Here is a 141,507-nt window from a genome sequence, read left to right as displayed (position 1 = left end):
CTGCCAGCTTTCATGTCACATTTGCAGACATCTTTGCAATGTAGAGTTGATCGGCCAACAGGCCTAGTGCCTGAAGCCAGCTCCCTGTAGAGCATATCCTTGGGTGTCCTGCCATCTTCTGTTCTGTGTACACAACCAAGTCAGTGTAGTTGTCACTGTGACAAACATGCTGGGAATGTGGGCTTGGGAGAGCACATCTTTGTTTGAGACTTTGTCCACCAAAATGAGTGGCAAACATAAGATCCAAATCGCCCCACTTCATCTCAGGGTGCTGCAGAATGATCCCACTTTGCCTCCGACCAGTCCCAAATCTCTCCAACATGTTCTCTTCAGCTCTTGATTCAGGAACCATCTAAAACCTGATGTACACCTGTCCTCTGTACAAGGACATGTAAGATAGCACCACTCTAGTGAAGGTACCCAAGAAAGGCTGTTTTTCCTTGCTCTGCTCAGCCAGCCATATAAGTACGCCATTTTATTGCAGGCCATTATTAGAATGCACAGCACATCAGAGAACCAGCAGAAAGCCTGCCTTTTGGACAAGTGAGTGGCACATTGCTGAATTGATCTGGCAGGCAAGCTTTGGTATGCCCTAGTGACAGAGAAGTCAGTGTCTCCTAGGCTAGTCAATGAAAATAGCAAGGGTGATGCAGTACCTAAATCTCTTAGATGTCCTTTTTGAGAGGCCTCAAGGTGATTTTCTTACTATGTTCTTGCATGGAACTTGTTCTTCTGAAGAACCTCAAAGACCAAAAAAAGGGGGGTGCCTCACACACCTCTTGATTCACCAACTTTCATGCTGGTGATTCATCCTATTGAAAACCTCCTAGCAGGAGAAAAGGTCAAAAGTCAAAGGGCTCATCCACACTTCCGCCTGTGCCATGCTTTGTAGGCATGGATCCGAGCGATTTTTTGTTTGTTCAGCTGCTTTCCCTGCAGAAACCCACTGATTAACACTGAATTGGAACAAATGCCAATCCGCAGAAGAAACAATAGACGTTCGTTCTGATTTACCAATAAACAGTGGGTTTTCCCAGTGGATGAGCCCAAAATACAGAGTGTGGGGTAGCCAAAGGAAATGAGATCTGGCAGGCCATGGTTACAATCCAGAAAGTAGCCTCATGCAGAAAGAAGAATGAAGCTGTCAATCTATATATGCTTATTTTGCAGTATGTTCACTGAATCCGTGGGCCTGACTTTTGGCAGGTAGCTGCCAGACTAGTGAAATGAAACAGAATCACGGGCAGCACGAAGCACAGAAGCAAGTTCTTACGATGATGGACTTCCTTCCTGCCATTTCTGTCACATTTGTGCTAACCTTATGTAAAAAAAGCAACAGAAGCAAGACTGGAAGACTTTATGCAATGATGAATGCAGCCACCGGGAAGGGTATTCTATAGCTGGGGCTCCAACCACTCAATAGGCCTTCTTCCTAGTGGCCATCAACCTCATCTCCCTAGGCTGAGGAACCTGGAGAAGACGCTCTGAAGAAGATCTTATGGTCCATACAGGTATATGGAGAAGAAATCTATCCTTCAAGTACGCAAGCCATCACAGGAGAGCTTTAAAGGTTAATACCAGCACTTTGAAATGGGCCCAGCAGCAGAATGAAAGCCAGAGAAGATGTCTATGTTCCTATCTACTCATACTTCCCACCCACTATAGCCCCATATGGCCTCCTCTGAGTAAACAATGCTTGAAGGTTAGTGGTCTCTCTGGAACAGTATGGGGTACCATGCAGAGGATGAAACAGTCATGTCACTTTTTCAAAAATTGACCATCCACTCAGGAAAATCTTCCCTGAGATCCAGCTTGCTTGTTCCCTGTCAGCCACCCATTCTTCAAAGTGGATGAGGAGATCTCACCATAAAAGGTTTTCCCTCCAAAATTCTCCAACTTCTGTGCTAGGGGTTGAAGGTAAAAGGCAAAGAGGCTTTTTTGATCCTGCACTTTGTCACAAAAGCCATACAGAATAATGAAGATCTTGTATATTATATCGGGGCACAATCTAGCTGTTACACTTCAAAGGTGCATGATTTCAATGGGGAATATTCAAATATATAAAAGTGAATAACATTCCTTTTTTTTTACATCCAGCACTGCCGTTAAGGTAATGCATAAACCAAAGTCCTCCTCCTCATCTTGGGAATGACTAAATGCTCATTCCACCACGGTCATTGATTGTCATCACCACTGGAATTAACATCTGCCAATGAAATCAGAATTTCACCCAAAATAACTATGCCATGCCCTTCATAAGGGTAACAGTTTTTCCAAGGGCAATCCACTAACACTTACTCAGATTAAAAATGATATATCCACAAGGTCAGTGCCTATTATTCAATCCAAGGACCATAAATCTGTCCATATAATCCATAATGATCCCATATGTTTGGTTTTGTGGAGTGTTTTCTTTCTTTCTTTTTGCAATCCATATGTTTTACATCTGTACATACATGCCATAAATGAAGAGAGAAGTAAAAATGGAGGTGGTGAAGCTTTCAGTCAGCTAATAGGTTACGCAGAAAATGGGCTAGAGTTGACATTCCTTTTCAAAGGCAAGGTTTTTTCCAAGGCAAAGGCTTGGCAAGAGTATATGACCAGGAGTTGGGCAGGGGGAAACACTGGGAAGGATCCAACCAAAGTTAAAAGACCCATTTGTTTCAACGGGAGAGTCAATCTCACCCATTGAAATCAGTGGAGCCAAAAGATGCTTAATTTTAGTTGGCTTGTGCCCACACAAGTAGGCACTTTAAACTCAGTTCAAGCAGAAATGCAAAGAAGTTTTTAAGTGTGATGTGACACAAAGGATATTTAAGAAGGAGAGAAGCAGAATATGTTAATATGTGCTTCTGTATCAAAAAGCCACTTAAAGGTGGAATTAAAGACACAGATTTGCAACCTTTCTCTGGAGGCCTCTGCTGTAGTCATGCATTGGGAAAATCCATCTCCTCACTCTGCTTGAAATACCACACATTAACTGGGTAGCGCAAGAAGCTGTTTTCCAGGACAAGAGGCTGACACTGTTGAGGTTACGCTTCAGGGCTGACACCTTTCAGGCAAAATTTGCTGCTCCTAAATCCCAAGCCATTCTCTTGTATCCGAGATGGAGCTATCAGCTCACCTCATGACTGGGCTAACAACCCCAGGAGATGCTCCCTGCAGATGGAACACAGGGGCATGAAACATTGGAAGTCAGACGACTGGTTCATTTAGCTCAGTGTTATGAACATTAATTGGGAGGAGCTCTTCAGGGTTTCGGACAGCATACATTCCCATTCCTACCTGGAGAGGTCAGGGCATAGCTGTCCCAGTGCCGTGTCCTGCTGCTGTCCCTTATTGATGATGTCCCTTAAATTTCCCGGATTTCAAAGGAAGCAGCTCCTCTCCCTCCCTGCCTGCCTGCCAGCCAGGGAGGAGGGAGGCTCCAACTGTGTTGCTTGGCTGCGTTGCTCACCCAATAAGGAGTCTAAGAGCGACTGGGGGCTTGCATGCCTTGTGCTGATCAAATCGGCCGCGTTGCCTGGAGATTCGCCTTTGCTCAGCGCTTCCCAGCAGAGAGGTGACAGTGGTTTTCCTTTGTGCTGGTCCCGGGGGAAAGGTTACTGGTATCGTAGTCAAAGTTCAGTCCTAAGTCACTAGCCTGGTAATAGTCCACAAGGTGCAAGGCGAGATCCGAAACAGGGAGCCGGGCGGGGAACAGGAACGCTGGAAGGTCAGAAGCAGGAAGCTGGGCGGGGAACAGGAACACTGGAGGAACAGGACTGGATGCTGGCCGAAACAGCTCTTCAATAACGACGTTGCTCCTGCAACCTGGGACCGGGCTGACTGGCCTTTATCTTCTCTAAGGCCAGGGGCGGTCCCGGCCCCCAGGAGCCCCGCCTCTCCTGGCCTTAAGGCGAGCACTCCTCCTGGGAGAAACCAGTTCCCTTCGCCTCTCTGCCCTAAGCCTCTGCAGTTCAGGAGAGGCTGAAGGGTTACTGGGTCCCGGGGGAAGCTCACCTGTAGACACTGAGTCCTCAAGCACCTCTGGGGCCAGAATGGATTCACCTGGTGCCTGCTCCTGAGGATCTGGCACAGGTGCAGGCTCCTCAGAATCTAGGCCTTGCCCCAGTTCAGCCAGCCCTGGAGGCAGGGACTCCTGTGCCGGCTGGGATTCCTCCGGTTCGCTCTCAGAATCGGAATCCCAGGCCATCACATCCTTGCTGCATCCCCTTTGCCGGGTTGCTGCACTGAGGGAACCGCCACTTGAGGCTTCGTTTGGCTGCTGGCTGGGCTTTCTGCCTTTGGCTTGGAGGGGCTCAGAAGTTGAACATACCTGTGCCTGGAAAATCCCTTATTTTAGCTGTTGATCCCTTATTTTCAAGGCTGCTGGTCCCTTATTTTCAAATCTGTAAGTTGACAGCTATGGGTCAGGGATGAAACCTGGGACCTTCAAGCTCTGTGAACCCGCCCCATGGGGCAAGCAGTTTGCATTCTCTCTCTCTCTCCTCCAATTGCAAGGGCTGTAAGAAATGATGTTGCCTTTTCTTGCCCAGTCCCAGCTCTCTTGCCATCCAGCAACCCTTTTACAAGTTCATTTACAGTGCTCGTTGGGAACCAAATGTGGAAAAGAAAGAAAGGCAGCAATGCCTATCAACTGGGGGAGGGCTCAAATATTTTAGGGGGGATGAAGGGACCTGACCCCCTAGGAATTGGTGCCTTTGGCCATAGCCACTCGGGGTGGACATTACTGAGCTAGCCAGACCCAGGGTCTGTAATACTCAGGAAAAGGCAGCTTGCTGTGTTCAAAACAACTTAGCAGTTATGGGTGACATTCAACCAAGTTTTATTTGGAGTACACCGGTTGAAATTGATGGCTCTAACTTAGTCATGTTCGTTAATTTAAATGGGTCTACTCTAAGTAAACCTTATCAATAGGTTTTCCTTATTAGAAAGCCAGTGGGAGTTTAAGAAAGGCCCATTAAACTGCAGAACTATTTAGATCCTTGCTGTAGGGTTGCATCTGTAGGATTACTTGGAGAACAGGATGGATGCGTCTTTTGCCTTGATGTAACACAGTTCTTCTTATGTTTTCCATGGGGTGCTTTTGACGTCTCCCTTTCTGCTTACTGTCTGCTAATATCATTCTTCTGCCCTCCTCAAACTAACAAAATTTAATGTATTCCATTCAACACGCCGTTCGTTTCAAGTTATTCAATGTCAGACAAGTGTCGCTGATCAAAGATGTGGCAGCTGAAGTACCTGGCAGTGCTTTCTTTTGAAATGGTTTTTCTTAACTCATTTGTGCGATTACTTATGTATACAGCAGCATCAGCACCAGCGATCAGCAGAAAACCCTCAAATCTTGTGTCTATTGTCTCCAGGTCGCACGACGGCATTTAAATCATAGCGATATAATAGGAGCACCTGATAATAGAAACACATTTAAAGACTTGGCTAATAGCCATCATAGGTTTGATTCTTTTCTGACTCACTTTCCTTTGGACAAAAATGGAAAGACGTGATAGGGTGGATCAACGGTTCATTTAGAATGCATAGCCCTGCTTCACGATCACAGTCGGTTTCTCCAAATCTAAGGGTTAGAGATGGGAGAGTGGTTTGCATCAGAATGAAACTTGGGGCGGTTAGAAGCCAGAATATGAGCAGAATCCTATGCTTTAATTACAGGCTCTAAGATTTGATGGAAGTCTCATGACACCAGCAGAACAGCTAGCACCATGACAAACAGGCTGGTATAACAACTCGGATACGCTGGCAGGAAACTCCACTGCTCTACCAAAAAGCTATACCAGCAGAATAGCTAAATTGCCACACGGTGCCCCAATGGACAGGCCTCCTCTAAATATCTCTTACCTGGGCAGTTCCATTTCAATGTACAATTAAACAACTATACTTAACAATATTTGTGCAACTGGTTATTCCTGGCTAAGTACAGAACATTACATTTGTCCCTATTGAAATTCATTTTCTTAGTTTTGACCCAGTTCTCCAATTGGTTAACATTATCTGGAATCCTGATTTTGTCTTCTGCAGCATCAGCAACCCATTAGTTTGGTGTCATGTTCAAATTTGGTGATCATCACCTTAGTTCTATAATCCAAGTCATTTATAAAGACTGTGTACCCTTGAGTACCCCGGGGGGGGGGGAATAGCACTGAAGAAGTTGCATTTCTCATTCTTTCCCCACCTTCAAAACTGAAGTACTTTTTAATTTGATCAGCCTTCCTGTCTCTTTTCTTTCCTCTGCTATGAATTCTTCAATTTGCTTAATCTACTCCATTCACTGTTATGATCATGTCACCATTTCTTTTCTGTTTTTCTACAGTGGTTTCTCCTTTATTCTTCTTGTTACTCTCTGTGGTCTAGTTATTCAAAAATCTTTGAGATTTAAAGAGCTCATCTGGACTTCCTTTTTTGCTGTGTTTCTAGGCACAGGTTGGTGCTTTAAAGTGAACTCTCCCCCCCAGTGCTTTCCCCATAAAAAACCTCTCTTTACCATTGAATCGAAGCAAATGGCAATCCAAAGAAAACCAGAATCGACACTTGTTACGATTCAGCATTAAAGAGCAGGTTTTCCAGGGAGAAGCATAGGGGGAAAGGTAATTGGATGAGCATCATAGTTATGAACTGACAGGACTACAGTGAGAGGGAAGTGGATTCAGGTGAGGGTTGTGGCTGGCATTGGGGCATACCAAGGCAAGCTGGGATGGGATGGAGAGGTTGGTGTCGGAAGTACTCGCGGGGTGACGGAGCATGATGAGGGGATGGGGGTCAGTGCATAGGACCCAGAGCAGCAGGACCCATCACCATAGCCAGAGGGGCCCCTATCTCCACGAACACAATGGGCTCTGAGACATAGGGAGCTCCGGATGGGGCGCTCCATGAGGCTGAGGCAGGCAAGGGCCCACAGCCCAGCTCCCTAGCTGGCCAGGCGAGGCTTGCTAGCTCTGGGAGGAGGTGTGTGATTCCTCAGCAGAAGTAGGCTTGGAACAGATGAGGGTCACATGTATTGCATCTAAAGCCAAAATTGCACGTAATCAAAACGCATTGGGTTCAATGGCAGGTGGGATTGCCAAAGTCCTTGTTCCCTTTCTGCCCCCTTTTTTTAATTTGTCAAGCATGTAAAGCTGAATGCACACAAGTTGCAGGCTTACTGTATTTTAGATATTATTATTATAAAGCCATAAATGCCTGGTGCTCTGCTTGTTGTAGTGTTTCAAAACCTATTAAAATATGTTTTAGTGTTCTGATGTCTGGCTTTAATTTTTTCTCTGTATATTGCCTTGGGAGCCTACAGAATGAAGGACAGTTTAGAAATAGACTAAGTAAATAAAGAAGGGCAGGCATGTTGCGATGGCAGTGCTATTTTTCTTGAAAAAGAGGTGCTGGAACTCACCCTTGTTCTCTTATAATGTCAATGGTGCCCACCTGAGAGGTGCCAGAACTGAGTCCGGCCAGTTCCGTCTAAAAAACATCCCTGGGCGATGGTGTCACTGGACTGATCTGGATGGAGTCAGAAGTTTCTTGTTACTTTTCTATTCTTGTTTTATGGGGACTGTGAAGTTCTAGTCCAGCTTTCTGAGTTATGTCTTCTAAGCCTGCCACAACAAGGAGAAACTTCCCCAAATCACAAGTGTCTGAGAGATCCTCTCACTGAAGGTGTTGGAGATTGAATCGAGGGTCTTTGGTGCCTGCCTCTAATGCAGACGTTGGCCTTTAATGTGTGTGATCTTGGAAGCAATTCTAGTAGGCCCAGTGCAACAGCTGAGCATCTGGGAAAGTATTTGGTTTGAGGGGAACCAATGGCCAAACATCAAAGCGGTATCTGAGGTGAAGGTTACCTATTTTAAGCAATGCACACAGGAGAAAAATGATAATGTAAGCACAGGAATGCCTGTGCTTTGTTAGGCTGTTCTGAACTAGTGATTCCCACAGGTCCACTGTGGAAGGAGGGATGTGGCAAACATCTCTCTTAAATGAGGAAGAGCGTGGCCTCAGACTTTCTAATGCCAATAGAGGTCTTAACACATGAGGACATTCACACACAGCTGGGGTGAAGGCTGTGCACAAACATCTGATCCAAAACTATTCAATGGTGCAGTGCAGATCAGATAGGTCAATTTGTACATCAGCGAGAAACTGACCCACACATTTTCACCACAGCAGAAACCGCCTTAGGATAATGCACAAAAGATGCTAACTTGGAGCCTGAAAAAGGAAGCATGAATATTTTAAGGATAAATCACCTTTTATCATTGAGCTCTGGAAACTCCCAAAGAATATATAAACCTTCTTAAAGCAAAATTTGCTTGGTAAGACTTGGCTTCTACATAATGCTTAGATCTATATATATCACAGATAATACTGGACATAAAATTCTTTTCTCACTACAGTAAGGTGCTGAGGGAGTCGTTGCGCTGAAATCAATGGAGTTACACAGATGTAGGCAAAAAGAAACGGCAAAATTTCCTAGCACATTTTGTTCAAATATTGATCAAGCCATAAACAGAGTGTGCATGAATTCAACATTAGTGTTGAAAGCAAATTTATTGCACTTGGAGTTTCTGAAAATATTTATTAATGCAGTTACAGTAATGAGGATGTTGCCCTCTCCTTTTTATGATTGGGTGAGCCAAAGCCATGTAAAAGGTTTTGCTATTGTGCGTTGCATTTTTTACAGTCTAATCCAAAAGGCTTGCATGCCACCCAGTTCCCCCTTTAGCTAACCTACAGAACAGGGAGAAGTGGTGCTGGGCGGCCAGGGGGTGGGGGAGAGATGGTGTCATGTGGAGTTTTCTGCACATAGGAAGCTGCTGTTATGTACTGAAGTTCTCACCCTGGGCCAGCAGGGGGATACTGTAGATAGTTTTCACTCAGGTCCACATATGCAAATAAGGGATTGAAAGTGACATTCAGTGATTGGATAGTTACAGAAAATGGTTACTGTTGCATTCTAGTGGAGCTCTATATAAGAAGCCTGGCTGAACCCTTCAGTTCAGTTCTGTTCTGGCCTGTGAATAAACAAGAGCTGAATAAACAAGAAAATAAAAGAATCGCTGTGTCATCTGTTATGTTCACCCACAACTTAACAGCTGCGTTGTACTGCATCAGACAATCTGCCCATTTACCTTTGTGTAGGATACACTGGCTGGCAGTGGCTCTTGAATAGATCAGGCAAGGTTTCTCCCCCAGTCCTACCCAGAGATGCTGAGGATTGAACCTGGGACCTGATTTTCATGCAGACGCTCTCAGGTTCAATCCCAGCCCTCTCCAGTTAAAAGAATCAGAGAGGAGGGGATGGAGGCAATCTGTTCCCTTGAGACTCTGGAGAATCACTGCCAGTCAGAATAGACAATGCTGGACTAAGTGGACAAATAGGCAGCTGGTTGAAATAAGGCAGCTTCCTAACTATGTGTTGCTGGGCAGAGAGTTGTGTGGCCACGCACCCTACTTTACAGAACACAGTCCTCTATTCTGAAGGGCTGTCAAAAGGCAGCCCTCCATTGGAAAGTGTTTGAGGGTTGTTAATCCAAGTCTGGTTAAAAGATAAAAATAACAATAACAACAGTAATAAATTTATTATTTATACCCCGCCCATCTGGCTGTGTTTCCCCAGCCACTCTGGGTGGCTCCCAGCAGAATATTAAAAACACGACAAAACATCAAGCATTAAAAACTTCCCTAAACAGGGCTGCCTTCAGATGTCTTTTAAAAGTGAGATAGCTGCTTATTTCCTTGACATCTGATGGGAGGGCGTTCCACAGGGCAGGCGCCACTACCGAGAAGGCCCTCTGCCTGGTTCCCTGGAACCTCGCTTCTCACAGGGAGGGAACCGGCAGAAGGCCCTCGGAGCTGAACCTCAGAGTCCATGCTGAATGATGGGGGTGGAGATGCTCCTTCAGGTATACTGGGCCATAACAAGGGAAAGCAGGAGCCTTGAGGCAGGTTGTCCATTAACAGCTAGTAGCACCTGTTCAGCAGGTGGAGAAGTTATCTGTCATCTTCCCCACGATGGTGAGATGTATTTCATTTCTGTTTAACTAGTAGGAATTACAATTGTATTTGCAGATTTCATTAAAGAAAAACAATATAAAAAATAGTAGGATGTGTCTGTAAAGTTGCATTTATAATATGCAATATGAAATTTGAATTGGTGTCATTTGTTCTCTTTTTGGTGATGAAAATGCAAAATTGGCCACCAAATTGACCTTACCTAGGAGATATGGTTAATATATCTGATTTCCCACTCACTAAAAATTCAGTGTTATAGCAGGTTTGCAGCTGTGTTTGTTCATTGGATTTTGCCACCCATTCCCCACCCCAAAAATGTGGCAGATTAATTGGGCAAATTGTTTTGCGATTAATTCAATTGTATGTGCAACAGTGAGTCAGGTTTGTGTTAATATGTGAAGAAGTCTGTGTTTGGGGGGGGGGAGGGCATGATAGAAAAATAAACCAATTTTACAATGATTCAGATCTGTACTGCAGTTTATGTTTTTGAAGAGGGAACAGAATGCATAATAATTTGGATCCTGTCTGCAGAATTACATACCACTTTGGCTTAAAAAGGCTGTTTACAGAGCATATATTTAAAGCACATTTCCCTCCTGCAAAAGAATTCTGGGCACTGTAGTTTACCCCTCACAGAGGATTGGGGTGTGTGTGTTAAATATATGCCCAAGGGCCCCTCCCAATCATGAAATGTCAACTAAAATTTAAGGGGAGTATTATGCACGTGACCAATAGATATGTCTTTCTCTTTTGGGCATTGTGCTTCTAGACATGTATAAAAGACAATGGTTGTGTTCAGATATCATCATAAACTATAGTTTGTTGTGATGGGAAGCAGCGTAGCACCCCTGGGCTAGGAAAGTCCACTTCCCCTCTTCTCCCCAGTGCAGTCCTGAGGAAGAGAAGCTTTCAATTTCAATTAATCACAGTTTCTTGTTTAGTCTTACAACCATGCCCTAAACTGTGGTTAACAAGTCAACTATATAAACCACATTCCAAATTTGGGGTTCAATTGTCATAAAAAGCTGTGGTTAATCTGAAATGGAAATGAAAGCATCCAAACCCTTCACAGCTATGCTGGATAATTTTTTTTAGAAAGGATCCCCTCAAAGCAATAATCAAAGTTGCTTCTATGTCCATAGATGTGTTCTGTGATTCACTGATTTGTTTTTTGTTTGGTCAGTCATCATACGTAAAAATCACGGAGACCCATGAGGATCTGTGCTTTGGGTCAATGTTTCTGTGGTGCTGCCATGCCCCAGCCCTGTGATGTAAGCTTTAATTTGATGGATTTTTGGGAGGATGCCATGTAAAAAAACATGAAAATTAGAAAGGATCCATTTTAATTCTGCTGGATCTGACTTTTACCCAGCAAAACAAAGTGTGTCCTTGTGTGCCTGTAGCCTGGGGTGTTGTTTGTGCGGGTTTGCGGGAGAGTTGTTGCTGTTGGTTTTTTGTAACTTTATTTTAGATCTTGTGATTTATGTGGAAGTAGTTCAGTTTGGTTGTATATTTCCGATGTTTCATTTATTGTTTATGACTACTTTTCTTACATTGCAGATACCGTATGTATTTTTGCATGTGTGTTGTAGGCTACCTTGAGCATGGTTTGAACTCTGATTGTGTGAGTTTTGCATAGCTAGTTGGGAAAGAAAGCAGATGGAGATGTGAATGTGTAACCAAGAAAACATCCCAGTGAGAAAAATGCAGTGCAGCTGTTCAACATTCAGGTGTGCATCCCCATTCTGCTCCAACTTGTCAACCCTTCGTGATTCAATTGGAGTTTTCCCTCTTCCTCATGACATGCACATCCTTGCAAGCAGTTTTACACCTTTTAGTGCAAAAAAACAGAAGAAAAGGAAAAAAAGACCACCAAATTGGTAGCACATTTCACAGGGGATGAAATGTTTGCAACATCCATTTCTGTTCCCCTCCCTCCCTGTTTCAGAAGGACAAGTCGCCAGGGGATTCTGACAGTTACGAAGATAAAGACTATAAGTGGAATAGGATTATAGAAGAAATATTTTGCTGTGGTGGCACAAGAAAAAGGCAGGGGAATTGGAACAGCATAATAAGAAGCAAGGTAGGTAGGTAGTAAATGAATAGATGAAGAGGATAAGCAAAAAAGGACTTGCTAAGAAGAGGAACCCAGGGAGGAGGAAGATTGTTTCTATGGAAATGTAAATCTGGGGCTAAGATTGCAGAGCTACCAGCTGCAAGCAAACATATTTAAAATGGATAATGAGGTAAAGGAACAGAGAGCTGTAGCATTCGTTCAAAAAACATGATGTAATTTTTGAACCTCTGGCACACACCCCCACTACTCACCCCCCCCCCCAGCAGTTGTCAACCACAGTTCTACAAAAAGTTGTGGGTCTAATTAACAAAGTAGAACACAAAGATCTGGAGCCCAAATTCATGCTCCATTTATAAATTCTCAGTCTGGGTAGACTTGAGCAAGCAACGCTCCCTCAGCCTCAGTTGCCCTCTTGTAAATTGGCTGTACTCATAGGGCTTTTGTGGGAATACAGTGGTATCTCGGGTTACAGACGCTTCAGGTTACAAACTCCGCTAACCCGGAAGTAGTACCTCAGGTTGAGAACTTCACCTCAGGATGAGAATGGAAATCGCGCACTGGTGGTGCGCCGGCAGAAGGAGGCCCCATTAGCAAAAGCGCACCTCAGGTTAAGAACAGTTTCAGGTTAAGAACGGACCTCCGGAATGAATTAAGTTCTTAACCTGAGGTACCACTGTACAAAAGTTCCTTTGATAATTGCAGCAAAAGTGCTTTGCAGGCAACAGAGTGTTGCAGAGATTCACCATCAAGACATAGGGCCAAACTACATTTTAGGTTAAAGACATAACTTGGCATAGTGTGATTCTTTTTATTTATTTTAAATAGTTGCTAATGGGGCAGGGTGGGTGGGTACCGAATAGGATCAGGACCATGTTTGAATTGAGGGGAGTTAACCCTTTCCTCCTGTGCTACAACCTTAACAATGCCAAATAGCAGCTGGAGGTGGGCAGGACTGTATACCTTCCGAAAACATTGCAACCAAAAACTGGGGCGCTTGTCTTCTGGGCCGCACTCCTGGAGGAGTCACACGTGTTTTGGGGCACCGTGAGAACACAGAGTCCAAAAACAGGATGCCCCAATTTAATCGGGACAGTTGAGGGGTATGCGACCTCTGTCATGGGAGTGGCCCCTCCTCCACATGCCATGGCCCTGATCACACACAGACACCAGCTGCTAAAGCAGGGGTGGTGATCATTTTTTCAGCCTGCGGGCCACATTCCCTTCTAGACAAATTTCCACGGGCCACATACTGGCCAGAAGCAAGAGCAGATAGAGGATTGAATGTGAATTCGGGCATTGTACAGTGGGCTCATTTCTACACAAACTTACACATCCCAGTCCATCCCCTGTCTAGGCATGCAAGAAGAATGAATAGAGTTCAAGGGCACATTCTAACCAGGCAATTCTGCCCCATTATCAACTACTACCCCCCCCTTTAGTTTTTTCTTTTAATACATAGCTTTCAAAGCAAACAGCACTTTTCTGTCAGTCTTCCAGTTATTTGAACTTTTTCTTTCTCTTTGGAGCAGGCCTTAAGCCTTTCCTTGTAAAAGACTTTTTGGCAGCTGAGTCTTAAATCCAGTCTCTAATCAAAACCGCACATGTGCTGCAATCAGCCCGAAAAAACTGATTAATTTATATATGTGCTTATGCCGAGCTGGCAACAGTTCAGTGAGTGTCTGATCGTGCCTCTCTTTTTCTCCCCTCCAACGTTTCATAAAACAGTTTTATCCTATGCTTAGAAAGGGAAGGGGGAGCCATACTGTACATAATAGGAAATTCAGGAGAACAGCCAGGCAATTGCCATCATAAAATAAGATGGCCCACTAGGATATAATACAATGGACTGATGGGATGTGGAAATTCCTGCTTTTACTGCATGTATCTTCATCTGTTTTATTATTGAGAACATTTCTAGTCAGAGGCAAGTTGCCTCAGTATTTCACTGGTGTGGTTTCCCTCCCTCTACGCTTCTTAATGGTATTTTTTGCCCTTCCTTTGGACAAAGTAGTAGAAGAGAAACTGCTGATACCAAAGCTCTTACTATTTCCATATTTAAAAGATACGAATCTCAAAAGAATAGGATTAAGATATGCTTTCAACACTACACCTAAATATTTGATTGTTATTATCTGTTTCTCTGTATCCTGCCTTTTTTTCACTGACAGGGACTCAAGGCAGCTTATAGATTATAAGGGTGGGGGGGACAAACATTTTTAAAAAAACATTTGAACATTACTGGAATTAAAACAGTATCTAAATATAAAAGATGTGTTAAAAGTTTGCTCAACCGAGACAGGCAGTCTCCCCTCCTCCCTGGGCCTGGCTCCAACCCACCCCCCTCTTATGGGGTGTCCCTCCATGGGCATAGCCAGGCTTCATGTTAGGGGGGGGCAGAACCTCAGTCAAGTATTTTTATTGATTTATTTGATTTGTGGGGGCAGCTGCCTCCCCTGCCCCCCTTGGCTACACCCATGTGTCCCTCCTCCCCGCCAGGGCTCTCTTGGGCTTCTCCCGCCTGCTTAGCAAGGCAACATATGGATTTTCTTTCTGACTTGGATGGATGTCACCAAAAGAGCACATCACAAAGGCAATTTCATTTCACTCTGCAGCTTGACAGCAACAAAATGCAGCATTTATGTAGTGCACATCATGCCCCGGAATGCTCCTTATGCATTCTCTCTGTGATCTTAACAGCAGCCCAGAAAGGAGATATTGGACCCCCAAATGGCAACTGCATTTTTATTCTTTGATTATTAGGAGGAATATGTGTTCCTCCCACCCCAGCCAGGTCGCGAAAAGGTTCCAGGGCGGGAAAAGCGAATAATAAAATTGCAACCGCCTCTAAAATATGAAAGAATAAAAATGCCAGTGCAAACAAAAACAATGCAAGTTCCCTACTGTGATTGAACCCATTTTCCTGACATAGAAAGCTGTCTTATATGGAGTCAGACCATTGGTCTGTCTAGCTCAGTGTTTCCCGGGTTTGAGACAGAAGTCCTTCTCAGCCCTAACTGGTGATGCCGAGGAATGAACCAGGGACCTTTTGCACGTAAGGGCAGATGATCTGTCACTGAGCTAAGGCTTTTCAGCACAGCGTTCTGTGTTTTCCTGCCCCCCGCCTGCATCATGGGCCGCTTGTGGTGGGGGATAATGCCACAAAACCGCAAGACGTATGCTAGAGACATGATGGGGGGAAGGGGAGCCAATATGGTGGCAGGTGCATGCTTAGAATAATGGCTTATTGGGCTCTTACTATTCCCATTTTGCAGATGGAAAAACCGAGGAGGAAAAAAATAGACGTTTGTCTCAGACCACCTGGCAAGCTGGTGGTTGAGGTAAACATTGAAAAGGGGGTGGTACAGTCAAGCTGTAGGGATGTGAAGCTGATCACAGGACTGACTGAATCAAAATAAAGACTAATGCCATATACAGTAACTGAAACTTTTCAAGAAAGTCCAGCCCAGCTCTGCCCTGCCCACTCCTGGCATCAGTGCCGAAAATTCCTGTTCTAGAAGGAAAATATCTGTGTGCTCTCTGAGTGCCATCTTTGTTTGTATGTTAGTGTTTCTTTTCTGATGAGATGCTAATGCCTGCTGATTCGACCTTTGCACTCCGTGTGCTCCTAGTTCCTACAATGCTATGAAAGCTCTACTGTCTGCGGGGCGATTCTTGGAGCAGGCAGGCCTTGACTGTCTGCCAGGGCATTCATTGCTCTTGCTCATTCCACAGCTGGTTTTCTTTCTCAGGCAAGCCAAGGAGTGGAGGGAGAGAGAAGGAAGGGCCTTCATCTTTACAATCTGTCTGCCTTGCTGGCTTAGCACCAGATAGCTTCAGTCTCTCTGCAGAACACAGCAGCCTTATCTGCAGTGGTGACTCTCTTTTGCCTTGCTGTTGATCGCAGGCTCTGGCATGAACATATTTCTCCTGTGATCCCTGACCTGGTGCCTTCCTGCTCCCATTGGCTCCAGCCAGGATGACCAATGGTCAGGGGGGGTGGTGCAATGGGTAGGTGCATTTGGCTGTTAACCAGAAGGTTGGTGGTTCGAGCCCACCCAGGGACAGCTGCAGGCAGGATTCTTGCATTGCAGAGAGTTGGACAAGATGACTCTCGAGGTGATTTCCAAATCTACAATTCTGTGGTGACAGGAACTGTAGCATGGGGCGATGGTAGGAGCATGCATTGACCCAAGACCTGGACCCTGATTCAGGGCTTTGGAAAAGAGTATGACTCAGTTTAAAGCACTTCAGAGGCTGCCTGATTCAGCTCAGGATCCAAAATTGAACCCTGATTCAGAACAAAAACCAAAGCTTCATGCCTCCTATTTCCCTACTATTACCCCATCCCCTTTTAATGACAGCTGTGTACATGCCATACATTTAGGGCAAATGACTTCACCCAAAAAAACCCTGGGAACTGTAGTTTGTTAAGGGAGCTGGAGCATGTAGCTATGTGAGGGGTAAACTACAGTTCCCATGATTCTGTGCACCTCCACTTAAGAGGGAGCACATTTGTTTCTGTGCTACGGTCAGCTAAATGTCTTGGATATGCCCGGGCTGTTGAATGTCTCTCTACTTGAGTTGGATAGCAGCCTTTTAGCACCAGATTATGTGTACACAGGAAATTGACTAAGCCCATGTGAATTAGAGATCTCAGTGGAAACATGATCACTGATTTAAATGTAGCCAAGACTGTTTGGCCAGATAAAAGTATTTCTGTCTCGTGTGAATAATGCTGTTGCACACAAACCAGTCTCTGAGGGTTGAGAGGTTTCAGGAGTTCCAGTGCAGAACCTGGGTGGGTTTCCTTTGAATGAGGTCACTGGAGGCTTGCTGGTGTTTATGATACAAACATTCCTTTGTTTTACCAAAATATAGAGGCGGGTCATGCAGCTTAAGTCCAACAGGTGTCCCGAATGTACATCAGATTTCCAGGGGGACATAAGGTCAGCCTCCCAAATGTTCTTAGCTTCCAGAGTCTAAAGCTCAGGCTTTCTGTGTGTCTCCCAAACCTGCCATTCTGTTGTTCTTTGAATCCAGACACCCAGATTATATCCTCTCCAGTCAGGGGGAAGAAAGACAAACCAGCCTCTTCCAGAATGAATCTCTGGCCAATTCCTTAGGCCAACCATTCAGACCCATCGATGCCTTTCCACTCTCTCAAAAAAGGGGAGAATGAGCCAAAACCCTGGGGTCTAGAACTCTCAGCTTCTCTTTAGCCATCTTCCCTACCCATTCCTATGGCAGAGGTGGGGAATCTCCAGCCCACTGGCCAAATTAGGCCAGGCAGGGGTCTCAGTTGTCCCATAAGGGTGTTTCCTCAAACCACTTTTACTTCCTCACACCTACAGGGCTGGCTCAAGACCTTTTGCTGCCTGAGGCAAAGGACAAGATGGCCCCTGCCATGCCATGTACAGAAACTGAGTGGAATGGCAGTTGAATCTTGCAGCAGGCTAGTTTAAGGGGGCATATGACAGGCCTGTGGTACACATAGCTTTGATCACCAGCAGAATGGAATATCCAGGGGCTCAAGAAAAGGGAAGGGAGGGGGAAGCTGCTGCTGCTGCCGCCTTCCAGCATCTGTTGCCTGAGGCAATTGCCCCACTCTTCCTAATGGTAGATCCAGCCATACCCACCTGACATCTGCAGTGCCAAGTGAATGGCAGGTAGAGATATGGCTGCAAAGGAGCGATTGGGAGCCTTAAAGCACACTCCCAACTGTTCCTTAGAAAGTGATGCTTGCTGTCAGCACCAGTCAGCTGAATGGTGCTGACAGCAAGTCCTGGTGGGATCAGCTGCACTATGGCATTTGCAATCCACAACCACATTTTTCTTGCAGTCGTGTGGCAACCCTGTGTGGACTTAATGAACCTCCTGTTTTCACTAATTGGTTGTAGGGGTGGCAGCGTTGACAGGCATCTGGCAAACCGCCATGCATCACTGGTGAAGTACTTTCTGTCTGGAAAGTCACAAACTGTTGAGGCCTGTTTTATAGAGGGCAACGGGATCGGCTCTCCTGATTTCTGCGACCAGGAGGACTCGGCTCTATGGTGTCAATATCCCAGCTTGAACTACCTGCAGTTGCTTCATACCACCAGTAGTGGTGCTATTGAGTACAGGTAGTGGAAAATAGGCCTGTTTGGCAGTACTCACAGTTCAACTTTTGACGGTGTCTTACAACCCCTGACAAGTAGGAGAGCACCATGGCAGGTTATTATATCCTGAAAAGCTAGGCAGTAAATATTGATTTTCAGATTTGGCTTGTAATTAAGAACCTTGATAATAAAACCTTGCATTTAATAGCATCTTCCAAGCCACAAGAGCCTGAATGTTATAGAGTGTAAACAGCAATCACTTCACCCGTCATTAAATAAACAAATGCAGTTACCTTTGTCATCACAGGCGGATGCCGAACAGTAATGCTCAGAGTGAGGAACAAATACACCACTTCACAGACCAACAAAGACCTCTGCAGGCACAAACATCGTACAAATAGCAGGCGATCTGCTTTCATTTACATTTTGTGCTTCTTTGGCAGGTAGTCAAAACATTACAAATAAACTTGTCCAAGGAGAGGGGACACAAAAATCCAAATAAAAGGAAATATAGAAAACTGGAAAGATGTGTGAACTTCAAAAAACAAACAAACCCTGAAGCTCACAGCTTAAATTTGAACACATGAACTATGCTATGGTTTGGTTGCACCCAGACTATGGTTACCAGTTTTTTTTCTCCAATGAATCCAGGGACACTTTTTTGTTTTGAAGCTGAGTAGCAACAGGGAGTCAGTAGTGGGGTTGGTGATGCAAAAGACCCTGGGCCCAAGCACACATGCATATTGTATAAAGGTGCAAAGCCCTTCTTACGCACCCGGTGAAACATAAAGGCACAGTTTTTTAAAAAAAAACTTGGCAATGGCATGCTGCCCGCCCATGACTCCCGAGCCTTCCCCTTTCGTTTTGACAGATCAGGGGAGGCTTGGGAGTCACGGGCGGGTGGCCGTTGCCCAGGAGGGGCCAGCCTGGTAGTGCAGTTGGCTCTGGCTGACTTCAGGAGATGCTCGCTGCTGTGGCGCAGGGAAAATGGCGGGCACTACGGCAGTGAGCAGTGCTAACAGGCTGGCTCTGGGCTGCTGAGGATGCTGCCACATTTCCTGGGGACAGATTTGCAAATCCAAGGACTGTCCCCGGGAACCGGGAACCCTAACCCAGATGGCCGCAGCCTTCCACACCTGCCCCTTGTATGATTTATTGAGCTCCAAATATAGCAAAGTTATATAGGGAGTTGTGCACATGAATAGCTGGACAGGGTGCATTTGCAGGATCAAACATCACCCATGATAACATCCTGGCCCTCTAGGTCTCTGGTTAAGGAGCTCTTGGAAGGACAGTAGCCAAAAAAAATCCCCATATGCTAATGGAATCAAGGCAACATCCTACCGGCTAGTCCTGAAACCCACCCACCAAGAGTCAAGCACCCGTGTAATGAGGAAAAGAGCACTCCTTTTGTTCACCTGGAAATTCCTGCTTTTAGTTGCCAACATGTAATTCTGTGAAGGAATAGGAATCTAACCACCCTCAGCACCTTTAAACTACAGCTCCCAAGAATCTTTGGGAGAAGCTATGGCCGTTTAAAGTGTCGTGATACTGCTTTAAATATATAGTGCAGGTGGGACCTTAATCTAGGAAAAAACCCCACTGAGTAGGGTTGGATTTGCTTCTGAACATGCATAGGATTAATGGGGTTGGATGACAGAAGGGTAACAAGGGCAGCCCAGGAACTTCTCCGACAGCGGCCGATTGTCATTTGTCTTCGCCTCTTCCTGTCAGCTCCTGCTCCTCTTTGCAACTCAGCTATTAAATTTAGAAATAAATTTATTCATTTGATTGCTCATCAGAGATGCCCACAGGAGAGAAAAAATGTGTTCAGCTTAATAAACCTTGTTAGCAGGAAGGAAGGAGAGAGCGTTTAATTAATGTCATTAATGTTTGTAAGCACTTTGAAGATTAAAAAGGCCACATGAGCCAAGGGTGAAATTCTGGCCTTAGAAGTTGATGGAAGCCAGCAGCAGAGCTTGCTTTTAATTTATGGTGATGTTCCTTACGACTCACTCCTCAGGGTGAAGGAATGTCTAAACCGGAGGTGTCTTCAACAGCAGGGGGGAGGGTTGATTTGGGGCTGTTGCTTTCTTTTTTAAAAAAAGTAGTAGTAGTAAATAAATAAATAAATAAATAAATAAATAAATAATGTCTGGTTTTGGTGTCCAGGTGATCAGACTTCACAAGTAGCCCAAGAATTTAGACTTTTGAGGGTTGCCAGTGGTGTTGTCAAGCAGAGATGGGCAAATCACCAAGTCACATGACGACGATTCAGAAGTTTCTTATGTTAACCCATTTCTCTCGACGAAACTCTGAATTATGTTACTGCAGCACCCAATCAAGCAGCCTGTGGAGTATATCTTCTGGGTTTATTCTCTTTATTGCTTTTGCAGATGTTTTATGTGGTTTTCGTCCGCACATTTCCTTTTGGATGAGGGATCTAAATGGACAGTGTTGTCTGCCTTCCTCAAGCGGTTTCCTCTCCCAAAGCAAGCAGCATCTACTGGGGAATCCCACAAAGCTTCTGGACCTGTTTATCTTGGCAAGTTGGGTGGAACATCTTCCAGGCAACTGATGCCAACTGATTGTGAATCATGGTCAATAAGCAGCAGAGTAGGCAAAAGATGATGACTGCTGTTTCAGAGCAAAGTGGTATGGAGGTTTTGCGGAATCCACGTGGTTCTCTTCTATTAGGAGACTGCATAATAGCCTTTGCATGCCTCGTACTGGAGTCTGGTTGTAGAGTACGCCTAAACAAAAACCCCACACATGCGAGAAGAAAAATACCTTGTGCAGACATGATCCAAAAATAGACGGAGGTGTAAAGACCTGATATGCCCCAAAGCAGCAGCAGCAAAAGAACTTGTTTTAAAACTGAGAAAGAAAACAAATGGGCTTTAAGAATCTCTCTGACATTACAGCATGGCTCACCACAATGCAATTGGCAGTGTGTGTGTGTGTGTGTGTGTGTGTGTGCTTATTCCCTAAGATGCATCCCTGAGAGGCACATACTGTATCTTCTCCTCTCTGCGTTAGGCTATTAAATAATTAGTTGCCAAAGTTGAAAATGTCAGCATATGGAAATTAGCTAATAGCTATTCTCATCTGCATACCTGTCCTCCCTTGGAAACACTCGCACGTTCTCGAAAGGCCTCAGCCAGAGGCTAAGGCAGCTTTAAGTAAGTGGGAAGATGAATGTGCATGTCGAGGAGGGCAAGGAGTCAATGAATGCATTTTAATGAGAAAACGTGAGGTAGGAAACTTGAGAAAGGATGTGTGCTGGGGCCCCTGCTTAGCCACTGCCAACACTCTGGGCGTGGGCAGCTCTGTAAAAGCAATGCAAGTGCAATGGACAGAGGTACCGTGGAACAAGTGTGTACATCCATGAAAACCTGGTGGTTTACACCCATATTTCACAAAGTAGTGTTTCTGGTAGTTCAAACACCGCACAGTCACTGAAAGCTCTAGCTCATTTACCTTCTGCTGATAACCTTACTAGCCCTACTCGGACGTTCTCCACATTGCCCCATGGCTCGCCATCATTGCCCTGACATCCTCCATATTTTGGGAAGGTGAACTTTTGCAGCAGGAAGGCTTCTCTGCTTCTGAAGGTGCCCCGTGCAATTTAGAGCCCTGGAAGATCAGGAAGGCTGAATTATGCAGATGCTTTTTATCCCAGAACCTTTCATCCTGAGCCAGGATGTAGCAAGAAAGAGGAAGTTTGGGTGGGTGGAGCCAAGGGAAGACACAGTGGGCGTGGCTTGGCAGGATAGGTGGGGTCTTGAGGCACCCTCAGAGGGGTCTGGCTAGCCACCTAGTGCAGTGCTGAACTAGATGGAGACTAGTAGTCTCCCCAGGATATAACTTACACGGCAGAGGTGAAGTCTAAAGGACAAATGCCCAACTGTAGCCTTATTGGGGGGGGGGGGGTTCAGTTCAGTTTTAAACTGACTGCACAGAAACCCATTCCTTCACAACCTGCTTTAGAATAATCTTAATTGTTTTGTTATTGGGTTGTTGTTTTTCTTTTAATTACATATTTTGTAGTTTTCTATTTTGGTTTTGTTCCGTGAACCGCCCTGAGATCTCTGGGTATAGGGCAGTAGAGTGGTACCTCAGGTTACATGCACTTCAGGTTACAGACTCCGCTAACCCAGAAATAGTACCTCGGGTTAAGTACTTTGCTTCAGGATGAGAACAGAAATCGTGCTCCGGCAGTGCAGCAGCAGCAGGAGACCCCATTAGCTAAAGTGGTGCTTCAGGTTAAGAACAGTTTCAGGTTAAGAACAGACCTCCGGAACAAATTAAGTACTTAACCTGAGGTACCACAGTATATAAATTCAACAAAACAAAATAAATACTGTACAGGCAGATCAGGAACAAGCCCTTTGTGTGCTTCAGTGCACAAATCCTAGAGCCTTAATAAAACAAATACCAAATTGCCATCTTGCAGATAAAAACAAAATGGAGGTTGCATGAATCTCCCCCTTAAGATGTCAGTTTGGTATGCTGGGTGCTTGGGATGATAATCTTCAGGACCCCGTCCAGTGTTGCTCTCAGAAAACAGCACTTTGAATTGGCCCAGAATTTTGTGCACAAGTGCATTTGATACCCACATTTGGTTACTTAAAACTGCACCTTGTGCAGAGCAGCAGTACACCAGATCAGACAAATTTCACTCCACTCCATAGGTGAAACCCATCCCCAATGGGCATAGTAGGCAAAGAAATAGATTTCTCTAGTTCATATGATTTGGAAGTCAGCTGCTTGCCTAAACTCGGCATTGGCCATTATCTGCAAATTCTGTTTGCACAGTCTTAAAACAATATGGACTGCTCCAGTCAGGTCCCATCTGTGCTATACATTTATAGGTCTCCTAGCAACTCTTGGCACCCATAACAAACTACAGTTCCTATGATTCTTTGGGAGAAGTCATGACCATTTAAAGAGGCTTGATTGAAAACCTGCCCAGATTTTAACTTGTCTGAATTAATTTTAAGATGTATTTTAATTAATTGATGTCTGTTTTTATGCACATTGTGTTGTTTTTATGATGTTAGCTGCTCTGAGCCTGGCCTCGGCCGGGGAGGGTGGGATACAAATAAAAGTATTATGGGCTCCCTATATTTTTCTTGCTGAGCAGCTGTGCCATGGATTTGTTTTGTATTTTTCCGGTTCAAGTGGCTTGTTTTTCTCTGCTTCCTTGCCCATGGAACACCCACTGTTCATCTGGGTATAAGAATCCAAAATAGGTAACCACTCACACATGTCACTTGAAAACTCCCTCGCAAAAGCCATCTCACGTTGCCTTTCTCACTCCAGGGCTGGCTGTATAAGGAGTCAACACACTTTGACAACATGAAAAAGGTCCCCTTCTTCTCCCTCCGTCTGCTCTCTTGTGGACCTAAAAAGGCACACACACACACACACACACACACACACCCCATCAGTTCATCAGTGCTACAGGGAAGGAATCTGCAATCCACTAAACTACACAAGATGTTGTGGGTCATGTAGCTTTGCCCTTAAGTGCTGCTTTGGTTTTGGTGTTAAACGTAGCCAGCAAGGAGATCAGGAACCCAGCATGCTGGTTGTGTGTGTGTTGGGGGGGAGTTATATTAAAAAACCTTTTGCCTGTACTGTGAGCCTTCTCTTGATTGGGTCCCTGTGGCTGCAGGCTAAATTGCCAAAGCAGCCCTCTTTGTCAAGGCTAGCCTAGCTCAATAGGCAACACAGGCAGCCAAAACTGCAGAATTCAAGGTGTTGACTAACCAGGATTATGTTTGAAAGGAGTACTCATGGTCTTCCAGCAATTTTCTCCAAGTCCAACCCACTTCTCCTCACTCCACTTGTTTAGGGACTGGGAGAAAGTGGCTGCAGTTGGGGAAACCACCACAATTGTCACCACGTGCAGCATGGACAACATGATGCCCACAGACACAGCATGTTAGTGTACCCAATAGAATAGGTTGTCACGTGTGCTTTGTTGTGTGGTATATGTGTGGTGCCCACAACAGTTTCTACAGTTTCCAGATGTGCCCATGCACTCGAAAAGGCTTGGCGACCTTGGCCTACAGCATTATGTGTTAAGAACACAAGGCTCCAGTTGCCATGCACTTGTATGACTTCCAAGAGGATCTCTGTTCAGACGCATGCCACTGTCCACATCCTGCCCAACTAATCAACTGCACAGAATCACTGGGTGATTATGGGAATTAGTCCAGCCCCCTTGTAAAGGGAATTAGTCCAGCCCCCTTGTAAAGGCAAAGGTAAAGGACCACTGGACGGCTAAGCCCAGTCAAAGGCAACTATGGGGTTGCGACTCTCATCTTGCTTTCAGGCCGAGGGAGCCGGCGTTTGTCCACAGACAGCTTTCCGGGTCATGTGGCCAGCATGACTAAATTGCTTCTGGTGCAACAAAACACTGACGGAAACCAGAGCGCCCGGAAACGCTGTTTACCTTCCCGCCACAGCGGTACCTATTTATCTACTTGCACTTTTTGGCGTGCTTTCTAGGTTGGCAGGAGCTGGGACAGAGCAACAGGAGCTCACCCTGTTGCAGGGATTCGAACCACCGACCTTCTGATTGGCAAGCCCAAGAGGCTCAGTGGTTTAGACCCTCACCTACAGGGATGCAGTCCTCTTCTCCCCCCCCCCCCCCCCGAAAATCTGTGAAGTGTTTTGAAGCCTTTCACAGAGTGGTATGTGAAAAAGCACAGAAAAGGGTTTAATGAAGGGTGAAAATGTTCTTCGTGGCAACCCAAAGGGACAGACCTACTAAAAGACATCTGAGAGGAACCCCTTAACAAAGCAGTCTTGTTTTCTGTTTTTATGTTGTTAGCCCTTAGTGAAAGAAAAGTGGATTGTAAACTTTAAAAACAACTAAAAATCCAAAACATTACCCTCTTCTTGTTGATATGGAGCTGAGGCCAAGATGACAGCAGCTTGCCTAAGGACACTTTGTGAGCTTGCGACACAGGCCAGGTTTCAGCCAGGGATTTTCTGGCTCATACTTGAGGCTCATAGCCACGATTTCCCAGTCACTGCTTCTCAGTGAAGAAGGAATTGCCTTTCTCTGCAGAGCAACTTAACCACAACTTCAAAGAAATCTGCCTGTGAAAGGAATTCTTGAACACTTAAAAGAGTCACATGCCCACCACCGCTCACATGATTTGAAATCCGGGAGGGAAAGCACGGCTGTTTTGCCAAATTTATCCAAATGTATCACACACACACCCTTTCAAGGTCCCTTCAAATGGGTATTGTCATTCAGCTGGAATTTTAGGGAATGATTAAACAAACTCAGCTCATCTATCAGCCCCTTGATGTTTTAAGAACAAATGTGTGTGTGCTTTTTTAAGGACAAAAAAAAAGGAAAAAAAAGAAATGTCCTTTGGTGCTGTAAGGCTGCAGCCGGACAGTGAACTTTTGACAATGGCTCCCTCTTGTGATAAACTTGCTATATTGCAATGGCCACCCAACATGAAGGTTCTACAGAAGAGGAAATATCCGCTTTTATTTTGTTTCCATTTGCCCTGTGTTGTCCTAGAACAGCCCCTCTATGGTCCTCTGCCAGTCTTCTGTAGTTCTCAATTACCCACCAATGTAGGAATTAATTTTCCCTAAAAGTCGATGACAAGAGGACCCAGAATTTGATCACAGAACAGCTAAAGTGACTGTATGCCGCCTCAAGGTAGCCAGCCAACCATATTGCTATGATTAGCAGCACAACACCACCAAATTAAAAACAGTAACATGATGAAGACTGCAATGAGGTAGCCCATAACACAAGCTCAGAGTGAAGAAGAAGAAGAGTTTGGATTTGATATCCCGCCTTTCACTCCCTTTAAGGAGTCTCAAAGCGGCTAACATTCTCCTTTCCCTTCCTCCCCCACAACAAACACTCTATGAGGTGAGTGGGGCTGAGCGACTTCAGAGAAGTGTGACTGGCCCAAGGTCACCCAGCAGCTGCATGTGGAGGAGCGGAGACGCGAACCCGGTTCCCCAGATTACGTGTCTATCGCTCTTAACCACTACACCACACTGGCTCACTGGACTGGAATGAATGAGTGCTCTCCTGTGTATCCACAAGATGAGAACATGCACAGTATGATGGTTCATCCTCAGATCTCTCCCCTATAAAGAGCAGTGTGAAACAGGGCTGTGTTCTCACCCCAACTCTATTTGGCACCACCTTCTTCCTGTTGCTCTCCATGCCTTCAAGGAGCAATGGGGGTCTGTTCAACTTGGCACGTCTCCATGACCAGACAAGTGTGGCAGGTTCTTATCCAAGAGATGCTGTTTTGCAGATGACGCAGCCTTGACACCGCACTCCAAGAAAGCTCCACAAAGACTCATCAGCCATTTTGCCCAAGCCTGCATGGAATTCGGCCTTCCCATCAGACTGACAAAGACCAACATCCTGGGCCAGGATGTTGCCAGCACTCTATGCATCAGCACTTGGTGACCACATGCTTGAAGTGGTAGGTGATTTTATCTACCTGGGCTCGTAACCAGCAACTTCTCCATCAACACCGAGCTGGACAAGCGTATTGGCAAGGCAGCTACAACAATGGCTCACCTCTCCAAAAGGGTATGGAAAAACGTGATGCTCATGATCAATGCCAAGATGAAAATCTACCAGGCTTGGAGAGTTGAGCACACTGCTTTATGAAAGTAAGTCGTGAGCAACTTGCAACCACCAAAAACGACACCTTAGTGCCTTCCATATACACTGCATCAGGAAGATTTTGGGCATTGCATGGCAGGACAGAGTTTCAAACAGAGATGTGCTCCCAATCCCACATTCCCAGCATGTTTGCACTCCTATCTCAGTGATGCCTAGACGCACTGGCTTGGCTCATGTCCACAGAATGGAAGATGGCAGGATCCCCAAGGATGTGCTCTAAGGGGAGATGGCTTTAGGCACCAGGCCTGTTGGCAGAGCAACTCTTACAATGATGTCTGCAAACATGACATGAAGGCTAGCAGCATTAACCCCGCCGTATAGGAATCCCTTGCAGACGACAGCAGTGCCTGGAGGAAGACAGGTCATGTATTCACAGCAGTGACCAGAGGAGTGACCGCTGGGAGAAGCGCAAAGAGAAGGAACATCTTGGTGACGTGTAGCAGCAAAACCAGACACCTTCATCTGCCCCAACTGCAACAAAATTTGTCTTTCCCGCATTAATCTCTGTAGCCACAGCAGGTACTGTAACTCTCCAATTGTTAGAATTTACCCCCAAAGGCACACTCTTCTGTTGTCTCCTGAGACAGGACTGATGCCAACAATTCCATCTGAAAAGGTCCCAACAAGAAGGTAAGAGCCACCCTTTCTAATGTGCTAGTTTTTCTTGGTTTTATCTAGACGATAAATAGGGTAAAACATTTTTTTAAAAAATAAAAAATGGCATTCCTTTCATTTCACCTTCAACCTGCAGTTGTGCAGTCCACTCTAGCACTTCATGATCTGATCGCTTTGTTTTGCTGCAAGCGTAGAGCCATGGAGAAAGTGGAAGACCACAAAAACAGTTCCAAGATAAATTAATTGTTGGTATATATTTGCCTCTTGTCTTTGTCCATGGAGTTTTCTTGGCAGGGATACTGGAGTGGCTTGCCAGTTCCTGCTCCAGGTGGATCACGTTTTATCAAAACTCTCCACTATGACCTGTCCATCTTGGGTGGCCCTGCACGGCATAGCTCATAGCTTCTCTTGAGATATTCAAGCCCCATTGCCATGGCAAGGCAGTGAGAGCTGGACCATAAAGAAGGCTGATCGCCGAAGAATTGATGCTTTTGAATTATGGTGCTGGAGGAGACTCTTGAGAGTCCCATGGATTGCAAGAAGATCAAACCTCTCCATTCTTAATGAAATGAGCCCTGAGTGCCCACTGGAAGCTGAGACTCCAATACTTTGGCCACCTCATGAGAAGACTTCCTGGTAAAGACCCTGATGTTGGGAAAGAATGAGGGCACAAGGAGAAGGGGACGACAGAGGACGAGATGGTTGGACGGTGTTCTCGAAGCTACCAGCATGAGTTTGACCAAACTATGGGAGGCAGTGGAAAACAGGAGTGCCTGGCGTGCTCTGGTCCATGGGGTCACGAAAAGTCGGACACGACTAAACGACTAAACAACAACAAATATATTTGCCTCAGACGTTACACTGTATAAGGCTATATTTATTTCTCCTTCAACTGCCCTTTTTCCTTGAACCCTTGGGGTGTGTTAGGCTGGTGAGACAGCAACCTCCTGACTCACGTCAGTTCTCTGATTTGTTTATACATTGAGGGGATGACTCAAATGCTGAAGGAGAGGGCAAGCCTTTGTTAAATCCAAGCGTTCTTGACTCATGTCCTATCCAAGAATAATCAGATATGGAAGCATGAAGAAGATTAGTATCTCTGGTATGCACAGATGGTTAGACTGTGGAGCTGTGTAGAAACATCATGAACCATGAATGCTGAGGGATATGCAGAAAGGCTAAGAAAGGTGACTTTCCTACCTGGAAGTTTCTGAAGGTGCAGCCACCACAGAGCTATGCTCCCTGGGTAGCACACCAGTCTGAGAGTCCTGCTTATCAGAGAACAACTGCTGCTCACTACAGGCCAGTGGCAAAATTGCATGTAGACAGCATATAACATCAGAAATATTAAGATCAGTGTCAAGTGTATTGAAGAGCCACAACTCTTAATTTTTTAAAAAAGAAAGAATTATTAGGTTTATTAATTAATTAAATTAATTAACAAGCTCTCACAATTACAGCACAATGCGGGGAGTGGTTTTCTTGGTCTCAATATAAAAAACATATAAACCAAAAACATGATTTATTTCCACATGTTGTTCTACATGAATACCCATTGCCTACAACAAAAGAAGACTGCATTGTCTCTTGAAGGTTCTGACTCTAGCATCTCTTTACTGTGTAAAGATCGCCAGGACTTCAGACTCCACTGGTAGGAACTAGGTAGTAAAATAGTACTGGGTAGGAACTAGTACTGGTAGTTCCTACCAGTAATTCTTCTTCAAAACATGCTTGCAATCATTAGGAAAGCATACATCTGTCAGTCACCTACACAGAAGTTGCTATGGGCACCCGTCCAGATGAACACAGCTTCTAGATTTCAGATACTAAGTACACAAACCTTAAGAACAGCAAGTGCTCATCACCTTGAAAGACAGTCCTCTGTGAGATTTCAAAGCAGCAGGTAGACAATAGGTAGCTCATGCTGTGTACTTTTCATCCCCTTGCTTTAGAGCTTTGTGGTAGTGAGAATAATCGTGATACAGTTCCTTGAAAACTTCTCTCACTCCCACTGGTAAGGACGCATTTAAGAACTTGATATCACGCTCCACACAAAGATCTAGGATGTGATAAATCCCCTCAGTTAGATGTTTCTTTACAGCTGGGTGCAAAGTCACCTAGAGGGAACACAATGACTCATTAAAACGTGTTATTAAGCACACACAACACTCATAAGTAAAAGCTCTGAGGCAACACAGTAGCTTATTATCCGTCCAGCAGGTTACCTGATGTACAAAAACACAACCTGAAATTTTGTAAGACCTGCTGAAAAACTGAAATATCTCAACACTAAAATGTAGTACACTTTTATTGTTGCATGTGTTCTTGCCATTGAATTTAAATTTGCTTTTATTCCTTATTGTAAGCCACCCTGACAACTTTGTTACAGGGCAACCTAGCACGTACCTCTCCTATGATATACTTCCCTAAGGCCGTTGTCATGCAGCAGTTTGCTTGGCTGACAACAGGTGGCGCTGTGAACTACAGTGGCAGCAGGCCAGGTGAGCCATGAAGTCACAGCCAGTTGGGGCAGCTCCTCAGCAATAGGCCTGGACGATATATCGATATATCGCCCAGGACCAGTATGAGGAGCAGGCTGTGATGTTGGTTTCCCTCAGTGGTATATTGTTTTTGAAATCATCCTTCAAATTCAAGACAATATATCCACAACATGAAGTTCATCAGTATGTAACGAATAATAGAACAAAAATTGAGAACACGGCTGTCCTTTATAGAGAAGACAGTAGATGCAGAAGAGACCATTCACTTCATTAAACCAGCTTTGCTTTACGACATTTCTAGCCCTGAAAGTGATGATGCACATAAACACACACGAACACACTCTTCTTCCACTGTCACCTCCTCAGGCAGGATAGGCACTCATTATCTATTATCCTCTTAAGCACTTCTAAGCCTGTCAATCATCAGAACTGGCTATAAAAATCTTCCACACCTGAGCGCTGGCTGTTCCCTTCCAGCCTTCCCCAAAACTGGCACAATCTCTGCACTCAAATGTCACCCTGGAAGCATCTTGCTGCCAAGATTTCTAACCCCAAGGGGAGATTGTGCTATTTTCTGCCACAGAGAGATCCTCTCCTTTCCTCCCTCCATGCGCCAAAAGCCCAAATTAGCTTCATGCTTCCAGACCTGTCGCACTAAGTTCCTAGAATAATGGAAATTAAACTAGAGGCTGTCATTAAAATCCAGGCTTCCCTCCTCTTCCCCAGGCAAGTAATAAACTCTTTCCTAATGAAGTGAACTTCTAATCGCTGTGACAGTTCATGCAGCTTCAGCGCTGCTGGAGAAGTGGAAGCTGCCTTCGAAGAACAAAACGACCAACGCGCATACTCCGAGATGGCCGGGGAATCATTATTACCAAGAAAAACCGCTCATCTTTATATGTACCTGTTTAATAGGGTTCCAGCAGCCAACAACTGGCCTTTATTTTGTACCTGAAGTACGACACCCTCTTGAAAAAGCTCCCCCTAAAGCTGGAAAAACTGCAGCAAGCTGCCATGTTGATGCTAAACATTTGCAGAGCAGACTGTATTTTAAATTGCTGTCAGCACCCTGGGACTTTATCGTGAAAGGCAAGAAAGAAATCGAATAAATGATTACAATGTGCTCCATGGGCGGGCTGCCCTTAAAACTGTTTCAGGAGCTGCAGCTAGTGGTGAGGTTGCTGAGAAGGGTGACCTAAGATGAGCATGTGACGTGCTTTTTTGGGAGGGAAACAAAACCTGCACGGGCTGCCAATTTGCTGCTGAGGCAGATCTAAGGTTCTTGTGTTGGTGCATGGAGCCCTAAACAACTTGGGACTTTGATATCTGAAGGAACTCCTTTTCCAACAGAGACCTGCCCTTATGCCAAGAACTTTTAGTTACGCTCAGCTTGTTGTACCACGAGTTGCTGAGGTCTATCCCAACACAACCCAGAGGGACGGCCTTTTCTGCTATGGCACCCAAATTACGGAACTGACTCCTATCTGGAATAAAGCAAGTGCCATTTTCTTCTGATGGTTGCTAAAGGCATTTCAGTTCACCCAGGTGCTAGCAGGTTATGAATGCTAAGCCTAAGTGCTATTCAGCTTGTGTTGCATGGATTCTGATGTATATTATAGTATTTTCAAAAGAATTTTGTTGCATTGCTGTGGACCATCCTGGCAACATTTAATAAGAGCAGTATAGAAATATTTTAAATAAAAATAAATGGGGGGGGAGGGGGAACTGGGGGGAAGAGCTTGCTTCCACACAAAATTCAGAATCCTCCTTCACTTCTTATTCCCTGAACTGGAAAAATGGGTGCTCAAATTAGTATGTAAACTAGGGATGAAATACCTGGTTAATGAACTGTATGTTAAAAGGGATGGGGTTTTTTTGTAGTAGCTTGGACTACTGCAATGTGCTCTACCTTTGAAGGTGACCCGGAAACTACAACTAATCCAGAATGCAGCAGCTAGACTGGTGACTGGGAGTGGCTGCCGGGGCCACATAACACCGGTCCTGAAAGACCTACATTGGCCCCTGGTACATTTCCAAGCACAATTTAAAGTGCTGGTGCTGACCTTTAAAGCCCTAAACGGCCTCAGTCCAGTATATCTGAAGGAGCGTCTCCACCCCCATCGTTCAACCCGGACACTGAGGTCCAGCTCCAAGGGCCTTCTGGCGGTTCCCTCATTGCGAGAAGCAAAGTTACAGGGACTTCTCGGTAGTGGCACCTGCCCAGTGGAACACCTTCCCATCAGATGTCAAGGAAATAAACAACTATCCGACTTTTAGAAGACATCTGAAGGCAGCCCTGTATAGGGAAGTTTTTTAATGTTTGATGTTTTATCATGTTTTTAATATTCTGCTGGGAGTTGCTCAGAGTGGCTGGGGAAAAGCAGCTAGATAGGCGGTATGTACGTATAAATGTATACATAATAAATGTATGTATGTATGTATAAATAAATAAATAAATAAATTTAGTTAGTTAGTTAGTTAGTTAGTTAGTTAGTTAGTGAGAGGGGGTGAAGGCAGAGAAAGAAAGACAACAGAGCACCTGCCAAGAAGCAGACCCAAAAAACAGCTAGTGTATCAGCAACAAAGACACAGGTTCCGATGTCAGGAACAGGCTTCAGCCTTGCAGGGTTCTGCTTCCCTTCCCTGCACTGTCTGGGTTTGCTGTAACCACACTTTGCCAAGGCTCCTGATCCGGTCAAACCATGGTAACTGCAGACCATAGTTCACCTCCAAACCAGAATCAGAAACCCTACTTTAAACTGAGGTTTAAGAACGTAAGAAAAGGTCCTGATGGATCAGGCCAAAGGCCCATCTATCCCATCATCCTCTTCTCATGGTGGCAAGCCCTGAGCATAGGCCACCTCCATTAGCGGTGGTACTAGGCAGCTGTTGTGGCTGGTGGCTAGTTTCCATATTCTAATAAAAGCCTACCTTAACTGCAAGCATCTCTTAAAGCTCCAGAATCTTTTTGCAATCTATTTATGGCGTTTGATGCACAAGGAACATATAATCATTATACTCTCCTCTTTTCCATTCTTACAAATAAACAGTAAATAGCTGATTATTACCTTCTGCAGTTCAATTACATACTGGGCCACAATGAAGGAAGATAACACAGTGAATTCTTCTGTTTTTGCAGCAATGTAAGTATACATCCGCTCCACCAAGTGGGCACATTTCAGTATTACTTCAAATTCATCTGTGATCCCTTGGAAAACAAAGTTTAAAGTCAGAGTTTTATTTTTTTAATCCTTTCGTGATTCTCCCACCCACCCCCCTGTAAAATACGGGAACAAACCAAAAATTAACCAAACACAACTGTTTCTGCAGCCTGTTATGAAATGTTAACAAAATGAGGGAAATAAGGGGCTGAATAGAAAGTATGCATATGAAAACAATGAGACTGTGTAACAGGAACTCCCTCCTGACCTGTGCAGGGCAAATTTTATTGCTGTGAAGGAGAATAGAAAGAAACATGACCTTGCATGTTCACGGAAGGACTTCGGCTACAGTCCCATACACCAGGGGCAGGCAAGCTTTCTTCCAATGGAAGGTGATTGACCAATCAGGAAAAGCCATTAAGAAACCAGAGACAAAGGTTGATGTACCATCCCTTCTCTCTATGTTGTGGTCGTTGGGATAGGCTTCTACCCCAAGGAGTGAGGTCTTACTGGTTCTTGGTGTGATCATTGCCTCCACCCACTACTGAGTAGCACTATCACACAAAGCCACTGCATGGCACTAGTTAATTTAGGATGCACACTTTAATTTAGGATGTAAGCCCTACTGAGCAAAAATGAGACATATTTTGGAATAAACAGTTTCCAGTTTGTGCTGCTAAACTTTGAATCTTGCAAGATGTAGCTGGCTCCGCTATGCAAAAGCGTTTTATGCATAGGACACAACCACAGGGTAGGAATAGAATAGGATACAAATAAAATACCAGACCTCTGTCTCCTTTCTGTTTCCCCTCGTGCATAACTGAAATAACCAGTCTATGGAAACTGTTCAAGAAAGATGGAGCTGCTTTGAGCATCACCTGCAAACCAATTAAATACAACACTGAAGCACTGGAACAAAAGGCAATCCGTGTTTTAACTTCAAAACAGATTTGTTTGCTAAATTTATCTCCCACCCTTCCATCGCAATATGATCACAGGGCAGGTGACAAGCTACTAGAAAATCAACCGTAAAAATATTTAACAGGGGCTAAAACTCACAATCCAGTTTTGGATGCAACATCCCTCCATCTGTCCTTCTCAATACACAAGCTACAGTCCCATACACCAGGGGCAGGCAAGCTCAAGGGGTGACCTGGGACTAATCACACCCTCTTAGGCTAAGCTACCTCGTAGGTGGTTGTGAGGATAAAATGGGGAGGAATGCTATGCATGCCACTCTGAGCTCCTTATGGGAAAAGGTGGGCTAGAAATGGAATTAATAAATAAAATCATGATGATGGGAGTTGTTGCCTGGCAATTTCCAGACCTTAGGAAAAAGGATAAAAAAACATCAAAATCAACATACGAACTCTGCCCCCTTCGTTACCTTAGGATGACACTGCAGGATGGAAAAGAGAACCTCGTGAATTCCCAGGAAGATGTTCCCATACTCCCTTTGGTCGAGAGGGACAGTCAAAAGAATATTGAACACCAGGGTGACATGATGCGGGTTGGAGAGAACCCCTTCTCCTTGCCTTAGGAGGGCTGCCACTGTCTCCAGTATAGGTACTATGAGGATGGGTATGCGCTTTGGATCTTGAGATGCCTCTTTCATTTGCATCTGAGTCAAAAAGGAAGGAAAGAAGCAGCTGTAGGAAAGGATGTGCACCCCTGTTTCTCTACCATGTCCTTTCCTGGCAAGCTTCTGCTGCCATCAAACAATGAAACAGAGCTTTCGGAGGCACACGTGGTTTTCTCCAACAGGAGGAATACTGGTAAGTGAATGCAGATCCATAGTTCTGTATCGAAGACACCTGAAATCTGACTTTGTAAAAGTTTATGTACGTTTACGGCAGAAGGACGTACCAAGCAATATAGGCAGAAATCAACGACCCTTCTGTGCTACCATTTCTTTCTAGCTCAATAGAGGTAACTCTGTTTTCTGCACACACACACACACACACACACACCCCAAATGTCTCAAGGCTGCACAACACCTGCTGGGATACTACATCTCCCTAGTGCTGGATGAGTGATGTTCTGAAATTCGGAAAGATGATGTTTCCCCAGAAGGGCCATTTCATCGCTCCTGCAACTTCTATTTATACCTCTGATGCGGCCAGCAATTCCCTTCCCCTCTGTACCACTTTGTAAATACTTAACTTTTTCCATTTTTGGTTTATGTTACTGATGGCTATGCACTCCCCTGTTATGGTATCTTAGTTCTGGGGCACTTGAACAATTTGATTTTTATTTTTTTTAAGTGAAAAGGAGGAGGGTGACTATTTTCTGCTGGAATTGCAACTGCTCCATCAATTCATATATACAGTCATTGCATACACAATATAATTTCCCCCCTCTCCTCCCTTGACACGTATCCTGCCCTGTGCCCAAATCTGCGCTGCTCCTGAGGGTTGAGTGGGAGACACACAGAACAAAGTTGTGCGGGGAGAGGGGGTGAAGATTCCTTTGCACAAGGAGAAATCATTGAGCTGACAGAATGTCCCCTTAGTGCTACTTTAAAGCACTCCAATGTCCAGAGTGGCTTCATATTCTCCCACTGTGTAACCCTAGGTCTGGAACACTCATCCAGTCCCCATTTGGAGAAACAATTCCCCCCTCCCTTTATGATTCTTTGGAGTGCTATCACTCCCATACAGAAGAGTACAAATCCTAGCCATGTTGCAAATCTAAAGCGTGGAAAGGGCATGGCCCCAACAAGCTCCTCACTTTCCATCTACTCCTGTACACATCAGGGTGGGGAACCTGTTGCGCTCCAGACACTGCCGAACTCCGGCTCCCATCAGCCCAAGTCAGCTTGGCCAATGATGGGAGTTGGAGTCCGATCAACAACACCAGCTCCCCACCACACACTCCTTGGGAATAAAAGGCATGTGGGGAATGCATTAGTGTCAGTAGCACAGATAGGCTCTGAAGCACCACAGTCCTGGCTGCAGAGATACTCACAACTAAAGCAGTGATTATCCGGGGACTGGAAAACCAGAACGCTTTCTCTTTCTCTCTGCTTAAGGGGCAGCCAAGCAGCACTTTGACTAGAGTAACAGCCGACAATGCTTCCTGCACAAAAGAAAAACAAACATTGCATTTCCAGCAGGAGACGTGAAGGTGAAAGGGTGCAACCCCGGGAAAGTTAGGTACAATCAAAGTTCCATGGAAATGAATAAAACTTAAGTCCATCAGAGTTCAGAGTCTGTGTTATACATTTTTTTCTAGACATGTAAAATATTTTTTAATATGTCTCTTCCTCAGACCTCCTTTTGCCATTTCCATTTCCCCCTATCTTTCTCCACAAAGACACACTGGTTTTCAGGCTTTTCCTTCTGTGGCCACTGAACACTGTCCTTACTGGGCTCTTTTAGGGCGTTATTCCTTTCCCTAAATATATGTTTATTTCTGCAACCCCCACAGGTTACTCCCAACTTTGCCAATACTTTTCTTGTGCATGTGGTTTTAGTAATGCAAGGACAAGCATTTCAAGACTTGAAATATTAGCACATAAACAGAGTAGGATCTGTACTAGAGGTCCAATTCCCCATTTACAGTATTTACAAATGCAAGGCTAAAGCGCTTTTGGGAAAGGGCCATAACTCAATGGGCAGAACATACATGTTGTCCTGAGCAGGTTCCAGGTTCAATTTCCAGCAACTCCAAAGAAAGCAAACATCAGGCAGTAGATTTGAGAAAAGATCTCAACCTGAGATCTTGGGAGAGCCAGTGCCACACAGAATAGGCAACATCGGTTAAATCAGAAATTGGCCTGCCAGATGTTTGTGAACTACAACTCCTATCATCCCCAATACCAAGGGAAGTTAGAGAGCAACAATATCTGTAAGATCAGAGGTTGTTCCTCATCCTGAGATTAAACAGTTTGATTCTGTAGAAGCCAGCCTAAGATGCCCAAACATGCCAGTTTCAATGCTACACATTCTGATACCTCCTTTCCACATAAGAGTAGTAAAAAAAAGTGCTTGCTGTCATATGGTTGCTATGTAATGTCATAGCAAGGAGTAGAATGGGCAACAAACAGTTGTGATGCATATGAGAAGTTTAAAAGATAAATAAATAATTTCCCCTTACTTCATGATTTTGTTTCCAAATATTGCGAACATCTAATCCCTCAAGCACCACCCTCAACATGGCACCAAAGTCGTCAGGGGTACAATTCTCCACCAGCTGGGCCATCAGTTCTGTCAGCTGCACTTCCAGATCTCGAATCACTTGGACGGTGACTCCGGGACCTGCAATAATGAAAGACAACACTATCATCCAAACGCCAGGCCCGCTGGAGGCTGCTGGGTTCTGAATCATTTTAAGAACAATTCACAAAATGAATTGTAACGCTTTTCTGAACTTCTGCTGAAGTTCTTGGCAACATCTATCTCGAGAGACAATGGAGTGCCTCTCTGAGGGGGAAATGAAACTGCTGGAGAATCACTGTGCCTGCTGTGGCTGCAGAGACCCATACCTGCTGCCTCCCGCATTGTTCTTGCTGCATTAGCAGCACTGAAGTGACCTCCCTGGGACGCAAGCCTGGGCAGTGTATATGGAGGTCCTGGGCTGCTCAGATGGCAAGGCTCCCCTCAGCCTCACTGATATGGTCCAAAGGGAAGCAGAACAATACATTTGGCACCAGCTTGGTTGCAGGAGCTGCTGGAAGGAGGAGTACAAGGCGCCATCCAACCGTCTAAGGGACTCCACTCTTTATTTGTGTTGGGTTTACTCCTTAGCCTTTTCTTTGTGTCTTTCATCACACACAAGCTTCCATCAAAGAGAATAAGTGCTTCTTAGGTGGGTAGGATCCCTATTCCTCTCAAAAGCCTGAGGCTAAGGAGAAGAACGGGTGGCCCGGCCTTCTCCTGACACATGACCTTGATTCTGAACTCTCTAAGGGAACATCATCATGATTTTCCTTGCCTAGAGGAAAGAGATGGGATCTTGCAGAGTGAAGTGGCTATAGGACAGGGTGGGTGGTACAATGCACGACAGCAAGTAAGGCTGTGCTATTAAGCAGCAGCTATCAGCCAGATAGGGAGCCTGTGGCCCTTCGATGCTGCTGGACTACGACTCCCATCATTACTGACTGTAGGCCACAGTGGCTGGAGCTGAGGGGAGTTGTAGTCCATCTACTTTTGGAAGGCTCAAGGTTCCCCATCCCCAAGCTGGATGTCTGTACCAACATTGTAACTCACAGACTCCCTTAAGGCTTCCATGTGTAACAAAAGGTTGAGAGAGTAGGAGGGATAACCAGTTGTTACCTGCAAGTAGCTTTCTGATGGAGTGAAATGCAGCAATGGAAGTTGCTTGTGCAGGATACAGTTCCGGCATGGAACAGAAGGCAGTTAGGAACTGCAGCGCGGAGCGAAGGAACTGGACGTTGCCGCCAGCCAAGTCAAGTTCTCTCAAGAGCTGAATGTAGAAACGTTGGTACAATTCGCGGTGAGACAGCTGCTGGCATTTGCTCGGCTGCGCGGGGCTTTTTTGCGCGTTCTCCCCCGTCACCAACTGCGCGAGGAAAGAATCTGCTTTCAGAAGGGTCGTGATGCACGGCAGGAACACCAAAGGCAACGGCTGGCCTTTTGTGTGATTTCTAAGGCAGAGCTGGATGGTTGCTCCTGTTTGCAGCACTGCCTGTTCCAGCAAAACAGGCAGTGTTCCTGAAGCCTGGTGGCTCCCCTGCTGCTGGAGGTGCTGGAGGTGCAAAGTCAGAACTTGACACTGTGCTGTTACTGCCACCAAGAGGAGCTGGTCAGCAGCAGGGCTCCAACTCTCAGCATGTTCGCTGCTGGCTGCACACGGCTTGCAAGTGGCTAGGAACGACATGAACTTTTCCAGGTTCAGCTTCACACTTTGCCGCCTCTCGAGAGTGAACTGAAGGTAGTGCTCCAAAAAGACCTGGATACCGCACAGAAATTCATCCCACGGAGCAGCTGCTGAAACGCCGGCCGAAGTCTTGCACGCTGCAAATGCAGAGGAGAGGGCGGCTTCGAGAACATCGCTGGCATGCAGGACCTTGAAGGACGAATTTGCATTCCTGCCCGTCTGCAGGCAGGCCAGGAGACGGTAGCAGGTTGTCCTGAACTTCAGAGACAAGGCCTCACTGCAAGCAATGCTTGTCTTGGTGTTGGCAGCCAAAGATAACAGCAAAAGGAAGCACCGCGTGTGGCCCAGAGGAAAGAGGCTGTCCAGATTCAACGCCGAAATTATATCCAGCAAACCCAAAAGTCTATTGAGGTGCTCTTCTTCCAAGGTCACATAATCCCTCCCCTTTGCTGATGATAGAATAATCTGAGCAGCTTTCTCCATTGCTGTCCAGCACATGGAAGGTTCGCTGCTAGGCCCTGTGCTGGCACCGCGACCAGAAGGGTCAAACTCACACCATGGCACATCTTCTGCAGACAGCTGTTGTAGAGGCTGGTTGGCAACGATGCTCGCAGAGTGCTGGACTATGTGGCTTAGGAAAGAAGAGTGTAGCGCCCGCAGTTCTGGAAGAAGAGGACTATGCAGCAAATCTGTAGACACTTTTCCAACGGTGATTAAGGAGCTGCCATCACCATCAGGGGCTGCCTGTGTCTGGTTCGCCAAGAGTGTTTTCAGGAGCACACCTGCAACGTACCATGTATCACTCATGGATAGATAGGGGGCCAGGATGGGAAGGTTGGAGACTACGAGGTGCCAATGAGCGGTAGGGTAAGTGAGGCTAGTTATTGCACCTGCATTGCCATCCCAGGGCTCTGACTCTTCTCCATTCGTGCAACATCTTCCAGACTGAAGGATGAAAGCTCCAGCACACTGCAAAGCCTGGTGGGATGCCTCTGTCTGAGAGCTGGATTGCATCAGCATCATCTTCATTTTCTGAAGCACCAGCCATTCTGTACAGTATCTGCTCCCTGAGCAGGAACAGCTTAAGAGCTTTGTGATCTTCTCCCAGCACTGCGTATCCAAACCAGGAAGGACAGCCGAGAAGTCCCAGTTGCTTACGGTGGAATCAGTGAGAGCCAAGGTTGTTTTGCCTACCGGGGAGGCATACTTTGGGCAATTTAAACTGAAGAGGGTATTGACCGCTACCCAAGTGCAGGCAAAGAGGAGAGCAGAGCCACCAACTTTCTCTGCCCAAAGCTCCAGCTCCTTTTCTTCTGCCTGGCAATCTGTCAGCAGGTCAAACAAAGCTCGGATCACCTCCCTCTGCATCGTCTCCATCAGATTCTGAGTCCGACGCACAACAGGCAATGGGGTGGAATCATCTAGGCTCCTCATATGGAACAGAACAGAGTGCAGCAATGAGCTCATGGACTGGAGCTTCGAGGCCACGTCGGAGTCTCCTCTGACATCAGGTATAAGGAAAGTCTGGCACTTCTCCAGTATGAGCGCCACAATGTCCAGGATCTGATTGGGTGGCAGATCGAGGAGGCACTCGCAGAGCTTGGCCCGGATGCCTGCAGGAAGAACCGGGAGCCTCAGCTCCTCTGCAGCAGGACGGCAGATGACGGACAGAACCTCCTCAAAGAGCTTTTGGAACTGGCGCAGCTTGGCGTAAGTGTGGAAGAGAGTCGCGACGAGTGTCTCCTGAGCCTTTTTTGTACGCGGCTCAGAAACCTCTGCATCAATCCAAGCCGAGGCCACCAAGTCGTCCAAATCAGGCTCCACAATCAAATGATTTAAGGAGATCAAGGCCTTGAGACACCTGAACCAGGCAGGGATGGCAGGCTGGGAATGACTCACCAGAATCAGTGCCAGCTGGCGGTAAAAGTGAAACTGCACTTCCTTGTGCCGAATCCTATCCGCGGCAACGTTATAGATGCCGTTGCTCAGCACCGAGTTCAAAAGCTGCTCCATGGCCAGGAGCTCCGAGGTCCATTCTGACGGAGAAAACTGGCTGTTCCAAAGATCCTCTTGCAGCCTGGAAATCCTTAGACAGCTATAAAGCCTGGTGAGCATGTGGAAGCAGACAAGGTGGTTTTCGGCCTTATTGTAGGATTCTAGGAACAGCTTAAAGAGCAGAGGCACCGAGTTTGCTACCACTTTCCCATGAAGAGCTGGAGGACAAAAGCTAGCATCTTCTAATCTAGCCTGGATTGTGCTGGCCGGCAGCAGGAGGTGTTTCAACCCCCCTTTTCTTACGGCGTGAGGCTCCTTCTCTTGCAGCAACTCTTCACTGTAAGACGGCAAGAGTTCTGGCCGGAAAATACCAGCCACCAGCAGGGCTTCTATGCTGCTCCGGATCTCCTTGCTCTGATGCTGACGCAGATGGCTGTCTTCCGCCTGTGTCCATGCCCCGCTAGTGAGCAAATGCCTCAGGAGCAGGCACGGCTGAAGCAGCTGCTTAGTCACTTGCCCAAATACGCGGTTCGCATTGGCCTGCTGCCTCTGAATCAGGAGGTACTGCTGGAAGGCCAGCTGGAGGACTTCGAGCAACTGGGGTGACACAGCCTCTTCCGATGACAACTGCCAACACGCCAGCCAGGACAACTTGCTCAGAAGGTCCACCAGGAGCTCAAATTTTGCAGTGTAAACTATCGAGAGAGGGGGCACAGACAGGATGCCTCTACAGCAACTTAGCACAGTGCCAACGTCCTTCAAGGTTTTTTGGGCATAAGAGGTGGAAAGCTTTTCATTCATGACCTGGAGAGTAAACAAGAAGCAAAGACAATTCACGGTCAATCTTCTACATGGAAATGATACTCTAATGGTCAATAACTAGGGGATCTGAAGGTCAGAAGCTCTCCATCTAGTGTCTTCTTACATGATGTTTGGCTAGAGTTACAGATATTTACTGCAGCTTATGTATTATGTAATAAATCACCTATTATTCTTTGCCTCTCTCTGCCATCAGTATTGTTGTCCCTCCCAACAAAAATATTGTTGTCCCTAAGACAAATAATCCACTGAGGCGCCTTGTAAGGCTAGAGCTTAGATCCTGACGAAAGAGGGGCCAGGACCTGCTGACAGCCAAACTAAAGACCCCTAACATGTGGATGACAGGGATACCGTAGTATGCAGTCTTTCTAAAAGTCATATGTGACACTGACTCTAAAAGCTGTATTGTGCTTCTGCAGAACGAAAAAATTCTCTTTTCTAAACGTCATCTAGGCTGTTCTGCAGCATATCCTGTTTCAGTGACCTTTCAGATTAGGTTCTTCAAAAGTGACCAGAAAAGATTTTGTTCTTATAAACATTCTATATTTTAATGCCCTAAATATGTTTGTTCTAAATTGTTCAAAGCGGTATGATCTAAAAAAATTACAGAGCTAATTTTCCTGAATGATTGCAGAATTTATTGGGCAATAAAAGACTGACAGCACAGTGCTAACCTAGTCAGTAGCTAGTCCTATTGACTTCCCTGGGGCTTACTCCAAAGATAAGTTAGGGCTACAGTCTAAAACTATCTGTTATACAGTTATAATCATAAAACCAGTTATTGGGAGTTAAACCCTATTGTACTGGGAGTTAAATCCCAATGTATTCAGTGGGATTTGCTTCTGAATAAATATACACAAGATGGCCTTGTTTACACATCAAGGTAAGGTTGAATCTTGGGCTACAGCTTGTGGTTCATAAGGAGAGACAACATGCTAGGTCAAACCTTGTCTTAAATGTAAAGGTAAAGGGACCCCTGACCATTAGGTCCAGTCGTGACCAACTCTGGGGTTGCAGTGCTCATCTCGCTTTCTTGGCCGAGGGAGCTGGCATACAGCTTCCGTGTCGTGTCATGTGGCCAGCATGACTAAGCTGCTTCTGGCGAACCAGAGCAGTGCACGGAAACGCCGTTTACCTTCCCGTTGGAGCGGTACCTATCTACTTGCACTTTGACGTGCTTTCGAACTGCTAGGTTGGCAGGAGCAGGGACCGAGCAACGGGAGCTCACCCCGTCGCGGGAATTTGAACCGCCAACCTTCTGATCGGCAAGTCCTAAGCCCTGTCACAAAACAGGATTTAAAAAGAGCAGGGAGGAACAAAGCAGTTGTGACCTCACTGGAAGCCACACCAAGTTTCTCGCACGCACATGAGGATTATATATACATACAAGCTGGAGCCAATACATATAAATATGGCAGCAGGCACATTTGCAATATTAGAGGAATACGGCAGTCAGGGTGAGCAACAGCTGCCAACAGTTAGTGGAGATTACCAGAGAAAATTAGAGAGGAACTTATGATGGAAGAGGTGGGACAGTCAGAAAGGCCCAGCGTGGACTATACACTACCCACTGATAAACAGGGTCATACTGTCCTGAACATATCTACACATCAAGTTACCTGTGCAATTGAAAAACGTAGGGTGATTGTCTTTCCATCCTTGAAGAGACTCTGCAGCTTCCTGCTATGAAGGATGTTGTCCAGGTACGTCCAAAGCTTCTCAACAATATCACTGGGCAATTCAAGTTTCTTGTTGGAACAGGAAACCAGGGTATGGCACACCCAATCCAGCAAGACCTGTGTTCACAAATATATTCTACATCTTTTAAAGATAAAGGGGGTGGAGGTGGAGGGAGGGAGGAAAGAAGGAGCGTGAAGACACATAATGCACTTTCCAGATGAAAAAAATGCCTAGAAACCATGTGTAAGCTACTCTGGAGTTTCATGGAAGATTCCAAGAGTGCTAACAAGAAGTTCAAGTTCAGCTGGAATTCTGCATATGCTCCAGAACTATGGGCAGGATTCACTTAACGAGTCCTGTCAGCAATGACTGAGCAGCAACTTCTGCTTGCGCAATGACTCATGGTATAAACTCTGAGGGTTTATGGATTTTGATGTCTCAAAGCACTATTCAGGAGCAGTAAAGTTCTTTTCAAGTCCCACTGGTTTCAGTGCAAGAGAATTGAGCACGAGCTTAACTCTCCCACTGAGATCAGAAGGATGCCTAGACTGGGGCTTTTAGGAAATAAAATAGCAATCAAGGTGTGCTAATACTCTGGAAATCCTAATGTAGAATGTACCCCCATCGTGACGTGTAAGTAACATTATTTGGAAAGGCAAGACAGTACAGTTGCTACAAAAACTAGGTGTTAAATATTTACTGAAACCCAGATTTCCTTGAGAGAATAAACATATTTACAGTAATGTACCAAATATGGCATTCTTGTAATAAATCTTATTTGTATGATTGTAAGTTGTTTAAACTGTTTTTAATGTTCTAACCTGCCCTGAACCTTAGGGTGAAAGTAAAGGGACCCCTGACCATTAGGTCCAGTCGTGGCCGACTCTGGGGTTGCGGCGCTCATCTCGCTTTATTGGCCGAGGAAGCCGGCGTACAGCTTCTGGGTCATGTGGCCAGCATGACTAAGCCGCTTCTGGCGAACCAGAGCAGCACACGGAAACGCCGTTTACCTTCCCTATTTATCTACTTGCACTTTGACGTGTTTTCAAACTGCTAGGTTGGCAGGAGCAGGGACCGAGCAACAGGAGCTCACCCTGTCGCAGGGATTCGAACCGCCGACGTTCTGATCGGCAAGTCCTAGGCTCTGTGGTTTCAACCCACAGCGCCACCTGCATAGGGTAAAGGTAATAAATAAACAAATAATAACAACAGCAGCCTTTTATGAAAAATTGAACAAAATGAAATACCAAAGTATTCCCTGCCACTTCCAGTTAGAGATGGGTATTAGCTAGATATGAAAAAATGGCTTGAATAACATTGTCTGTGTTGAACCAAGGCATTCTATATACAAAATTAATTTGAACATCATTTTTGTGTGTGGGGGGGGTACATTTATGAAAACACATTACTTGTTCTTTGTTTGGAAGAAAGCACTGATGAGAAATCCATGCAAACTGAGCCAACTTGAGTTTGTCCTCCCATGATGTCTTTGCACTTTTTAGCTTCAGGTGAATGCCAGAGTAAATTGCAGCCATGAAGATAGTATCTAAAATAAAATAAAAAGATTTTGAGAAGGAACACTTGAAGTATGCATTAATTGCGCTTCTAGTTCACTATTTATTATTTTATGCAAATGCACTTCCTTAACACAGGTTCTCTGTATCCATTCTGGTTTGTGCCATCAATGAGGAAAGAGTTAACGTAGGGTTAAGAGTGTGAGCTGTGAACCAGGAAGTTCCTATTTCACGTTGCAGCCCTCACTTAGGTGGCCTCGCTTAGATGTCACTAACGCAACATCTTCCCCAAACATAGCAACTGCTAGCAAGATTGCCTTTCATTCCCCAGGATCACAGAAGCAACACTCCGAACAGGTTATGGGTTGCTTATGGTTCTCAAGGAGCAACTACAAAAGGGTCACCATTAACATCCGGACTTCAATGCAGATCCACCAAGAAACCACATCCTGCCCGTACCGTATGAAAAATCTTTCATGCAGGCAATGACAGGACTTCCAGGGAAACTTGAAAATTTGGCACTCGTTAAAAAAAAGATCCTAAATACTTTGACACAGATCCTTCACAACCAAGTGCCACACGTGCTATTAAGGTCGCACGCTTTCTTAACAGTGAAGCCCATTCAGTATAGTCTCGGTATATGAAAGGTATTTCACTTGCGATCTGGTCTGTATCTCCTCTCTTCGCTTGCCCCCCACCTCTCCCTTTAAAAATAAGAGTAGCAGCAGCAGCAGCAGCAAAAAAAAGTGTCTCACTAAACTCAACTCAATGAAAATTGCTTATTTAAACAGCCACAGCAACAACGCACGCAGAGGATCACGCCCTCTCGTCCCCGTTCGCTCAGACGCGCATCTTGCGCCGAAAAGTACCACGCAGACGAAAAACTCCCCCTCACCCCGGACTTACGCGCCGATGGCGATGCTTCTCAAGCGCAGCACCACGCTCTCGCCCTGGCCCCGCCCCCTCTCCCGGTCCCTCCGCGCACGTGCTGCTTCTTCCGGCACATCCTCAGATTCCCCCCCTCCTCCTCCTTCGGCGTCACCTTTCCCCGAACCAGCGAGTTGCAGGAGCCAGAGAGCGAGAGCGAAAAGAGCTCCGCAGGCGTAACTAGCCGAGCGCCGACAGGGCCAGCCTCCCCATTGGCTGGCAGGCCGCGCCTGCGCGCTCGCCTTCCTCCCCCGGCCCCGCTCTCCTCCTTCTCTGTGTCAGTGCCGTCAGTCATGGAGCGGCTCCTTCGAGCCGCGGCGGCAGCAGCAGGAGCAGCGGCGGCGGCGGCGGCAATAACAGGAGCAACCCCAGCGCTAGCGGCCCGGGACGCCCAAGGCAGCCTCCTTGGCGGAAGACCCAGCAGCGGGGAGGTGCTGCAGGCGCGCGCGCCGGGGTCCGCACGAGCGGCGGCGGCGGCGGCGTCTCGCGCCACTGGGAGCAAGTGACTGACGGCGCGAGCCCAGGAATTCCGTCTCGTGCCTGCACTGGGAGTCGCTCAAACGCACAGGCACGCGCGCGCGCATACGCAGCGCCTCTCTCTCTCTTCCTCTGCCTGCGATGCTTCAGTGAGTGCTTCTTTCAAACCCCCCCCCCCACCGGCCCCACTTCCCCGGCATGCAGCACCAAACAGCGGCGGCTCCTTTTCCCGGGCGGGTGGAGCGGCAGGACGGGCTACGCCAAGTGTGGCGCGCGGAAGGGCCCTCCCTGGGTGGAGGCGTCGCCGTCGTCTTCTCTCCTCTCCACCCCCCATCCCCACGCCGCTTCTGCCTTTCCCATACAGCTGCCGGCAGGAAGACCTTAGGCTCCATCTGCCTCGGTGCATCCTTCCTCCACAGCTTCCCATTCGCCTCCCTTCTCCCCCCCTGGCAGAAATGGGAAGAGCGGGGTTGGGGCCGAATGCAGCCTGGATGGGGTAAAGTTTGGAGCGAAGGGGAACTTCGAGTCCGTTTTAGAGTGAGGCGTCCTGCATTGAGTTACTCTGAATAGTTTTAGTTTGCTTCACCGTTGTGGCATCGATTGGATATCAGTGCTATACAGGCTAATACACAAGGTAGTTTGGTCCATGAGAGTTTAAAAAAAGAAAAAGAAATCCCAAATGTTACAAGCTTTGAAGTTCTCCAGAATTTTTCACCAGGCTGGATAAGCAAGATATATCCATCCTTTCCATGCAGAGTTTACAAATGAAATAGCTATGTACTACAGCAATTATCGGCAGTGGTTATAGCAACAATGGTATACTGTATGAGCAAATGTTGTGCCACCTTTGAAAGTGCACAATTGAAACATCATTTTAAAAATACAGCTGGTATTATACCATATCTCTGAAGGAGAATGTCAGTCATTGCTGACTTGTCTCTGGTAGTAATCAGAGAATTATAACTAACTTAGTTGCATATACACACTTTGGTAGACAAAGATTTTTGTTTTACATTTCCAAAATAGCATGTATTTTTCAAATCCTCAAAGGGAACAGACTGTATTTTCTTAATTATTGCAAATTCACTAAAATCTCTTTTGCCTTTGTAGGGGAGTGTTGAAGGCATAATTATACCTATCATGGGGTTTCTTCTCCCCTGTCCCCCCATAAGTAATACAGTTTGTAGAGTAGTTAATCATTTGTGTGGAACCAAAGTGAACATCAGAACTCTGCAGATGCTACTACCTTAATTGATTTTGCATAAAAAGCTTCAATGAACCTCATAATGGTGATGCTTTTAAAATACATTAGGAAGATCAACTAGTAGTAGTAAAAAGAAAAAAGATAAAAAGACGAGTTCTACTGTAAGTTATTTCACTGGAACTTCAGCTTTGTTCAACAATATTTTATGAGCTATTACTTGAAATCAGATTTGCTCCCAATGGGGCTAACAAACCCTTAGCATTTCTGTGTTTTCCTCTTTTATATTAGAACCATGGTCCAAATGTACATATGTAATTCAGATGCCTTTCTGAAATTAGGCAGGTTTGGGTCTGTTGTGCTTCGATGGGATCCTGCCTTGATCTTCCTAAAGAAAATGCAAGATATGCATGTAATAAATCACTGTGAGTGAGCAGAGATTTTAGCAGGTAACAAACACCCAGAATGCTTTTCTATTTCATTTACGCACTTTTTTTACTTTTACTCTACCATGCTTGAGGCAAAAGTTAAGGTTCTACACTAATGTTCTATTCAACAGGAATGACTGCTGTTATGCACTATTAAGTATAAAGGTGGGGCAGAGTGTCAAATAAAATAATGATCTGGAAATAGAAACCTTAAGCAAGCTGACCTTTGACAGCTAACTAGGGAAAGTGAAACAAAACTGAAACTATTTTTTGATTTTTCATATGTTTGACAGAGAAAATAGTATTAAGAGTGCAGAGCAGAATTTTATAAAATCACATTTGATTATTAACTGCAGTACACTAATCACTCATAGGGTTCTATGCAGGATGGCATAGTGCCTCTCCAGTGGGCTTAAGTGTAAAATATTTAAAACACTGCTGTTGTGCTTGGGAATAAAAATAGAAAAAGTGGAGGAGAACAGCAGCCATTAGAACCCTGAAGTTGCCACTAGTGAAATATGCACCATTTGCACCTAAACCTCTGCAATCCTAAAAGAACCTCACTCCTTGCAAACTTCTGTGCTTTGATGCTTTATGATCTGAGTAATAAGCTGATATTTCATTGAATAAGTAAGGTGTGCATTTTCTACTGTGTCAGCTTTTGGAATGCGTAATGAGTGTCAGTTTCCCACAGGTTTCTCATTCAACAACCATGTTTTAAGAAATGTGCTTCCTTTTCTTTTGGAGGTCATGAAACGTGTACGCACAGAGCAGATTCAGATGGCAGCTTCCTGCTACCTCAAACGCAGGCAGTATGTAGACTCGGAAGGTCCTCTGAAACAAGGGCTTCGCTTATGCCAGACTGCAGAAGAAATGGCAGCTAATCTTACAGGTACCTACTAAAGTTTCTTAATGAGTTTATTGTAGGTGTCGCCAACCTGGTGACCTCCAGATATTATTGGATTACAAACCTGTCATCCTTAAAATTTGTCCTTGTTGGCGGAGCTGTAGTCCAACAACATTGGTCGGGCACCCTGCTGGCTACTTCTGGTTTATAGTAAAGTGCAAATCTCTACTTACTAAAGAGTGAAACTTCTAAGCAATCGATTGGGGACAGACTGAAGCATGAATGGCTTCATGATACTGTAACTCCCACTTGTGTCCAAAGGCTGGGAAGCATATAAATAAGCAAACAAGGAGGTGATCTGGCAATTTACCAAATAAGACAAATCAAAATGAAATGTACAGCAGGAATGCTGCCATTTCCAAATATTTTGAAATGATTTGGCTGCCAAATATGTTTGGGAAGTGTTTTTAACGGACAAATTATGTTACAGTAAGTAAATTTGGGGGTTTTAAGGAGAAAGACCTTTTCACTGAGATGAAGCTAAAATTCTCTGGCTCATCTCTGCCAAGACGAGAACTATAACTGCTAAATAATGAATTCAACTTTTATATATAGAACTCTACAGCCCTGACACTTTTTTGTGGTTCTAGATGTTTTACAATAAGCATCAGAGCAATGTGTCATTTTTATTGGGGGGTTTTTCGACTAATTGAAAGCCCAGTTAAAGTTAATCAATTCAGGGGAGACCCACAGAGACATAACTGAAATGTTATATTTAATAGTTATATTTAATACAAATAACTTTAGAGGTACCTAATACCACAAAGCACAATTGCCCACACAGAATGTAGCATTAAAACGCTACGGCTGCAATTCTATAACCATGTTCCATAGAACTCAATGGGGCCTACTTCTCATCAGACCAGCATACGATTGCACTGTTGGTCTGGTAATTCAGGATTCTGACATTCTATAGAAGTAGGTTCTCATACTGCTTCCTTCTTGGGAGTTATGCTGAACTGTGTATTATATTTCCATGAAAGAAATGCCCAACCAGCTGCCTCTACATCACATGAGGCTTGGGCATATGCCTTTGGAATCACTATTAGCATATGTGTTCATCCAGAAAACCCATTTACTTCATTTGTTTCCTGTTCATCTAATGAAATAGATCACAAAAACTGTAAATCTGGACACTGTTTTTCTTGAAGCAATTTGAGGATTTGGTACAAATCAGAGGATCAAATAAGGACAATTGTTTCTTGTTTAACACACACACAAAGATTGCTTCATTAATAGGCCTATATTCACCTAAATATTATAGAATTGTGGCAAAGAGTGGGAGCTATATGAATGCTACCTTCTTGCACCAAATCATGTTCTATGGTTAAGTTCCAGAACCAGCTTTGGATGCACTTTATTCATTGCATTAGTTTTCCAGGTTTTAGGCCAAAACTGTAACAAATAAAGGTAAAGGGAACCAGTCGTGACCAACTCTGGGGTTGCGGTGCTCATCTCGCTTTATTGGCCGAGGGAGCCAGCGTACAGCTTCCGGGTCATGTGGCCAGCATGACTAAGGCGCTTCTGGCGAACCAGAGAAGCACACGGAAACACCGTTTACCTTCCCACCGGAGTGCTACCTATTTATCTACTTGCACTTTGATGTGCTTTCGAACTGCTAGGTTGGCAGCAGCAGGGACCGAGCAACGGGAGCTCACCCCGTCACGGGGATTCGAACCGCCGACCTTCTGATCGGCAAGCCCTAGGCTCTGTTGTTTAGACCACAGCGCCATCCGCAGAAGCATTAATGCAGGGGTGAGGAGCCTGTGACCCTCCAAATGGGATTCCAGCTCCCATCAGCCCTAGCCAATATGTCCCAACATCAGGGATCATGGGGGTTGTAGTTCAGTAGCATGTGGAAGGCCCCATGTTCTCCTCCACTGAATTTTTGTATTCATGAGGGAAATTAAAGGGATAGATGAAAAAGGAATGTGGGTGATATAGAAGCAAAAGACCTAACTTCAGCTAAAAAAGAAGTACGTAGACAGTTGGATAATTCTGATCACATGGACAAAGTTACTTATTACCTTGTTTCTAGCAAATTATTGAATACAGTGGTACCTCCAGTTGCGAATGGGATCCGTTCTGCAGGTCCAGCCGCATCCAGAGGAATTCACAACCGGGGGTGTCACTTCTGCGTGTGTGCATGGCGCGTAGAGCGCTTCTGCACATGCGCGCATGGCGAAACCCGCAAAAATACTTCCGGGTTTGCTGCGTTCACATCCTGAAAAATACACACACCATCTAGAGGTACCACTGTATTTACCTCTAGGAGGAGGGGCTGTCTCTCTCTGTTTTAACTCATGAAAGAATGAGTTTTTAAAACTAAGACAGTCTTTTAAATCTCATTTATTATTTTACTTACAAGGTAAATTCTGTCAGGCCATGCAAAATGTTGGCTATATTGATGCGAATTGTAAAATACTAACTGATTTAATGAATAAAATTCTCAGATTCTAAAATGTAGTGCCAAGTTACTTGTAGCAGGCTCACTGGTAATACGCTTTGAGTCTTTTCCATTCTGGCCAGCTTTTAAGTAGCTTTGCCTCAAAAGTTCGCTTCAGAATCCTTTAGATCCCTAGAATGCTTATGACTTAACAGTGAAATCAATAACTACTCCAGACCTCTAAAGCTTAAGTGACTTGCGGTGGTGCTGGACTACTACGATTGCTGAGAACTTGAATACACTGAAAAAAGGTGCAATTGTGGGGAAAACATCACAATTATGAGAAGTATTCTGTGCAGGATTTATTTATTTTTTTAAGAGTAGGAAGGTCTGATTCATGGCAGTCAGTGGCTTTGTATGTTTGATTTCTCCATAATCAAAAACTTTCTCTTCGCTGGACTTACGAGTGAACAAAGTCTGAAATAAAGTGTTTTTTTGAAGTGATGTCAGGTGATACAAAATCTCTGTGGCATTGGTTTGTGATTTCACCTACAGGTAATGAATTCACTCCTGTTGCAGCAAAATGCAAATAGAATGGCAACATATTCACTTGTATCCCCATTTCCAGTGTGTGATTTAAAGTGGAAGATACTTGTCTAGAAATGCCTTTGTCACGAGCATAAAATATTTGAGCAGCTGTAGCCCTTTTGCTTGTGGTATTGCGATGAACAAGTGGTCCATCTCCATCATTCACTGATGGAGGAATAATACTTAACATAATAAAATCCTGCTGGATAAAACCAATAACCCACCTAGTCCAGCATTCTGTTCTTGCACTGGCCAACAAGATGTCTATGGGAGGGAGGGAGGCAAGCAAGCAGTACTAGACTGCTTCAGTGACTTCACAAATCTTGTCTTGAATGTAAAAGTTAATATATGTGCAGCAAGTGTAGGATTACTTTTGGTCATTTAGCGCAAACATTTTGTTTGCTCTAATGATGTTGGTGATTTGGCACTTTTAAAAAACGTATCTGTCAAAACACTCCAATTGTGTTTCAATGTGAGAACAAGGGTGTGTTATGTTGCAGCTTCCAGTGCTATTTTTAAAATCTTTGTTTGTTCCCTTAGTTCAGTCTGAATCAGGTAGTGCCAACATTATCTCTGCTGCACCCTGCCTAGCAGAGCCACAACAATATGAAGTACAGTTTGGGCGATTACGCAACTTTCTTACAGGTGAGTTTCATAAACATATGTGCCATATCTCCCCTGACCCTCACTGGGTCTTTTCAAATGGCTTTTGCGTCATCATTTGTGAAGCTACAAATTCTGCATCCTTGGTGCATGTAAGAATGGAAGAGAGGCTCCCATTTTGTAAATATAATGCCTGAAGTTCACTCTCATGAATGGGTTATGCTGGCCCTGATGGTTATTCCTGAATAGAGTCAGAAAATGGCTCAAGGAAGGTGGCTGAAAGGGGTATGGTAGTTTTACATATGACATGGAATAATATATTCAGATGTATCTTGAAATTACCATTGGGATTCACTTTGACCAAAAAGCAGAAAACAAGCAAGCCAATACAAAAAAGAAGAAGAGAGAGCATAGCATGTTATGGTACTTCCCAAACTGCTGGTCTGTGTGTTTTCCTCCACTCCCAGGTCGACACCATGTCCCTAAATGTGTGTGTTCCTAAATGATGCATTAACAGAAACGGGCTAGTTGCATTCTAAAGTTCTTCTTTGATGGAGAGCCCCATGCCTAATTAAAAATGAAGTGTGGCTTAGCAAAACAAATGCGGACTTTTAGGACTTTCAGAGCAGCTGGATATCCTTTGATGAGGTGAAAGTTGCACTGAATGGCATGTGATGTGCATTTTTAAAACACAGAAAGAGAAGCCACAAGTGCCTTTAGAATATATTTTATCTTGCTTTCATAAAAATATCTCCTGAGAAAGTGAACCCTCTCTCTCTTTCTGTATGTGTGTATGTTTAGATTCAGAATCCCAGCACAGCCATGAAGTGATGCCTCTTCTGTATCCCCTCTTTGTCTACCTCCATCTTAACATGGTCCAAAATGGCCTGAAGAGCACAGTGGACAGCTTCTATAGTCGCTTTCATGGGATGTTCTTGCAGAATGCCAGCCAAAAAGAGATCATTGAGCAGCTACAGACCACACTAACCATGCAAGACATCCTATCCAACTTCCAGCTCCGGGCATTTCTAGACAACAAATACGTCGTCCGCCTTCAAGAAGACAGCTACAACTTCCTCCTTCGCTACCTCCAGAGTGACGATAACAATGCTCTTTGCAAAGTCCTCTCCTTGCACATTCACTTAGATGTGCAGCCAGCCAAGAGGATGGACTACCAGCTGTATGGTAGCGGTGGCTCTTCACGCAGTGAGAGCAATGGCCTGGAGCCCACCGACATGCCTGCTTCCATCCTGCAAAACGAGGCCGCCTTGGACATCCTGCAGGATAGCATTAAAAGAGTCAAAGATGGACCGCCCTCGCTCACCACCATCTGTTTCTATGCGTTCTATAACACTGAACAGTTGCTGAACACTGCAGAGATCTCGCCAGATAGCAAGCTGCTTGCAGCTGGCTTTGACAATTCCTGTGTAAAGCTGTGGAGCTTGCGGTCCAAGAAGCTGAAATCTGAGCCCCATCTGGTAGACGTCTCCCGAATCCACCTGGCTTGTGATATCTTGGATGAGGAGGTCAGAGTATCTTGCTATCAGTATATATATATATATTTTTATGCATGAATTTTATTCATTTAAAACATAACAAAAAAACACTTAAACGGTCTACATCATATTTCCATCGATTTCATTCTTTAGAACTTCCTTCAGCCTCTCCGCGAATCCTCCGTAGTCTTTCCAATATATTCGCATACACTGCTATCTATTGACATTATTTAAATCCTTTCCACCATTTCTCTTTTGACAATATTCTTGCTGATATCACAGAGCTCTTTTAAAGCCTACTAGCGTTAATCGTCCTTCACTTATATTATCCAGATAATCCACGAATTTCCCCCAATCCTCTATGAACCTTTGGTCTCTTAAATATCTAATTTTCCCCGTCAATCTATCTAACTCCGCATAATCTATTAATTTCTCTCTCCATTCCTCAATTGTCAGTATTTTCTGCTGTTTCCAGTTTTGGGCTAGTAGGACTCTTGCTGCTGTTGTTGCGTATTGGAAAAATTTGCAATCTTTGTTCTTTATCTCTTTACCTGAGAGACCTAACAAAAAGACTTCTTGCTATCAGTATACGTTTGGATGGAGTTGGTTTATGTTCTTATTGCAATGATTTTTTACATGAGAGATCCTCAAAGCTTGCTGTAGCCTCCAGCCAGGAAAAAAAACCACACCACCTCCTTCTGCCCATCAGCTGTAACTGCTAGGTGAAAGTGATAAGAAGCAACAACTTTTGCTGGGTAAAGATTCAGGCAAGGGTTAGTCGCTATTCTTTGTTGCGCTGATTGCAATGTGACAGATCAGCCCTTTGTTGCTTCTTACCATTAGAATCATAGCTGTCAATGTTTCCCTTTTTTTAAGGGAAGTTCTCTTATTCCAAATAGGATTACTCGCAAGAAAAGGGAGAAGTTGACAGCTATGATTAGAATGAACATGTATTTACGTCTTTGATAGGAATTGTCAGGGCCTTCCTATGGACAGCTGCTTCATCCTTAATGCACGTACATTAATGCACCCTGACTTCCAAGGTGTGTAATCATGGGGTTCAAACTGCATGAGGCAAGGAGAAAACTGTATGTAAGTGCATATAAGCCTCTAATGATAGCTAATGGATGCTATAAGTGATAGGGCAGGGATAAACCACATTTTTTTGTTTCCTGCCAGCAGGTCAAAAGGTGGAGTGGCCCGGCTTTTTACCTTTGGCTTCCTATAGCCATTTGTTGTTGTTGTTTTTTAAAAAAACAGTTCTCTCCCATTGCTCCCAGGCAGAGGAATGTGAACTGTGGCCCATTTGATACCTTGGCTTAATGCAAATTGTGAACCCCTTGTGTATGCTTTAATTACCTTTAATTTCTCCAACTGCTGCTGTCCTACAGTTTCTCCTCCCTAAATCCAGAGATTCACTGTGCAATTGATGTAGCATCTGGATTTTCAAAGCATAGGAGTCTCCAATTCTATGGAAGGGGAAAGTGTGGGACAGCCGTAGTTTGGAGGAGACCACAAAGGGCAAGTCAATTCTACTTACTGTAGATGCATTGCAGTTAATAGACCTATGTTGGCAGTGTCCATTAATTTGAGTGGTTCTGCTCTGAGGATGACTAGCTTTGGGTACAACCCCCAATTTTCCTCCCTTCTTGGAACATGTCAGCAGAATAGAAGGGCTTTGGATCCTATTATTATTATTATTATTATTATTATTATTATTATTATTATTATTATTATTAACAATAATAATTTATTTATACCCTGCCAATCTGATTGGGTTTCCCCATCCGCTCTGGGTGGCTATAGGTTCACATCTTCTACCAGCATGTCTGTGTGCTGTTTCAACATTTAAAACAAACGGGTTGGGGGGGGGCTGCTTAATGCAAGCAGAGGTAGGAGGCTTGTTCAATTAGATTTCTCTCTCCAAGAGTAGTTCCCCCAGTCCACTGCTGGAGTCAAAAATCTATATGATTCTGTGGCCCCTGAGAAACCCTCCCAAATATTATATGCTACTGGGCTTCCAGTTGGTATAACAACGTGTTCATATTCTGTAGTACAGTACAGGCAACCCCCAATTAGCACAGGGATTGCATTCCAAGTCATCATGTGCAATAGCGGAGCACGCATAAGTCTGCTACACCCCACTCCATCCTCTTTTCTGGCCACTTCCTGGTCGCTGTGATGCGTTTCTGCACAGTTGTTTGCACTGAAGAAAGTTCTTTTTGCAACCTAGTTTGAATAGGGATTGTGTGTGTGTGTGTGTGTGTGTGTGTGTGTGAGAGAGAGAGAGAGAGAGAGAGAGAGAGAGATTTTTTCCTTTTGATCAGTAGGGAGTACATTTCTAAAATTATAATTAGAATGCAGTGACTGCATTCAAGTTAAGACTTTACCATTTTTAACAGATTTATCATCTTGCACCTTTCTAATTTTTAAATGATACAGCATTATAAAATAACAAACAATAGTATTATAAATTTAAACCATTAACTCTAAAGCTAAGAAAAATAACTGGGCCACAGTAACTATAGAAGACAGTTACACTCAGTGTTTGGTAATAAGTAGTTTTTCCACCAGTTGTACAGTATCTGCTGTTTTGAAAAATCACTGAAAGTAAAGGGATATTTTATTTCACCCTGACTGCTGCAAAGCTTTGGATAGCTGGTGCTTTCACTACTTACAAATCTTATTCTGAAAAGATGAAACTGCAGAAACATTAAGTAAATAACATTTTTCTGCCATAGTATTTCCAGCCTGAATCTAAAGGCAAAGATACGGGATTCAAACCTATTGCCATTTTGAATGTAATTTAATGCCTATTCATCCAGCTGCTAATTTAATCCAGAAGCAGAATATTAGTTGCTTACTGCTTTTTGTACACAGTTCTCAGTGAATACCAGCTGCAGCTTTTGGGGATGGAGTAAGAAGGCTGCAGCAATTGGAGATGTCTCTTAGAAAAGTTTTAAAAAACATTTTTAGAGCAACAGCGCTGGTGGTAAAACTACTATAACCACTGATTTTAGTTGCTGCTGCAGTTGTTCACGGGTTTGGGGACCCCATTAATACCTAAAGGGAGGCTTCAGATCCTAGACTGCTTGTATAATAAGCAGGACTGCAAGCCTTCCATTGTCCATTAAAATATTAATTGGGTCTTATCTGGTCCTGTTCCTTCTTTTCTGCAGACTGGGAACAGTGTAGAGCAGTCCCAGAAAATTTGCCACTTTTAGTTAGTTTTGTTATAAAAACAACTAATAAGATGGTGGGTGGGTCGTGGCAGAGTTGGCAGGGACCAGCAGCCAATGGTTCACAGAGTGGCACCAGTCTACAATCCACCAATTTTAGTGGCACTGATTTGCACTGCTGTTAATTTTAACTGGTATCTTTTGCCGTCTATACCATCTTGCAGTAAGTTTGCCCTTCATTACTTGCAATAGAATATTTACCATCTTGGGTAAATAGGTAGTCCTAAACATCTAAATATTGCAATTCCAATTTGTTTCCTATTCTATAGTTTGCTGCTGCCCTTAAAGCTGGTGAAGTCTTGGGGGTCCCAGAAATTTTCCATCTGTTGACTTGTATGTTCTTATTGCTGCTCTTGAGTGTAGATCTCAAATGTTCACCAATATGTCCTCTGAACAGATTTGACTTCTTTATTCCTCCTTGCAGGGTGAAGATGACGATAATAACGTGGGAGCAGAAATGAAGATACTAAGAGGGCACTGCGGACCAGTGTATAGCACAAGGTTCCTGTCGGACAGTTCAGGACTGCTGTCATGTTCCGAAGACACATCCATCCGATACTGGGACCTTGGATGTTTCACAAACACTGTGTTGTACCAAGGGCACGCCTACCCTGTGTGGGATCTGGACATTAGTCCTTGTAGCTTGTACTTTGCCAGCGGCTCCCATGACCGCACAGGAAGACTCTGGTCATTTGATCGGACGTACCCACTGAGGATATATGCAGGCCATTTGGCAGACGTGGACTGCATTAAGTTTCACCCCAATTCTAACTACTTGGCAACAGGATCCACAGATAAAACAGTGCGTCTCTGGAGCACACAGCAAGGAAACACAGTGCGCTTGTTTACAGGTCACCGGGGTCCTGTGTTGTCGCTTGCGTTTTCTCCAAATGGTAAGTATTTGGCTTCAGCAGGTGAAGACCAGCGGTTAAAGCTGTGGGACCTGGCATCTGGCACGCTTTACAAAGAACTAAGAGGGCACACGGATAATATCACCAGCCTTACTTTCAGTCCGGACAGTAGCTTGATTGCTTCTGCATCAATGGATAATTCTGTTCGGGTTTGGGATATTCGAAACACTTACTGCAATGCTCCCGTCGATGGTTCTTCCAGTGAACTGGTTGGTGTATATACCGGACAGATAAATAATGTACTGAGTGTACAGTTCATGGCCTGTAACCTCCTTTTAGTGACTGGAATTGCACAAGAGAATCAGGAACATTAACCTTTTTAAAAAAAGAAAAAGAAAAAAAAATGGGTGTGTTGTTGAAATCCAGAGTCTATTATAAACTAAGATTATATATAATTGACTGTGAAAAAAAATGTTTTCTTTCCCATTGGTGGACATGTCCAGAATGATGGAAATACTGTACTTGAAGATGTCCTGTATTGTTGCAAAAAAAAAAAAAAAAGATAGGAAAGGGAGAACAACAGGAGAACTTCACTGCAAGGGCAGGAAGCTATTGGGGGTGGGTGGGAACCAGCTACACATAATATTTTTCTGAAGGGATAGCCAAAACCCAGTCCAAGCAACTCAGATCATTGACTTGAATGTGTTGCAATTAATGGGCATGTCCTGCTTAACTGTTACCGGGAGTTTATATGTCTGTCTTTTAGCTATTCAGCTCCACCTACTTACTTCCCCACCGAAGTTTCTGTGGCACAAGAATCTTTACCGTCATCTTGGAAAGAAAAATGTATTTTGTTATAGGGTTGCTCCCAAACATAAGTAACATTAAAATAATGTTTAAAATAACATTGAGGCAGGCTTCCAGCTTGCTAATATAAAAGGCATAGTATTTTTATTTTTATCGTTGAATTATAAAAACGTGATTTGAATGTGACAGTGGCTGCAAAAAGATGCAATTTGGATTTGGTATCTTCCATTAGATATAATGTTTTTAGCTCTTTCTTGATCAGAAATTTGTGGGTTTCCCCCCCAAATCTGGTTGCACTGTGATGGTGATGCAGAATACTAGATGGCTGGGGTGATAACTACTAGCTTGCCTTCCGAAAAGAACTAGCAAAATATGGCTGACTTTATAGTAGCATGTTTGGACTCCTAATAGAAAGGGACACATTTCACCTCACCAAAAATACTTTCTGCAGATAAATATGGGCAAAGGTGTGCAGGCGATGTGAAAAAAATAGTATTACTAAATTATTAATTGTGAGAAGATGCAGCTTTGCCAACTTCCAATGTTTTCCACTGATTACTGAACTATTAAGTTGTTTCATGAAGTTTTCATACAAGTGTGTGAGCATGCAAAACCTGGGGTTGGAGAAAGCATACTCTTAAATTTTGTCATTCTAAGAAGACTGAATATTTCTGCTTTCCGGAAAGAGATTTTGTATTTTTGTTTTTTTCTATTAAAGCATTTAGTTTAAAGAGGTTTAGTATCTCTGTGTGGAACTGGATGGGCTTTAGACTTCCATAAACAGATAAAAAGTTTTTACCTTGTGGGTTGCACCTGTCTGCTGCATGAGCCAGGCAGGTGAGCTCTCTTGCAGGTGCATGATACTGATGTTCTCAATCCCCTGGGTTTTTACAGAAGCAGGGTCTGTCTACAGGCTGAAGCATAATTTAAATAGCAGGTAAGTGCTACTCTTAACACATGAATGTGTTAGAGCCAGACATTCAGTTCCCTTTCTTAGAATGTTAAAACCAAGTTCTCAGTGGACACCAAAAAAACAGGTACTTGAGTTAAAATTTCAGCCTAGAGTGTTTCTGTTCAAAATCACATTTTGATCAAATGGTCCACATTTATTGTATTTTCTTATATAAACATTTATGTACCACCTTTCTAGTGCCTCTGCCCTACTCAGGGCAGTTTACAAGAATTTACAATTGCAGTGCCACGGGGGGGGGGGGGGGATTTACTGTTAAAATGTGGGGGGAAACCAGAAGTGGAAACCTGATATAACACAACCTTTTAACTTGGTGGTGGGCAAACACACAGGCCTAATCCAAGCTGCAGCCCCTCTATTTCCAGGCACACCCACCCCACTTGGTTAGAGGAGCAGTCTTCCTTTTCGTGGCACATGGAATGGGGAGGTCAAGAGTGCCATAGCAGGGATAAAAATTCAGCAATGCCCTCCCTCATCAGATCCCTACAACCCCCTGTAAAGTTAGACTACTGTTTGTGACATTTCCAAATTAAGTTAAAATATTTTCAGTACAATACAAATCTGTATTACGGTCATAGACCAGCATAAAAGGTTGGAATACAGTCATTTAAAATCTGAAAAGTGTTTTGGAAAGCTAAAAGGTATTAAAACAGAAGGTAAATATAAAAATCTCTTAAGAATTTAAAAGAGTCTAAAAGAAGGAATAGGAGCATTGGGTGGGTGTGGAGGAGCATAAAAGGTTGATATATAAAAGACAATCAATCTACAGAACATTCTGATATGTTCATTAAATCTGGTTTGTGGCACAGGTCATCCTCCGACAAATTCTGAGGGCTGCTGTGCAACATCATATGTTGTAGCAAGACTGGTATCCGAGAGCAGCAGGGAGGTATAGGATTGCCCTGTGTGCCCTGGGTACTTACGAAGTAGTGGGGAAATCAGGCTAATACGAATGTCTCTGTAATGCAGACACTGGAGAAGGACATGCTCTATTGCAGGCATAGGCAAACTCGGCCCTCCAGATGGTTTGAGACTACAATTCCCATCATCCCTGACCACTGGTCCTGTTAACGGGGTCATGGGAGTTGTAGTCCCAAAACATCTGGAGGGCCAAGGTTGCCTATGCCTGCTCTACCATTTCTATTTGTCCCGAGTCATAGGGGCATTGTCTCTCTGGGTAGTCAATCTTGTATCGACCTAATGATAAAGTACTGTATTTTTCCATGTATAAGACTGTATTTCCCCCCAAATTTTTTAAGTTTAAAATTGGGGGTCGTCTTATACACGGAATGTTTAAAATATATATTTCTTAATTTGGGGCTCAAAAAATAGGGGTCGTCTTATACATGGGGGCATCTTATACACGGAAAAATACTGTATTTTCTTCTCCACCCACCTCTCTCTCACACACAAATATTATATGTTCGTCACATTCAAGATATACCTTTTTTGGATATTGAGCTTCACGTTCTGTTTCTTGGAGAAAACATTCTCAAACTATTTAGGGCCTAATTTGACACCGTTGCAGCTGGGTTGCTAATACTATTTTTTTTAAAGGCACATAAAATGGCTGCCATTGTATTGGATGTCACATTGCTTGTACTGAGCCAAGCTCTAAAACTGTACTATTACGGAACTCCTGTGTGATGGTGTCATTAAATGCATAAATACCGGTAATCTCTGCCAGGGTCTGTCCCACCAGACCACTCTTCAGCTGCAATTAAAGAAATGTTTTTGGATAGAAGCCACACATAGTAGGAATGGCTGTCACCAACTAATAGCCCTCCAGGTACAGAAACTCTTCAGTAGTTGAGGTTGAACATACTGTATTTCTACTGATAAGAAATGTTTAAGCCAAGTCTCTATGCCAATTATGATTTCCCATCATGCTGATCACCTGTTTTGAATAGAGTTCTACATGCATATCCCTTGGTTACATGCAAAGATTTGTGGAGCAAGGTAAGCGTTTTTCAATAGGCTTTGTAGGTAGGAAATTGATTCCCTTTCCCTTTTAGTTATCACATGTAAAAAATTATGTATTGGTTGATCCATTAGGAAAACACCTGGCATTTTCAGGTGCTGAACAGTTTGTGGTCTACCTAAGACTTTCAAGCAAAAGAAGAAAGCAATTCTAAGCTAAGGGGCTTTATAACTGTTCTTAAATCTGTACAGTGGTACCTTGGGTTACATACGCTTCAGGTTACATACGCTTCAGGTTACAGACTCCGCTAACCCAGAAATAGTGCTTCAGGTTAGGAACTTTGCTTCAGGATGAGAACAGAAATCATGCTCTGTGGCGCGGCGGCAGCTAAAGTGGTGCTTCAGGTTAACAGTTTCAGGTTAAGTACGGACCTCTGGAACGAATTAAGTACTTAACCCGAGGTACCACTGTATAACGTACTATGCTATATACATACACAAGTTAACGCCTTGCAAAATCTGCTGTTGTAGCTGCATAGGTTGACAGTTGCACAATTTTATTACCTTCGTACCAATTTACAACAACCAAGCCTTGGGACCAAACTCCATTCAATACTATGTAAGTCATGCATCTTTGCATAATCTGTTTTAATTTATTGTAGAGTTTTTATTTTTAAAAAACACGCACTAGAATTTTTAATTGCAATATGGGGGGGGGGGGTTGGTGTCCTTACAGTAGATTGAAAGTAGGGTTATTAGCCAACCATAATTTTACAGCCACTGCCAAGTCTTTGCTATCTAGTTTTCCTGATTAGAAGGTGCAACACACACCCCAAAACAGAAAGTCAAGCTGTTAATTGCAAATGTGCTTTTATAGGGCTTGATTTATTATGCATGTTGCGTGCTGAGTTATGCAACTGTGCTTTCAGAATGACAGTATGTGCTGTTACCACTGATAATACGAAAGCCAAGCCAGGCCATAGCAACAATCTTCCTGGCTTCCCAAAGCATACATTCGCCTTCAGGAGAATGTCCTCTATGACACTGGTCTTCATCTGGTGGGTCAGAACACATTAGTGGGTTGCAGCTTGACCTAAGGTGGGTTGCAACTGGGGCCCTACCGCTGTACAAATATATGGGTTTCAAGTGGGTTGTGGATCCGAAAAGGTCGAAGATACCTGCTTTGTTTGCTTTGGAAGCAAGACTCTGTCAAGGGTGACCCCAAGCGTATTGTGGCATGCAAACCTCTAGTTCCTTCATCTCTACCCACATTGGCTATTATTGGCATGGGGGCATCATGCTTGAACATGTCTTATGTCCAAACATAATTTTGGCACTACTCTTAAGATGGAAGATTATGACAGTGATTTGTTGGCACATATAAATTCTGATGCAGCAAAGCAAATTAGCAGGATAACGTGTTTTTTAACACCCCTTAAAAAAAATGATGGACACAACTGAGTAGCCCCCTGGTGGGCTTCATAAATGGGGTGTTGCCAGTGCTTTTTCCTGGGGGGATGCAGGGGTACGCATACCCCTAAACATTTTGTGAATCTTTGTACTTTTGTCCATTTACTGTAATTATGTTTCCTGATCTGAACTATAAAATGGTGGTTTTCTTGAGTCAAAATGAGAGTACCCCTAAACATTTTTTTAGAAAAAAAGCACTGGTTGTTGCTACATGATTCTCTTCACAAAGGAGCATGTCAGTAGGACCCCTGTTTTGAAAGACCTGTTCTCCTTGGAGTAAAACTCTATATATGCTCAGAAGACGAACAGCATATTGAAATAATTTACAGAGTCCAGAAAATATCCTTAAAACCATAGAAGGGAAAAACTGCTAGAATTGTATTCAAAGATATATCTCAATTATAATAGACTGGCGGGGGATTTTTAATCAGTGGAGCCTAATCTAGTGCTTTCTTCCACAGGCCTTACTCTTTATTACTATGATATTGGCAATATTTCAGAAAGAAAAGGGAAACGTGCCAGATTTTTGGTTTGTCCCTTCCTGTCCAGATGCTTTGAATTAAGACCTCCCATTTCCAGCTTCAACAGGGCTGTGATTTCTTTATTTGAATTATCAGTTGGCTGCATCTTACTCTTCCAAAGGGGGAGAGCACACACAAAAATGCACTAACACGGGGTAAAGGCTCTAAGAGCATTTCTGTTTCCTGATTCTACTTGAATGAATTTTCCATGCATGGAATGAGAGTGGTGCAGGCATACAGAGGAACATATATAAAATTCATAGAAAACAGGCAGGATTAGAAGTGCACCTTTGCTGCAGTGTTTTGAAATAATCATGCCTTCTGCCTCCCCCCACAAAAAAAATGGACAATGCTGCTTAACACTAGTATTTATCAGAAATAAATAATGGTGCATGCAAGGAATGCAATCTTTTTTTATTTTTATATAAAGTTAGGCTCTGTGGTTCTCTATTTGTCTTTGAAAATTAATGATTGTCTTCGCTACAATGAACCCAGTTTATACACTGGAAATCCTTTCTTATCCTAATAGCACCAAGACATAGCCTTAGAAATGTTTGTTCTGGGAACTTGCTGGTAGAGATCAGAGAAGACTGGGAGTTTTAGAAAGGAGGGGCTAGCATAAAACAGAGGCTGTATAAAATCTTCAAAATATGACAGCCCAGCTGTCTCGAACAGAGCGGCCATTTAGTTAGCATCCTGTTTCTAACAGTAACTAGACAGATGTTTCTGAAAAGTTCACAAAAGCAGGGCATGAAGGTTAACTTGAGCCTGCTGTATGCTTCTCTTTAATTGATTTCCATCTTTTAAATTGCCTAAGGGCTGGCTGGAACTGAGGAGTTGTACCGTAGTCCAAAACATCTGGAGGGGACCAGGTTGGTGAAACCTGCCCAAGGTTTTAGGTTCAGAAGTAGGCCCAGATGCCCATTTCATCCTTTGACAGGAGGCTCTGCAATCCTCTGCATACCTTGCTTCCCAATAAACATGGATAAAAATGGACTGTCAAAATGGCAATTAAATTTCTGTGACTCGCCAGCCTTAAGTACTGAACTGAGGAAGAACTGAATAAGGGCCTGGATAAGGAACTGAGGAAGAACTGAATAAGGGCCTGGATAAGAAGAGACTGAGAGGAGATATGATAGCCATCTTCAAATATCTAAAGGAAGATGGAGCAAGCTTGTTATCTCCTGCTCTAGAGTTTAGGACCCGAACCAATGGCTTCAGGTTACAAGAAAGGAGATTCTGACTAAACATCAGGAAGAATTTTATGACTGTAAGAGCTGTTCGACAGTGGAACCAACACCCCCAGGTGGTGATACTCTCCTTCCTTGGAGGTGTTTAAGTAGGGGTTGGATGGGCATCTGTCGTGGATGCTTTAGTTTAGATTCCTACATTGCAGGGGGTTGGACTACAAGGCCCTCAGGGTCCCTTCCAACTTTAGAATTCTATGAATCTTCTGTATTGATCTGAATTAATCAGCCAGTTCTTAGGTTGCAGGCATCGGAACACTGAACAAGTTACATACAGTGGTACCTCAGTTCTTGAACGCCAGTAGTAGTGGTTGGCCCAAGATCATCACCCAGTGAGCCATATGGCTGAGTTGAAGATCTGAACCAAAATAACAGGACATTCCTAAAAAGGAACCTCACCTTAGACACAGACTTACCTGGAAGTTGTACACAGTGACTGGAAACTCCTTGGCTTTTACAACCCATGTATGCTTACCCGGTTCACTGGAAAGTAAAGATAAGAACACAAAATACATAATAAAAACAAGAAAAAAAACGCAAACCAATAAACCCTCCTACCCTCCTGCTGTGTAAAAAACAACCGTGCAGATCAGTTTTATTCCCTGGACTATCTCACTCCCAAGTGTAAATAGGCTTGCAGCCACAAGTCCAAAACCTGGTTTAGTGTGGTTCCGGGGAGAGCAGCACCCTGCACATGTTCCAATAAGCTTTTTTTTTGCGGGGGGGCACTTAGCGTGTTTCAGGAACCTTAACTGAAAACCTGGCAGAGTGATAGGGTGGTGGTGGTGTTTTCCCGTTTTCGTTATCAGCGTGGTGATCATGGGGCGCGGGAGGCGGGCTTCTCAGGGAGGCTCCCTGTCTTCCCGGCACAGGCTGGACGAGCAACGGCGGCGGCCTCTACGCCCTGGTCCGGGCCGCGAGCGGTAGAGGGCGCCGCCGGACGCCGCGCTCGCTCGGGCGGGTCGCTTCTGCCGGCTGGGGATGGTGGGAGGCCGCCTCAGCTGAGAGCCTTATCAGCGCCCAGCAGAAGCAGGAGGGGCCGGGCTGGGCCCCGTTTAGGCGGGCCGCGCTCTATGGGGCAGCGCCGGCGGCGCAGCCTGTGAGGAGGCGCTGCTTTGCTCTCTCCCGCCGGGCGCCGCAGCAAGGAAGAAGCAGCAGCAAGCGGCCGCCACCTCCGCGCGGCCCCCGGCCATTTGCTCCATGGCAGGCTTCCTTCCCCGCCTCCCTTTGCTGCTGCTGTGGCGCCAGCAGCGGCGCCTGCATTGCTGGCCCTGGACTCCGGCTCCTCTCAGAGGCGCAGCGGCGGCCGGTGGCGGCGGCGGGTGGGCCGCGTCGCCCTCGGCGGGCAGGTGGCGGGACGCTGCTGTTCCTGCGCTCGGCTCCCTGCGCTCCGCTCCCTGCTCCGCCGCGTCCTCGTGGGCGGCCTCGGCGGGGACCTCACGGAAGAAGGCGAGCGACCACCCGGGAGCCGCGCTGCCCCCGGCTGCCGGGCCCGCCGCCGAGGTCTCGGACGCCAAGAGGCTCCTGGCCTTGGCATATCCCGAGCGCTGGAGACTGACAGGTACCTCCTCCTCCTCTGCCGCCCCGTCTCCCTGCTCGCCTCCCGGAGGGCTCTGGGGAGCCAAGGGCGCTCCGTGCTACTACCATGCCCTGCCAGGCTTCGTTGGCTTTTCTCTCTGTTTTCTCTTTTTCTCCCACTTCATTCGCCTCCACCCACTAAATGGCTGAGAGTTGAGAAAATGCTTCCCCCCCCCCCCATGAGGTCGTTCTCTTCTACCCCCTGGTTGCACCTTTGCTCCACCCCACAAATGCCCACTATAAAGAACTGACTCTATGCAGCTTTTTATCTCTCCCAAACGCCGGACTTCTGGAGCTTAATCTTTCTTTCCCCACTCCACAGGTCCTACAGTTTTGTTCTCTTTCCCTTTCTGACACATCCACAAGGATGTGGTGGTAAATTTTGACGTGCAGGAGCGCATCACGGCAGCCCCTCTAGCCATGCACCCAGGGAGAGTCCAGAAATGCAGGAAGCTGGGTCGATCCACTTCTATATTAGCTGGCCATCCTACAACAGTGAGCTGTCCTCATTCTCTTTCTTCCACCATGGCTGCATACGCATGATGCCTTTAGAGCGCATGCAAAGCACGGTCTGTTCCTCAAAGGTTCCAGATGCTGTAGTTTGGGACGCTTTGCAAAGGGAGGCGGGGAACTCTGTGAGGGGTAAACTACAGTGCTCAGTATTCCTTTAGGGAAAGAATGTGTTCTGAAGATGCTTTAAAAGTATAGCGTGCCACGGGATGAACATCTGAATACAGTACTGCATTACTTTTAGTGGAACATACTTCTGTGTGTCCATATTCTGTTACAAGTCGGGATGCATAAGTGCATGCTACAAAAATTGGATCAATGCAGAAGTTTTGCCATGCATTACAGGTGGGCAATGTACTATGCAATATGCTGTAGGAAGGCAGAGAATGCCGGCCCTGTTGTCTAGGCAGCGACATTGTATTGCCTCTCCCCACCTTCAGTGTGAGCAGCACTGGATTTAGGGTGGTGCGGGCGGTTCCCCAGCACAGGGTGCCAAGCCGAGGAGGAACAATAGCAGCAGCAGCAGCAGCAGCAGCAACAGCAACAACAACAACAACAACAACAACAACAACAACCTATATTTATACGGGTACCTACTCAAAGTTGAGGGGGCGCAAAATGTTGTCCTTGCTCAGGGTGCCATATTACCAAAGTTTGGCCATGAGTGTCAGTACAACATAATATTGTGTAACCTGAGTGATTATATCGTGCATGTTGTTACATGTTATCCTGGATTTGCTGTGGTCCATCAGGGTTAACTATGAGGAAACCCTTTCAAAGGCCACTTTATCTTAAATTATATCTGCTGTACAGATTCCCTTTAAATTAGGCACTGTGAAATACACCTGATATTAAGCTGATTTCTCATATAAGTATTTCACAAAGTATCCATGTTTATTGTGGACAGAATGCTTCTGAGTACCAGTTTCTGGAAACTCCAGGAGATGGGAGGGCTCTTGTGCTCAGGTTTCCCACAGGCATTTGGTTGGCTACTGTGAGGACAGGATGCTAGATTAGATGAGCAGTTGGTCTGAATTCTCCAGTTAGACTGCTAAAATATAAGAAGCTGAATTATTTTATAAAATGTTAATTTTATAATCCTTGCATCATTTCCCCCCATTTATTAAATGGCTTATATTTTCCCCTAGCTGCTGTTGGCTTTCTGACAGTTTCCAGTGTCATCACAATGTCTGCCCCATTTTTCTTGGGGAAAGTAATTGATGTCATCTACACAAATCCCACTGGTGAACTTGCTGACAACCTAACCAACCTCTGTGCCTTGCTGAGTGGAATATTTTTATGTGGTGCTGCTGCCAATGCAATCCGTGTCTACCTCATGCAGATTGCAGGTAATTGGAATGAATACCTAAAATGATCTTCTGGTAAATGGAACAAGTGGCTGAAAGAAACTCCAGACTAATAGTTGCATATTTAAAAGCCAATGGTTAGGGATGGTGGGAGTTGTAAGCCAGAAACATTTGGAAGGCCACAGATTCCACACCCTTTGGTCTCTGGGTTCCTTTCCTATTATATGAACTGAAAAATGTATATGCTCCAGGGTATGAAAACAGCTGTTGGACAGCATCCAGTCTAGAAGCCTGCTACCCTCCACTGGAAGGGGTTAGGAACAGTCGGAGGTCTCCCTCCCCTGGGTTCATCCAAGCCAGCCGAAAGGATTTGTGGTTTGGAAGCAGCCAATGTAAGGCATTGTACAGGGCATTGTAGGGTGGAAGCAGAGCAGGGCCATTGATGGATCCACAGACTTCCTGTTGGTGCCAATAAAGGTTTTGCCCAACCCAACTACAGTATAGGATTTGGAGATCCCCTCCCCCCGTGTGGGTCAATAGAACTACCTTTGCTTTTCACAATGTACAGTACTCTGAAATGCACAATTTCTTTAGAACATTGTAATAGTATGAATTGCCTTTCCCTGCCTAAAGATAAGCTTCTTCTCCTAATTTATGCAAAAACTACTTCATCTTCTAATTGAATATTAATTTTTGATCCAAATATTTAACAGTAGCAAACAATACAACCCATATCCTCCGTTCTCCCTATATGCACACACACAAGCACACCATTCTGTCCAAGCACATTTTCTTCTCATTATACAAGATCTGTTGCAAAATGACTTGCTATTAGTGAAGTTGCTAATTTGTTTTTTATATGTGAAATCTTTTCAGTGAATTGTCATACTTCTTGACCCTCCTAGGACAAAGAATTGTGAAACGGCTGAGAGCAACAATGTTTTCCTCTCTCTTGAAACAAGAAGTAGCTTTTTTTGACAAAACCCGCACTGGAGAGCTGATTAATCGCTTATCTTCAGACACTGCACTCTTGGGTCGTTCAGTCACTGAAAACCTTTCTGATGGGCTAAGAGCTGGTGCTCAGGCTTCAGTTGCGGTTGGGATGATGGTATGTGCCTCTTGTTTCTTTCTCTGTCTCTCTGTTTCTTTCTCTGTCTCTCTGTTTCTTTCTCTGTCTCTCTCTCTGTGTATTCTGCCGGCTCAGAGTGTTTAGGATGAGGTTGCAAAGATCAGGAGCCCACCTGTGAAGCTGTTTTGTTTGATACAGGACACATATACTGTACTAAGAATGCCTTTAAATATATCTGGTGATATATATATATATATATTTATTATTAAATTTTTAACAAATTTTTCTTTTACAAATTATTTAAGCATTTCCATATTTACCATTTCACAGATTACAAATTTTTGACTTCCACCGGTTCCTCCCACAATCCTCATATTCATATGTTTGTTACGCATTTTCTTTATAATATATTGCCAGTTGCTAAAATCCTCCGTTCTTATTTCTATTACAATACCCTTTATCATCACAAAGCCTCTTTAAACCCCACTAGCGTTGTCTGTTCATCACAGATGTTTTCCAGATAAATCGTAAACTTTTTCCAGTCCTCAGTGAACTTGTGGTCTTTCTTATATCTAATTTTCCCAGTCATTTTATCTAACTCTGCAAAATCCATAAGTTTCATTCTCCACTCTTCGATTGTTGGTAGTTCCTCTTGTTTCCACTTTTGGGCCATTAAAATTCTTGCCGCTGTCACTGCATATTGGAAAAGTTTAAAATCACTTCTATTAATTTCTCTTCCTGTAATTCCTAACAGAAAAGCTTCTGGTTTTTTTACGAATGTATATTTGAACATCTTTTTCAGCTCATTGTAAATCAATTCCCAAAAGCCTTTCACCTTCTTGCATTCCCACCACATATGAAAGAGAGACCCCTCCTTTTCTGGTGATATATTTTTTGTTTGTTAGGTAATTCTACCTTCTATTGTGACTTGTGATGCAAATGGATCATGCAACTTGGGTGGGGTTTGAGTCATTTGCCTGTAGTGAGTGATAACAGTGCAGTACGGCTCCAAATGTATCCCTGAACAGCAGGGATTGAAATATTTCCCTTCAGTTGTTCTCCATCTTGCTTGTGAATAATCTATATTTCTTTTTGGAGTGGACAGAATTCATTCGTTGCTGTAGTAGAGTGCAGTGAAATGAGGGGAGCAAAATGCTAAAAGGAAATCTCATTGTGTTAACATGTCTTTAATTTATAGATCTAGCAGAGTCTATTTAATTGTACTAAAATGTTGATTCTTTTCCTTCTAGTTTTTTGTGTCTCCCAAACTTGCCACATTTGTTCTGAGTGTGGTGCCACCTCTGGCTTTTGTGGCTGTTATTTACGGAAGATATTTACGAAAACTGACTAGAATGACACAGGATTCCCTTGCAGAATCAACACAGGTCAGTTATGACATGTTAAAATAAAAATACTGAAAGTTAGTGTTGAGGTTATATCACTCTGAACTTTGCCATTATTCAGCCTTTTCCCACTAGTTCTCAGCTGTCTCCTGATAAAGGTTCAGTTAAGGAAAATGAGGTAACATCAGGCACGGATTGTGGAAGATGAAGCAACAGGGATGTTGCAAGCTTTCTATTCCCCTTTTCAACTGAGAGTGAAGTCCTTTTTTCTTATTATGTGACTGTTGTATACCATAATGAAATATACTCTGAGTCGAGAGTATATTTCATTGTGGTATACAACAGTTTTCTATGTAACTTTTATTTGTAGCTGTTACGGAAAATCTGGGTGCGTATTTACCCTGCCACCCAGCCAATCGGACCAAGTCCGTGGATTCTAGCGGAAGAAAAGGAAGCTCAGCCGGACGCAGGAGCAAGATACGAAGATCCAAGTTTATTGCGCAACAGGTTCAAAATGAGATTGAACCCCGAGTATGGGGCGACATAGACTTTTAAAAGTTCCCTCCAAGTCCCAGAATACAGTGCATGAAAACGTCATGAATACATTATGGGAAGGTTGGGTTTCATGGATTACATCATGAATATATTACACACGTCATGAATATGTTTACAGAGAGGTGGGGTTACACTGATTAACATTTGAGACAAGGGAGGGGGAATGTGCGGAGTGAGGGATATACATAAATAAACATTCCTTGAGTACCGGTGGTGGCAGGACAATGGGACAGCGATATGCATCGTCTGCCACCTGGTATTGCCCGGAGGAAGGGTTAGGCAGGACGATCTGGCAGGATTAGGAAGTTCCTGTGTACGTGCCCTGCCGCTTCAGGGATTATGGAGGTCGGGGTGCCATCATGGAGTCCAAAGGGAGCTGAGCTGAATGACACCAAGAGCAAGGAAATCGGAGTTATGGTTGATTTTATATGATTTTCGAAAGGTTCCGATGGTTTCCAACCTATTCCGTAGCCTCGGTCAAAGTCGGAAACAAGGTGGATACATTGTAACTGGGTTTTGACAGGTTTACGAGCAGAATGGATACATTGTAACAAGGTCTTGACAAGATTACGAGGTCGGAAGTTTCGGTTCCATTGTTCTCGCTGCGGGGGGCCGTCAGCAGCTTGTCAGTAGGTTTAATGAGGCGTGCAAGGGCTCCCTGAGCTAGCTCCTGCAGGACGAATGCATGGCTGTGATTGGCTGAGACGCGGCCATAGGAGTAAGCGGAGATACAGGGACGCCCGGTCTACTCGTTTTAAGTATAGAGCGCAAATAGGCATAGGGAGAGATAGGGGAATATATTTATATATGAGCTTATTACGCTCGTGAGAGGAAGAAGAGAAGGGGGGTTTGGGGAGAAGTGTGGTGCTTGTGCAACGGTGAGGGGGACTGGGTGGGTGTACCGTGGGTACCCTCGAGGTCATCGCCTCGGTTGCTCAGGGGAGAGGAAGGGGCAAGAGGTACCCCCCCCCCTCTGGTCCGTATCAGTCCCCCATTCGGAGATAGATTTGCATTAAAGTTCTGTAGGAACTTGCAAATCTTTTCTCCGCACCACAGAAACGCTAAATTTCAGTGATCTCGTATTCCCCTTCCCCCAGATGCCTCATCTGTACGTAGTCTGGAAAGGTAGGGGTGTGTTGGGAACGGGAATAGGCTCGAAGAGAGAATGAGGTAGAAGAAGTAGACTGGCGGAGGAGGGAACAGCAGGGGCTAATACAGTGCACGGTACAACATAAGATAGAGACACAAAAAACAGCGGTCAAGATGAGGAGCAGTATGACTTTCAATAACTGTCGGAGCCATCCTAGCTTGGGTAACCATCCCCACAGGTCCACATCGGATAGTCCCTCATGCTGGATATCGTGTAGCCTCCCTGCTAACTCGTGAATATTGTTCAAATGTCCAGTTATATTTAAGGTCTGGTCAGTTACGTATGTGCAGCACTCGGTGCCTATTAAGGCACAGGTGCCTCCTTGACTGGACAAGAGGAAGTCCGTTGCAATCCTCGTCTGTAAGCTCAACTGCCTTACCTCGGATAGTTCCGACATGAGAGAGTCTGTGATCTGGGTCGCCTCCTGCATGAACTTAAGGAGGATGTCGGTGAGTCGAAGGATATCCACGTGGTTTGAACCGGCCCCGTAGGCAGGGAAAAGTGCCCGGCCCACGGTCTCTCCATTTGCAGCAACATCTGACAGGTCTGACAGTTCTTTTTGCTCCCTTTTATTCCGTTGTCTTCCAGGGGGTAGATGTGGGGTTATCCTTATCCCGGGAACAATATAGCCGACAAAGCAGGATCCGGACATGTGTGGGCTCACCCATGTATAGGCGCGATGCCCGCACACCCAGAATAGACCGCTGAGGTAAGATTCCATTCTGCCTGAAGCAAAGGTTTGCAACAGCATGGAGTCTGAGGGTTGGGGCTTCCAGTCGAAGGGGTGTCCGACGACAGCGGCCCAGGCGACGGTGAGGTTTGGAAAAGTCCGGGAATCCCTTGCATTGGTGACGGTGACCCGGCCAGTTGGTAAGATTTCGAGAGCGTTGGAACATGTACTGGATCCTATGAAGGTTCCTTCCCCGGAGAAGCTGCGGCAAAGGGGTCCCTTTGGAGGGCCGGTGAGATAGAGATATTGATGTGTCAAGTTGAGCGCAGTTAAGTTCCAGGAAGTGACGTTTCCGGAACGGAATTGTTCAAGGGTCACTGGCACTGGGACTAGTGGGAGGCTCTGCTGGAGGTGGCTGGGCGCGTGGGCACAGATCCAGCAGTCTGGGTAGGGTGCTTCCTTGGCAACCTGGCTGAGGAGTTTAATATAGGAGTTTTGCTCCCAGGATGAAAGGAGGTCTTCTCCTGGAAGTGCAGAGTCAGTGCGGAATTGTCGAGGTGCTGTGCCGACTGGGTGGAGTGGGTCGGTAGTGTTTAATAGTCGCCTATCCCTGGCGATACCGCCGCATCTCAGGGGTCCAACGTGGTCCCATGAGGGGGAGCGCGAAGGGTGTATGGGATGGTGCCAACCTTCAAGGTATTCAGCCCCTTTCCACTCATGAGTGACCCCTAGGTTCCATACGCAGCAGAATCGTCGCAGGCAGAGCCCCTGGAGTTGAGGCTTCCGGGTTTCTGGAGTGGAGAGGAGACACTGGAACCCGAAAATCAAGTTTCCAGAGGGGTGGTTTGAGTCCGTGTAAGCGTGGGAGGCCCCTCCTATCTCGACTTCGGTCCAGTTCGGGTTTTGTGAGATCTCTCCGTTCGTGTAAAGAAGATAAGTCCCGTTTTGGCAGGTCAGCCGGTAAGAGGAGTGGTCAAGAGTGAGGGCCGCGGACCCGATGCGGCGCAAGTCCTTGTTTCGGATAAAAAGTTCCCAGTATTCGTCGTTGCCGAGTCGGGGTACTAGAGAATGGCGCAGTAGGGTCCGAGACTCGGGAAGGCAGAAATCAAAGTCCCCCATTCGATCAGGGTTAGACCTTCCCGTCTCGACCTCATGATAGTCCAAGAAGCGATAGTCCGTTTGCAACCCTGTGCAGTGGTCTGATGATGTGGACGTGACCCAGGATAAGGCGGCGAGAAGGAGGGCGGTGCAGGTCAGACCCATGGTTTGGATGCGTGTCAAACGAACGAAGGGGTCAGATAGAGCGAGGCTGTAAGGTGAAGCTATCAGATGAAGCTGTCAAAAGGAGCTGTCAAATGAACTGTCAAAAGCGAGGCTGCCAGATGAGGCGAGTTGTCAACGGAGCTGTCAAATGGAGCTGTCAAATGGAGCTGTCAGATGAACTACCAAAAGGCGAAGCTGTCAAACGAAACAAGCTGTCAACGGAGCTGTCAAATGGAGCTGTCAGATGAACTACCGAAGGCGAAGCTGTCAAACGAAGCAAGCTGTCAACGGAGCTGTCAAATGGAGCTGTCAAATGAACTGCCGAGAGCGAAGCTGTCAAACGAAGCAAGCTGTCAAACGTGGCTGTCGCCGCGTCTGAAACGCAGCTTGATGGTGTTGGTATCTGGGACGATTTCGGACGTCCAGTTGGATGTCGCGGTGTCTGGTCCGGTCTGTTGGGCCCGACCTTGGCCCCGATTTACTGGTCCGGTCTGTTGAGCCCGACCTTGGCCCCGATCTACTGGTCCGGTCTGTTGAGCCCAACCTTGGCCCCGATCTACTGGTCCGGTCTGTTGAGCCCGAGTTTGGCCCCGATCTACTGGTCCGGTCTGTTGAGCCCGAGTTTGGCCCCGATCCGGTCCGGTCTGTTGGTCGTCGTCGTCAATATATGAGGTCGGTGGAGCAGGTGGAGTCGAAAAGGTGAAGTCCTCGCCGTTGCTTTCTTCAGTCTCCTGTGGAGGGGGTGAGGACTTGCACCTTGTGTGATGTAACCAAGAATTCTTCTCACCTACTTTCACGGCGGTTGGCGATGTCAAGAGTACTTGGTAGGGACCTTCCCACGCGGGTTGGAGTGGTTCCTTCTGGTAGACCTTGACGAGGATCCAGTCACCAGGGTGGAAGGAGTGAGCGTAGACGTCGATGGGCAGGTTCTGTCCCTCGATGGCCGCGTAGTGGTGGAGACGCTGTAGTTGTGTCTGGAGCTGAATGACATAATTAGTAAGTTCTGCTTCTCCCAGCTCCAATTCTGAGAGTGGGAATAGAGTGTTGTAGACGGGAGGGGGTCTCCCGAATAAAAGTTCGAATGGAGAGAGTTTCAAACGTTCGGTTGGGGCGCTGCGGATGTTATGAAGAACCAGTGGGAGTGCATTCACCCATTTTAGGCCAGTGAGCTCGCAAAGTTTGCCCAACTGTATTTTTATCTCCTGGTTCATACGCTCTACTTGGCCAGAGGATTGTGGGTGGTATGGAGTGTGGAGGTCCCATCTAATCTGGAGTGTCTTGGCCACTAATTGCACCACCTCTGCAGTAAAGTGGGTTCCCCTATCGCTGTCTATGCGGCGGGGTATGCCATAGCGGGGAATAATATCCTGTAGGAGGGCCCTGGCAACTACGGATGCGGTAGCCTTTCGGCAAGGGAATCCCTCCACCCACGAGGAGAATTGGTCCACTATAATCAAAGCATGCTTAAAGCCTTGGCATTGGGGCAGATCGATAAAGTCAAGCTGCAAGTTCTCAAAAGGGACAAAGGCCCAGGGTCTGGCTCCTGGTGGCCTCCTGGGTTCACGCTTGGGATTGAAGCGATGGCAGGTAATGCAATTCTTTGATGCTGCTGCTGCGGCAGCGGCTATTCCGGGTGCATACCAAGATCTAATTACATGTTCCATTAATCTCCCTTTTCCCCAGTGTGTCCGCTGATGAAGAATCCTCACTACTTTTGGAGTCCAGGCCTTTGGAAGGACGGTTCTTCCATCGGGGAGGACCCAGATGCCCTGTTGCTCGGTGGCACCTATCGATTCCCACATAGCTCTTTCATCCCCTGGGGCAGATTTGTAAATTTCTGCAAGGTCTAGGTCTGCTGGTAGTTGGAGGGCTTGAAACTCGGATTCATTGTTAGGGATGCGTAGGGCAGCCATCTGTGCGGCTTTGTCGGCTCGTCGGTTTCCTTTAGAAACTGAGTCCCTGCCCTTGGTATGGGCCTTGCAGTGGACAACGGCTATAGCGGCAGGTAGATGGATCGCTGTGAGAAGTCGCTCAACTAGGGCGGCGTGCGAGATTTGAGAGCCGGCGGCGGTTAGGAAGCCTCTCTGGAGCCAAATTTGGCCGGTTGTGTGCACGAGGCCAAAACAGTATTTACTATCCGTATAAATGGTTATCCGCTTCCCTTCACCAATCTCGCAGGCACGCAGCAGTGCAATTAACTCAGCGGCTTGGGCACTGTACTGGGAGTTGATTGGGTTTGATTCTAGTACTTCGAAGTCGGAGACCACCGCGTACCCAGTCTTTCTAACCCCGTCGATTACTTTAGAGCTACCATCAGTATATAGTATTAGGTCTGGGTTCTCCAAGGGAAGATGATCTAAGTCTTCACGGGGCTTTTCGGCTTGCCGGACAATAGTGGTGCAGTCATGATGTGGGGTGCCATCATCGGGAAGGGGTAGCAGGGTAGCGGGGTTTAGCGAGTTGACACGTTTAATGGTGACGTTGGTTGGGGTTAGTAGGAGGGCCTCGTACCGGTTGAGGCGGGAGTTTGAGAAATGGTGGCATCCTTTTAAGGTTAAGAGGGTTGAGACTGAATGGGGAACGTGAAGGGTGATTTCGTGGCCCAGAACTGTTTCTTGGGCTTTCTCGAGAAGGACAGCAGCGGCTGCAATGGCTCTCAGGCAACTGACAGCCCCTTTAGCAGTGTTGTCAAGTTGCAGACTATAATATGCTACTGGCCTCTCTTGGTCTCGGAAGGGTTGGCTTAGGACACCGGAGGCTACCCCCATTTGCTCATGGATGAACAGGTTGAAAGGGATTCGGTAGTCGGGTAATCCTAGGGCGGGAGCGGATCTGAGTTCCCGTTTTAGTCGTTCAAAAGAGTTGTAAGCTTCTTCTTCCCAGACCAGGGTGTCTGGGTGGTCCTGCCGCGTCATAACAGTTAAGGGCTTCGTTATTTCGCTGTAGCCAGCGATCCAGGCTCGGCAGAAGCCGGCCATGCCAAGGAAGCCGCGCAACTGTCGCTTCGTTTTTGGGAGAGGGATTTTTGTGACTGCCTCGATCCTGTCAGTGGCTAGGCTTCGGGTCCCTACTCCTAAGATGTGTCCGAGATATTTGACTTCTTGTTTACAATATTGGAGTTTCTTTGGAGACACCTTGTGTCCCTTCTTTGCTAATTCTGATAGGAGGTGTTTAGTATCTATCTTACACGCCTCTTCACTGGTAGAACACAATAAAATATCATCCACGTAGAGAAGCAAGGTGGAGCTAGCTGGTAGGTGGATGTCCTCTAAGTCCTGATGTAATACGGCCGAGAAAATTGCGGGTGACTCTACATAGCCTTGGGGCAGTCTGGTCCACGTTAGTTGGCCGGGCCCCCAGGTAAATGCAAAAAGGAATTGACTGTCCGGATCCAGGGGTATACTGAAGAAGGCGGAGCACAGATCCGCTGCGGAGTACCAAGTTGTCCCTGCTGGAATTGCGTTTAGGAGGGAGTTCGGGTTGCCCACTACTGGGTGTCGGGGTATGACGAATTGGTTCACTAATCTCAAGTCCTGCACAAAACGGTACCGTATAGGTGCCCCCTCTTTAGCGGGTTTCTTGACTGGGAGAACTGGGGTATTACAGGGCGAAGCGCATGAGACTAGGATCCCTTTTTCGAGGAAGTCCTCAATCATGGGTGTTAGGCCGTCTATGGCTTCTTTGGGCAGAGGGTATTGTTTGGTGCACGGGAAGGGTAGGTCACTTCGGTACGTGATCTTGACTGGAGTAGCGGAGAGTAAGAGCCCGACTGAGGTTGATTCAGTGCCCCATAGGGAGGGGGGCAATTCGTTTTCTAGGTCCAAAGGGAGTTCGGGAAACTGTCGGTCCGCTTTAGATTCTTGGACGATACCTTGGAACATGGGAATAGAGTCCCCTGGCATATGTAGGTAAATGCCATCCGAGGAGCATTTTATGGTGGCGTTAAGTTTGCAGAGGAGGTCTCTGCCGAGGAGATTAACAGGGCTGCTTGTTAAAAGGAAAGTGTGTTCCGCTAGTAATGGTCCGAGGGTGACCTTGGCCGGTCGCGAGAGTGGGCAAGTGCGGGGTATCCCATCCAGTCCCATTACTTTCTTGGTCACTGTTCCTGGTTCCAGGTGACTGTCGGTTAGGGTGGAATAAGTAGCCCCTGTGTCCAGTAGACATTGATAGGGGTGGCCGTCAATCTCGATAGTGCAGACCGGGTCCTCAGGTGACAATGCAAGGACAGGGCAGATGGTTTGGGTCTGACTGGGATCCCCTTCTAATTGTCAATAGGTGTCCTGATCATCGGGAGGTGGTTGATTTGGAGGGTGCAAGGGAGGAGCAGTGGCATTCGCCCAAGGGTGAGCAGACTGGTCTATGGCTGGCATTTGGGTTCGGGGTCCGGATTGGGGTCTGGTTTGAGGTATCGGGTTCGAGGGCGTTGGTGGAGCATAAGTCACTGGTTGGTGGTTAGTGTAGCCTGGGGTTACGTTGGGTTGCGGGGGGAAAGGAGGGTGGCTGGTTCGAACAGGGAAGGGCTTGGATTCCTGCCCCCCATAGGGTGCGGGTGTCGCATTTAGGTAAGGGCAGAATCTCTTTATGTGTCCCTCTTCCTGGCAGTAGTAGCACCCTCCGGTCCCCGGTCCCCATTGCCTATAGGGGTTTGGGGGTCCTCCTCCCCGGACTCCCCTTCCTCGGTTGAGACCTCTACCTCGGTTAGGGCCATAGGTAGTTTCCATACTTAAGGCCAAGATCTGTTCGGCCTCGGATTTTGTCTCCTTTTTCTTTCTCTCATCTCGAGAGTTATAGATGGATTTCGCAATGGACAAGATTTCGTTTACACTCTTTCCATCGTATCCAATTTGAAGATTCAGGGCTTTCCTAATGTCTGGGCAGGCCTGATCCTTGAAGAAACCTTTAACGATTACTTCATGTTGCGGATTCTCGGGGTCTATTCCTCCCCAGGTCTTGATGGCAGAGACTAATCTCGTATAATAATCAGAAGGGTGTTCGTTTGGTCCCTGCATTACCGTTTGGACTTTGGTCCAATTAACGGTGCGTTGTCCGGCAGCCTTTACGCCGTCCAGAATGGCTTTCTTAAATAGTTTCAAGCACCAGATCCCATTTGTTGTGTTATAATCCCATGTAGGTTCTACTCGGAGGCATTGTGCGGTGAGCGCCTGCAATCCTTGGGGCCGTCCCCTCTGGTAATCGGGTGATTCTATAGCTTCCCCGGCTTTGGCCAGAATGTCCGCCTTCTCTGCCTCGTTGAAGAGGGCATTCAGAAGAACGTGGACGTCTGCCCAGGTAGGATTGTGGGTGGAAAAGATTGCACTGATCTGGCGGTGACACTTATCCGGGTCGTCCCTGAGTGAGGGCATCTGATTTGACCAAGTTACGAGGTCCGAGGTGTAGAAGGGGTGATGCGTGTAAACCATCCGCGGGGGCCCATCAGGTACGAGAGGAGGAATGGGCAGGGCCCTTAAGGGCATCTGGACCGCAGTAGAACTCACGGTGGAGCTTACTTGGTCAGAAGTCCCCGGAGTCTCTGTGTCGTGGCCCAGGGTCCCCGTTGCGGAGCCACACGGTTCCGTGGGAGCGGGTTTATTCCCGATTTGGGTAGGGTCCTCAATGGTGTTGTAGAGCGTAGAGGAGGGGATTTTAGTTTTAGCTTGCCCGGGGTGTTTAACGTGTTTGGTGTCCCCCTTGTCCCTTTTTGCTTGTAGTCGTGTGACCCTTCTATTCTCAGTGCCTTGTGCGTCATCTTCCCCCGTTTCCTCCCCACTACTAGAGTTGCTGTCGTTGGGTGTCGGGGCTCGCGGCGGTGGTCCTTGATAGTAAAAGGGGACCAGGGTCTGCTGTACGTCGTCATCTTCGTAAGGGGGGGGCATTGGCTGTCGCCCGGGATTTAATATAGGTAGTTGGTAAGAAGTTGTTCCCTTTGGGGCTTGGAGCATTCTCCTTACTGCCTCAAAGGCGGCCAGGTATTCCAACTGGCGGGGTTTTTCTTCCATCAGGGCTTTCCTTAAGTGGTTCAAGCGTTCTTCATTAAACGAACCCCCCGGCGGCCACCGCAGTTCGGGTTTGGCGGAGGCAGTACTGGCGGGCCAGGTTTCGGAACAGAGGTCTTCTAATTTCTCCTTAGATAACAATTTGTGGCCAGGAATTGACTTCCAATACGCGAGGACGAATTGGAGAGGAGAGTCGGGATCCTTCTGGGAACGGGATGGCTTCCTGGAAGCCTTCCTCCCAGAGTGAGTCCGCTCGTGTTTGGAAGCCTGGGTACCCATAGTATATTTCACGCGTGTCTAGATAGAAAGAGGAGAGAGGAGGGGTCGATAAGGATTTGTGGGTCTAGGGCTGTTCGACAAAAGACTTATAAAAGGGAAAGGTCTTAGTCGCTTGGCAACTTCCTAGGGAGGTTTTAAAGAGCTCTAGCTATCCGGTATTTCCTTCCTTCCTTTTTCCTTAACCATTTATTTGGGGTCCCTTTTCCACTCTGCCGGTCCCGCCCAATTCCTCATGGGCTATTCCCTCCTGGCAACCTCCTACCTATCGTCAAACTTCTCAGGAAAAGGGGCCCTACTGAACGCCCGCGCCGTGCGGTGCCAGATCGGGTGATCCCTGGATAGAATTTTGGGTCGAAAATCCCCCTTGCTTTCGGAAGCGGGCTTACGATACACGTGGTACGTAGCCCGACCGGTGCGGCTGGGATTGGGATAGAAAGCAAGACCACTTCCTGCCCCCTAGAAAGGACGCTCGGGAAGATCGGAAAGAGAACTCCAACCCCTTGCTTTCAACTGGGATGCCCGTTTGCGGAGAGTCGGCTATCTTTCAAGTCGGGTCTCTCCGTCTTACCCTTCGGGCTCCCAATTGGTGCGGCTGGCTGGAGAGTTTAGGTAAAGAGATAGAGCTCAGAACCCCCCTTTCGGGTCGAGCAGCGGTCCACGGTCTCTCTCACTGACTGGACCAAGAGAAAGGTAAGAAGGTACGATAGAGAGGAGGGCAGAGAATTCAGTTGCCAGGAGACTTCCACCCCTTCCCACCAGTGCACTGGATTTTCCTATACTCACGCGTCTTCTACGTCGATCCGATCCCGGGACCGATGAATAAGCCGGCTGGATCCCTTTTGCTCCCCGGCTGAACTCCTGGGGCTCCTGATTACCGCCCGGGAAGTGGCCGGAGGTCCAAAAGGGTCTTCTCGGGCAAAGTGGCCCGCAGCCGGCTGAAGAATTCGGGGCCCCCGGTCAGCAACCCGGGAGAACCGCTGAAGCCCCACGTTGGGCGCCAAGCTGTTACGGAAAATCTGGGTGCGTATTTACCCTGCCACCCAGCCAATCGGACCAAGTCCGTGGATTCTAGCGGAAGAAAAGGAAGCTCAGCCGGACGCAGGAGCAAGATACGAAGATCCAAGTTTATTGCGCAACAGGTTCAAAATGAGATTGAACCCCGAGTATGGGGCGACATAGACTTTTAAAAGTTCCCTCCAAGTCCCAGAATACAGTGCATGAAAACGTCATGAATACATTATGGGAAGGTTGGGTTTCATGGATTACATCATGAATATATTACACACGTCATGAATATGTTTACAGAGAGGTGGGGTTACACTGATTAACATTTGAGACAAGGGAGGGGGAATGTGCGGAGTGAGGGATATACATAAATAAACATTCCTTGAGTACCGGTGGTGGCAGGACAATGGGACAGCGATATGCATCGTCTGCCACCTGGTATTGCCCGGAGGAAGGGTTAGGCAGGACGATCTGGCAGGATTAGGAAGTTCCTGTGTACGTGCCCTGCCGCTTCAGGGATTATGGAGGTCGGGGTGCCATCATGGAGTCCAAAGGGAGCTGAGCTGAATGACACCAAGAGCAAGGAAATCGGAGTTATGGTTGATTTTATATGATTTTCGAAAGGTTCCGATGGTTTCCAACCTATTCCGTAGCCTCGGTCAAAGTCGGAAACAAGGTGGATACATTGTAACTGGGTTTTGACAGGTTTACGAGCAGAATGGATACATTGTAACAAGGTCTTGACAAGATTACGAGGTCGGAAGTTTCGGTTCCATTGTTCTCGCTGCGGGGGGCCGTCAGCAGCTTGTCAGTAGGTTTAATGAGGCGTGCAAGGGCTCCCTGAGCTAGCTCCTGCAGGACGAATGCATGGCTGTGATTGGCTGAGACGCGGCCATAGGAGTAAGCGGAGATACAGGGACGCCCGGTCTACTCGTTTTAAGTATAGAGCGCAAATAGGCATAGGGAGAGATAGGGGAATATATTTATATATGAGCTTATTACGCTCGTGAGAGGAAGAAGAGAAGGGGGGTTTGGGGAGAAGTGTGGTGCTTGTGCAACGGTGAGGGGGACTGGGTGGGTGTACCGTGGGTACCCTCGAGGTCATCGCCTCGGTTGCTCAGGGGAGAGGAAGGGGCAAGAGGTACCCCCCCCCTCTGGTCCGTATCATAGGTGTCATAGTAGGGTTTGTATATATTGTCTCTTAACAACAAGGTTAAGCAAATGAAGGCCTGCATCAACATTTTGTGTGGATGGATCTGCACTGAGCTTGTGTTGTTGGCTTGCTTCAGATGCCATGTTAAACTATAGATGAAAATAAAGGATGGCTTAATAAGAACAAGCAGCCTGCTGGTGAATACTGCTCAGAAGTGCCTGCTTGGCTCATTTGACACCTATACTTGTGGCTTGTTTGGAGAGAAACTATCAGTGCTGGTTCACACATAATGCAAAACCAGCCTCTGGTTTGCTTCCCTCCTGGGATGGCAAAGACAGAAGCAGGGGAGGAGCAAAGCAGACACTATTGAGCAGGGGGCATCAGCTCACTGCTTCTTCTTGTTAACCTATTTTAAACTATAGTTTAATATGAACTAGGCCAATGTATAACTGCCCTCTGTGGCCTGTGCTACAGTGCTTTTTCCCAAGCCCCATATGGTACTGGGGCTTAGCCTTAGATCATGTTCCAGCTCCCTTCTACAGGAACAATGTACTTAAAAGCAATTAGAGCAATGGTTCCCAACCTTTTTTTGGCCATGCCCCACTTAAGCATCTCTAAAATCCTGATGCTCCCCTCCCCCTGTGACATATAATTATTCTTATTCAAAAAGTGAACTCCTATTCATGTGGAGGAAGCCTAAAAGGCCATTCACTGTTAATAACTCATTCTCGAATTCCCCCCTTAAAAATCAAATTGCCACCATGTAGGAACCACGGAATTAGAGGGATCACATTTACTATTATTTTGGTTTGGGGCACATGAAATTCAAGCCTCCTGGTTTATATCTATATATATTTTAAATGTTAACTGCAGTTAGCAGAAGAACGGATTGGAAATTTGAGAACAGTTCGAGCTTTTGGGCAAGAATTGAAAGAAATGGAGAAATACAGGAGCAAAGTTGACCATGTGTTACAGTTAGCCAAAAAGGAAGCGTTAGCTCGAGCAGGATTCTTTGGAGCAGTAAGTATATGAAGAAGGTGAGGAATCCACAATGTTTATTTAACGTCTCTGGGTTTCTCTTGAATATTTATACTGCTACTTTGATATAGGCACCTTCATTCTCGGATTTTCCATCTGTAAATAGCATATCACACCCTTACAGAAAATTATTTGCACATGTAGCTGGGAGTTGCACCTCAGGCCATGTATCACTTTTTTGTTTTGTTTTGTTTTGTTTTGTTCTGTTCTGTTTACAGAAGCTTTCCTTGTTAGCAGTAACTGTGACCAAGGCACTTTTTGGAAACCTCTGCCACTAGCTGCTCCAGAGAATTTCCAATCTACCCTGATTTTAATAGGAACCGGGGGGGGGGGGGATATCAGAGCTCATTCAGTGGAAATTCAGGATATATGCTGCATGAGTATGGCAGCATTTCCCCTTTAAACTATCTTTCTGCCTGTCGTGAGCTTCCTTGTTTGTGTAATGTAAACAGGGACTACAGATATGCAGTATTTCCTAAGAAAATTTCCTAAGAAAATTTACATGGGTTATGTTTTCCTATCTGATAAGATACCCAGGGTGGGCAGAGCAGGCAATGGATTGGATCATAAGAAGCTGCCTTGTGAGCCAGACAATTGGTCCATCTAACTCTGTGCTTCCTGCACTGACTGGCAGCAGCTCTCCAGGATTTCAGGCAGGAGCTCTTTTGAGGCCTGTCAGGAGACATGTTGGACCTTCTCTGTGGTCCTTCTCACCCAAACTCTTCCTGCAACAGGTCCCAACAACCTCAAGAATAGACCTAGGACTGCAGCGGGGGAAAACAGGGAATCCTTTGCATGAGTGGAAGTGCCTTCTGCTAGCGCAGGGGCTCCTTTGGCTCAAAGTTAATATTTATTTGGCTTTCTTTGGAGACCTTCTGAAAAGTTTGGAAGTACTGAAGATAATAGTTGCATTCCTAAAGATGCCCTCCAAACGTAATAGACTTCATGTACTGAATGTTGCGTGTCCAGTTGATTCTCTTAGAAGAATGTGATGAAAGAATTTATGTCTTCACTTTTTTAATTTTGGCAATATGGGTACCAAGGTTGCTCCCCCCCCCCCCAAACAGTAAATGACTTTATTTTAAGATTTTAGATAAATGTTCTCAAACATGAGAGAATTTTAGAAGATGCCGCTATGAAGGTTTGGATTATCTTGGAAGATACGCTACTTTTTCTTTTTCAGACTGGGCTATCTGGGAATTTGATTGTGCTCTCTGTTCTGTACAAAGGAGGATTACTGATGGGCAGTGCCCACATGACTATTGGTGAATTGTCTTCTTTCTTAATGTACGCCTTCTGGGTTGGCATAAGCATTGGAGGTATGGATCATAAAATATATGCTTAAAAATAATGAGTTAGAAATATTATAGGCAAGCTTCAGTTTAGAAGTAGAGACATGATAAGTGTTTATAAAATCATTCATGGTGTTAAGGAAGTGGGTAAAGAATAGTGTTTATCCCTCACCATACCAGAACTTGGGGTTATCCAATGGAACTTATTGGCAGGAAATTCAAGAAAGACAAAGGAAAGCACTTATTTCCATAACACACAAGTTATTTATGGAATTTTGCTGCCACAAAACATGGTGATGGCCACCAGTTGAGACAAATCCATGGAGAATGTGTCTGTCAAGGACTACTAGTCATGTTAACTATATGCAACCTCCAGGATCAGACAGAGTATGTTACGAAACACCAACTGTTGGGGAATAGAATAGCAACAATTGCTCTCATGTCCTGCTAGATGGACGCTCGGCCTGATCCAGCAGGGTGATTCTTTTGAAAAGTCCTTTAAAGTATTCTTTAAAGTATACTTTACTTTACTTAAAAGGAAAAAATAGTTTTCCAGTGCTGGTGTACCTTCTTCAAAAGACAGGGAAAGGCAGTGCCCTCGCAGAATGACTGCTCTCTGCCAAAAACACCCTAGTCTTCTATTTCAATTTTATTTAAGTGTACATGCTAGCTATTTAAAATCTCCTGTTTAGAAGCAGGTTGGCAGAGTTGTATTCTGTCAAACATGCAAAACTTGTTTTTCAGGCTGAGCAGCCATATAGCAGTTAGAATAAGGATTCAGGCATGGAGATTATGCCACTCTATTTCAAGACAAACTACCTGTCCTACATGTTCCTGTTTGTACATAACAATACTTTTTCTTGTTTAGGTTTAAGCTCTTTCTATTCTGAGCTAATGAAAGGATTAGGTGCAGGAGGGCGTCTGTGGGAACTTATGGATCGAAAGCCACAACTTCCTTTTAATGGTAGGTTCTCTGTTTCATAAATGTTTAAGCTGTGGTGTGAGCTCTCTAACCCGGAACACCATCTTACAGCTGAAGTTCCCATCAGGGCTGGTTTTCAGGCATATATATAGATGACCCCCCACGGGTCTCTTGCAACTCTATAATTCTGTGACTTGCCAGGGATGTTGCTGATTACCTCTAGCCTGACTCTGTATGCTCCTTTTTCCCTTGGTGAGTTTGTTCCATTTAGGAACTGAAATTCCCTCCACATTTTTTCACAGCTATTTGAAGCCCACCTCCAAAAAAAGGGTGGGTTTTCAGTTGCTTTCAGGGAGAGGCAAGAGCAATTCCTGCAAATGTATTAATATGTGTGTGTTTTCCTTACTCTAAGACAAGGTGTCTGTGGTTTGTCTTCTGTGTTTCACACTTTTAAAAAAAGCCTTACTGGCTTCTGACTGCAGCCTGCAAAACTCCTAAATTTTCTAGCCATGTTTTCTCTTCCTGCCTTTGCCACATCCCCATAGAAACAACACTATGTGTTTCCATAGGGATCTGGCACAGATGGGAAGAGGATATACTATAGGAAAACATGCAAAAGTCTTGCCAGCTGTGATCAGTGAGACCCTTTTCAAAAAGGTAATAAAGCAGAAAATCCTTAGCTATGTTGTGTTTATAGTAAGGGAAGCCACCCAATACCAACACGAAATTTGAAGGCATTTTCCCCACCTATGTCTTATGTGTATATTGTCTCTCATCCCTCCAAATATATGAGAAGAATGAACCAAACATATCAGTCCAGCTCTTCTGTTCCTATTGATTGACCCATTCTCTGTCTTTGGTGCTGCTATTGGTGCTGCTATTCCCTTGGGAGAAAGTGGGAATAACTACCTAGTCCAGCTAGGCCATAAGCAGAATAAGCCACTGGGGATTTTTAGAATGTGCAAATGCTAAGGTACTTAATTCCCAGAAAGAACACAGCTAAGGCTTGTGCCCAATTCCTCTGATCAGACTGGTCCAGGTTGCCTTATAGATAACATTTAAAAATGAGCAAATCTGTAGAACTCACAGTAGATAACCTGTGCCCCTTATTTTGATTTTTTTGATGGCGCGACTGAATGTAATGCACATAGATGCATCTTACTTGGACAAATTTTGGGTTCCTCTTCAGCCATAAATGTGTTTATATTACTGCAATTTTAATTGTTTTGTTTTTTTAGAGGGAATGGTATTAAACCAGGATGCTTTCAAAGGTGCTCTGGAGTTCAGAAATATCCAGTTTGCATATCCAGCTCGTCCAGAAGCATTGGTTTTTCAGGACTTTACCCTTAGCATCCCATCGGGCTCTGTAATGGCATTGGTTGGCCCAAGTGGCTCTGGCAAATCGACTGTTGTCTCTCTCCTGCTTAGGCTTTATGATCCAATCTCAGGTAAGAATGAGGGTGTACTAGGTCAGCAATTGTGTTGGATGCGGTTTTGCATTCAGAATAGAATGCAAAAATGCTGGTCTCCTGTTCACAATGTGCAGAGTTTGCTTTGCTTCAGCAAGGTGGCGGCCTCCTGGGTCTTCAGACTATTACAAATTATTAAGATCCAGAGCAACCTTATCCAAGTCTTCCAAAGCATAGGCAAATAATTGTGATTTTAGTAGGTGACAGGAGGAGACAGTTCCAGTCAGGATACAATTGCCAAGAAGGCCATGCATACAGTAACCTCTGTGGCACTTAAGCATTCCCTCTGCTATTACCCGTATTTTTCGCTCTATAACACGCACCAGACCATAACACGCACGTAGTTTTTAGAAGAGGAAAACAAGAAAAAAAATATTCTAAACGAAACAGTGGGTGTATGATTTTTGTGGTTCATGCTGTGGCCACAGACATGTGATCTGACAGTGAGTTTGGAGTAGCCCAATGCAAAAATCCAATCCTGAGGATCCATGTGGATCCATGCTTTGTAACCATGTTTTTGCACCACTGCAACCCCAGGCAACAGTGGGTGCGTGATTTTTTTGGTGCAAGATGTAGCCATGGACATGCTATGTGATCTGATGGTGAATTTGAGGTGACCCAGTGCAAAAATCCTGAGGATCCATGTGGATCCATGCTTTGTAACCACGTTTTAAGTGGGAAGGGAAGGAAAAGCACTCAAGGGACAAGGAGCACACATGGGGTGTGTGGAGAAGGATGCTGCTAATAATGCTATTTAGCGAGCTGAGTGTGGAGGAGAGAGGGACAGAGAGCCTGCTTGCTTTAAAGGAGCCAACCGGACAGGAGCCGCTTACACTCGTGTAAGCGGCTCCTTTCCTCTCCCGCTTTGCTCCTTTAAAGCAAGCAGGCTCTCTGTCCCTCTCAGCTCCCCACTCAGCGGCTCTTCTCCCGCTTTGCTGTTTCAAAGCAAGCCACGGAGGAGGGCAGGAAGGGGAACCATGGATCCTCTGCTCACAACTGCAGCAGATCCCCCCCCCCCCCCGCCACACATAGGCATTCGCTCCATAACACGCACAGACATTTCCCCATACTTTCTAGGAGGAAAAAAGTGAGTGTTATGGTGCAAAAAATACGGTATTTCTCATTCTCCTGAGCCTCCTATTTCTCCCTCTGTTCCTAGAATATTATCTAACAACCATCTCTTGTTCAAGGAAGCATCACTGTCGATGGTGTTGATGTTCGTCAGTTAAATCCACTCTGGTTCAGGAATAGAATCGGGACAGTAAGTCAGGTAAGAAGAGAAGCACTGATTCTTTGTATATTTATCTTAATTCTTGCACTCCTTGTGAAAGGAAGATTCTTATTGCAAAGCTCCATTCGAAGTTTTGGACAAAAGTTTGAGAACCCTTCCTTCTGTATTACTATGGAATATAGGAATACTTCCTTCTATATTCCTATAGAGGGAATAGATCCACTGCTGTACAAAATGTTTAACCACTGCAATTGGTAGGAAATATTAAGACTTCGGATATTAAAAAAAAAAACTCATATAAAAATGTTGTATTTTACACGTTAGGAACCAGTTCTTTTCTCATGCTCTATTGCTGAAAACATTGCCTATGGTGCAGAGGACCCTTCTACAGTAACTACTGAAGAAATTGAGAGAGTTGCTGAGATAGCAAATGCTGCTAGTTTTATCCAAAACTTTCCAAATGGATTCCACACGTTAGTGGGGGAGAAAGGTGTTCTTCTTTCAGGTATGACTTTGAACTTTTCAAAATGCATTGTGTAATATGTGTGCTTTTAAAATATAATTTTAATTTTGTTAATATCCCAGGGAGGAGCAAAGAGGCCATGATCTCCTCTCCATGGGTCCACACACTTACACATTTGCACTGACTGGTAATTTGGCTTAGCGTGACAAACCAGGCCACTGTCTGTACTTTACGCATTCTATTTCTCTCTGACCTGTTTACAAATCTCCCTTTATCCAACCTGCAACTTAGAATAGCACTATATTATAAACAAAGAAGTAAATTATTATTATAGCAGGATAGCTTAGCTGGTTAGAGCATAGTGCTGATAATGCCTTCCAACTCTATGATTCTACGATTCACTTACATTAAATGATGAAGTGAACCCTAGTCCCCAAAACCTAGGCTTTTATAAATTTGTTAATCTCTAAGGCAGTGATGGCCAAACTTGGCCCTCCAGCTGTTTTGGAACTACAACTCCCATCATCCCTAGCTAACAGGACCAGTGGCCAGGGATGATGGGAATTGTAGTCCCAAAACAGCTGGAGGGCCAAGTTTGGCCATCACTGCTCTAAGGCATGGGTAGGCAACCTAAGGCCCAGGGGCCGGATCTGGCCCAATCGTCTTCTAAATCCGGCCTGAGGATGGTCCGGGAATCAGCGTGTTTTTACATGAGTAGAATGTGTGCTTTTATTTAAAATGCATCTCTGGGTTATTTCTGGGGCATAGGTATTTGTTCACACCCCCCCCTCAAAATATAGTCTGACACCCCCCCCCCACAAGGTCTGAGGGACAGTGGACCAGCCCCCTGCTGAAAAAGTTTGCTGACCCCTGCTCTAAGGTGTCACAAGACTGTTGTTTTTGCTGCAACTCACTCATACAGCTACTCCGCTGGAAAGCTTTAAAATGTAGTTCTTCTTGCAGAATTAGTGGAGAGCAATTAATCCTCCTGCGTTTAACTAAGAATTTTCATAAAGAGAAAAAAACAGAAAAAATATATATTTTAATGTTACATTTTTTAACAGGTGGGCAGAAGCAACGGATTGCAATTGCTCGAGCTCTTCTCAAGGTAAGACAGAAACCAATTGGCTTTTCTCATATCCATATCTTGAAAGAAGAACAAGGGAAAACATATGTGTCAAATAGACTTTTCTTAACTGAGGTAGTAGGAATAGGAAATGTGTTACAGTTGTGGAATTATATGATGCTTACTATAGAGTCAAATTGTCCGGTGCTACTTTTCCATCTGAAACCTGCTCTACAGGTTTGTCTGGAATAGATTGCTCTTCCAGGAGCAACATTTTTGCTCTGGGAAGGTAGTAATTTTGATTAAGGTGTCAAAGGTGTAGTACCTTTGCTTAGCACTTTAAGAGGGTTAGCTTGCAGGTTACTTTAGAATAATGTAAAATGCCTTCCTGTTTGTTGGTAATAGCTCTTAATTTAGTTAGATACAAACTCCAGTCTCTACATAAAAATAAAAAAAAGTTTGAGGAAAGGACTTTTATAGCAGAATCTTTTTTTTCTAGTATGTGATAAAACATTATTGTTGTTTTAGTACTGAGTACTAATACATTGCCATTTTTGCAATTGTGCTTTAGAGGAATCTTAATAATCTAGTAGTGTGTATTAAAAGCTACCATGTTTACTCCAGTTCATCCTTATACGTAAATATGTATTGTTTATTTCAGCTTTCCAAGGAATTTCAAATTTTTGCATAGAATGACATTGGCATGCTGCTCTTCTGAATGTGTTTGCTTCTTCCATATATTATTCATGTAATTGGAGCAGCAAACTTAGCTGCTTCATAACTATGCTTATGTAGCAATTCCACCAGAAACCAGTGATAAGTTCATTGTTAATAAAGGTGACCTCATAGTTGCTTTCCACTTGTATAGAGGAAGAGAGATCTGAAGTATTCTCCCTAATGTTCCAGTTATTTTTCCAATGTATGTACATTAACGCAACCTTCAACTAAAAAAAACTGTCAAAGTAAAACCAAGTTCGTTTTGTTCTGTAGAATCCAAAAATTCTTCTTCTTGATGAAGCAACGAGGTAAGTAAAACATTTCTCCCCAGAAGTGATAATTTCTTCTCTACTACTGACCTTTTAATACTTCTATACTACTCACCTTATGCCAGAGCAGGCCATGTATATTTCTTCAAAGCAGTTTGGAAGGAACGGTGACTTGATGTTCCCAACAGTTTCTGACCACATCTGTGGAATGCTTCAGCAAGTCCAGGCCAGGAGATCACAAAAATCACTGCAGGATAAGCTGTGCTCATTTGTACAATGAGAGGAGCTGTCTTTCTTTCTGGGACACTTCCTTCTCTCCTACTGGGAAGCTCCCATTCGGATGTGCTCCTTGCCTTTTGAAACTTGATTAAAAATAAATTTGATTAAAAATGAACGTTTAATTAAATTTCAGTAGGAACTGATCTGTCAAAAGGTGCTGCGTATTGCTGAAGACAAAATGGGTTAAGATTATCTTTTCCAATAAATAATGGGATATTATTTTGTCCACAGAATGTGGACTTTGTGAAATAACAATATTTTAAGCGTATTTCTGGCAGATTTTTAAATGAAACAAAAGCAAGCTGGTTAGCCAACTAGTCTGTACTAAAATAATAGCCCTCAGAGTGTAGTAGAGGAATATATCACATCTTTTCCCTTCAATCTATTCCTGAATTAGTGCTTTGGATGCTGAAAATGAATATCTTGTCCAAGAAGCACTAGATCGGCTCATGGAAGGGAGAACTGTCCTCATTATTGCTCATCGTCTGTCCACCATTCAGAATGCTAATTCTGTTGCAGTTCTTGACCAAGGTAGAATTATTGAGTGTGGAAAGCACGAAACACTGCTTGCAAACCCAGATGGACTTTTCAGCAAACTAATGAAGAAACAGTCTTTTATCCAGACTCCTGAAAGTTTTGCATTAAATGTGAAATCCTGAAAGAAAAATATTTTTTAAAATTATGAAAGAGTATCGAAATGTATCACATTTCCAAGAATTTTAAATTATGTTTGTTTATGTACAATAAATGTTATATATATTTTTTCAGCGTGTTTCAAATATTTTAAAACTTGATTGTGCTAAACTTTTTATTCAAAACTACTAACTATATTCTGAAGATACCCAATACTGAGCTGTTTTCAGGTTGTAAATTCTTTGTATTTTGATTGATGACTATCATATGGATGTTCATTGGTTTTAAGTTATGGCAGCACACAGATTTTTCCATTGTTGGAAATTAAAACGACATTTAGTTCTGAATTTTTTTTAAAGTTATGGGGTTGGAAACAGAGATCCATTCATTGAACAAAGTGGATCAGAGCAGAGGGAAAGTTTCACCAGTTCCCTGTTCTCACCATTGACCCTTGCATCCTCCAAATTTGTCCCGGGGAGTTGGAGAACCCTCTGGTACAGCATAAGATGTAGCACAGGAAGCTGAAGGGGGAATCATAGAAAAGCTGCTACTAGTTGGGCTGGAAGACAGAGACCTATGACAGAGATGGGGGACTTGTGGCTTTTCATATGTTGTTGGCCTAAAACTCCTGTCATCCCTAGCCATTGGTCATCCTGGCTAGAACTGCTGACAGGATTTAGACATGTTCTTGAGTGTATCTAAAACTTTCATTCTTCCCAATTGGATAATATTTTTTTAATTAAATCCTGCGGCTAGTAACTGATTAGGAATACAGAACCTTCCTCTGTCTTCAGTTCTGTCCTGATGCCAACAGGACACTGGATGACATTTTAAACTGCCTTTGTAATCTCTCCTCCACTTTACGATTGCACCCTAAAAATCATTCTGTCACTTGCTTAAAAAGCAGAACAAGCCGCATTTAAAACCCAGTATACATTATCTGTTCCAAAGTGCCCCACCCCCATAAAAAAACAACAACATTCAAAATAGTCCAGGGCAGGGAAGCATTCACCTGGCACCAAAAAAGTCCGGGGTGGGAAGAGTATTCACTTGGCCCAAAAGTATCTTAATGTAGGTTCATTTCATATAAGGCAGCTTCATTTGTTCATATGTTTATAAATATATGTTTAAGTCACACAGAATAAAACTGTATAAATAAATAAAAACAGTTTACTGTGCATGGGATTGCAGTCATAGCCACTTTACTATTACCCACCATCTATTATATTGAATCAAAACTGGAAATATGTCATGAAATATAAAATGGGTATAACTTAGCAAACATGTTTATGCTTAGGTGTGTGTTAAATATTGGAAACTTTCACGAGGAAAACTATATTTACTCAGTTGTAAACCTTATTGAATTCAATGGGGCTTATTCCCAGGTACGTAAATGGGATTAGGCTTGCAGCCTTAGATTGTCAGAGTAAAGAGAACAAAATTAATAATACTATGCATTCTAAAAACTACCAAAAAAAATAAAATAAACAAAAGCATAGGAATTTACTTCTTTGATTTTTAACTGTATTTATTATTAAAATACTAGCAAACAGTCCTCTTTCTAACTTTGCAAATTTTATCAGATTACATAAAATTGTATACATCACACACTGGTGAAACATAATTGAACTGTCAGTTAACTCACTTCTTGGTTTAGAACTTAATGTATTGGTGCATATTTCAACTTTTGAAAAGATGCATTTTTAACAAATCTTTAGTCTAATATAAGAGCCTTTGACAAAGTTCTACGTAATATTGAAAGCGAATTCTACTGCAGCTTTGTAGAATAGCTTGTAAGTAAATGTATTTGGAACTGCTGCCTTTCTGATCAGCTACACAATATTTTAAAGCTTCAAAATGAGAGATTTATTTATTCTTGTTAGAGCATTTCATAACATATACATGTGTAACATGACAGCAGGGAAGTTTTTCAAGAATTTCTCATGGATTTAATGTTACAGGTTACCATGTTGCAATGCTTCTCTTTTAACTGCTGATAAGTGAGCTCTGTGTCCAGCTTCCATACCTAATACTGTCCCCATTCTTACTGATCCTACAGTAATGGTTTGCTTCTTTTTCATAGGAATTGTCTGGCTTGTTTCAAAAAATCTTATGGGAACCAAATTGTTGGTCTCACCTGAAAGGTGATATAGATCATGGGTAGGCAAACTAAGGCCCAGGGGCTGGATCTGGCCCAGTCGCCTTCTAAATCCGCCCCACAGACGGTCCGGGAATCAGCATGTTTTTATATGAGTAGAATGTGTCCTTTTATTTAAAATGCATCTCTGGGTTATGTGTGGGGCCTGCCTGGTGTTTTTACATGAGTAGAATGTGTGCTTTTATTTAAAATGCATCTCTGGGTTATTTGTGGGGCATAGGAATTCGTTAATTCCCCCCCCCCCCAAAAAAATATAGTCCAGCCCCCCACAAGTTCTAAGGGACAGTGGATTGGCCCCCTGCTGGAAAGGTTTGCTGACCACTGATTTAGATGGATGTCAAGTCATCACATGAGTTCATTGTCACCTAGTGTCCAAGGCAGGAAATGTTCAGAGTTGAGAACTATGCAGCTACTTCGTGTCCTCACTCAGTCCATTTTCTTCCTTCATCCGAAGTGGACCTCTCAGAACTGTACATATGAACAAAGCAAGTTTAAAATCGAAAAGTCCTCTTTCTATATTAAACAGATGCCATTTCATTTCCATGTTGGGAACAGACATGGTAGGGGAGATAAAGGGCACCCAGGACTAGCTCAGCACCTATAAAAGTTTCTATCTCCATATATTTTTGCACCTTATTCAGCTTTATCGGAAACATTATTCCCTCAGAACATTATTCCCTCTCCAGGGCCTGCACCACACACTTGCTGTGGGTTAATTTTGTTATAACCCAGTAGTTGGGATTGTCATCTACAGTGGTACCTCGCAAGACGAATGCCTCGCAAGACAAAAAACTCGCTAGACGAAAGGGTTTTTTGTTTTTTGAGCTGCTTCGCAAGACGAATTTCCCTATGGGCTTGCTTCGCAAGACGAAAACGTCTTGCAAGTTTGTTTCCTTTTTCTTAACACCGTTAATACAGTTGCGACTTCAAGGAGCAACTCATAGAACGCGGTGTGGTAGCCTTTTTTGAGGTTTTTAAAGACTTTGGTGATTTTTGAAGCTTTTCCAAAACTTTCCCGACACCGTGCTTCGCAAGACGGAAAAAATCGCAAGACGACAAAACTCGCGGAACGAATTAATTTCGTCTTGCGAGGCACCACTGTACAGCAGTGTGTGCCTGTCTAATAGTTTTTCACATGTATGTACAAACGTACAGTGCCTCCTACTGTCTGTAAGAGGAAAATGAGATGATCTAGAACTCGATTTCATGTATAATGTAGCATTTTGCCCTATGTGAAAGGAATGGGGAAATCAAACCATATTTAGAAGCCATGGTTATCTGCTTTTGAACATGGATACATATTGATCGAAGTACTTCACATAACATGCATTTGCACAGGTATCTCTGAGACAAGCCGTGACCTTTTTCTGTATTTGAGTTCTTGAGATGATTTTATATTGCAGTTTGCAAATAACACTATAAAATCCAACAGTGCTTATTAGGACAATATAGAAGTCTCACAATGTCTTTACTACATTGGCATATAAATAGCAATTAATTCTCACAAATTGAAATACTGCAAGGAGCGAATAATGATGTCAATTTCAAATCAGCAAACTACAAATTATTTAATTTTTTATGGGTGCAAATCTTACTATTATTACTATATTCGAAATCAGGGGGATCTAAATGACAAGCTATTGTACATAGGCTGCTGCAATGTTTCATAATGACTACACCAACTTCTAAATGGTTTACCTTCAAATGTCCTTAACTTAGGAGTAGTGTGCATTGTATGATGTTGCTTACTAGTTTTGTAACTTCAAAGTTCATTTCATGCAGGTTTTAACAATGGAGTACAAGAGCACAGACTCCTACAATTGCAAACAACTATATAGCTATTACTATCTGTAATTCAGGGGTCTCTGGATGTAACAGTTTTATAATTAAGTAAAGCATTTGACAGTTTAGAGTCTAAAACATGTTTGTCTATCTTCTGTATACCTGACTTCAAGTAAAAAAAAGGTTTTTTCTACATTCTTTGATATTTATTTTTCAACACTATCTGCTTGTCAGTAATATTTTCTATTATGGATTAAAATTCATTGATAAACCATGAGCTGTGGTTTTATGTAACTTACCTTGCTTTTTAATGATACCATGCATTTTTGGATCATTATTTTTATTGCTTATTTATATCCTCCTCTCAGGGTAGAACTACACATTTCCAAGAGGCTGGCAAAGATTTGTGTGGCTCCACCCCAGCTCCGCATCACTTAACTTTCTTCCATTAAGCAAACCCAGAACATTATGGCATTACAGGGTACAGGATGTGATACAACATGCTATGGGAGTGAATCCAATAGAGAAATGCCATTTTTTGGATAACATCACAATGTCTTCCATAATTTGCAGTTCTATCCAGAATGTCAAATTAGGAGTGCTTTTATTTTAAAAAGAACACACAGAGGCACTAGCACAGGCCCTTACAATGCTATTCTAGAGTGAATCTGCTACCTCTCTCTAAGTCACCAACTTTTCTTCACCCCTTCTTCCTTGATTCTTTGTCTTCCCTCTTCTGCAATCTTTTAACTTTTCCTTATTATTTATTTATTTAATAAATTCTGTACAAGGCTTGATTGTAAAATGAACACAGTAAAATCGGGGGGGGGGGGGATCACAACTATACTTTAAAACATACACAAGTTAAAATACTAAAATAGATTAAAATTACCCGTTTCAACCCCCACCAGCTAAATGCTCCCACATTCCTCTGATTTGTCTTGCGACTTGCCATGCAAACTTAAGTCTTAGAATGAAGATGTGGGGCATAAAACTTTGAAGGAAAGTGATAAGCACATCACTGAGAGAACGGGCGTTCAAAAATATTCTCGAGTCCCCGCCCGCGAATAAACGCTTTTCATACTAACCACGTGATTCCTCCCTCTGCTTTCTCCCATACGTAAATAACGGAACTTCCCGCCTTTCTGAGCCAATCAGGACACGACAGAAAAAAAGGCTCTTCAGCCAATCCCCTTCGTGGTGGGGCATGAGTGACGCAAATCCGACGCGCCAGCAAGCCGGTACGTCAAACGGGGGCGCCCGCAGCGCGCGAGTTTCCCGAGTGCCGCTGCCGCCGCCGCTGCTGTGTTTTGCGAAGGCTTCGGGCTCTTCTCGCTGAGCTCGCGATGTTCCCTTCAACCCCCGGCTCGCCTCACACGGCGGCGGGCGGCGGGTCGGGCCGGAGAGGCCTCCGGAGTGGAAGCCGGAAGGGCCAGCAGGCCTTCGCGACCTCGTCCCTCAGTTCCCCGGCTTTGTTCTCGCCGGTGGCCAGGAGGAGCGTCAGTTCTCTGTCTGCGCGGTGAGTGAGGGGGCCGGGCCCGCCCTGCTCTGCCCGGCAGCCCGGCCGCGGGAGGGAGCCTCCCCTTCCCTGGTCAGGACATCGGCTGCCCGTCTCACGCGTTGGTTTTCCTCTTGAAGGGCGCCTCCAGGCCATCGCTGTTTTGTGGGAGGGATTTAAGCGCATCCCAGGACTAGGTTTGCTGAGTTGAAGGTGGAATAAAAAGCTGTGTCGCCCTAGGGCAGCAAATCCACTGTTAAAAAAGAACTTGACTTTGTGCCAGTGAAGAGGTAATTCACTGCAAATTGTGGGATGAACAAATGACTTGATGGGAAGAGATATAAACAAATTGGGATGGAAGCAAGACGAATGCTTAAGTGTCATATAACTGCCGTCTATTAAATTGCATTGGGGATAAACTGCAGTACACCCTACCGTAACTGCCAGAGGGCTGAAAAGCCCTCTCCCAATTCTATTCATGGTCCAGAAAGTAGGACAAGAACTGCTGTGGCATAGTGCCCCTGGTTCCCATGCCACAGAGCCAGTTCAGGAGGCTGCCATGGTCAGTGGTATCAGATGCCACAGAGAGGGCAGGAAGCAGGTTGCACTCTTGCTGTTCCGCTCTCTGAAGATTATCTATTGGGGGGGGGGGGTAAACAAGGCCAACTCTTGTATCATGACCATGCCTGGAAATAGATTGGAATGGATCTAAATAATCTGTCATCCAAGAATGCCTGCAGGTGCGCCACCACAGCTTTCTACATTACCTGCCCCAAGGAGCCAGCTTTTGTGACTGTTTAGTAGTTATTCCAATCCAAGGGGTCCAAGGCCAGTTTCTTTAGGAGTGGTTGCGCCACCATCTTTTTCAAGGCAGCAGGCACCACTCCCTTGCACAACAGAAACAATGCAGAAGTGAAGTAAAATGTGAAAGCTTCTATAAACTGAAGAAACATTTGGTTGAATAGCTTAAAAAAGGTACACATTTGTTCCAACAATTACAAGAAAATGAAAAACATAACATGGTATTGGATTAATGCAATTTACTCAATTGAAACTGAAATATTGGAAATGTTTATGACATTACATACATCTTTTTGCTTAGAGGTACACCCACAAAAGTTGTACATCATCCATCAGGAAGTGAAACCATCAACTATGATGTGAAAAGCTTTGGTTCACCTCTGCCAGTAAAGGTTATGGAGGCATTGAGAATGGCTGATGGTAAGTAGTTTAATTCCTTCTAATGTTCTTAGACTAGATAAATGTTTCAGTCAGCATGCAGTTAAGTTTGAAATATAAATATGCAAATTAGCGCTTGTACTCATACATGAGATACTGCTTATTCCAGACAAGGAATTGATGGTATGGGGTAATGGCTTAACAAACCAAAGATGTGAAATTTAGCCTGCCTTAGATGGGTTTACACTCCCACTTAAGGGGGTGGGAATCAAAGTTTGAGGGTGTTCTTAGATCCATCATTGTGCAGATGGCTTCAGAAATATGTCATGCCTTTTCAAACTTCAGTCATTGTGCAAGCTTCACTCTGCCTGGAGAGAAATAGTCTGTCCAAAGTTGTCCATGTTCTGATAACATCTATGGCAGGTTAATGTAATGTAATGTAATGCACTGAACATGGGGCTGCCTTTTAAAAACATCCAGAAGCAATGGGTTCAGAATACAATTGCCGGAGTGGTAACTGACTGACTACCATGACCATAATACACCAATGTTGGAAGATCTTCGCTGATTGCCAGTGTGATTCCAGGCTAAATTCAGTGTCTGGTTTTGACCATCGAACCCCTAAATGGTCTGTATAGTCAGAATAATAACTTCTCCCGCACAGTTAAGATCTTTCACATAAGTCTCTATTCAGATGCCCCTACTTTAAAGTTTAGGCCACCAAAGAGAGGGTCCTCGCCACACCCCAGTGTGGTGATGTCCAAGTCATGGAACTCCCTTCCCAGGCATATTTATCTGGTACACAGTCATCATCAACCCCTCTAATTCTGACTTTCAGGCTGTGTAAGCTGTTGCTTCTGTTGCCAAAATGGCATCACCCACACATAACGGAAGAACAAACTCAGGAAAACCCCGAGGTTTGTAGGTATTAAAAATTTAGAAAGAAAGGGGGGAAACCCCAAAAAGAGCTCAGTGGGAACTGCTGAATGGCCATGAAATGCAAGTTGACTGTGGGGATGGAACAGAAACCCAGGTGATGTGTGAGAGGAAGCATTCATTGAGCTGGAAAACTGAAAATCAGCTGTTTTATTTTTATTTCAGCTGCTGATTTTATTAGCTTTGTTTATTGTTTTATATGCTGAGGTTTTTTTACTTATTAGTGTTTATTGTAAAGTTCTTTGGAACTGTTTTGCAAAAGGTGGGGTAAAAATCACCTAAATACATGTGGGTCATGTGCTAGCATTGTTGCTTTTTATTTAACGTTACCCACAAACTGTAAAGGACCTGTTCTAGCAAGTCAGCATAATGGTAATGGTTTTAAGTGGGCTACGTCCCCAAACAACACTGGGTATAGTAGGTGCCGTTCAATAAAATGTATAGGGCTTCAAATATATACTTGGGTATCTTATTCTGCTATGCCTCGGGTATGATAAATTTAAAACTTTGTTCATTCTTGTAGCTGAGGACCATTTGAATGTGCATCTAGATGAAAGTGGATGGGCTTGGCTAGTCTACAGAGACAGACTGATTATTTGGAAGATTGGCCAATCTCCGGTTGCTAAGGTAAGATAATAGTACGTCAAATATAGAATTGTAGGTTTTTGTTGTAATGTACATCTTCAAAATAAAGTGTCGTAGCAAATGAGCAACCTCAAAACAGTGACATTGCTATGAGCCTCATCAACTTAGGGTACTTCTGTGTTGCCGCATTTAAAGTCCTCTCTGCAAAAAGTTAAGACCTTACATGAGTTGGTATCTCTGCTAAAGTAAAAACTAGTGTTCACCTTAATAAGTTTCCTATTTTCTGTTGTCTCACTGAGTCTTTAAGTAGCCTCAAAAGACTGTTTTGAGTTCAGTGGAGCTTCCAGGTAAATGTGGTTAGGATTGGAGCCCTAATGTTTTGTCAGAAACTAGCAATATACTCTAGTGGTGATATTTCCTGCTTTCAACCATTTACTCATGAGTACAGTCAAATCTCGGGACGCGGGTGGCGCTGTGGGTAAAACTTCAGCACCTAGGACTTGCCGATCGCATGGTCGGCGGTTCGAATCCCCACGGCAGGGTGCGCTCCCGTCGTTTGGTCCCAGCGCCTGCCAACCTAGCAGTTCGAAAGCACCCCCGGGTGCAAGTAGATAAATAGGGACCGCTTACCAGCGGGAAGGGAAACGGCGTTTCCGTGTGCTGCACTGGCTCGCCAGATGCAGCTTGTCACGCTGGCCACGTGACCCGGAAGTGTCTGCGGACAGCGCTGGCTCCCAGCCTATAGAGTGAGATGAGCGCACAACCCTAGAGTCTGGCAAGACTGGCCCCTACGGGCAGGGGTACCTTTACCTTTTTACAGTCAAATCTACATTTCATATGCCATCTCATATGCTGTATTCAAGAACTAAGCCATAGTGCAGCTTTGATGTGTTGGTGATGCAGGAGGAAGTACAAAGCACATGGCTTCTTTTTCGCATGCTTTTCCATTGCATCCAAAACAGAACATTTGTGCTAGCTCATGAATGCAAAAACTGCATTTCAGCTGTGGCAGAAATTTCCACTTCCTGTTAATTCTGCACCATTGCTGTTTCCAAAGTGCCTTTAGTAGACACTGAACTGATAATATAGACTACTTCATTTTGTTCAAGAAACTCATAAAAGAAGCATCATAAAATGATGTGTGTGTGTTTTGCAGTTGTCTGCATGTAAGGAACTTCAGTTACCACCTAGCGACTATCTGTGGAATTCAAGCTTAGTGGCAATATCGTCTCTTAATGCCTCTGGTGAAGCACCTTCTTTACAGGTGAGAAACTTAACATTTATTTTGGGAATATCATTTAGGAAAGTAATGAATCCCATCTTTTGTTACAGGATCAGAAGTGACGTGGAGCATATTTTAAGTTCATTTGTAACAATCAATGGATGCCAATTTCAAGTACAATATTAGGCAAACTTTGCAGTTTCAAGCTTTTTTTAAAAGCTTTAAAAATGAAATACACGTAAAATGAACATGGTAAATTAAATTATTGTCTTAGGCATGCAATGCAAACTGAAAAATTTCCTATGCAAATTACACTGATTTGCAGAAGAAAGTTTTTCAATTCAGTATTTCCAGAAAACCGACATAACTGGAGATCATTTAGAAATTACACTCATGATGTAATCCAGTGTTCAATTTGCTAGAGCTGATAGTATTACTTTTACAAATGGATCTTATTTGCAATTTACTTATGAATGAATAAATAGAAAATTAGCCTGTAGATTGTACTGCATAAATTGTATCAGCCTGTTTATCTTATGGCACACTGCACTACAGATTTTAAAAAGCTTGAAATAACTTTACATTCTTCAACAACCTCACAAATGAGTTTTAGTTCCTTCACACAATTAGTTTCTAGAGCTGCTTGTCTGGAAACCATGACATGAGAAGCTTGAAACTAGTGTAAATTTGTTGCTCAGATTCTGAATAAATACTTAACCGTTTTTTTATTTGCTGTGTTTGCAAGTCTCTGTCAATCATGGTTGCCACCTGTGAAGGATTAATACGCTATTGGCCCAGCTTTGTGCATGAAAGCTCGTTTACTGAGACCCATACGGACTTTGGAGGCGCTCTCTGCAGTTTTCTAACAGCTGTAAAGGTAAAATAGAAACTTAAGTGTGAGCATACATTTTATGGGGCATTTGTCAACAACTCTGGGAAATCTGGATTGCGTCCTGTCACTGACCATTGTCCATAAGTGATGAAATGCTTTTTTCTCACAGTGTATATGTAAAACAGAATAAAATGTTGCTCTGAGTTGGATTAGCAAGTCTGGATTCTCTTTTTTAAAACTGAATAATAATACAGTAGCAACAAAAAGCTGGCAGGATTAAATTGGGGTTTCTTTTCTTTTAGGGTGGAAGCTTTATTTTATCATCTTCAAGGAGCCATTTTATTCGACTGACACCAGACAGTAGTGGCAAGATTTATCAGCATGGCCTACCACAAGGACAAGGCATGTTTTCTGGAATAGGCCGAAGAGTTTCCTCTCTGCTGGGAATCTTGTCTCCCAGCAGTGATGTAGCAGTAAGTCTTTAAAATAGTTTAAACTTAATTATGATGCTGTATTTGGATTTTTTAGTTTCTTTCATATGAGGGAAGCATCTTACAACATCAGGTTTAAAAAGTAATAGAATTACAAAAAGTATCCAATATCTGACCATGATACTGATGGACTTTAGTCTTATCAGTTAGCCCTTGTGTCTTCCAGAACTGGTTTTTGATCTAGCTTGAAATTCTCACATTTGTGAAACACTAAAGCCAATCTGACCAATCTCAGCAAAGCACAGAGAAACTTGTTTTTAATTTTTGAAATGTGGTGTTAAACAGTTCTGTTTTATTCTTTAAAACTTTAAATAGAGAACTTTATTGTATCGAACACTGAACCCCTATAATTTATGTTTAATGCAGCTTTCTAGTGTTCTTTGGGACAAAAACGGTTCACGTTTTTATGCTTTGACCAGCTTAAATCTTTACAAATGGGAAATAGATGATACTACAGAGCGTCAAGTTGTCAGCTGGGATGTAAACAGAATACTTAAAGAAAACATCATGGAATCAATATGGGTAAGAAGCAGTACATTTGGAATGTAAAACAAGTGTTTGCTTTCTTGCTAGCATGTTTAATAACTATTATTTGCACAGGGTTCTGAAAGCAACTATGAAGAAATTAAAGGAGATGTCAATGTGCAGTATTTGGATTTGCAGCAAAATCGGTGAGTTCTTATGAGAAAGTGAGGAGCCTATTATGAACTAGCGTATACATTGTCCTTTTGTGTCAAGGTCGGTTATTTCAAGCTGCAGAACTGTTATGAGAATTGACATTTTAGAAAATACTTAATTTCTTCTTGGTTTTTAAGTCTAGCATGAGTTGTCCTTGTTTTAGAAGTTCTCCACCCAGAATAAGATGCCAATTTTTGTAATTTAATCAGGGATCTTCTGTGAAATGCTGTGGTTTCTCCTCCCTTCAAAAGCCAAGGAATATCCAAAGGCTTAGCATATTAATGTAATGAATTTGCTTACATGCAGCATGTAAAAAGATGCATGTGTACATATTCTTAAGATACTGTTTTCTAAGAAAAGCAAAGTGAATGCTGTCAGATAATTAGTAAACTTTGTTTTGCTTCTTGGTATTTCTGATCACAGTTTTGCAAGGCAAGTGCTTATCTCTTTTGTCTTCCAATAAATAGTGATGGATTGGTGATTTTAGCTGCAGCCTGGCATCTTGGTGACAGTCCATGCCTCATCTACTATACTTTAATAACAGTTGAGGATAATGGTTACCCCACATGTGATAATGTTATTGTGGAAGTCACCCAGTATAATCCACCATTTCAGGTAATTGACCTTATGCATTACAGGGTTTTTTGTGCCTTATTAGCTATTAGCTCTTGATCCTAAACACACTGTTGGAAATACATCATGCTGACTTTGTTCACCTGTTGCATTAAGGGGGGAAAGGGGGGTATAAAATAATAACAACAACAACAACCATTTATTTTATACGTGAACACTTATGTTAGCAGCCTAGAGCTGGATATCAACCTAAACATATTATACTATTATGGAAAACTATGTGGAGTTGGCAACACCAACCACAAATGTGTCACTTTCAGCCTGTTTTCCCTGCCCCTTTGGGATCAAGCCGTTAGCATGAGACCTATGTGTTTGTATGAAGCCTAACAGGTTGAGGGTAATATGCTTTTCTAAATGTCGGTGTTAACCCTTAATGAAACATATTTCAGCCTGAAGAACTGATGTGTCGTTTAGTAGTCCCAAATTTCTCCAGCCATGCTGCCTGTCTTTACACAGAAGAGGAGGTATTTGCTTGCTCAACAGGAATGGGAAGAATTTCTTTGCCCCAGGAGAAAATGATATTCAGTATTCAAGGTAAGAGCCTACAGAAGCCGGAGCTCTTAATAAGCCAATGAGGGTGTTTATAGTGTCTCTCCAGAACAATTATGCTTTTAAAATTTACTGTATTTACTTTTTATGGAAATGGTCATAGGTATAGCAGTGGTATAGATATAGCAGTGATTATTCATCTTGCCATTGACTCACAGTACAATCCTATACATGTCTACTCAGAAGTAAGTCCCATTGAGATCAATGGGCCTTACTTCCAGGTAAGTGTGCATAGAATTGAAGTCTCAATGACTTAAGCAGTTACGGGCCTAACAGTGAAATCTCAGATTTAAGAACAATCCCTATTGTGTTATATAGAGTTATTATTGTAGGCATAAGGTAAAGGTACCCCTGCCCGTACGGGCCAGTCGTGTTCGACTCTAGGGTTGTGCGCTCATCTCACTCTAGAGGCCGGGAGCCAGCGCCGTCCGCAGACACTTCCGGGTCACGTGGCCAGCGTGACAAAGCTGCATCTGGCGAGCCAGCACCAGAGCAGCACACTGAACGCCATTTACCTTCCCGCTATAAAGCGGTCCCTATTTATCTACTTGCACTTAGGAGTGCTTTCGAACTGCTAGGTGGGCAGGAGCTGGGACTGAAGGACGGGAGCTCACCCCGCCGTGGACATTCGAACCGCCGACCATACGATCGGCAAGTCCCAGGCACTATGGTTTTACCCACAGCGCCACCCACGTCCCCCTATTGTAGGCATAGGAACTTTATAATAAACTCTGTCTTGTTACTTTTTCACTTGATAACTCTGAAAACCGGGCCTTACAGCCTTTTAACTTGTGCTTATAACATAGCTTAGCAAATCAAACTTAAGCCCACAGTTTGACATTCATTAATGGTGTTGAAGTTGTATTGTGTTGTGTTTATTTCCTACCTTAGGTGATAGAATTTTAGGAGCAGGTTCCTGTGCTGGACTTCCAATTTTTTTCACTAGAAAAAGTGGGCTCGTGGCCATACATTCCAGGGAAAACATTACTGTGCTTCCTGAAGATATTGAGGATTCTTTAGCCTCCTCTGTAGCTGAGACAAATGATGAGGTAAGGAGAGAAAGCATTGTCTTAATTGTCTTAACAGTAAAGATGTATATTCCTGCACTGGATTTTCTTAGATAATTTAGTTATTCCAAAGTTAGCATTTTTACCATTTCAAACTACACTTTTGTGGAAGCATTTTTCCTTCCTTTACATTTTTCTCTCTTTTTCAATTTTATTTTAGAGCATTGCATTTGATGCTTCTTCCAGGATGGATATTATAGCGCAAGAGGATAAGACCAAAATGTTAAAATCTGCTTTCTTACAGTTTTGCAGGTATAAAATTATGCCATGTTTAATATATATTTCATTCTGGGAGCATTGTGGGTTTGTAAAACTGAAGAGAAATATTAACATTTTTGCATTACCTTTTATAGAGGATGAAAGCCAACATAATACAAATAGGTATGCCCTGGGTTTTCTTCCTCTCTTCCCTGCAGCCATTTGTGCACTTCCAAAATCTGTAAAAATAGATGGCTTTATGTTCTATCAGATAACAAACAATTGGGTTCTGCAGACTATCAAAAGATCTTGTGCTCCTTTCTGTCCAAGTGGTCTATAATCCCTCCTGTTGCTTGTAAGCCCTCTCCCTTTGCTGGTCCTTCAGTTTGTTTCTTGTCTTCATTTGGAGCAGAATCCATTTGTTCCTCCTTCAGTGTGCTAATCTTCTCCTTTAAAACCACCTCCCAGCGTTAAGCATATCACGGTCGTTAGATGATTACTGCCTACCCCTGCTTCAACCACACGGCACAAGTTCACAGGAAGCAGATAGAGCACTACCAGCTGAAGCTGTGACTGGGGTTAATCTCCTTTCATGCACCCCTCCAGTAAAGACAGTCACAGCTCCTCTCCTTACAGCACCTATGGCAGCTTCTGCCTGTTCCCCATCTGATGTCAACATCATTCTCCCACAGTAGTGCTGCAGTACCAGATGTGGTCCCCCAGAGGGCAGAAGATAACCATGAAATACTTAGAGAACTTGAAGAAAGAGGCAATATTTTGAATACAGCATCACCATCTACAACCTGCTGCTGTGGATCCAGTTGATTGGTCTTAGTGCCCTGCCCAGCAGTTTTTCCTGTTTTGTGTTGGAAGCTGCATTTGTCCTCAAGATTGAAGAGGCTGTTGTGGCAGATGCAGCTAAAGAGCTAGTTCCCAATAAGCAGTTTTAAGAGTCTCTAGGACCCTCTCCTGCTCTTGAGGACCATCCTTTAAGTGAAACCCCGAAGTTGTTTTTTTTAAAAAAGTCAGTCCACCCCAGATTCTGTGATTTCTGAGCACCATTTGCAGAGGAATCTCCTGACCCTGTTAGCTCACTGGTAAGCACTTTCATAGAAGAACACTATTGCATGTACCTACCCTCAGCCTGTGCAAAGTTGACAGCATGATAGATTACCCCTTTGCCTTAGAGACCAGCCACCTGCCCAAGAGATGTGTCAAAAGGTTCCTGATCTAGAGGGCAAAAGCTGTGAATGCCCTCATAGCATCATGGCCTCCAGGCCTCCTGTACACATGCCATCTAACTGCCCTACTGTCACACATCCTTCCTAAAATTCAGTTGGACAGGGTTTAGGTAGTCCTAGTGGTCCTCTGCTGGCGCAGCCAGTCTTGGTTTTCCAAAATTCTCTAGCTGGTAGAGTATCCACCGTAGTTCCTGCCACTCAAGCCAGACCTACTCTCACAGAGACCCCTATTGCAGCCAGGCCTCACCCACCTCTAGCTAACTGTTTGAAAACTGAACAGAGCGTTCTCCTGAGGGCAGGTTTCCCACCAGAAGTGGCTGCATGGTCCTCAGCAAGCACTTTCGTACACCATTTCGTACAACTTAGACCTACTTGCATCGGTAGTAGCTGCTTTGGGGAAGATGAGTGCTGCGGCACATGCTCCCATTTCACCATGCAGCCACCTGATCGCACCCACAAGACAGCAGTTTTGATGCATTCCACTTGACTCACATCCCATGCCCAAGGTAGCCCAGAACCATGGTCTTTATTATGAATGTGGTTTCCAGTTGAGCATTAGCAGGTGCCAATGCCACCCACTTAGCAATCACCTGAAGTCTGCACATAGCAATCACCAGAAGGTTTTTTTTGGTCTTGAGCATCCAGCTTCAGTGCACACACAGCTAGCCTTCGCTATGTTTCCTTCTGCCCCTCCCCAGCCCCAGTCCTTTTATGGATGTTCTTCCTGATTCCTGATGTCATCGTACAGTAGCTTAGCCACAGAACAGAACTGAAGGGCAAGCAGAAGGGGCCTTCTTGAATATGAGCAAGAGGGATGCAATCACAAGCAGTTGGAGGGATTATGACCCACTTGGACACCCTCAGATGTGCAGTTAAAAGCAACATTCCCAGTGAGGACCAGTGTTCCGTTCTAAGAGTCAACTCACCAAGTGTTTCCTTTCATTTCAGTAATAATATGAAAGGTGCACAAATCATCATCACTGAGCTCTTTCCACAGCATGGAGATGCATACCCTGATGCAGACCTAGACAGAGCTGTGTTTCAAATTAGTGAGAATTTGGTGGATGATTATCCTACATCTGACCCACGATGGGCTGAATCAGTACCTGAAGGTGAGAAGTCTCATGTGTAAAATGGACATTCTGACTGTACAGCCTTAAGAAAGTAAGACTGTAAGTTATACTAACTTTTAAACCCCTTTCCTTGTCACTTTTTTTGTACCAAAGCAGCTAGTTTTCCAAATTCTTCTATCATTCTTCTTCATCAGCTGGAAAATAAGACAAAGGCCCATTCTCTGTTCATTGACTTTCTTCATCAGGTAGGTTCCTAATGTTCTTGTGTAAATGTGGCAATATAGGACGTGGCACAAGAGTATTTTTATGTACAATTATCTCTATCCAAGGTGGGTCTGTTTGGTCGCCTGGGCAATTTCCAAGTACGAAGCATACCAATGGCAACTCGGTGGTTACTCTGTGAACATGCAGAAAAGTTAGCGGCAGCCATTGCTCTCAAGAACCATCACTACAGATTGCCAGATGTGGTCAATGCTGCAATAGAGACTGCTTTGATGAAAAGAGAAGACGACGTTCCGTCAAGTCTAACTCCTGCAGATGTTTTCTTCAGAGAGGTGATATAAAGAAATAATTTATCTACAACCTCATCTATCGTTTTCTGTGTGAATAGCATTTCCTAATAAAATGCATGAGAATCCATGTAATATTCTAGATTTCTTCTTTTAGATCCATACTTTGGGACGGGGGTGGGAACATGAATACTTTTCCTTTAGGAAAGTGCCTGATGAAAATCTCCCATGCTTATGGATCCATTTTAAGAATGAAAATTAAATGACAGAAAAGCCATTTATGAGATTTGCGGAGCAATTTAAGCTCCCAGCTGAGAGCAGATGCTCTACCACCACACCTGAAGCCTTGCTGCTCACACATGGCAGGAGGAGAGGTTTTGTTTTTCCAGCTCCAGGCTAGTGCTTCTAGTGCCTGTGGTAGCTTCCTGTGGTAGCTAGTAGATCATTGTATCTCCTGCCTTCAGCATCAGGGTGTTTGGTTGGGTGTACGATTGCGCTCTTAATGTGCTAAGTGAAACACTTAAACTGCTCAGTGCATAAAATATCAGGCTGAATCATTGCTTTTATACCTGATCAGCAGTGTTAATTGTCAGTGTTCCTTCTTCTTTTCTGTTTTTCAGGTGTCACAGATAGATACTATTTTTGAATGCTTACTGGAAAAGGAAAAGCAAGTCTTGAAGGATATGTCAGTTCAATCTGAGGAATGGTCTGAAATAGTCGTCAATGTCAACAATATCATAAAGGTATTACATTTCAAAAATTAAGTAAAGGTAAAAAGTCTGCAACCTAGGAAACTGGGCGTAATGCACCCAGCTAAATGTTTTAAAGCACCATTTGATTTCATAGCTTAAATCCTTCCAGTTCCAATAAATGAAATTTGAAAAGGGGATCATACACTAATTTAGGGTTTTAATAAGAAGTGGGAGGTTGGACAGTTTTAGATTATACGTTGCAGTAAAATGAAAATGGATGACAATATTGTTGATTTCCCAAAATATCTTCCCATCAGATGAAAACAGAAAATTGCAGTAGCAGTAAAATAACTGGTTATTCTCGCTACCCATAGGAAACTACCCAGAATAAAGGAGGGGGAAATACAGTGTGGCTTGGAATCATAATACAGGATACAGAAATGTAAAATGTAATAATACTAAAAATGCTGAGTGCTAATATATAGGTGACACTCCCAAAAAATCCTATGTTTGGTAACGTCCTATGTTTTCTGTGTCAATATTCTCTAGGATATGCTGCAAGCTGCTATCCAAGACCGCCAGTCCAAAGCTGCTTTATATAAAATAAGAGAGCCTCCCGAAATGGAACCGGAATATGTTCCATGGACAGGTGAGAATAGAGAAAATCTTATATAAATGGTTTTGTAACACAGTATTTCTCTTTCTACATAAAATCCACTGAAGAGTACTTTATTAGCCTTTCAAATTGTTGCCCTTGCTCTTAAATTTCTAACTCAATAGTGCTATGTTTCATAAATACCTCACTGGTTTTCTTGAACATAAATGTTACATCCTGAATGTCTGGGCTAACATGCTTGCCTGCTTATCATCATTATGGCTTATGTAAGGCCATTACTGCTGTCTGTGCATTCTAACATAAGCATTTATTTACTGGTGCAGATAACATTAGGAGGCTAGTAGTGCTGTTAACTTTTAAGATGGTTGCCCTGGAAACTGATGTCAAAATTTACTTGAATTAAATTGTGATTTGTTGTTTTTTTTTTAATGGCATTTCAAAATAAATGTGATTTCTCAGCCACAATTTAAATTTGCACCTTGTTTTCTTCCTAGAGAGATCAGACAGGAAAGGACAGATGAGAGCTGAGCTAACCTGAGGCACAGTCTCTTTCCTACTCGGTACAACACTTGTTCCTGTGAACAAGCCCTAAGCTTATTATAGACTTACATTCCTGCCTGTAATAACTTGAAATCTACACTTTCATAAAAATTACGAGCAACATCCCAGTACAGGTGGCTTTGCAGGGGAAATATCTGATACATTCCCTCGTGCTTTTAAGTTGTTTTGCACATCATAGAATTAAGAGCCTACATGGAAGTTATAACAAATGCTTTCCAATGCATGTGCACATGTATCGTCAAACAAATGTACCGGATGGCTGTAACATTTTGCTTAGAAATCCCTTCCATGTAGAATTTTGTAATGCAGGCAGTGACCCTGAGAGACTTTTAGAAACCATGGTTTTAAAGCTGTAAAGGAAAGAAGCCTGTGTATTAGGTTTTGGTGTAAAGAACAGGATTTTATCCTATTGTTTCTAAAGTTTTCAGATTATTTCATGAGGGGAAAGGTAGACAAGAGTGCATACTTGACACTGAGCTCTAGCAGTTGCCTTTTCTTCTCAGCCATAGCCTTGGCTCTGCTAGGATTGTTTATGTGGACGCTTTTCTTTCTCTGCTGTGCAGTGCTGTTGTTCCACTAAATGACTTAGGCTGGGGGTTGCTGCTTTGCTATGGAAAGTAGATACGTTTACTTTTTAACGGCCTCTTGTGTCTAACTTCCCCTTGGTACGCTATCATATGTCATTTTTCAAATTCCATATGCCAAATATAATAATACGTTCATACTTCATTTTTCGGTCTTCTCAAGCATCTGTTGGTGTGCGGACGACTATAATACAGCAACATGAAATCATTCTGAAGAAGGTCTATCCTCAGGTTAACAGCAAGCTTCGTAGCATAGTGACAGAACAGCTGGTGGCACTTCTAGATTGCTTTCTGGATGGTTACGTTTCTCAGCTTAAATCTGTGGACCGGCCAGAGTACCAAGAACGCTATAACAGTCTGGAAATGGAATACATGCAGAAAAGATCTGAACTGTTGTCACCACTACGTAAGTGCTGCGGTTATTATACAGGGTGCCATTTAAGTCTCTGCCATGGGTATAGGAAAGCAGGGGAATAAGGAAATGCTCTTCTCCTTTTTTTTCTTCTTTCCAATAATGTTTGCCTATTTTTAGCTTTCAGAGTAGAGTTTTCTTTTTAGACTTGTAATGTCAAATCAAAAATGGATTAGAATATTTCAACAACAGTGTGCAGTTTGGTTCTTAGTTTTTCAATTCTAGCGAATGTTGAGTTGCTTTTTCTTAAGGGAAAGATAATTTGCAAGGAATTATTAATGAATGAATGTGTGATTGTATTATTGTCAGAACCTAATCCTTTGCTTAGAGGGACGCGGGTGGCGCTGTGGGTAAAAGCCTCAGCGCCTAGGGCTTGCCGATTGAAAGGTCGGCGGTTCGAATCCCCGCGGCGGGGTGCGCTCCCGTTGCTCGGTCCTAGCGCCTGCCAACCTAGCAGTTCGAAAGCACCCCCGGGTGCAAGTAGATAAATAGGGACCACTTTCTAGCGGGAAGGTAAACGGCGTTTCCGTGTGCGGCTCTGGCTCGCCAGAGCAGCGATGTCACGCTGGCCACGTGACCCGGAAGTGTCTCCGGACAGCGCTGGCCCCCGGCCTCTTGAGTGAGATGGGCACACAACCCCAGAGTCTGTCAAGACTGGCCCGTACGGGCAGGGGTACCTTTACCTTTACCTTTAATCCTTTGCTTACGAGTTCTTCTCCATGCTAGAGTTTGGCTTGTCAGGAATTACAGTCGGGCCCCCTCTGCCCTAACATTAACTTTTCCCTTACTCCTCAGTTATAAGGAACTTTGAAGCCCCCCTGTCAACAGCTGTGTCTCCCCAGGTTGTTCCTTATCTGTCTTACCAGGCTCCACTGCAGGCAGGAGAAATGGTGTGTTTTGTCTGACTGCAGGCTTGCTTCCCAGCCATTCTCCAGTAGCAAGCACTGCTTACTGAGGTCTTGATCCTGCATCCATGCAGGTGGGAAACACAGCGGGCAATAGGGTGGTCCCTGGTGGTTCAAAGCTCTTCTGTAGGAGAAAAATTGTATTGTCCTACTACTCCATTATTTGTTGCTGGGGAGAATGCAGTACCCACCTTCACTCACAGGAACCAAATCCTATTGGTTGAATCAAATTGTCCCCCCACTGACAAAAGACTCTTTGATCTAGCATAGTCTTTCAACTTAATCATATAGAGCCTATGATCTTTCTAATGGCATGTAGAGTATACCCCTTGCAAATTGCTCTAACTGCTTTATAGTTTTTGAAAACAGTTATCTAGAGGCAAAATGCCCTTGAAACCCACACTCGTGGATCTTATTATTATTTTTTTTTAAGTCTTCACAAAATGGACATGTTTTTATTGTGGGCGTTTTTCCTTGTTTGTTTTTGTTCAGTTTCTCTTGGACAGTACCAGCTGGCTGCCACTCTAGCAGAAAAATACTGTGACTTTGACATATTGGTACAATTGTGTGAGCAGACTGATAACCAGACCAGATTGCAACGTTACATGACACAGTTTGCTGATCAGGTAATGTTTTTTATTTACTCCAAACAACAGGCTGTTAAGTAAGTGTGTATTATAGGAGAAACCTCAGACTTGCTGTCTGGTTATTTTTCAGAATTATGTCAGTACAGATTTCTTTTTCTGTTAAGCAGCTATCTTATTACACATACAGATAGTGACTATCCAAGAGCCTCATAAGTTACAGAGAAAATAACCAGGCTTAGCCATTAGGTGGCTGCATCAGGCAACAGATGCTAGGGGAGAATTGAGTCGTTGGAGAACAGAACTCTGGGTGCTCCATGACTTAGGTGTTGCAGTAAGTTTCATCTGTCAATCCGGACAACTTTGGTATATGGAATGGTGAAGGGCACCCCTTTGTAAACAGCTATTTCTTCACTGATGACCTGTTCCTGAAATGTAAACTTGTGCGAAACAAGTGATAGAACTTTTATAAGTATTTTCTATGCTGGAATGTTAAAACTTGTCCCATTTGGTTACAATGTTTACTATTTGTTTATTATTTTTAGCACAAGTTGCAGTCTTGCAAACTTGACCGCATTCTTGCTATTTTTAGAATTTTTCAGATTTCCTCTTCCGTTGGTATTTGGAAAAAGGAAAACGGGGAAAGCTGTTATCACAGCCCATTGCTCAGCATGGCCAGTTGGCCAGCTTCTTACAAGCTCATGAGCAACTCAGCTGGCTACACGACATCAACAGCAATGATTTTGAAAAGGTAAGGCTTTACAAAAAAAGCAAAGTATTTGTAATGGGTAGTTGCTCTGTCCTCGGTAGACACCCCTTGCAGAGCTAGGGAATGTGACTGTCTGTACACAGGTACCCCACTTTGTTAATCTAAGGAACAAGTGGAGACCTCTGTGTATTTGCACCTACCGTTTTAGTGGGATTCTGCAAGCAGAACAGCTTTTCCTGACTTGGCGCAAGTTACATGCACAACAAAAGAAAACTGAAATCCAGCAGTGTGCCTCTGATAGTGCATGGCTTTGTTCAGTATCTTGTACGAAGACCTGCACCGCTTCCCACAATGTATGCTAGCACAATGCATTGCACATCCTTTTGCCTTCTGCTGTGTTGTGCTGAGTTTTCCAATAGTTTTTCCACAACAGTTTGTAGAACAACACTGTTATCAGAGTTTTATTCTGTTCCTGTGTATCTCAGCTCTTACCCCATGTAAAGTAAACATAATATGCATAGGAGGCAATTCTGTTCTTTGAAATCTTGACACAGAGGTAATTTGTAATCTCATCAAATATTTCTAGAACTTAAGTGACCTAGCATTCTGCAGTTTTCTTTCTTTACTGAGGTTATTCTGATAGCTTTGTAAATATTAAGCTGTTGGGTCCAAGTTAGACAAATGAATGTCTTTGTTTTGTTTTATTTGTTAAAAGTGCAAAATATAACTTAACTTTTTAAAATAATAATAAAAAAAGCTTCCCAGCCTAAATACTGGACAAGTTATAAAATCAGATATTTTAGCAAGCAACTGTTTTTGTAATATCTTTCCTCTTTTCCCTTTTCTTATTCTGGTAGATCCAGTCACTATTTTAGTGAGTTTCTCTTCTTTCTTAGCATTATAATTTCAGGAGGCAACCATTTCGCACAGGGTTTCTACTCCTGGCCCCCATGAGAGCCAGTGGAATGAGCATCAACCCGCCCCATTACACCCCCATTCTGCCCTCTTCCTGGTCCAAAAGGACTCACACATTGGTGATTGCATGTCAATTGAACGTGCCTAAAATGGTCACCACCATTCACAATACTGGGGTGTGAATTCTCTTTAGAGCTTTGTTTGAAGAAACATAATAGAAATGTTTACCTGAAATCGATGTATTCCTAAAATACCATTTCTTCATAACAGACTTGCTTTGATACCATTTCTATTTTCAGTGACTTTTAACGTGTGTCCTGTAGTGCAGCTGTTTAACATCTTCCCTATCTTGCCTTTTGCATGTTGTTATTCCCAGAGTTATATAAAATTGTTCACTGTAGAAGAAAATTCTCCTTGGCCATATCAGAATTTGAACATGTTTATGAAATAATAACAATATATAATCATCATGCAAATTACTAATGTCCCTTTTGTGTGTGTGTGTGTGTGTGTGTGTGTGTAAATAAACTTACATGTTGAGGTTTGTGTCACTTGAAATATTAAAAGTTTTTTTTGTCAATGTTAGGCTAACCGAACACTGCAGAATTTAGCAAATACAGAAACTCGGTACTTTGCAAAGAAGAAAACTCTTCTTGGACTGTGTAAACTGTCTCTACTGGCTTCTGATGTATCAGAAGTGATGCAGAATGAGAAAATTGAAGGTACTATTTTTTACATTGCAAAGTTTAAAGTAAGTTTTCTGTATATGGAGATACCCCTTAATTTATTAGATCTGCAAGGTCAATTGTGATCCCAGCAGTATGGTGGTTGAGACACCAACGACAGAGCTTTAGTTTCCAAAGCAGTTTGTCAGTTCCCCACTGAAATTATTGGCTGCCACACACAACAAATTAATACAGGTACAGTGGTACCTCGGGTTAAGTACTTAATTCGTTCCGGAGGTCCGTTCTTAACCTGAAACTGTTCGTAACCTGAAGCACCACTTTAGCTAATGGGGCCTCCTGCTGCTGCTCTGCCACCGGAGCCTGATTTCTGTTCTCATCCTGAAACAAAGTTCTTAACCCGAGGTACTATTTCTGGGTTAGCGGAGTCTGTAACCTGAAGCATATGTAACCCAAGGTACCACTGTATCTATGAACAATTACTGTTGTGGTTGGAATGTGAAAGTTTTCCATCTTTCTGATGTTGCTCCAGTAAGGTGTGCAGCACTTGAAGTAAGGGGTTAATTCAGTGGGTGATGATGCTTTGGTGCAGAAATGGGGGGAGCAGGTCCGCTATCATGAAAACGTGTCATTTTTGCTGCCTGCTTTCGACATGATTATCAATAACTTGGGAGGTAGCACATGGCAAGGGCTGTCATTTACAAGTCTTTCTGAATACATGGACAGAATTCCCTCCCTTGGGATCTTGTAGGTAGACTTCCCACCGCTTTTAGGGGTGGTGGTGGTGGTGGCCTTTATGTTCTATGCTAGAGGTCAGAAAATAAAAGCTTCTTGTCAAAATCCTCCTTCCAAGTAGCCATCCAGTTGTTTGCCAAGAAGTGAAGGGGATTTGTAGCAAGTGGTCTGTCTGGCTACTAAACATACTGGCAGGTTACAGGTGGAGGTAGAGTTACTGGTCTTCAGGCTTACTGAAAACCTTGAGCGTGATGGAATATTCATAATTAGGTAAATAATACTCTCTTTGTACTCGGGAATTATAGTAATTTGTGCTGTGCTTTTTATTTCTTGTATACAAGAAATTACTGAACAAGAGCGCTTTCTGCTACACCAAGAGACTCTACCTGAGCAGCTGCTGGATGAGAAAAAATTAAATCTCAATGAAATGCCAGTGTTAAGTGCTCCGCAGCTGATTGAGGTATGTACTACTAAGTGTCCTACCGGTATTGAATTTCTGAGCTGCTCTGTTGAAAGACTCTTCTCTAAGGTGGTTTTGTGTTCCTGAATAATATTGGGTAAAATGACTGGATGAAAATGGGTCATGCTTTGATCCCCTGACCCCAGCAGACAACTTGGCAGCCACATGGCATCACTGTGGCATCACAATTGACGGGTGAATAGCCACACTCACTGGTCAAAATCACTTGTGCTTACAGTGCTCTTTGCAGCAGTCTTTCTTCATCGCTGTGTGATGGAGCAGTCTCTCAGAGCCAGTGTCTCCATAAAGCAGACATCAGCTCTGGCAGGGACTGCTCCATCGTGCAGCAATGAAGGAAAAAACTTGTCTGCAGCTTTCACTGCCTGCTCAAGGCTGAGCTTTTTTAGAGATGGAAGGAATCAGTGGAGGTGGGCTGTCCAAGAAGGTCCTGTCTATCAGCTGACATCACCAGTGATGTCAGTTGATGGGCATGGTTTGGAGAAAATGGGCTCTTGGCTCAAATTGGACCCCCTGGCAGGCCCAAATTGGCCCGTGTGCTGGAACTTCCACACCCCAGGGAGGGAGGGAGGGCTCCCTGTTCATGTGATAGATACTGAGTGCCCTGCCTTGCTTGAGTACAAGTGCTTTCTGCTACCACAGAGTCACTATTAGATACAGCCCAATGAAGCTGCCCTGAGTCTGTCCTGACTCCTTTGTATTACAAATCTTAGTGACCTCGCCAACACAATCAAAATAAATTCAGGAAATTTTAGTAGGGAGTCTGCTGTGCGGTTTGAGTCAAAAGAGTTAATCTTCAGTGCTAACATACCTCATAGGTTTGCTGTGATAAAATAGGGAGCAAACCATGTATAATGCTCTCAGCTCCTTGGATGAATGGTGGTGTTTGGGTTAAATTATTTTGTGCCTCAAATACCAGGAACGTGTCCTGTTTCAGATGAGTTGGCTATACTCTTACATAGACATTGTCCTCTGCCACCATATCCAGATGCCTTATGCAGTGGGTTTTGATTATACACGCAGTTCACGGGTTATTAGAGCACTAACCTGTGCTTGCTTTGTGGCAAGATCTGTGACTAGGAATGTTCATCAAATCCACTTACACTTTTTTGATGATAGTCGGAGACTGGGACACCATTGAGCTAAGCTTATAAACAGTTTCTTGGTAAATACACTTTTTAGTCCTTTGAATTAAGGAAACCAGAAGGATAGACAGGTGTGGCAAATTGTCTGCATATGTTTTTATGAATGAAACCCCCTAGTAAAAGTATTACATATATAAGGGCTTTTTTCCTTTTCTGCCTCTGCATTCCACGAAGTCCATCCTGGGAGGCAAACAGGAGTCCAAATGTTTTGGTGTTTAGGCATTACAATGGTATTACAGAAGAAGTCTCTGTAAGCAGAAAGGGGGGAGGAGGTTCTTTAACAGCTGTGCTAAAGCCAGGCAGCTCTGATGCCCCCTAATAATCTTCCAGCCTGGATCACTGCCAGACCCTGCTTTTAATTTCTTCTATCAGCAAGGCCTTTCCTTTCTGCCCCTGGTGTCATTCGAGTTTAGGATTATTATTTTTTAAAGAAACAGCTATAATCTGAACAAAGCTGCTCATTGTGCTGAACCATAGCTTAACTTTTGTGACTGCAACCATACTTCTGGATCTTAATTCAAACAGTCCCACAACTTACAGACATTTAGCTTGTGTACATCCAGCTTTATGTTCTTGGCAAATAATAATAAATAGAAAGGGGACAGGTGTCGGGGGGGGGGGGAGTCTTTGGCAATCCCACCCACCATTGCACCCAATGTTTTGTGATTATAAGCAATTTTGGCTTTAGGTGTGATCCCCAGAACGTAACTCCCATGTCAGTTGAGGGCTTACTCTATTAAAGTAAATATGCATGTCTCCTTTGCGGGTATTTATCTTTTCAGAATATTGCAGATGATTTTTTATTTTTATTTTTTGCACATAGGAAGCTGTCTTGTACTGAATTAGACCCTTGGTCCATCTAGCTCAGTGTTGTTTTCAGACAGAGGTCTTTCCCAGCCCTGCCTGGAAATGCTGGGATTGGACCTCAAGCCTCCTGCAGCCCAAACAGATGCTTTGCCACTGAGCTCTTCTATAACAGAGTACTTATTTGTGGAACTATGTTCCTACCACAATAGGCTAGGAATGCCGGAGCCTTAAATGGTTTGTAAATTTGAGCCTATCATATAGCAACCTTATAGGCAGTGTAATCTTTCCATTGTAATATTGGTGGAATGCCTTTCTAAAACCCCGACTCTCTTCCTTACTATAAAAATGCCTACAGCTGAATGAAGGCATATTTCAGTCAACAGTCACATGAGTGAGAATCCAGGGTGGTCTTCCCACAAGGAGTTCTTAGCAAGATCAATTACACTGTTTTGGAGTCTAAAAATAATGCTGTCCTTCCATCTTTCATACAATAGTTGTACATATCCCCTGAGAACAGAAGGGCTAATGAATATGACTTCAAGAAGGCACTTGATCTGCTGGAGTATATTGATGAGGTATGAAAATGAGTGAGTTTTGGTGATCTCTGAACCAGGATGTTTTTCAGTCTAACTGAAGTCCCCTCCCCCATCTGTAAAAAAATAAATAAACATAACCTCTTATTTCTCAGCTACCAAAATACTCAAGTCCCATCTAATATCAACTGCTTGACTTATTGGCCATCTTTCTTAAAAATGGAGGGCTAAACCTGTGAAAACATAAAAACTGAAAATGAAGACTATGACTCAGTTTTAGTGATGCCATCAGTCAAATATCAGTTCATATCAGTATGGGAATTGATCATTTCCCCTCCCACCTTCTTTTTAGTTATTGATGTCGCTACCCCAACTGGTATAATTACCTTGTCGGGATCTAGATTCATGATATGGCAATGTCCCAAGACCTCTTATCGGTCCTCCGCCTGCCCCTGTGTTAGGTTTTATTTTATTAATATTTCTATTAAAATATTTTTAACCCATTCTGTATCACTTGATCCCAGCCAAATTGACACTTTCCCTCCCACAAAAACTGAACTGCAAACTGTTAAGTGCTCTGTGTCACATTCTGTGGCATCAGACCAGGTCTTCTCATTTCCCTAAGCACAATAATATACTGATCACCTTAAAGGAGCTTACATGTATGATTACATATCTGTATGGACATTGTGGGTTCATGCAAAACTGAGAACCTCTCTGAAGGTCCCGTTGTTCTTTCTGATCTGTTCTTGTTTAGAAAGCACATGGCTTTGCATCTTCTTGCTTGCCCTCTTCATCCTGCCACAGTTTTCCCAGTCTGGTATTTCTGTCTGTGGCCAAGAGGAAAAACGTTTTTTATTCTTGTTCTTAAGAGACTCTTGTGCAAAGTCTCTATATGCTTGGCTATGCTGGAATAAAAGGCATATTTTAATAAATAAAAGGCATAAATGAAGTCTTTTTTAATGTAGATTCCCCTCCTTTCCCCATCAAGTCATAATCCATTTTTAGACATACTTCAAAAAGCTATTTTCTGGCCCATACCCTTGAAAATTGTCCCTTTTTCTTACGTCTGGTCATGTTTTTAGCTTGTGAACTATTGAATTTGGATATAATCACAATGCATAATGTGTGTTTCTCTAAAATCTCCAATGCAATTTAATATTTCTTTTCTTTCTTTTTTTCTTTTGAATGAAGGATGAGGAAGTGGACATAAATGATCTTAAACTTAAAATACTTTGCAAAGCTCTTTTAAGAGATAGGTAAGCAAGCTGTTTGTTTGTTTGTTTGTTTGTTTGTTTGTTTAAAGCATTTTTGTCCCCACTTTTTGGCTGTAAAGAATGCAGCTCACAGAAACTCGGTAACAAAGACAGTTCTACTACAAGAAAGAAGATTCCACCTAAACATTAGGAAGAACTTCCTGACAGTAAGAGCTGTTCGACAGTGGAATTTGCTGCCAAGGAGTGTGGTGGAGTCTCCTTCTTTGGAGGTCTTTAAGCAGAGGCTTGACAACCATATGTCAGGAGTGCTCTGATGGTGTTTCCTGCTTGGCAGGGGGTTGGACTCGATGGCCCTTGTGGTCTCTTCCAACTCTATGATTCTATGATTCTATGTCTTTTAAGTTCTTACATGTAGGCTTACAATCTAAAAGACATAACACAAAAGGAAACGCGATGACAGAGGAAGGGGAAAATAAGCAAACTCGAGTCTTAAATTTACAACAACTATTTTATAACAATCAAACCAGCTTGAATGGAAACAATTAGGGAGAGGAGAAAAATAGAACTCAAATAGAAGAGCTGATGGAGTAGTCCTGCTTCCCCTCTCTCCCTTTTTTTCTGTAGCCATTGTATAAAAACTTGTTAGTACACTTAATATTCTGTTAAAATTTGTAGTTTCCCCAGCTGCTTATTCCAGATTGAATATTTTCTTCGAAACATGTTTATGTCACACTTCATCGTATCAGATTTCAGGGTGTTGTACAGCAGGGGAGGGCAGACTTGAGGCTTGCAGGATCTACTTTGTGTGTTACTGGAACCCTGAGATCCACCGACTGGAGCAAGGTGTAAAAGACATGAGCTTAGAATTGAGAACACATTGCCTCTAAGCAGCTGTTGAGGGCAGGGATTTGTTCTGAGTATTAGAAGTAAGGCTGAGCTCACAATCTTTCCATACAAAAATATATTCCTAGTTACCAAGTTGTTTTCCCCCCAGGGGGTTATTTTGTTGTGTTATTGTTAAACAGGTTGGAGTCAAAAATCCTTGCTGATCTATTGCAAATCACCCAGAGATCTACCAGAAAATTCTGGTCTACCTTCTGCCCACCCCTGGTGTACAGCATTAAATATTTCTTAAAGTGCAAAAACAAGATAGCAGACAAAACTTTTAAGTGACTACAATATTATTGGTTAAATCAGTAAATCATAGCAGTGTGGGTGCCAGGCAAAATTCTTAAGGGAGAGCATTCCACAACCAGGGCATCACTGCAAAGAATGCCAAGACTGTCCCTTGATTGAGGAGGTGCATGTCAAAGGGTATTGGCAGATGATGACAAAGATCTGGCAAGTTAATATGGGGTGTGGTGCCTCTCAAATTATAGTAGGTTGTATAGTTATGGGGAAGATGCACTGTGCTCTATTGAAAACACATCCATAATAGGTTGTCTGTGCAGGCTCATGATTTGTGTCTCTCCAAACAAATTTTGTCCTTACGTTTTACTACTCCTGCTTGGTTGGGGTGAACAAACCATCAGCCTGGGTTTGGACAAGGTGACAAGCCAGGCCATAGTTTGTTTCCCAGCAGGAAGCAGGAAGCCTGCAACTTCAGTAGCATGCAAGAGCACACTACACATTCACAGTAAACCATAGTTTAATATGATGTGTGAACCTGGTCATCCTCAGTAGCCCTCAGAGAAGCTAATAATTCCCCTCCTGTTTCAGATGGGGGGCTAAATTAAGATTACCTAAGGATACCCAACAGGTTTTGGCAGGGCTGAGACTTGAACTGTGGGCAACTAGAATCTCTTAACTATTATGCCAAGCCAGCTTTTTTTGGTTCTCTGGCCAACGGCACAGCAATGGTACATTTCTTTTACACTTCAGATGATTGCTGATTGCATTTTCTTCATGGTAATATGCTACATCATGGGTAGTAAACCTTTCCCAGCCCTAGAGCCACTTTCCATCATGGGGGAATCTGGAGGAACCACAGGCCAGTAGTGGGCGGGGTCAAATATCTTTCCCCATTGACAGCTTGCTTGTGTTCCATACTACATGCTTCGAAACAGGCGTCTTTCTCTAAGGGCACAACATGGAAACATAGCAGGCTTCCGATAGAGAGGTTTATTTCTCCCTCAGCAGCAGGCCCTCTTTCCTGCAACTCAGCCATCACTGATCACTTGGGCACCAGGGGTGAGAACTTGGGTTTCATGACCTGCCACACCTCACTACTTAGCTGGTTGGCAGACACAACCAAGTAGTGGGGAAATGGTGCTACAGTGTGGGCAGAGCATGGGAGGAGAGGTCAGTGGGCCAAATGGAGTGGCCCAGGAGGCTGTGTGTGGCCTATTCTACATGTTCCATTTAAGGAATTGCCTGCAGTTACAATAGCATTTGAACTTAACGTTATTGGCTCTAAATCAAGAGATAGTTGAAGGTGTGTGTTTTTGTATTTGTGTCAGGTGGTGTTTAGAACATGCCTGTTTGCAGGTTGTTCCAGACAGCCCCTATGACAAATGAAAACCCCCATATCCCACCTTTTAATTTTCAAAAACTAGTCAGTTTCTAAAACAATACTCAGTCTCTAAAGCATAAATGATGGAATAAATCAACACTGTGTTTCAAACTTGCTTAGCTGGCTAAATCCCCAAGTCTTTGCAAGACTAAGCTGCTGTTTCTACCTTCAGACGTTTGAGTGAATATCTGAGGTACACTTATTCCGAACACTAAAGAAATCTGTGAACCCCTTTGAAGCCCAGTCTGTGCAGGTTTACTCAGAAGTCAGTTCTCTCTAACTTCATGGAATGTTTAGGATTTTGGAGTTAATTATTTCTCCTACTATACTGAGAACAATTTAAGGATTCACTGAACAGGGATCACTATGCACAAATAGTATATAAACTCTGAGCGAACAAAGTTAAATATAAATCTGTCAAGGTTTGATATCCAAGTTGGCAGCCGAAACATTTGTTGGAAACTGATCTTCATTTGAATAGCATGTTTAGCATTTCAATAGATATGCCCAATTGATTGAGCTTTAGATAAAATAGCTATGCAAGAATAATCCTTATTCATGAGAATATGTCATCTTGAGTTTTGATGCATCTTCAAATCATTGCATTGGACACTTTGAACTACCTGTTCTTCAGGAATGTGCATAATTGTGCATAATCCTTTATGCATCCCTGCTTCATAGCTATATATGGCAACTGAATTCTTGGGTAGTACCCTGAGGCTTGTGGGGAACACTTGGTGACTTCCTAATATGGTAGTGGACTGTGTTTCTCTCTTACATTTTGTGCCCTCCTCATGAAGGTGAAGTAGCGAATAGAAATGCAAAGGAAGTTGTAGGGAAATAGATCCTTTCCCCAGCATGCTTAGTTGTTTCACGCATCCATTTTCACCTACCTAGGAAATTCTGATTGTAAATGGTAGTGGCAAGGGAAATTAAGGAAGGTCTTCTTTCTGCAAAGGTTTTGACAATGCTTTAAAAAATGCATTACTGAGAGACATGCTAAATGGATTTATTGATTGTATTGAAATGGAACGCTAAACATGATTTCAGAGTTCTCTTGGTCCAGCATCCTGCAAATGAGACACTTCTGAAAACCTGCTTATAGGGCAGATTAAGGCCGATAGTTGAGTTAATGTGCTAATAGGACATTTCCTCCGTTGGCAATGTTTTGGGGCATGGATGCTGTTTGTATAATGCAACAACACTGAATCGGAAGGTATATTGAAATAAAAAAGCTTGTTGTGCAAACTGCACATCATTTCTAATACTTGATAAGCCTCTTTCTGTGGCATAGGTCACTCTGAAAAATTGTTTGCTAATCCCACTACAGGGGACAGCCCAGTACTAACACCTCTATGTATATATCCTGCAGTATTTGGAAGTGCAGCTTATTAGTTGTAACAAAAATTTTATCCATAGTAAGGCACATATAATTATTCTTTTTTTACTTTAATCTCTGTCAAGTAGAGTATACATTTTAGCATTCTTAATACTGTACGGCCTTGAAAGATGTGAAATTGAGTAAAGGATACACAATAACTGCAAATAATCAAAATACACACAAAGTGACACTGGGGATTCTGATTTAATACTGTATATATTTGTTTTTTAAAATATATATTCTATTTGTACTAACTTTTAATTTTTGGTTACAGTTGGTGTAGTTCAGAAGGCAAAGATGATCCAATTGAAGCATCTAAAGACAGCATATTTGTGAAAATTCTACAAAAGCTGTTCAAAGAAGGTACATATTGTGTGAAATACACTCAGAAATAAGTTTTTGTGAGTTTGCTGCTTACATATATTAACATCAAATGGCATTAATATCATTAGTAGTCAAGATATAAACACAGCAGGCAAAATTGAAAATAAGGCATGGTTTGCTAAGGGCAGAAGGGAATTGCCAAATGTGGTTTGAAAATAAAACTTACCCATTGATGATAGTGCTTGGAAAAATTATCACTGTATCCCAGGCCTAGACAAGTTATTCTGAAGTGCAGGTACGCATTTCAATGATCACTCAATGTTTATAGTTTACAGTAGCTAATAACTTCTTTCTGTTTTAGGAATTCAGCTCAGCGAATATCTACCTGGGGTAAAAGACTTAATGCAAGCAGATGAACTTGAACACTTAACATGCAAACCGTACTTAGAATTCGTACTTAAAGCAAATTACGAACTTTATGTCTATAGGCAGACCTGAGAGAATTCTGAATTTTAGAAAGACCATTTCTAAAGAATGAAGTTTTTGTACACTTTTTAAATTTTTTTGCAATAAAATCTTTATGTTAACTAAGAACATGTCCGTCTTTAAAATGGTAAAGAATTCATTGAGTATCTAGAAGGTTTGGTGGCCTTTCCATCTGACAAAGACAAAAACTTACAAAGCTTAAGAAAACTGTTCTGTGCACTCTCAAGATAAGCTTTAAAACATGGTTTGGAACAGACATCTCCTCTTGCTTCAGTATTCCAACTTCTGACTTGTGCTCTGCTTCTGTAAGTAAATGAATATAATCCATCCAATTTTCAATCTTATCCTGAAGAATGCTTTTTATTCAGTTACAAACACACTGCAGGTCCACAGATATTTTATACATAAATAATGAAAGTTTTGGTGCTCACCACATAGCGGTATCACGTTCTACTACCATCTAGGTAAGGGCACGAAGACTAGAAAGCTGTTCTCTGCCTGCCACTCTTGGAAGAGTCTCTTCTCTGTTTGATACCAGGCTGTTTTGAGTTGCTGGGTTGCTGTACAATCCACAGAATTTATACATTCTAATGCTTTGAGTAGATAGCTAACTTTATTAGTCTTAGTGGCTTTAATCTGACAAATGTCACGGGAGAATCTTTCTTACAGACTGCTAAGCATGCACAGATTGACTGCAAAGCAAGTTGCCTCTCCTCACATTTTACTTTATGCCTTGGCTAAATGCCTATTAGAAGAACTTGATCCAACAGCTGAGAAGGTCATAAGTTAAATCAGTTGAAGAGAGTCCAATTTCTAGTTTTAAAAGCCCTGCTATCATTCCATGGCTTCCCTTCTTGCTGTGCTAATACGGCGCTAAGAGTGGAGGAGCTGAATGTGTTCGGAAAAATAGACTTATCTGGACATGTTCAAACCAATGTAGAAAAGAAATGCATTAGCACCACTGGAAATAGATCCAAAGTTCTGCATAGCAGAGAGGGGCTCAGTGTACTTGATAGCAATAATTAAGTAGAGTATCTTGGGTATTTATCTAGAGAATAATGGAGTTAAAAATATGACTTAAAATGGATAGTGATAAAATGAAGCTATTTCTCTCCCTAGACTTTACTGCTTGGCTTTGTGTCTAGTAATATGGACTGGAGGTTCTGCTAGAATTTCCCTCCTGTTGTCTCTAAAACCCACTTAGCTTGCTTTGTTGAATTTAACACTGACGAGTGCTGCTTAACCCTCATCAGCTGGAAATTCTGTTACTGCTGTCTGAAGACCTCAGAGTCAATTGGAGGTTCCCCCATCCCATGTCACTGTTTATTGACCAAAATACATTTGGTGAGAGTATGTTGCTCATAGAGTTTTTGTAAGCCCCATCCTCTGCAAGTTTACTCAAAAGCAAGTCTCACATGAGCTTACTCCCATGAAGGTGTGCATAGGGTTACAGTCTTCACAAGTGTGAAATCAGGAAGAGTAATTCCATTATGTTTTAGTGCATCACTGTGCAATGACCTGTTGATGTTGATACCCAGTGGAGAGTCACCTTGTTTAAAGACCGCAGGGCTAGGGAGTGGATTTTGTTTTAGGGTTTTGCTTCTGTAAGCATGGGTTTGCAGCCTTCCCATATGAATCTAGTGAATGGCAATTGCAAGAACTCACTATGTGATGATAAAATGGGTCCTCTGAATATACCCACAGAATACCTTTGGAAGATTTATCAATAATATGAATTCCTCTTGCTGGAGATTATATGTATTTCTTCAATATCAATCCACTGATATTACAAAAAAGGGCAACATTTGCAGCACATTATACTGATCAGCTCTAATGAATTGGGGAAATTCATTTCTACAGGATGTTTCAATCGATAAGTTCTTTAGCTGAGTGGAAAAGTTGGATTAGTATGTGAGATAACTATCAAACGTGGCAGTTTGTTTTAATGTTGCACCTTACAAATGACTCTTCTGAAAACATCCTATGATTTAAAGCAATAGGCAAGGGTGTAAAGTTGTTACTTTCATCTAGACAGACTTGAGAACCTACAGCAATTTCTCCTATGGAGATCGGCTTTACTCTTAGACCAGCTCTCGTTGCTGGAATTTGACCTGCCTTGTCTCTGTTATAGCTGAGTACTAACAAAATATTAGTTTAATCCTTCATGCCTATCTTCCTACATCCTAATCCCTAAGAATGTTTACAATGGAAATGACCACTTGCTTGGAGAGAGCAGAAAAACTGATGTTTAGTCATTTTTTGCATTTAGTTTATATACTGTTGGCATGGATATTTGTAAAAGGACATGCATCATAAGGCAACATTGTGTCAGAAGTTTGCATAACTGAAGATCACAAAGTCTGCTTTTATGTTCTCTAGCTTGGTTGGTATGATCAACGTTAACAATCTGAGTGCAGGTAACAAATTATAATACAGGCAACTCCCCATTTATGCAAGGGTTATGTTCCAAGGCACCACATGTTTAAGTGAAATAGTGTATATTTGAAATGCCATTGGAAAAGCCTGCAAACACCCCATTCCGCCCCCATCCCTTTTTGGGATGTTTTTTGGTCGCTTCCACGTTCAGTCCAATGCACATATGCACGGCCATGCACATATTGAAAGTGTGTAAATGGGAGGTTGCCTGTAATCCCGTATGTTAAAAGCAACCTCATTTTCTGAGTGTGGATCCCTGTCCAGTAAAATGTCATCACCCATGCTGAAGAAAGGCATATCAGCCAGCTTGGGGAAATCCCATGGCTTGCAAAAATATATAAAAAATAAGGGACACAATAAAGCTCTGAGCATGGACAGTAGCCACAGGATGCTGGCTGACTTGTGGAAAATGAATGGGACAGGGAATGGAGTATCTGAGAAGAGGCACGGCTGGAACCCTAGACAGCAACACTTTCCACTGCAACAAATTCCACTTGTTGCAGGCTCCACATGTTCATTCATTCTTAAGTGCTTGGGGGAGGGAGCGTGATAAGAGGCTGTATAGAATATAGAACTGAGAACCTCCCTGCAAGTTTACAATCTTAAGATTAGAATTCAATACACAAGAGGGGATTTATGCCTCACGATAAACTTGGGCCATCCCACATCATGAATCCAAAACTCCAGGGGAGTTGCATCTGTAAGACACCTCAGCAGTGTATCAGGCTGGTGCAAGACACTTGCAGGTGTTGCCAAGAACACCCAAAACATGCATAAATGAACAAAATTGGGATTGTGCACCCCAAACTTAGTTTCGGTCACCCCTGCACCATCCATCCACATGTCCAGCAGAGTAGAAGAGGAGGCAGCATATGAACCAATGTCTCATTTTGGCACAAGCCACTCTCAAGCATAGTGTCTGTAGAAATTAATAATGCACCGGTTTGAGCTGCCCAAATGTGTCTGCTTGAAGTTTGAGCATGTATGCACTGACATGTATAGTGACAAACTTGTAACACTAGATACATTCAGAACAAGATGACTATAATTTCTTAACAACTGAAATTTAGAGGTTTCTTGTGAGATTCGCATAAAAATGCTGTTAATATAAAGTAAGTTTGCACAGAATGCTGGTTGGGATGTTTCAAATAACTATATCAAAACATACAGTAAAGAGTTCCACCAGGCTGCAGTTTTATACCCACTCTCTAGAGAATAAATCCCATTTAATTCAGTGGGTATAAAAATATTCTGAGTAGATATATATTGGATGGCACTGTTAGTAACGTAACAAATTTTTGACACACAGACTATATGATGGCTGCAGGTCTTATCACCTATTCCCTACTCTCGAGATATAGATGCTTCCAAAAATCATGTTCTGGAATGATATGTAATAAACCGCATGGGAAGAATTTACTGCTTTTAGTGGTATGGCTCAAGAACTGTGGATTGTATCCAAGTCATCCTGTTCCCACCAGGACTTGTTCCCACCGTGAGATTTCCCCTCCCTCTTCTCTAATATGCTTCATAGGATCAAGGGAACTCCCCAAAAGAGATTTGGGAAGCACACAGGGATTGGAGGGAGGAAGTTCTGTTACACAAGTAGAAGTTCCAGCACCAGCAAAAAGACTTTATAGGATACAACCCTATTTAAATGTTTCCAGATGTGAACATTTATAAATGTCTATTTTACATACAGATTAACACAACTTAAGTGCAGTGGATCATAGCACCACAGTGGAATGCAATTCAGATACATAATCCAACCTAATTAGTGTATATTGTTGTTTAAAGCAGTTTGGGGTATTATATGGGACACAGATGGCCTCACTTTCTAACCAGAACTACAAATGAAGTATTGGGTTTTTTACAGAGAATGTCTTCAGTAAGGTTGAAGGGGATGAAGGTCCAAAGTCCCATACTTCCTTCACTTTGAAAATGCAAAAGTATATACATGTGCATTTCCGTTCTAAAAGATACATGGGAAATCCTGAATTACTATTATTTTGCCTAACACAAGTACAACTAACCATGCAATGTGCACGTATCAAATTAGGCCATGGCGTAATTTCAATGTGAGATTATGGTGTCTTTAAATCTTACATATTGGGGTGGGGGACTGCAGGGACAGGGTCCCAATGCAGTCCTCCCAAGTTTCTCTATCTGGTCTTCCCCCCACCCAATGCCCTCCCCACTAAGACCCTGTCCCTCACATGTCCTTCTTGGCACCCTCGAATGTTTTTGCCTTGAACTCCAATAATACCTTGCCTGCATGGAGAACAGAGGTGTGTGGGTGTGGGTGTGTAGAGACTAGTCTACTGTATAAAAGTAAAATTTACATTGGTTGCTCCACCCTCATTTGCCCCTAGCCCTACCCACCACTGCCATGTGGCATTTGGAACATGGAACATGCCCAGGAGGGAATGCAGTCCTTGAGCTGAAAAACATTCCTCACCCCTAAATATATGTTTTTTCACATGTACGAGTCCAAATGTACAAAACTGGGTGCTTGCCGTCAAAGTGGGTCTTCGTCCTATTGCTGTTGTGAATGCCTGTAGTTTAGCCAGTAATGAAAACATGCTACCAGTGTCACCAAATTGCAGCAAGGGACATAATGGTGTGTCATCTGCAATCATGCAGGCAGTAGGACTATAAGATCTCCAAGGTGCCTTACAACTCTTAAAAGGCTATGATTCCGTAACCAATTTCCTAGTGAGTCTTTATGATTGTGAAAACAGGTTTAAACAGGCATGTGCACAACGGCTGATGAAATCTCCAGTTGGATGTGCTGCAGGGGGAGCTTAGAAGTTGCAATGGAGGAATGGGACTAGGCTTCAGTGTTCCATATTGCATCTTACCCTCACTTGTTGCCTACAACCTGCCAACCTCTGCTATAAAGACACTGTTAACCTCTCAGGAAACCTCTGATTGCTGCAACACGTTATACTTGGGGCTTCCTTTGAAAAGCATTCAGAAACTACAGCTAGTGCAGAATTCAGCAGCCAATTGTTGACTGGAACCAGACAGTCAAAGCATATCTGACTGCATTGGTTGTCAGTTTGGGACCCCGATATCTTAAGAACTGCATCTCTCCATCGGAACCTACCCAGATCCTGCTAATACCATCAGACGTCCTTCTCTGTGTGACCAACCTCTCCCCTACCATAAGAGATGTGGTAGGTGGCAAGGCAAGAATTTTTCTGTGTATGTATGTAAAGCAAAACTCAATAAAAATTATAAAAAAGAATGGGCTTGTCCAGTGTTGTCGCCATTTGTAGAATGCTTTTTCTAGGGAAACATGTCTGGCATTGGCATTGTCAACTTTCAGAAGCTAGGCAAAGCATTGTTGTTCACCTAGGCTTTTAAGTTGTTAAATAGGATCATACTAGAGTCTGATTTAGGGGTTTTATTTGGCAGGGGAGGCTTTTTCCCAGCAGTATTGTTGGATGAATACTTTTTACATAAAATGTGCACTTTTGTTGCATTTTCTTGATGTATTTTTTTTAATGTTTGTTAATCTTGTTGCTTTGAGTCACTCTTTGTGTAGAAAGTGACAAATAAATGCTGATGATGATTGTAATATTCCCATGGTTAGCAAATACATTTGTTTTTACATAATTTAAAGTTACAATATTGACTTGGTTCAGTCCTGCCTGCAAAGTTCTTGAAAATAATCAGCGTCTATTCGAAGGGCTGCAAGTATAGCTGTTACTTCCTCTTACTTTTGGCAGGGTGTTTGTACTGTCCTCCTAAGGTATCTGTTCAGTCCAGTCCTCTCCATAAGTGGCTGGTGCCCTGGCTCATCCTAAAGGGGACTGGACTTCCACCCTTTCTCCAATCCCAAAACTGCCATTAACCACCTCCATGACCATAACTAGATATGAATCTCTTTAGATTTTTTTTTTTTAAGTCAGTGTACCCAAGCGGTATAAATAGCCTAAAGTGCGGCAGGGCCCATGGTGTATGGTAACTGTTCAGTGTAGTCTGGCAGCTAGCCAGACCCTTAGATATTTATCATCCTCTATATATAAAACTGATTTTGCACAGCATTTTGAATTGTAGAGAAAAAGGTTAGGAGCTCCCCTACCCCAATAACAAATTCCTTTGACGTCTCTCCTGATTTGTTTCTGAGCTGATCTTGTACAAGGCTTTCAATAAGCTTTTCTCATACAATCTTGCATGGAAATAGACTTCACTGTGCTCCAGTCTACCTGACAGCCCCATTTAACTGGCATATATCTTGAGAACTGGTGTTGCCAGCCAGAAGGGAGAGGCCTAGGGCACATCCTAATTCCTCATGTAAAACTGTTCTTCACATGTAAACGTTGGTAAATATTGATTTAGTTCACACAGCTGGGGTTTAATAAACTGTTAATTAGTACAGATTAGACATGACAATCTATACAAAACTTGCAGTGAAAGATCACATTTCAATAGCCACACAGTCCAGTGAGGACAGAGATGTAAAATGGTTTTATAATTGTTACCTTCAATGTATACAGTATGTTGTATTTTGTGAATGTGGTTCAACTATGCCGAGCTCTAGCAACCGATTAACACCTTGAACCAGCCTGCTAATTAATGTTTTTCCTGTGATACCTCCCTGATCCAAATACTTGGAAGCAAATCATTGATTTCAGTAAAAAAAATCCATCTCATAATGTCTTTGTTAGTAACGTGGCATTGTTTGCCACTGCAAACACAAGAGGTACAGTAATTCTGGGGTAGACAGAGCAGATCAAAAGAGATTTTCTGTATGTGTCCTAATTCAATTTTAAACACTTTCCTGTACAATAAACCCATTTGCTTCCATTCCTTCTCCCAATGTGATCTTAGCATCCTATACTGGAAGAATGCGAGTTCATGAAATGCGCCCTACATCGGATTAAAATTAACCCACAACAAAAGCGTGTGATCTTATGAATGAGCCCTAGACCACAATAATTGATCCTGAATGAAGAGATGTGATACAAGAGCTCTAAAAAGTAGCATTAGTCTGAGATAAAAGGGTGTGTTTGTTTATGTGGTTTCAGACAGGAGAGATGAATAAGCGGCCGAATTTAAGAAAACGAAAAAACCAAAGGTACGCTCCTTAAGGCTGCAATCCTACCACACTAACCAGGGAATGAGTTCCTTCCGAGTAAGCATGCACAGGTTGACCCCAGCCTTGTTCACACCTTGCACCGAACACAGGTACAAGCGTATGTGAAAGAGTGTACACGTGAACAAGTCGGTACAACTGCGTATGCAGGTTACACACTCACTGAATGCAACCCTTACAGTAAAAAGTACTTGAGTTTAGCACGGGTCCAAACCTATCTTGGGCGCCGAGTCCTGGCCCGCCCTGACTTACCTGGGAGTAAAGCCTATTGAACAAAGCAGGCCTGTTTGCTGGCCAATTCCCCTTCCCGCTCCGCAGGCGGGACGAGGCTGAGCGAGGGGGTTCCCAGAGCCGCTGCTGGCCAGCTCCTTCCCGGCGCGGCCGAGAGGGAAACGCGGCAGGCTGGACAGGCGCGTAGGCCGCAGCCTCGCCTCCCCTCCCGCCCTCAGCCCCGGGCCGTTTCCTTCCTCCCCCTTTTCCTTCCTTCCTCCCCTCCTTCCCGGGGCCTGCCTGCCCGGCACCCCCCTCCCCGAGCCGGGGGCTTCTTTCTCCTTTCAGGGCATGGCGGCTCGGGGGACTATTTGGGACAGGAGCCCTCCTGGCCCGGGGGGCGGAGGAGGTCCCGGCCGGCAGACACTCCTTATACGGCCCGGCCCGTGTTACCTGGGCGCGGGCCAGGCGCTCCTTCTTTGGGCAGCCCCGCGGCAGCGCAAGGGGCCTGGGGGGCTCCGGCCAGGCCGCCCGGGCTCGCTCGGTGCCCGACACCCAAATATGGAGACATTCCTGTGGGTCGGCGGCAAGGGAGGGAAGAGCCCGGCCGGGAGCCTATATAAAACCCACCGGGCTTCCTCGCAAGCCCACCGAGCTGTAAGAGCTGGGAGAAGCAGCAACCGGAGCTAAGAGCCAGGAACCAACCCGAAGGTGAGGAGCGGGCGGGCAAGGGGGATGGATCCGGGCAGGACCACATGATGTGGGGGGGACTCCCAGCCACGCGGCCCGGGGGATACCCGGGAGAGGGAAGGTGGAGACATGGCAAAGCCAGCCCCGATAGGAGGGAGCCTTCCAACTCCTCTCCGGTGCAAAGCAGAAATGGGCAACAGGGAGCAGAAAGCAGCTGCATCCAGCCTTCTCCGCCTGGCGTTCTTCAATTGCCACTGCTATTTTTTTTTTAAATAAAAAAAGTTTTTTACATTAAATTATAAAAGAGATCCTGCCTGCATCCAGCCTTTAAACCAATCCGGGAGCAAGTTTTCAAATCATGCAGAATCTCTCCCTTGGCTTACTTAGGCTGCTGCTAAGACTTGTGAAGATTCTGACACACACGCTCATATTGTGAGATGGAATCATCCGTAGCCAGAGTCTGCGGAGTCCCACGGCAAGGATCTCTAAGATGTGGGCTCAGGGTCTGACTCTGCCACCCACGGAACTCTTGTGACTTTCAACAAGTCGCTGCTGGCCACTTGGAGGGGACTCTGAAGGAGAGGGGAGGCTGGAACTGACAGCTGCCAAGTTATAAATTGCCTGGGATGAACAAATCCGCTCCTCACTTGGAACATAACTGGTTCCATTGATATTTATCATTAAATTAGAAGGGCTTTGAAGAATCCTGCCCTTTTGTTACCGTGTTTTATATCACTGAATGAATGGTAATTTTACTGTGTGTTAGGCACAGGATGTTGAGCTACAAAGGACAGGAACCATTTTCTTTGAAGGATGAGATTTGATTCTGGGTTATTCTTTTTTCATCCTTTGCTTCCATAATTCCCGAAGTTTTCATGCACAGAGAAAGGGCTCACCCAGTTGGAAGCCTCTGTTACACCAAGCCAGATTCTGTAGGGTGTAGCTAGTCCTGTAGAAAGTCCCCAGGACAATCCATCATTTGCAGCACTACAGCTCAGAGTGTTTAGTGCTGCCTGGAAGTACAGGTATGCCCAGAAGCTTTATCAAGGAAGCAAGCCTTCAAGCTTTTCCTTGCAAACTGTATATTCCACAAGGAAAAATATCCCCTATTTTGTGAGCTGTTGCACGCTGTGTCGTGCTGGTCAGATTGTGTGAGAAGGTTTGGGTTATCTCCATTGAGATGTAAAATGGATCAACCTTATTCAACTTTGTCACTCTCTGAAAGTGCTAGCCACTTTAGCCATGTGTCAAAAGTTTGGTGGCGGGGTGCCTTTGCTAAAGCTCTTCAGCATACACTTCTAATTCCAGGCACAAGAGCATAATACCTTGTATATTACCATCTTAATATGGGGATCTAGAAGTGGGTGGCCTGCACATCTTTTAAGAGGAAGTTTGATTTAAATTTGATTTTTCAAGGTGTACAGCTCCAACTCTAACCACATTTACTATAGACCAAGTACCACTGAATTCAGTAGAGCTTCCTTCTTATTCAAAATGTGTTGGGTTGCATTGTAAAGCCTAACCTATTACTCTGGAAGTCACTGGAGACAAATGGGACTTCATCCTAAGTAAATGTGATTCAGTTTCTAGACCCCAATAAGTTCATCTAACTGTGCTGAAGATTCAGCTGTTACTTGGTTTGCAGTTTGCAGATCTTTATTAACAATAAAGTAAACAGGTAGAAGGGGAACAGAAAAGAATCTATTTTGCGGCCAGTGTAGGAACTGCTTTCTCCAGATTGATGGCCTATACACCCCCGCCATGGTGGAGACACCCTGTCAGACTTCCATAGATGAGAATTCTGCCCGTAGCCTCTAAGCTTTTGTGAGTGGATGCCTGCTGCCCAGTTGCCTCTTGTGAACTCTTCTTGCTTCTGCTTCATCTCCAGAAAGCCGACACCATGTGTGATGAGGATGAGACCACCGCGCTCGTATGCGACAACGGCTCCGGCCTGGTGAAGGCTGGCTTCGCCGGGGATGATGCCCCCAGGGCTGTGTTCCCCTCCATTGTTGGCCGCCCACGTCATCAGGTATTTTAGCCTCTTCTGCCAGCCATGCCCCTCTCCAGCTATAGGCAGGTTGAGACATGGCGACATCTGTTAGATTAATTCCCGTTCTACTGGACCCTGAGTGGGACTGAGGAAATAATATATATGCGAGATGGGCCATTTCTCTTTTCTTTCCCCCACTCTCATTTGGGCTTCCTAAGTCTACAATTCTGTTAATTCTTACTTGGGTATATGTACCACAGAATTCTACAGAATACAAACGTCAATAGAGCTGTGGCATTGAGTTTATGGACTTCCCAGGGGCATAAGTCTTTCGAAATAGGGATATCAATAAAGTGATTGCCCTAGTAAGCATTTTTTTATTTGAAATGTGAGGTGTGTCCATCATAGCCTATGAGCTTATACTATCTCTGAAAAAGAATAGGAATACATTAAGGGGAAATCAGCTGTTCTTAGCAGTCTGTTACAATGTCCCCTATTTTCCTAAGAAAAGGATAGAGTTTTGTTTGTTGGTCCCTCTAAATATATTCTATACAGCTGCTGCTAGGTGTTTTCCTTCCTGCACCTTGTACTTTATTCTCTGTTGTGAAGGAAAGGTCTTAGGGCCTTGGTAGGAATAGCTTATAGCTCTTTGCTTAGTGTAGAAGACAGCAATTAGGTTGTCATGATCCACTTCCTCAGCCCTAAGAAGATGCTGAGAGCTTTTCCCACTTCCTTCCTAGGGTGTCATGGTGGGTATGGGTCAAAAAGACTCCTACGTAGGGGATGAAGCTCAGAGCAAGAGAGGTATCCTGACCCTGAAGTACCCCATTGAGCATGGCATCATCACCAACTGGGATGACATGGAGAAGATCTGGCATCACACCTTCTACAATGAGCTCCGTGTGGCCCCTGAGGAGCACCCCACCCTGCTCACTGAGGCCCCCCTCAACCCCAAGGCCAACCGTGAAAAGATGACCCAAATCATGTTTGAGACCTTCAACGTCCCTGCCATGTATGTGGCTATCCAGGCTGTGCTGTCCCTCTACGCTTCTGGCCGTACCACTGGTGAGTGACAGGACCAGAAATGGAGAAGAGAAAAGGAAGGATGTCCAGGGAACACTGCAAGTCCAAGACAGAGGGGAGGAGAGAGAGTTGTAGTCCAACTACGATAGGGGGTGCCCAGTCACTGGTGTGGGTTTAGGTACACAGGAAACTGCCTTGTGCTGAATCAGGCCACTGGCTCTTCTTGGTTAGTATCATCTGTGAGAACAAGATGCTGGACCACATGGGCCTTAGGCCTGATCCAGCAGAGCTCTCTTGATGTTCTTACATAGACTGGCATCAGGATAACAGTCATTGTACAGTAGTCTGCTGCTGAGTCTCCTACATGCCTTTACTGGCACTAAGACCGTCAAGAAAAGGAAGAAACTAGCCACTGGCATGAACAGTTCAGTGATGGAGGCCCCCTACACACCTAGCCATTAGCTAGGATGCCCACTAAGGAGGGAGAACACTTGTCTGCTAGCACTGCCTATGATGCCTGGCAATCTCTCATCTAGATGTCAGCAAGGTTGCATCCCATTCCTCCCTTGCCTGTGTGTCCCGTATCAATCTGATGCAGCAAGCAGGTGTTGCAGCCTCCTTTGCTAACTTTCGCACCCCTTTCTTGTTTCCGTAGGTATTGTGCTGGACTCCGGCGATGGTGTCACCCACAACGTGCCCATCTATGAGGGTTATGCTCTGCCCCATGCCATCATGCGTTTGGACCTGGCTGGCCGGGACCTCACTGACTATCTGATGAAGATCCTGACTGAGAGAGGCTACTCTTTTGTCACCACTGGTAAGGAGCGCGGCCTCTCCAGCCCTCAGCCTTTGCGCCAGCGTTTGACTTACACCTCCTCGCCCTGATTTAGAACCATCAATACCCTTTGCTCCGACAGGCCCTCGGCTCCTTAAGACACTAGCAGAGGCCTTTCTAGGAAGCCAGGCTTTGCTTCTGGTCATCAAGTAGAGGATGAGCCTGGAGGCTGATGCCAGGCTCAGTGGAACCATAAAATCCACAGCCAGCCCATCTCATGTTTTTTGGCCTCATTCATAAAAAGTGTAGGCTAGGCTTTCTAGCCCACGTTCTCCCTCTAGTGGCAGATTTTTAAACGTTTAAAAACTGAGCTTCAGTTTGATGTACAAGGTGCCGTGCCCGTAATTTTATTATGTGCCTATTGGCTGTTCTCCCCTCCCGGGCGGGATTCTCTTTTGGCAGGCTGCTAAATTCTTCCTCTTCTCTCTTGCTAGCTGAGCGTGAGATTGTCCGTGACATCAAGGAAAAGCTGTGCTACGTGGCTCTGGACTTTGAGAATGAGATGGCTACCGCTGCCTCCTCCTCCTCCCTGGAAAAGAGCTATGAATTGCCTGATGGGCAGGTCATCACCATTGGCAATGAACGTTTCCGTTGCCCAGAAACCCTTTTCCAGCCATCTTTCATTGGTATGTATCTCTCTGTTGAGCGTCCTCCCCACTGACCCATCTTCTACGAAGAATTCTTTGTGTGCCTGTGGTTCCAGTGGCTTCCTTCACTTTTCTGTTCTTTCACCTTCCCTATGCCACCAGGTATGGAATCCGCTGGTATTCATGAGACAACCTACAACAGCATCATGAAGTGCGATATTGACATCAGAAAGGACCTGTACGCCAACAATGTCATGTCTGGTGGTACCACCATGTATCCCGGTATTGCTGACCGCATGCAGAAGGAAATCACCGCTCTGGCTCCCAGCACAATGAAGATCAAGGTGGGCTTAATTCCATGCATTACTGAATCACAACTTGTATGCATTAGGCATGCAGGAGAGGGAGACCCAATGCTTAGGGCAATTGCATGCTTCTAATCATAGTGCTTTCAAAGGCATCTCCATGCAAGAACATGAGAAATAGGGGAACAGAATTTAATAATCTTGAGAGGGCCGCTCTTGCATGGCTCACCCTGTTGTACAATCATTACAATACAAACGATGCCACCAAATTAACTGGGTAACTTTAATACAATATTAGAGGTGTTGCTAGGAGCTACAACTGGGAATGTGGAGGGCCATGCATGAGGACTGGATTAGTATTCCTGTATAACGTCAGTTGTAGACCTCTTCCTAGTACCCAAATGGTGGGAGGTGGTGCCACTGCTTATAAAGGATGCTGTTGTCTAGGACACCTTTTGCAGAGTTCTTCTGTCATTATCTAAGGACTCCTGTATCTCTCCCCCCCCCGCCCTCTTGCCAACTGAATCATTCCTTTTCTTCTTGCAGATCATTGCCCCACCTGAGCGTAAGTACTCCGTCTGGATCGGTGGCTCCATCCTGGCTTCCCTGTCCACCTTCCAACAGATGTGGATCACAAAACAGGAATACGATGAAGCCGGCCCATCCATTGTCCACCGTAAATGCTTCTAAACATGTTTACAAAAAAAAAGGATCATTATTATTACTTGGTTACTACTCTCAGGATGACGACATTGTGAGTTGCAGGCTGTTGAACACCTGCAACAGCCACCTCAACGTTCTATTTTGTAACAATGTCTTTGTTGCTGTTGCTGCAGACGCCATGTGACACTGAGTGTATGTAAAGTGTACATAAAATTAATTTATTTTACCTCATTTTGTTATTTTTCAAACCAAGCCCTGTGGAAGGAAACCAAAAACAAAAAAATACTTCAAGAAGCATTAAATCATCAGTCATTCTGTCATGCCCCAATGCAGCTGGCTTTGTGTGATTTATTGCTCTCAAATGCTGTGGGTTGTGCTATTTCAAGCCTTCTGGCTTTTTTCTTTCAAGTAGTTGCAATACATAAATGGGATGGGGAGGTGCTTTAAAAAGGGAACCCACATGATAATGATTTGGGATTCTATAAAGAGACTTTGATTTCCAGAAATCCACACACACAGGTTTCTGTGAAGAGGGTATGCTTAAAATATACACAGAGCTGCTACTACAGATGGCTCGGTCAGACTGAGTGATTAACCCCAGGTCACCCAGTGATAGCTAAGCAGGGATTTTAATTCATATTCAAATCTCATGCTCTCAGTCTGTACCACACTGGCTCTCGGGACTGTTGATGGAAAGAGGAAATTCTTTCTAAACAAGAAAAATAATTTCAGTTGCATTCTTGTGTTTCTAAAGAAACCTAGTTTCTGTCCTCACAATCAAGTTTTACAAAGATGCATAACATTCATAACAGACCCAGTTGTTTCCTTGCATTGTACGAACTCCTTAACGAGATAAAAGTTGTTTTCCTGCAGAATTCAGAGACACTGTTTAAGGATATCCACAACTGCCTTATTACTAATTCAGACTAATGGCCCATTTTCCTGCCTATCTGTATTGCTGGAGAGTTTCCACCAAAGATCTGTCCAAGAGTCCTGCTATGTGAGATCCTTTAACTAGAGATGCCTGGAATTAAACCTGAGATATTACATATGCAAAACATGTGCTGTGCCACTCAGCTATGGCTCCTTCAATTACTGGGTGTCAAACCTAACTGAGCCAAGGACCTAAAATACCCCAGAGGGCAGGACAGATTAGCACAGCACACTTGGTGTGCAAAGGGACTTGCAGCTCCCAGCTGTTCTTTTCTTTACCATTCCCTCTAAAGGAATTGCATTAGATTCTCGCTAATGTTTTCTGAGCTGCCATACAGTTGGAAAGAGTCTGAAGGTCATCTGGTCCATTTTACTTCAGCCAAAAGCCTGCCACATCCCAAGGGCTCAGAGCAAGTTACAGTGTGGTATCGTAAGACCATTTCCTGTTTGGAAGACCTGCAGTCTAAATGAGTTTAAAACAGAAATCGCTTGCACTTTTGGCACTAAAGGGAAACTCCTTCCTGACCTGACAGCCCAGCCCTCCATTTCCATCATGCCCATTCTCTGGATTCTTAGAAGCAATTCCATCCTCCCTGAGGCAGCACAAACTTGCCTGTCCTTTGTACCTTTCCATCTCACTCATCTACCTACCTCGCTCTTGCACACACACCCCGCTTGGCAAAGCCTGGTATAATCTAAATCTGTATTGGCTTCCCAAATCACATGTGGATCTGTGACTGACCATCCATAGGTGGCTGGGGCCCATCACTACCTTTAGCATCTTCCAAGCAGGTAAAGCAGGCTTTGAAGCATCCACAAGGAAGCACAAAGATGGACTGAGCCCAGGTGGGAGCAACCAGACTTGTGGAGCCTTCGCAGAAATCCTGCTCCCATTTTCCTTCCAGGGCAAGTGGGCGGTCCTTGCATGGTGATGGGATCTTTGGCAGCTTAGCCCCACTGTATGTCAAAAGCAGAGAGCAGGTGCAGACCAGAGGCCCCTTGCCAGAGGAGACTAACACAAGGACACATTCAGTAAAACAAGCTCAGATCATCAGGCTTGGTAATGAATCAAGCCAGCTTTCTCAGATGCCTTGCTGGAAATGCTGCAAACGACAGATGTCTCGATGACACAGGGTGGGAAAGGTGATACTTTCGCAAGGCTGGGCGCCTTTTGCTCTCTTTTCAGCAACAGTGGGAGCAGTTGCAGAAGCTGGACGGGATTCCTCCCGTACAAGCCCCACACAGAACTTCGGGAGCAAGAAACAAGAACAAAAGCCAAGCTCTTCTGCAATTCATAGAATTGTAGAGAGTTGGAAGGGACCCATCTGTTCCAAACCCCTGCAAAGCCCCTCCATCGAAACTCATGCAGGAGACGTTCCCAGTGACTTGCGTCCTTTATTCTTGGGGTGGGTGTGAAATATGTAGATCTAGCCCATGGGTCCTCCTCATCTGACCTACTTTCCCCAACCCGTGGCAATTTAGCTTAAACAACAGCTTCCCATTGGAGCCAGCAGGAATTTTAATG

At 44.0% G+C, this 141,507-nt stretch overlaps 6 protein-coding genes and 2 long non-coding RNA genes across 13 annotated transcripts; 4 read left to right on the top strand and 4 right to left on the bottom strand.

Moving 5' to 3' along the window:
* Nucleotides 1-28,998: 28,998 nt before the first annotated feature.
* Nucleotides 28,999-46,151, bottom strand: URB2 (URB2 ribosome biogenesis homolog). 4 transcript variants are annotated; one of them, XM_028724006.2, is made up of 10 exons: nt 46,047-46,151; nt 44,900-45,036; nt 43,430-43,606; nt 38,432-41,795; nt 37,254-37,414; nt 36,123-36,233; nt 34,543-34,776; nt 33,943-34,033; nt 33,063-33,202; nt 28,999-29,610 (listed from the first exon to the last, which is right to left on the bottom strand). In XM_028724006.2, exons 2-10 carry the CDS (start codon nt 45,023-45,025, stop codon nt 29,413-29,415), a joined length of 4,602 nt encoding a protein of 1,533 aa, XP_028579839.2. In that variant the 5' UTR covers nt 45,026-45,036; nt 46,047-46,151; the 3' UTR covers nt 28,999-29,412. The 4 variants fall into 4 exon arrangements, with proteins under 4 accessions (XP_028579839.2, XP_028579835.2, XP_028579836.2 ...); XM_028724002.2 differs by lacking the exon at nt 46,047-46,151 and adding an exon at nt 45,911-46,039; XM_028724003.2 differs by lacking the exon at nt 46,047-46,151 and adding an exon at nt 45,770-45,867.
* Nucleotides 46,152-46,217: 66 nt separating this feature from the next.
* On the top strand, nt 46,218-59,645 carry TAF5L (TATA-box binding protein associated factor 5 like). Of its 2 annotated transcripts, XM_077925798.1 has the most exons (6): nt 46,218-46,557; nt 47,951-48,058; nt 48,785-48,929; nt 52,459-52,563; nt 53,323-54,047; nt 57,681-59,645. In XM_077925798.1, exons 3-6 carry the CDS (start codon nt 48,788-48,790, stop codon nt 58,479-58,481), a joined length of 1,773 nt encoding a protein of 590 aa, XP_077781924.1. In that variant the 5' UTR covers nt 46,218-46,557; nt 47,951-48,058; nt 48,785-48,787; the 3' UTR covers nt 58,482-59,645. The 2 variants fall into 2 exon arrangements, with proteins under 2 accessions (XP_077781924.1, XP_028579848.2); XM_028724015.2 differs by lacking the exon at nt 47,951-48,058 and having other exon boundaries at nt 46,219-46,557.
* On the bottom strand, nt 58,347-65,802 carry LOC114594381 (uncharacterized). The gene is made up of 3 exons (XR_003705968.2): nt 65,459-65,802; nt 59,714-59,828; nt 58,347-58,482 (listed from the first exon to the last, which is right to left on the bottom strand). It is a non-coding gene; the product is annotated as an uncharacterized LOC114594381 (long non-coding RNA).
* A 440-nt stretch (nt 65,803-66,242) lies between these two features.
* ABCB10 (ATP binding cassette subfamily B member 10) lies at nt 66,243-92,425 on the top strand. The gene is made up of 13 exons (XM_028724012.2): nt 66,243-66,603; nt 68,279-68,479; nt 69,343-69,545; nt 70,757-70,891; nt 83,791-83,937; nt 85,139-85,274; nt 86,116-86,211; nt 87,408-87,617; nt 88,829-88,908; nt 89,194-89,374; nt 90,397-90,440; nt 91,389-91,423; nt 92,061-92,425. Exons 1-13 carry the CDS (start codon nt 66,243-66,245, stop codon nt 92,320-92,322), a joined length of 2,091 nt encoding a protein of 696 aa, XP_028579845.2. The 3' UTR covers nt 92,323-92,425.
* LOC144327244 (syncytin-1-like) lies at nt 71,258-74,358 on the bottom strand. Its single transcript, XM_077925797.1, has one exon. It carries the CDS (start codon nt 74,341-74,343, stop codon nt 72,466-72,468), a length of 1,878 nt encoding a protein of 625 aa, XP_077781923.1. The 5' UTR covers nt 74,344-74,358; the 3' UTR covers nt 71,258-72,465.
* A 5,052-nt stretch (nt 92,426-97,477) lies between the features above and the next one.
* Nucleotides 97,478-125,314, top strand: NUP133 (nucleoporin 133). Of its 2 annotated transcripts, none has more exons than XM_028724009.2 (26): nt 97,478-97,755; nt 98,837-98,955; nt 100,373-100,476; nt 101,591-101,698; nt 102,402-102,533; nt 102,791-102,961; nt 103,346-103,501; nt 103,580-103,650; nt 104,125-104,272; nt 104,680-104,824; nt 105,731-105,888; nt 106,067-106,158; nt 108,294-108,457; nt 108,575-108,663; nt 108,748-108,972; nt 109,548-109,670; nt 110,169-110,268; nt 111,544-111,786; nt 113,190-113,323; nt 113,874-114,032; nt 115,492-115,627; nt 116,665-116,783; nt 119,248-119,328; nt 120,481-120,545; nt 124,671-124,759; nt 125,082-125,314. In XM_028724009.2, the coding sequence occupies exons 1-26, from the start codon at nt 97,583-97,585 to the stop codon at nt 125,216-125,218; spliced, it is 3,441 nt and encodes a 1,146-aa protein (XP_028579842.2). In that variant the 5' UTR covers nt 97,478-97,582; the 3' UTR covers nt 125,219-125,314. The 2 variants fall into 2 exon arrangements, with proteins under 2 accessions (XP_028579842.2, XP_028579841.2); XM_028724008.2 differs by having other exon boundaries at nt 108,572-108,663.
* LOC144327245 (uncharacterized) lies at nt 124,582-128,652 on the bottom strand. Its single transcript, XR_013392195.1, has 2 exons — nt 125,638-128,652; nt 124,582-125,509 (listed from the first exon to the last, which is right to left on the bottom strand). It is a non-coding gene; the product is annotated as an uncharacterized LOC144327245 (long non-coding RNA).
* A 4,855-nt stretch (nt 128,653-133,507) lies between these two features.
* ACTA1 (actin alpha 1, skeletal muscle) lies at nt 133,508-139,377 on the top strand. The gene is made up of 7 exons (XM_028724017.2): nt 133,508-133,667; nt 135,535-135,675; nt 136,377-136,701; nt 137,315-137,476; nt 137,929-138,120; nt 138,244-138,425; nt 138,933-139,377. The coding sequence occupies exons 2-7, from the start codon at nt 135,547-135,549 to the stop codon at nt 139,074-139,076; spliced, it is 1,134 nt and encodes a 377-aa protein (XP_028579850.1). The 5' UTR covers nt 133,508-133,667; nt 135,535-135,546; the 3' UTR covers nt 139,077-139,377.
* The last annotated feature ends 2,130 nt before the right edge of the window (nt 139,378-141,507 follow it).

This window comes from Podarcis muralis, chromosome 3 (genome assembly GCF_964188315.1).
Source record: "Podarcis muralis chromosome 3, rPodMur119.hap1.1, whole genome shotgun sequence".
Lineage (NCBI taxonomy): Eukaryota > Metazoa > Chordata > Lepidosauria > Squamata > Lacertidae > Podarcis > Podarcis muralis.
This window is presented reverse-complemented; position numbering and strand designations above follow the sequence as displayed.

Coding starts and splice junctions, on each gene's coding strand:
- ABCB10 (XM_028724012.2), top strand. CDS start 66,243: ATGGCAGGCTTCCTTCCCCGCCTCCCTTTGCTGCTGCTGTGGCGCCAG. Junction 86,212..87,407: donor GCCACAACTTCCTTTTAATG/GTAGGTTCTCTG, acceptor TTGTTTTTTTAG/AGGGAATGGTATTAAACCAG. Junction 90,441..91,388: donor TTGCTCGAGCTCTTCTCAAG/GTAAGACAGAAA, acceptor TTTGTTCTGTAG/AATCCAAAAATTCTTCTTCT.
- ACTA1 (XM_028724017.2), top strand. CDS start 135,547: ATGTGTGATGAGGATGAGACCACCGCGCTCGTATGCGACAACGGCTCC. Junction 137,477..137,928: donor CTACTCTTTTGTCACCACTG/GTAAGGAGCGCG, acceptor CTCTCTTGCTAG/CTGAGCGTGAGATTGTCCGT. Junction 138,121..138,243: donor TTTCCAGCCATCTTTCATTG/GTATGTATCTCT, acceptor CTATGCCACCAG/GTATGGAATCCGCTGGTATT.
- TAF5L (XM_077925798.1), top strand. CDS start 48,788: ATGAAACGTGTACGCACAGAGCAGATTCAGATGGCAGCTTCCTGCTAC. Junction 52,564..53,322: donor ATTACGCAACTTTCTTACAG/GTGAGTTTCATA, acceptor GTGTATGTTTAG/ATTCAGAATCCCAGCACAGC. Junction 54,048..57,680: donor GTGATATCTTGGATGAGGAG/GTCAGAGTATCT, acceptor TCCTCCTTGCAG/GGTGAAGATGACGATAATAA.
- URB2 (XM_028724006.2), bottom strand. CDS start 45,025: ATGGCTGCAATTTACTCTGGCATTCACCTGAAGCTAAAAAGTGCAAAG. Junction 43,607..44,899: donor TTCTTCCAAACAAAGAACAA/GTAATGTGTTTT, acceptor TTGTGAACACAG/GTCTTGCTGGATTGGGTGTG. Junction 34,777..36,122: donor GGATAATCACTGCTTTAGTT/GTGAGTATCTCT, acceptor TTTTTGACTCAG/ATGCAAATGAAAGAGGCATC.
- NUP133 (XM_028724008.2), top strand. CDS start 97,583: ATGTTCCCTTCAACCCCCGGCTCGCCTCACACGGCGGCGGGCGGCGGG. Junction 104,825..105,730: donor AATGATATTCAGTATTCAAG/GTAAGAGCCTAC, acceptor TTCCTACCTTAG/GTGATAGAATTTTAGGAGCA. Junction 106,159..108,293: donor GCTTTCTTACAGTTTTGCAG/GTATAAAATTAT, acceptor CTTTCATTTCAG/TAATAATATGAAAGGTGCAC.
- LOC144327244 (XM_077925797.1), bottom strand. CDS start 74,343: ATGGGGGACTTTGATTTCTGCCTTCCCGAGTCTCGGACCCTACTGCGC.